Source organism: Salvia splendens, chromosome 19, assembly GCF_004379255.2.
Source record: "Salvia splendens isolate huo1 chromosome 19, SspV2, whole genome shotgun sequence".
NCBI classification, from domain to species: domain Eukaryota; kingdom Viridiplantae; phylum Streptophyta; class Magnoliopsida; order Lamiales; family Lamiaceae; genus Salvia; species Salvia splendens.
The window spans coordinates 20,135,486-20,276,601 of NC_056050.1; the positions used below are offsets into that span (position 1 = coordinate 20,135,486).

Genomic DNA, 141,116 nt, shown 5'->3' on the forward strand with positions numbered 1-141,116 from the left:
TGTCTCTCTCGGTTGTAGACCATGATATCCTCCGGGTCCTTCATTGGGTTTGGCTTCTTTCTGTCAATCGACATCCAAAGGCTTTGGAGTCGATTCCACAGCTGTTCAAGGGTCATTTCGCCCTGTTTGATGTTGCTTGCTTTCCGGTGTAAGTCGTAGACTTGGAGTGAGTCTCCTCCACTGCCGTATGTCACGGCTAGTCCCTCCCAGAGCTCTCGAGCCGTTGGGTATTGCGATACCTCATTCACGAGTTCGGGTTCCATGTTGTTGATGATCCACCCGAACACGCAGTGATCCAATTTTTGCCATGTCTCGTGGCTGGGATCTGTTTCTGCCGGAGGTTCCGAATCCTTCGAGATATGAGAGGTTAAGCCTTTTCCCCCGATTGCACGTTTGATGAGGTTCGCCCACAGTGGGTAGTTGTCTCCCGATAACTTGGTTGAGACGACTACTTCACCGAGGTTGTCTGCGTTTACTGTCGTCTGCCGTGGGGGGATTGGCACGGTCTGGAGGTGTCGGAGGAATTCTGCAAACTTCATTGTGATGTCGTCCGAGAAGTTCACCATCGAACTCTTATTCTCGTTTTCTGATTCTGACATCGCTCTTTTTCTGATGATTGCAGGTTTCTGCCTCTTAGCTGGGGTTCGAGATTGGTATTTGGACGATGATGATGTTATATTCTGAGTCCCTATTGCTCAACCTGCTCTGGTACCATGTTAAGATGGATAACCGAGAGGGAAGAAGCGATAGACATGGTTGTGATTAGTTTTCTGTGTTGTATTGATCGAATTGAGCAACTCTCTTAATATAGAGAGTTGCCCTAAATTACATATGGAAGAAGATCCCCTAATTATGATTGTATCAATCATATCAATTACATATTAATCTCATGATTCATTCCCTAATTACAATTATTTTCTTTCCATATTCTAACATTGTCGATTGAGAATCTGATACATTTATTTATTTTTTTAAATTTTATGTATTTAATACCAAAGTATGTGTTGCATATTTTGGACCAATACTGATCTTCTGGTTTGATCGTGTTACGCTTTCGGCTTAAAAAATATTATTCCCTCAAAAAGCTTATAATCGAACTCACTTCACCAATCGTCCTTTTTCCTAACTCATTTAAATAACATATTTTATATAGGATAAATTGACGGAAGTTTAGTCATTTATTGGTTGATTCTGCAACTTTCAAATATAGTCAAATCTTAATTATGATTTTTTCTCAATTTTCCAGTTGAGTTGGATTTAAAAGATATTGTGTAAGACGTGGAAGCCAAAATCTATGTTTTTTAAGTCTGAAAATATAGAGTAGTAGTATAAATTGGACTAATAATGTATTTTGGCTTCAAAAATATATACAATTTCAATCAAATTCAAATCAATGTGTAATTCAGAAAGATATCAAAGTTATGATATAATTAACTATAGTTGAAAATTGTGTGATTGACCAAATTGACAAAACTTTCAAAATTTTCCGGTTGTGCCAAACCGTCTAAAAGCCAGAATAAGTAAGACAATAATCATATTTAGACTCAAACTCATATATAGAAGCCAAGTTATAATTTTACTAGCTTTAATGGGTATTTGAGTTCAAACTTATTAACAATTTGACATAAAATTATTGACAGAAGATAATTGAGTTTAAGATACCTGATCATCTCCTGCCGTGTACAACCCCTACCATTATTTGAAAGTATTTTATCAATGGTTAGTTTGCAAAAATCAACATTTTAAGAATTTAACACTGTTCCGTTTATTATTAATTTTATTAATTTTAACACTGAATAAAAATTAATTTATAATTTCATTACCCAACCAAAATAACATAACTACAAACATACATATTTTTGCGCATCCTCAACATGGCCAAAGCGTGCCCAAATTTCTTCAACTAGATCTTGTTGAAACTGCCACTGAAAGATTCCACGCCCCATAGAGGATTTTCGAAAAAAATAATCCGCCATCAGTAGTTTGTCTCATGCTTCTCTTTCCTGATGTATGTCTTATGATGACATTTATTTGCTTCCTGAGTCGCCTGATCGGCCTCAATTTTCACGCTTCGCCACCTCCCCGTATTGTGAGTCAATCGGAGAAAAGCGGTTGTAGTAAATGTCCGACAAACTGTCACCGAATGGAGCATCGTCCTTGCCAAATGGATCGATTCATGTAAATCGCAAAAAAAAAAGCAAGAGTGAAACGAAGCTTGGGATTGGAGTATGAAATTAGAGTATGAATTGTGTAGGATAACCGTTATTTTCAAAACAGAGTCACTTAGCAAGCAATGATTGGCTCACCGATCAGCGTACTCTTGCACGCATGATAGCGCTGCATGCCTAATGGTAAAGTACGTGGCAGCGTGCGTTGGGAAGGCGCTAAGCACGTGAGATTGGGGTAGAATACTAAATCTATGTGGAGTACTATTGGCACGTGCAGAAGGCATTTTAACTCCGGTGTTGTGTCAGACGTGAAACATCTTTACTATGCTCGAGCTTGTTGCAGATACCACATATCTAATTGCTATTTTCTAAAATTTTGCCACACGCTTAAGCTTAGTATTTAATTTATGTTTTAGGCGTGACAATATATGATTCATATTTCTAGTGAAATCATTTAAGATGACATTTGTTTCAAATTAGTACTAATTTGGATGTATTTTCAAAAGTAAACAAATTACCAAAAATATATGATTCGGGTAATTTTGGCTATATATTGTGACTTCGTGGGTGCTCTAATAACAACTAACCCATTTCATTATAAACATTTACGATATGAATGCATCACCTTATTGAATGTAAGTGCATCATATATCTGGATTCGAATTCAGTAAGAGGCATATATTTCAATTTAATTTTAGACCTATTAATTTAATGCCTAATGCAATTATTTTTAGAAATTTAGTCTGATTAGTAGGCTGCAATGAATGGGTTACAATCACCGCGAAAGCATTGTGTGAGATAAAACCTTGATGGGATAATCATACAACTTGATTTTGTAAGAAGCAATTGTGGAGTAGGCGCGAAAATGAAACATTATTTACCTTATCATATATGTCGATATTTTGATTATTGGAAATGAATGTTTCATTATGTAATCCCTGAAAATTTAGCTGTCTAGTTTCTTTATAAAAAAACAAATCACGCAACAAGTAAGTGTAAATGTTCAACATGCAATATTGATTACGAATCTACATATATTTTCTATCCGTAATTTCTGTTACGTATCTTTAGACGAGGACAAGAATTACTCATTACCACCTAAGAGCTACATAGCATCACATGTTAGTTACATGTAAAAATATCATGAATTTGAATAAATGTCTAAACATAGTTTGCTCCCATAATCAAAATTTAAAAAGATTTGTGTTGTGTAGGGCAGAGGGAAATACGAGATTGAGAGATTGTATACAAATTTTACTTAGTATAAAACGTCATTTATGTTAAATGTTAATTGTTAGTTTATGTCAAGTAGTTGCATAATTATATTACATGGCTTTGTAAAATTAGTATACATAGTGTTGGAATCTTGAATTTAAGATATCCGGTCAACAACGTTTGACCAATAATAAATGTGACGAGACATTTAATTTTTAGAAATTAAATGATATAGCGTCGATCTACGTTCCGCGTAGATGACCGTAGTATATTCACTTTCTCAAATCCGATTCCCGGTGAGTGAGAAATAGTGGATAAAAGTTGGTCATATTGTAGCTTTTGATAAAGCTATGAGTTGAAAGTGTAGGGAGTAATTAATTAGTGTTAATTATCCCACATAGGAGATGATACACATCTTTAATGTGTATTTATTAAGTGACTTATTACACTTAGTAATTATCGTGGACTAAAATGGGTGAAAGAGCCCACACGCGCGCCGAGCCGAGCCGCGCCCGTGCCCTTGTTCTTGGATCTTGGCAATTGGCAATTGGGCTTGTCCCTGGATCCAGACTTAATGTTTTGGACCACCTCAGTTTTGGGCAGCAGCCTGATCAACTCGACATGCTGCGCCTTGAGCGATGGCTTGATCAGTGTATTGATCAAGTCGCTTCACGAAGTCCACATGTGACGGTTGAACTAGGGCGTGTACAGCGTCTAGATTCAACGTCGACCACTCCAGCTTTCAAACTCGTAACGGTCGGCGGTTACAGGCCCGCCATGATGACAGCCATGATGACAACCATCAAGTCTGAGTTGACCCCCGCAGTGGACCAAGCCTATAAATAGGCTAGTCATTCCTTGACTTAGCACATAGAACATCATACGAACATACTCACAAGCATCATACTCTCTCTGCATTGTCTTTCTTCCCGAAGCTCTGCCCTCTCCTCTTCCAGTTAGTCGGAGCTCTGTTGATTGCGGTGCTGCTTCACCAGAGACGTAGCCGTTTTATCTTTGGGGACGACACGCCAAACCGAGAGCACTACCGGGGGCGTATTTCGTCTTTCGGAAAGAGGCCTCCTCGACTCGGCTAAGTTTTATTTACAGTTTACATATTCGATTTCATAGTAATTTTCAGTTTTAGTTCTTCATTCTTGGGTTGTATTACGCCCGGTGTTGTTTATCTCTTGTAATCCCAGTTTGAAGTAGAATTCTAATAGTCGCAAGACGAGATATACTTGCTGTTGAAGGTTTCGAACCTAAACTGAACTTAATCACTATCGAAACTTAATACCTTTGCTGGAGATGTCGACGGAATCCAACACCGTCGCTGCCACCATCGCCTCCGCATCTCCATCCACCTTGTCGACTACTGCACCGGTCAACACTTCGTTGATTCCGACGATGATGCCCAATCTCGGGCGCTATCCATCTTCATCAACAACGCCTTGGGAGTTTGTTAACTACTGCACCGGTCAACACTTCGTTGGTTCCACTTTTAGTGGTTCTTTCGGATCCTTTAATGGATCAAGTGCTGAGGCCTTCGGGTTCACACGAGTGCTGGGGCCTTCGGGTCTCACACGAATGCTGGGGCATTCGGGTCTCACGCGGGTGCTAGTTCCTTCGAGGCTGGTACGACCATGGCGGGCTCTATGCCCAACATGAATGGTGGGAGCTCTATGCCCAACCACGTTGTTGGCTCCTTCGGGGGCAACGGAATTGGTTCCTTCCATGGACAAAGTACGACACCTTTGGCACCAAGAATGATTCCACGTGCCGAGAAGCCACCAAAGTTTGGACGATCTGACTTCAAAAGGTGGTACCAAAAGATGTTGTTCTACTTGACAACATTGGGCGTCGCCAACTTCCTCACAGAAAACGAGCCGCCCGCGCCAAGCAATCAAGAGACTAGGCTCGAAGTCACGGCGGACTATGAAGCTTGGAGAAAAGAAGATTATCTTTGTGAAAATTTCATTCTAAGTGCTTTAGATGATAGTTTGTACAATGTATACTCCGTTGTAACCACATCAAAAGAGATGTGGGAAAGCCTAGAAATGAAGTATAGCATAGATAATGCTGCAGGTACTTAACAAGTTGTAGCATCCAAATTTATGGACTACAAGATGGTCGACTCTCGACCCATCATGGAGCAAGTTCAAGAGCTCCAAATGATCATCCACGCACTAGTGGCTGAAGGGATGACCTTGCCCGACAAATTCTTAAGGTGCACGATCATTGACAAGCTTCCTCCCAGTTGGAAGGACTTCAAGAGCTATCTCAAGCACAAGCGAAAGCAGATGACCCTTGAAGACTTGATCGTGAAATTGCACATTGAGGCTGATGTGCGCAAAAGCGGCCAAAAGGCTAAGGGCTTTAGCCCACTTGAAGCCAAAGCCAATCTGCTGGAGTGGGGCGGTCCCTCCAACAAACGCCCTCGTCCAAGTCAAAAGGATAAAAGGAAAGGAAAGCAGCCTACAAAGAAATTTGAAGGCGAATGCTTCAAGTGTGGCAAAACTGACCACTTTGCCAAAGACTGCCGCAGCAAGATGAAGAAGCCGACAGCCCACGTCGTTGAGAAGGAGTTCAAAGACTGGGACGAAAATGACCTCATCGATGTGGTCACTGAAGAGGCCAACTTGATTGAAAACAAGGGAGGCTGGTACATCGACACTGGAGCAACTGCTCATGTTTGTGCCGATAGGAGTAAGTTTTCAACTTACAATCCTGTTGATGGGAGGAAGATCAATATGGGGAATCAAGTATCATGCGAAGTCAAAGGAACTGGAGATCTGATTCTCAAAATGACGCCTGGTGTCTCTGTCACGCTGAAGGATGTGCTGCATGTGCCCGACATCCGAAAGAACCTAGTCTCTGGATCTATACTAGTTAATAAGGGTTTTAAACTTGTATTTGAATCCGATAGGTTTGTTTTGTATAAGTTTGAAAAATCCCTCGGAAAAGGTTATGTAACCAATGGGCTCTTCAAGCTTAGTGTGGCTACGCGCCTTGGTCCCAAGCCTTTGGCTATCAATAATAATGCGTCTACTTCCTCTTACTTGATTGAGTATTCAAACTTGTGGCATTGTAGATTGTGACATGTAAATATAAACGCCATTAAAAGATTAGTAAATCAAGATTTACTAAAGGCAAATGAAGTTTATTGTAAAGATAAATGTGAGATTTGTCTTGAAGCCAAAATGGCTAAGTTACCGTTTCATTCAGTTGAAAGAAACACTAAACCCCTTGAATTAATTCACACGGACGTATGTGATTTAAAGATGGTGCAAACTAGAGGTGGTAAAAAGTACTTTATCACTTTCATAGATGATTGCACAAGGTATCGCTACATTTATCTTTTAAGAAGTAAAGATGAAGCAATAGAAGCGTTCAAAAATTATAAGAACGAAGTTGAGAATCAACTTGGTTGTAAAATCAAAACGATTCGAAGCGATAGAGGGGGCGAATATGTAGCTCCATTTGAGGAGTTATGCAACGCAAGTGGTATAATTCATCAAACAACTGCTCCCTATTCACCCCAATCTAATGGGGTTGCAGAACGCAAAAATCGAACTCTAAAAGAGATGATGAATGCACTGCTTCTGACTTCAGGATTACCACATAACATGTGGGGGGAAGCTGTTTTGATAGCCAACTATATCTTGAATAAAATTCCTCTCAAAGGAAAAGATGGTACTCCTTATGAGTTGTGGAAGAGAATGAAGCCATCCTACAAATACCTCAAAGTGTGGGGGTGTTTGGCAAAGGTGATGGTTCCTCCGCCCAAAGAAGTTACAATCGGACCTAAAACGGTTGATTGCGTCTTCATTGGATATGCACTTAACAGTAGCGCATATCGATTTGTTGTCCACAAGTCTGAAATACCGACTGTGACCGTTGGAACAACAATTGAGTCAAGAAACGCGGTATTTCTTGAAAATACATTTCCTTGTAAAAGGAAGGAAAGTGTAGCATCCAATTCTGAGACAAGAATTGAGGATGAAACCACTAGTTCTAAATCAGCGGATGAGGAACCTGAATCGTGCAAGCGTGCAAGGCCCGATCCAAAGGATACAGTACTAAGACGTGGTAGTAGGGTCAAAACACCAAAAACATTTGGTCCTGACTACATTGCTTTTATGTTAGATGAAGAACCGACATCTATAAAAGTAGCCTTCGATGGCCCAGACGGGCTACATTGGAGAGAAGCTGTTCAAAGCGAAATTGATTCAATTTTGCTAAACCACACTTGGGTGTTGGTAGATCTACCTGAAGGTGCGAAACCCTAGGTTATAAATGGGTACTTAAAAGGAAATTTAAGGTCAATGGAACAGTGGATAAGTATAAAGCCCGACTGGTAGTAAATGGTTTTAAACAAAAGGAAGGACATGACTTCTTCGATACCTATTCACCTGTAACAAGGATTACATCTATCCGAGTGCTTCTCGCTATTGCTGCATTGCACAATCTTGAGATTCATCAAATGGATGTAAAGATCGCGTTTCTAAATGGTGAACTAGAAGATGAAATTTATATGGAACAACCAGAAGGGTTTGTAGTACCTGGACAAGAGAAAAAGATATGCAAGCTCGTAAAGTCTCTATATGGATTGAAACAAGCGCCATTGCAATGACATTTGAAGTTTGCTAATGTGATGTTATCAAATGGATTTTAAATCAACGAGTGCGACAAATGTGTCTACATCAAGAGCACTAATAACGGTCATGTTATAGTGTGTCTAACGTTGATGATATGTTAATCTTGGGTAGCAACACTCAAGTAATTAACGATACAAAGGCCATGTTAAGGAGAAACTTTGACATGAAAGACATGAGTATAGCCGATGTAATTCTTGAAATGAAGATTCTAAGAACGTCTGATGGAATCATCTTAACACAATCACATTATGTTGAGAAGATATTGAATAAATTCAAAGTTTATGATGGCGCGCCGGTTAAGACTCCAATTGAACTCGACGTTGCCCGTTGCACAAGAAGAGTATGCACGGGTCATCGGGTGCATTATGTATTTGACTAATTGCACTCGACCTGACATTGCTTGCGCTGTGAACAAGTTGAGTCGTTACACGAGCAATCCAAGCAAAGAGCATTGGAGAGCTCTTGTGAGGGTTTTGAGATATTTAAAACATACTCAAAATCATGGGCTACACTTCTCGAGATACCCCCCGGTACTTGAAGGGTACTGTGATGCAAATTGGATATCCGACAATAGAGACTCACTTTCAACAAGTGGATACGTCTTTACTATTGGGGGTGGTGCTGTATCGTGGAAATCCACAAAACAGACATGTATAGCCCGATCAACAATGGAATCGGAATTCATTGCCTTAGATAAGGCTAGTGAGGATGCCGAGTGGCTTAAGAACTTCCTTGAAGATATTCCATGTTGGTCTAAGTCAGTGCCACCAGTGCTGATCCATTGCGATAGCCAAGCGGCTATTAGAAGGGCAAACAATGGCTTCTATAACGGTAAGTCTCGACATATACGCCGATGACATAACACCGTGAGACATTTGATCACAACATGGGTGATTACAATTGACTATGTGAAGTCAATAGATAATCTAGCGGATCCGCTAACCAAAGGGTTAAACCATGATCAAATGAATAAGTTGCTAGAGAGAATGAGTTTGAAATCCACAAACTAAAGAATTGTCATAGTGGTAACCCAACCATGATGATTGGAGATCCCAAGAACTTTGTTCAAAGGGACAACTAAGCTATGAGAGTTCATGAGAAACACTCAACTATATCTATTCCGTAGAGAACAATAGAGGGTTGGAAAACTTGACTAGTGGTGAGGCTAAGTCCATGACTTTTAATGACTCATAAGGATCTTGAGGAGATTGAGTTCTCAAGGAGACCGAGTAGGGCAAGATACTTGATTAGGAATCACCTATATAAGTGTGAAGTGAGGTCGCTTCGAATAACACGCTTATGAATCCAAAGTGGTGTCCAAGGCTGCAAAGGACACAAAACGTGAGAACGGATGAGGTTGAGGTGTTTAAGCGTTAACACCATTGTCTCGGTGCACGCCGTGGGGGATTAGTTCAAAGCATCGCGCTACTAAGCCGCCTGTGTATCCGATGGTGTCGACTATGGAGGGTTCAAAGCCAAAACCTACCTATCCTTATACTTATATACCTCGTGAGTGTTGAGCTTGTGTCTGCATGCATATGCATTTGGCTATTTCCACTCATGCGGGGGATTGTTGGAATCTTGAATTTAAGATGTCTGATCAACGAAGTTTGACCAATAATAAATGTGACGAGACATTTAATTTTTGGAAATTAAATAATATAGGGTCGATCTACGTTCCTCGTAGATGATCGTAGTATATTCACTTTCTCAAATTCGATTCCCGATGAGTGAGAAATAGTGGATAAAAGTTGGTCACATTGTAGCTTTTGATAAAGCTATGAGTTGAAAGTGTAGTGAGTAATTAACTAGTGTTAATTATCCCACATAGGAGATGAGACACATCTTTAATGTGTATTTATTAAGTGACTTATTACACTTAGTAATTATCGTGGACTAAGATGGGTGAAATAGCCCTCACGCGCGCACACCTGTTGTGCCTTAAGCGATGTCTTGATCAGTGTCTTGATCAAGTCGCTTCACGAAGTCCACATGTGACGGTTGAACTAGGGCGTGTACAGCGTCTAGATTCAACGTCGACCACTCCAGCTTTCAAACTCGTAACGGCCGGCGGTTACAGGCCCGCCATGATGACAGCCATCAAGGCTGAGTTGACCCCGCAGTGGACCAAGCCTATAAATAGGCTAGTCATTCCTTGCATTAGCATATAGAACATCATACGAACATACTCACAAGCATCATACTCTCTCTGCATTGTCTTTCTTCCCGAAGCTCTGCCCTTTCCTCTTCTAGTTCGCCGGAGCTCTGTTGATTGCGGTGCTGCTTCACCAGAGATGTAGCCGTTTTATCTTTGGGGACGACACGCCAAACCGAGAGCACTACCGGGGCATATCTCGTCTTGCGGAAAGAGGCCTCCTCGACTCGGCTAAGTTTTATTTCCAGTTTATAGTTTCGATTTCATTGTAATTTTTAGTTTTAGTTTTTCCTTCTTAGGTTGTATTACGTCCGATATTGTTTATCTCTTGTAATTCCAGTAAGAATGATCCCAACCCATAGAAACAAGAAATTGACATAAAGAGACATCACAAACACCAAAATTTAGAATAATCTCCAACGTTGAGAACTAAAAGGCCTAATTCATATTGTTATTACCTATGTTTATTTCACAAATAAGTAGACAACCAACTCCTACCTACATTGTGATATTACTCTCTCATTCTATCCTCAACAATGTTGCCTTCGCAAAAGGTCGTGTTGTAAAGCAAGTGAAGCAAGAGACGGCGGAGGAGTGGGACGAGACGATGACCTGCCCAGAGATATCATCGAGGGCGTGGGCGAGGACAGGGCGGATGAGTCATTTGTCTTTGCCAAGGCGCGTGCTGACCTTAACTCTCACCTAGGGAGGATCCACAATGTGGCCGAGGGGGTGTGGCTGAAGGTGAGGAGAGGGGAGGGGACGATCAAGCTTAGAGTGTGCGTTGTGCCAGTTGCGAACGGGAAGGTGCAGAAGAAGTTCACCGTTAGGGCCGCCTCCGACGAGAGGCACGTGGCCGTGCTCGCCGAGATGACGTTCCAAGAGTGCTTTGATTTGCAAGGTACGTTTTCTATATGCTACTTTTAAGTGGAAAAATGTTCTAATTTATGCCAGTTTCCTTTTTGTCCATCCACGAGAAATTGTCTTATTCACTTTTTACTACTTTTAGTAATGAATCTCACATTTCAACTTATTTCCCCATATTTTATTATAAAACTAATATATAACGGTATGATTCATATTTCATAACATCTAAGTCAAGTCAACTTAAGATAATTAATAGGGAACATGGGAGTATATAGTTAGGATAAAATGTGAAGCGATTATCACTCGTATGTAGAGATGAGTAGGCAAGTGGTGAATTTAGACTTCAAGGGTTTCCACCGGAAAGGGATCAAATACGATTGGAAGCAAAAGGTGGGCTCGTGTTTGCCCGACCGGCGGTCCACGGTGGTGAGCTCGATTCTCTTCATGCCTTTGTCGAGAGAGCGGGGTATGGAGGCACCTACCGTTAGAGCGATGGATTGGTTTTCGGTTGTAATTTCCTCCGGGATTCCTCTGGTCTTCACCAACATTCAAACTGAACAAATCATCACATCAGTATGTTCCTCTCTCTCTCTAGCTCTAGCCGTATCACTATAAAAAAATGTTCTAAGCACATTTTTTAGTCAATTAAGGGCGTTAATTAGTGTCTCTAAACCCACAACCTCTGCTTTAAAAAGCACCTTCAATCTTGGTGTCTCAACTAAATTAAGAAACGCAAATGAAAAACGTTACAGAAAAGCAAAAGATTAAGGTTTAGTGGACAACTGTGTTATCAACCTAAGGACACTTTTCTTTGCTTCAAACAATTTTGGTTTTTTTTTAAAAATTTTCCAACACAAGTAATTGCGTTTGTAATATTGTGTCCTTGGAAGATACGTTTGTTGTGGTGTATGTTTGTTTGTTAAAATATGATTATTTCTAACACATATCCGAAGGAGACGAGCCAGACAACAAGCAGGCAACAAAGCACAAACATGACGACTTTAAACGTCGTGCAAGGCATAAGGGCTCGCTGAAGTCCCAATCGAACTATTCCCACAACCGGGAGAGTTTCGATTCGGGATGGACATCAAGCGTACCGAAGAGGTAAAAATAACATTTTATGTACTGTATAAGATGGGATAGCGTTAAACTGAAGATTTAAAAAATTGCAGGGCTTCATCTGCGTGAACTCAGTGGCCCGAGGGACAGCTGCAGAGCGGGCTGGCCTGGGGCAACTGTTCCATCAGGCAAACAGAACGCGCCACCTTCTCGTGATCTCGAGGCTCAAGGGGAAGAGCTTGATGCCGTCGACAGTCGACTCGGACGGCTTGATTCAGTGCTGTGATAATAAGCGTGAATTATTTTTTGCTATGGAGAAAGCTGATGGCATTCAGCTGCATCTCATGTCTTGGCCGAATGAGGCTGCTGTTTCGTCGACGGCTTCTGCAATTGCAGCTCTTAGGCCGCCGGAAAGCTAATGCTTTAAGTTTAATGTAAAATGTTTAGAATGAAATGGGAATAAGCAGAGATAAATAGATCAAATTTCTGTGCTACAAAACTGCAATCATTTTAGTGGTATGATATCGTTTTATTACGTGTGACTCACTTTTTTATTTTTAACAAATACTATAATCTCGCAACTGTGTGTGGCTATTATAGCATAGGAAAGTTAAGAGTATCATATGCATAGAGGCTATAATTTTATTGTTTTTTTTTGGGAGAAGAAACTTGCAAAATATATGGGAGGCTGTCGAAAATTTGGTAATATCAGGAAAGAAAAAAATTTAAAAATATATATTTAGTAAATAATAAACTATAGTGAATAATATATATAAAAAAATTGAACTGTATAATATAACTATAGTAATAAAATTAGTAACTAGTGAAGTATTGTTAAAATTTAATGGATGATAATTATATAATATGATAATTAACAATTACATAAAAAATATAAAACAAATGAATCAATTTAATGAAAATATTTAATGTTCATATTGTCCATGTGGGTCTTGTGGTGGATTGGATAATTATTGGAGGACGGAGGAGTAGAAAAATTTGACTAGAACAAAGCAAACTTTTAAATTTCCACAATTAAATATTTACTGTGGAGTTATTTAATTACTTAAAAGAACTAACTTTTAATATGATAAAATTGTTACAATGTTGGAAATGTACTTTTGATGGGGGGATTCTACTCGTCGGGAACATAGTTTTGCTAGCACCGTGTGAATTTCAAGTAATCAATGAGTACTAAATAAAAAATAAGCACCGTGCTATCATAGTTTTGCAAGCACCGTGCGAATTTCAAGTAATCAATGAATACTATATAAATATGATAATCAATGAGTACTATATTCCACTAATTATTTCAACTCATTTTTTTATATTACTTCAAACCTGCGTCGGAATCAAAGTGGACAATTATTAGGGGACGGAAAAAGTAGGAAAATATCAGAACAAGGCAAACTTTTAAATTTCCACAGTTAAATAATTACTGTCGAGTTATTTGCTTACTTAAAAGAACTAACTTTTAATATGATAAAATTGTTACAATGTTGGGAATGTAGTTTTGATGGGGGATTCTACTCGTCGAGAACATAGTTTTGCAAGCACCGTGCGAATTTCAAGTAATCAATGAGTAATGTAACATCCCAAAATAGGCTTAGACGGAATTTGCTATTCCAATTATAAAGTTGATAAATTGTGTTTCCAATGGATGATTATATATTGCAAATAATAATAATAATTGATAAAATATAACTTATTTATTGGAAATGGTAAGGAATATTATTTGGTGTTATACTAGTCAATTTTTGGAGTTAAATTAGTGGTCAAAATAAGAGTATATAAATTGAATGAACATAGTAATATAAGATAGATTAGAGAATTTTTTTAATGAATTTGTGTGTCGTAATATAAATTTTTCCTGTTGAGACTATGCATACCCAAAATTAAATTGCTGCATTAACAATGAGTAGGATTTCAAGTTTATTTATTTATTTATTTTATTTTATTTTTTTGTGTCTTGAACAATAAAGAAGAATCTAGAATTTTTATTAAGGATATGGTATAATTAGATTTATAGTTATGGTATTAATAAATGAAAAATATCATATCCATACACTTGGAAGTGCCGACTTGTTTTCTCAATTGGAAGCTAAAAAGCTGTCTCGATTTGTTTAGAATATGAGTATAAGAAAAATATAGAACAAAGATATTATGTGTAATAACTTTTTTTAGAATACTTGTTTGAATATCAACCACAAATTAAATAATCAGATATAAGAGCAATATATATGTATGAAGACACTTATATATATGGGGGGAAGAGAAACCATTTCCAACCTGTCCCAACACCTCCCAAACACTATATTCATATTTCTAAATTTTTAATTTGATATTTTAGCATGTAATCGGACTTTTTTTAGCAAAATCATTGCCAAGTTAAGGTATGTCTTCCATCATAATCAAGTTTTAGTTTATTTGTGGATGAAATTTTGAATGTGGCATAGTACATAGGGTATTGACTACTTGTATATGTGATTTTAATTTTTAATATAATTGATAGAAAGGTGATATGTAGTCAATATAAAAAAATGTGATGACAATTGAGTTGAAAGTAACTGAAATTTTAAACGGATATGAAATTACTAAGTAGGATAAACGGGTTGAATTGTTATGGTTTATTGTTGGTGTTAGATATAGATATTTGTTACAATATGTGATTGAGAATAAAATGAAATATAATCTGATAAGTATTTAGAATATATATTATGTTGTTGAGATGATCGAAAATTATGAGACGTAAGACTATATGCTTTGAATTTTATTAGATCAAATTAATTATGAATATAATTCAAATATTGATTCGATGCATAACATGATGTGAATCATTGGAAATTTTCTTAAGTACTCCATAAATAGAAATGTAGAATTTAAACTAGAAAATAAAACTAGATAATGAAATAGAACTATAAATAGAGTTTATAGAATAAAATGGAGACCATGGGATTAATAGGAGTTGTATATGATAAAGAAATAAGTCAAGAGGCTTCTCTGCATTGGTTGGAAAGGGAGATAGTATATGAATAGTAAATGAAACATATGATATTAAATGGGCTATACATGGATTATATGAAGATAATTGTTTGAATTGAATCATAGTCGATAATTAAATGGTAATGGTATTTTGTAAATTGGAGTGCATTTAAATATGGTTGTGTCCCATGCTTGGTTCATTTAATGTGTATAATTGGTATGTCATACTACTGCGGTGGTGCTACATAAAATAAAAAATGTGATGTTCCTCATATAGGGACTATACGATATGATGTGACTTTCGCCTTATACGGGCTATATGCGCCCGCTGTTGGGCTATATGTGGCTTTCGCCCTATACGGGCTATATGCGCCCGCTATTGGGCTATATGGTATGGCCGGCTCTCGCCCTATACGGGCTATATGCGCCCGCTATTGGGCTATATGGTATGACGCGGCTTTCGCCCTATACGGGCTATATGCGCCCGCTATTGGGCTATATGGTATGACCGGCTCTCGTCCTATACGGGCTATATGCTCCCGCTATTGGGTTGTATGGTATGACATGACTTTCGCCTTATAAGGGCTGTAAGTGCTTGCTATTGGACTAAACGGTTGTTGTTGCGTACCCATATTTATACTGAACATGTTAATCGATTTTATGTAACTTCATGCTTGGATATAGGTGCAATATGTGAGACAAGCAATGACCGTGGGATATTGTTGAGAATTATATATGTCGTGTGAGTCAATGTTATACTATTCGATCCAACTAGTGCTGATACATGCATATTTATAAGTAAATTTATTATGATATTTTTATGATTGTAAATTGATTTTTAAATTACCACGATTTATAGTACCAGAACTACAACGTTATCTATTTAATTGGTTGCCAATTGAGTAGAGGGCGTTACAAGTAATACTACATAAAAACTAAGCACCGTGCGAATTTCAAGTAATCAATGAGTAGTACTATATAAAAACTAAGCACCGTAATGACTAAAGTAGTAAATGAAATTTGATAGTTTTGGGTAATAATTTAGCTTATAATATGAAATATATATACAATTATACCTAGCTAAATTGAAAACTTGTTGATTATGGGGCAAATGAGTGACGATATCTAATGAGATTCTAATTTTTGCAATTTGATTTAATTAGAAATAATTATCTATAAATAATTACGCCCATGCCTCATGCAACAGAGAATTACAAAAAGAATTAGTCGATTTTTTAGTAAGAGAATTTGGTAAGCTCGTGCCTTTTAAGAAAACCACTGAGTATTACTGTAATGATGACCCGACAATATTTTCAATGTATAATGTATCTTTTGGCAATGTGTTCACTGAGTACGCCCGTACTCAACCCTGCATGTATTTCCAATGTGTAGGTTGAGCTGCGATGGAGTGGATAGTGCTTTTACAATTGGGTTTACCCTTGTGTTTATGCAAAATTCTCGCAGGTTCATGTCTTCATATATGGAATCACGTTTAGTTGTTTCCACTATGTTTTTGAAGCATGTTAAATTATGTATTGTATTTCCTTAAAGACTCTGAAGTTTGATAAGTTGTGTTAAATGAAACGTTGACTCGAGTCTGTATGATCGAGCCATTCTTGTCAAGTATTCTCTTTTGGATACCTTTAAACATATGATTGATCCATGTATGATGTACCCTTCCTCGTGTCTATTCTCTCTTACATGGTTATGTTATCCTTAGTAAAGTGTGATCGTAACATAAACACTCAACCTCTTAAAATGTCTTATAAGGGAATGGTTATCCACTCACTTATAGATGAGTCAGAATAATCACTTTTGTCGATGTCGAACAATAAGAGATTGCAATAAGCCCTCGCAATTTATGAGCTGGAAACTCATCATTGACTTGGGTGCGCTATAAAATTATGTTAGGAATGAGTCAATGGATCACTCTCCCGAACTCGACTAGATGAACACACTACCTCACCCTCAACGAGCCCTATCAAACAGTAAGAGCAGAAAATCGCATCCCGCAACATAGCGAAATTACTCATACACCCTTGTATCTTGCCCCTCTAGCTTATATACTCTCTTCATCCATCATTAATTATCCCAATTTGTTGTTTTTGTCATTATGTGAATAATTGTCTCATTTACTTTTTACTATTTGTGATAATAGACTCCTTTTTTTTCACTAAAATTATCTCATTCATATTTTATTAATAAAATTAATATTGTGGAGTATGTATACAAACAGATCCACTAACCTTATTTTTACCAAATTTCTTATATTTCTTAAAACTGAGTCAAACTAAGTCTTTTATTAGAGGATGGAGGAAGTATTAACTGGTTTTGCAAACTAGGCTCCAACTTTGATGTATGTAAATATCAGGAAAATGCTTATATATTATGATTAAAAAACTGCATGTAGCAACTATATAATATACTACTATAAAATTAAATTTGGAGCAAATTGCAAAGGCTGAAGTCTGAACCTTCCAATTCCAAAGAAACATTTGAGTTTTGACTACAGTGGGACTTTGACATGCTCTTCCAAAAATTGGATGCTACTGTTGAAAATTGAAACTGCAGCGTTTGAGATTTTTTTGCAAATAATGAAAGATCATCTTATTGGTTCAGTCACAAGCTACTAATTCTTTCACAGACCAAACTGCAACAAAGTCTTCATCTTTCTTGAACTCAACAATGGCGGATCAGAATCAGAAATACCCTCAGTTTAGAGGGCAGCCGCGTCTCCCCAAATTCGCAACCCCCAAGCGCTACGATCTCAAACTCAATCCCGATCTCTCCGCCTGCAAATTCACCGGCTCCGTCCAAATCTCCGTTGACGTTGTTTCTGACACTAAGTTCCTCGTCCTCAATGCCGCCGAGCTCTCCATTAGCTCTAATTCTGTCAAATTCGCGTCTGCGAATAAGGTAGATTGGAGAGAAATCGTTCTATTATTTGTTTTTGTTTTTGGTGTTTGCTATTTCAAGTTTTATTGTGAATAATTTTTCGCTAAACAAACTCAATTGCATTGATGAAAAGGATGAGATTGACTGCAGAGCATTTTTCAGCTCGTGCATTATGGATTAATTGATAAATTTGTGTTGGAAAGGTTAATGTTAGTTCTGTTGCTTGGGATATCCAGGTTCTGGAGGCTGTGGAAGTAGAGTTATTTGCAGAAGATGAGATCGCGGTTATGGAGTTCAAGGAGAGTTTGCCGATTGGTGTCGGGGTTCTGACTATGGAGTTTGAGGGTGCTCTAAATGATAACATGAAAGGATTTTACAGAAGGTGACATACCTTTTACATATATGTATTATATGCATTTGTCCTGATTTTGCCATTTTCTTTTAATTATGATGTTGAATCGTTGTTCTATTATGACATTCATAATTTCTAGATTCGGCTTGAAAGTCTTATAGTGTGCTTATGAATTACTACATATTTGGGCTGATTTTGTGTGTCTATCTAGACGTATATGCTTTTGGTATGAAGTAGTAAATTTTGTACTTGGACCAAATTTTTGCAGCATCTAGATGATTTTTGGTTTGATCCATCTGGTGATAGATCACTCGTGCTCTGTTTCATTGAGGACACATGATATTTTGAATTCATATATAGGGTGCGTTTGTGTGTGTCTAGATGTCATTCAGTACTTGATATCTTTATTTCAAAGAGGGAGAAATCATAGTTTCTTCTTGTGTATACTGCTCTGCATTATGCTTTTGGATGCGTGATGTCTTGTGAATTATTGTAGATAACAATATGATTAATTTCTGCAGCACCTATGAGCTCAATGGTGAGAAGAAGAACATGGCTGTAACGCAGTTCGAGCCAGTTGATGCTAGATGGTGCTTTCCCTGTTGGGATGAGCCTGCTTGCAGGGTACTTTAGTCGTGTCTCATTTGTTTCCTGCTTGTTCATGGTCCAAAATTTCTAAATTGTCTCTTATGTGCTGCCAATTTGGTTTGTGCATATGGCTTGTGGAAGTTGGAACTAATACATTTAATCTCTGCAAAATGTTTGGATATTCGTCTGTATCAGCGGCGTCCATTTAGTTGTCAATCCTAAGGGTCTTTAATTTTGTTTCAAGATAATATGTATATTCGATCACACCCAAATGCTTCATTAACATCAAATTCTTATTGCCCGGTTTAGTTCAAGTGGTATGTTGTCCCACCCAAATGCTTCATTAACATCAAATTCTTATGGGCATACATATGTACCTTTAGTAGAATGTGATGTGGATGTTAAACTAGTTTCATTTTCTCTTTATGACCCGCGCACATGCTATTCAGGCTACTTTCAAGATTACGTTAGATGTTCCATCAGACTTGGTAGCTCTTTCCAACATGCCAATCACTGAAGAAAAACAAAATGGGAATCTTAAGACCATCTACTTTCAAGAATCGCCAATCATGTCAACTTACTTGGTGGCGGTTGTAGTTGGCATGTTTGACTATGTTGAAGATAATACACCCGAAGGTATGTTTGCACCATCCTTCTACCTCGTTGGATTTTAAAATTAGCTTTTTCCTCTTCATGATGTATTACTATGTTTACAGGAATCAACGTGAGAGTGTATTGTCAGGTTGGCAAGTCAAGTCAAGGGAAATTTGCTCTCGGTGTTGCTGTCAAAACCCTTGGCCTTTACAAAGAGTATGTAGTGTGCATTACATGTGCTGTTACTACTAGGTTTCTTGCAAATATTTGTATGGGTTTTACAGTGATATGAATTTGTTGACTTAGTTTTTTTTAATCTATAACGCAGGTACTTTGATGTACCATATTCGCTTCCTAAATTGGACATGATTGCAATCCCTGATTTCGCTCCCGGGGCGATGGAGAATTATGGTCTCGTTACGTACCGTGAAACTGATTTGCTTTATGATGAAAATCACTCTGCAGCTGCAAACAAACAGATGGTAAAATTAATTGCCTGTTGATAAGTGATATTTCCTACTTTTGTTATATCATCATGCCTCCATAACCATATATTTGATGATACCATAACCATACTAAATCCAACATTTGATGATACCATAACCATACTAAATCATAAGCTTGTATAAAAAACTACTACTCCCTCCGTCCCAAGGAAGATGACCCCTTCCTTGGGCGGCACGGGATTTTATGCAACTTTATTTTGTGTGTTAAGTGGAGAGAGTAAAGTAAGAGAGAGGGAATAAGTAGAGATAAAGATGTTTCCATTTTTGGTAATGAGTCATCTTGGTTGGGGCAAACCAAAAAGGAAAGTGGGTCATCTTCAATGGGACGGAGGGAGTAGTAAACATGCATATTATGTGAATTTGTGAACTTGATTTAAATCATCCTAAATAAATGTCCTTAGTGTAATAATGCCTGCTTGTCTCTTATTTAGGTTGTAACTGCTATAACGCATGAATTAGCGCACCAGTGGTTTGGCAATTTGGTGACCATGGAATGGTGGACTCATTTATGGCTGAATGAGGGATTTGCGACATGGGTATTATTTTCCTTTCATGTTTAAATCCCTAAGTTTATGGAGAAAGGTACTGCAAAGCTCTTGAAGTTTTAATTCTTGGAATTCAGATAAGCTATCTAGCTGCTGATAGTTTGTTCCCAGATTGGAAAGTTTGGACTCAGTTTCTCGTTGAATGTTCCGAGGGGCTTCAGCTAGATGGGCTTGCTGAATCTCACCCAATTGAGGTTATTGACAAATATTGACTCTTTTCTTTTCTATATTTAAATGCTTGTTATTAAATACTCATAAAGATCCAGGGGACAATGGTTCTTATTATGAAAAATAAGATTTAGTTAGAATTATTTGTTTTAACATTGATGCATATATTGAACCTCCAGTTTGTTTGAAATCTCATTTCAGGTGGACATCAATCATGCAAGTGAAGTTGGTGAAATTTTTGATGCAATCAGCTATCAGAAGGGTGCATCTGTCATTCAAATGTTGCAGAGCTATCTTGGTCCCGAAAGTTTTCAGGTTGATGATTTGGTCATTTGTTGCTGGGAATGTCACTATTTGCTCTTTAAAAGTCAATCTTATCAATAATATATATCTTATCTCGTTTCGTCATTCTTTTTTTTGACATCTTCTAGAGGGGACTTGCTTCCTACATTAAAAAGTACGCTTACTCAAATGCAAAGACAGAAGATCTATGGTCAGTTCTTCAGGAAGAATCTGGTGAACCTGTAAACAAGCTGATGAACTCATGGACAAAACAGATAGGTTATCCAGTCGTCTCAGTGAAGCTCAATGGCCAGAGCTTGGAGTTCGAACAGGTTATTTAAAACCCATTCTTTTCCATGATTGATTCTTTTTAGCTTTTGGAAATTCTGATAGCCGTTTGTCTCGATTATTTGAACAGTCACGGTTTTTGTTTACTGGTTCTCATGGCGATGGCCAATGGGTCGTCCCAATAACTTTGTGCTCGGGCTCTTATGATGCTCGTAAAAGTTTCTTGCTGGAAACCAAAAGTAAGACTCTTGACGTTAAGGATTTATTGGGTGTCTCAGTTCCATCGGGCCACCACTGGATCAAAGTTAACGTGGAGCAGACTGGTTTTTACCGAGTGAAATATGATGAGGGCTTATCGGCTGGACTGAGGAATGCAATAGAGAGAAAGTACTTGTCAACATGTGACAGAAGTGGTAATCTCGATTACTCCTCTTTAAACTTCATTTCTTTTCTCTTCTTATTTAGTGGGTTGGGAAAATATTAGAAATTCGCTTTATATCTTGACCAGGAATACTGGATGACTATTATTCACTGTCCATGTCATGCGAGCAATCACTGACCTCTTTACTTGCTTTGATGAGTGCTTACCGAGAAGAACCTGAGTACACAGTTCTATCTAACTTGATCACTGTAATGTTCTCATTTTTCCAAAATTTAGTATTTTGGCAGATTTTTCTCAACCCATGGATTACTTTTCAGTATTTCCGTTACATAAATTTTCTTTTAACTGCAGGTAGCTTCCACAGTAGCCAAAATTGTAGCTGATGCCTCACCTGAATTGGTTGGTGATGTCAAATTGTTCTTTATCAATCTTTTCCAGAACTCTGCAGAGTATGTTATTCGTGACTTCTCTGTCCTGCTTTCTACACAATGTTTGATGGGTTGGTAGTAGGGTACATGGGTTCATGAAAACTCATATATCATATCTCTCGAATTACTCCTTTGGGATTCAAACGTCCTTGAGTTGAGATGCAACGGTTGATGTTGTTTCTTTCTTCCAATGTCATGACTCTGTAGATGTTTGTTAGACCACCATTTTTCTTGCTTTACCTGCCCTTGATGGTGTCTCTTTTTCATCGAACTATAAACAATGTAGCTCGTAGAAATTTTACAAATACGTTTCTTTGACAGGAGACTTGGTTGGGATCCTAAACCAGGGGAGAGCCACCTTGACAGCATGTTGAGAGGAGAGCTTCTTAAAGCTTTGGCTTCATTTGGACACGAGGCAACTTTGGACGAAGCAAACAAGCGCTTCCGCATATTTCTGGAAGATAGAAACACAACTGTTCTTCCTCCTGATTTGAGAAGTGTACTAGTGAAAAACTTCAAAACTCTATCCACTGTCCTCTTTTTCATGCTGAAAGCACCTTCTCGTTTCCTGTTTCCAGGCAGTATATGTTGCTGTGATACTAGGCGTGAACAAATCAAACAAATCTGGCTATGATTCTCTTCTCAGAATTTACAGAGAAACCGACCTCAGCCAGGAGAAAACACGAATTCTAGGTATAATTTCATCATTTTACACCGTGTTAATCTGCGGGCTCTAATGGTGTCCTATATTTCCTGAAGGCTCGCTAGGTTCTTGCCGGGATCCTGAAATCGTTCAAGAATTCCTCGACTTCTTATTATCTTCAGAGGTAGTATTAGAGTCAGTAAAATGAAGATTCTTAGCTGCAACTCAGCTCTCTTGCAATAGCAGTCATTCTTTTCTTTCTCTAATGCAGGTGAGAAGCCAAGACGTCTTGGTTGGGGTCTCTGTCAGCAGAGAATCTCGTGAGACAGCATGGAATTGGTTGAAAGTAAGCGATTTACTCACATTGCCTTGTTTCTGGGTGACTGGCCTCCATTGATGGTTGGCTCGTCTCGTTTACAGGCCAACTGGGATGATCTCACCAAGACGTACGGCTCCGGATTCCTGATAGCTCACATCATTAGTGCCATTGTATCACCAGTATGTGCTCATCTCCTAAGCTCTCATCTAATCTTAGGCATTCGGGTTCTTACGTGTCATGTTCTTCCAGTTCTCGTCTTATGAGAAGGCGGCAGAAGTGGAGGAGTTCTTCAGCAGCCGGATGATGCCGAACATAGCGAGGACGGTGAAGCAGGGCATCGAACGCATCCACATCAATGCAGCCTGGGTTAAAAGCATTCAGAATGACAAGGATCTCCCACGCGCTGTGAAGGAGCTCGCATACAGTAAATACTGATTCACGCTGTGTGCGCGCGAACGTGTGTATGCAGTGCGTTGTGTGTATGCAGTATGTGAAGGTATCTAACTTATAAATATTTGGAATTCGATTATCTACTTTAGATATATAATTCAAATTATAGAATTCCAATGGAGCCATATGGAAATATATCATATATGAAAGAAATTATGCATTATGATCAAATTCTCTATTTCAATTTTATGACTTGACACTAACACTGTACCCTACCTCATAACTAGTCTAGAACATATGGGCAAATCACAACCCTTTTCGTCCCTTGATTTGATTTATAAAAGAAATAATCTTTATTTAGGTCTTGTTCTTAATCCTTCTTTGAGCCTTTAGGTCCACTACAACAACGGAGATGTTGTCCTTGCTGCCCTTTTGCAGCGCCCGGTTTGAGAGGTACTCCGCAGCCGCCTGAGCTGCGGGGTCGATCCCCTCGCCACGCTCTAACGGGAGACTAGAGCCGTTGTGCTTGTGCCATAGTAGTATCCTTTTACGAGCTAGATCACATGCCTCTTCATTTGTCATGACATCCCAAAGGCCGTCACTCGCCAAAACGAGGCAATCATCGTCCCTCGTTCGTGGAACGAACATCACCTCTGGATCGGGGATGATCCATGGCTTCAGATACCGGTCTCCTGCATATGCATCATATGCATGCAGTAAACAAAGGTGTGAGAAAATTAGACTGGAAATTATGGAATGATGGTAGGAATAAATGGAAACAAGAAGTGAACAAGGGCGTACCAATAGACCTCGACATTGCAAGGACACCAAAGACACGATGGCCATTCCATTGTATGACCTTCCCTCCCGATGCCTCGATCCGTGCATACTCATCTTCCCGATTAGGCTGCACGATATGAGAAAAGGAGTTTAGAGAGCGTTAAGTCGGACATATTCCCCTAAAATGTCAAGTCAGGCGGTTACCTTATGATCGATGGAGAGGGCTATAGGTTCTTTTCCACGGTAGAGAACGCCTCTCGAATCACCACAGTTGGCCACTATTATATGTGAAGAACATACTAGGGCAACGACGGCCGTGGACCCCATGGTCTCTGGGGCAAGCGGTTCGAGGCTGGCCTTCCCTCCGATCTCGTCATCGACCTTGAGAAAACTCCTAGTGAAAGCCGCCCTCCACTTCTCTTCACAGCTAGCATTATCATCAAGGTTGTTTATCATCAAATCCAACTCTTCATTCAAAGCAAGATGCAGATGATCACCACAGTAGTTAGCTACCTGAGACACAAGATTTGGACATAATTAATCATATCTCGACTGCGATACGATCATATAACAATGGTGAAAACGATACAAACCTGCGAGCCTCCATGACCGTCGTACACTCCAAAGAAGTGGCCTGTCAGATGACTCAAGCACGTCGTCCCTCCATCAACTCCTTGATCACCGGTTAGCATCCGGATCGGGATTTTCAGCAATCGTGGCAAAGTTGTGACTGCATCTTCCATCTCCGGGCGCCTACCACACACGGAGCTGAGACCCCAAAGAGGCACGCAATCCACTTCAAAGAAACTCCGGCTTCCCCTCCCAGCCACCCCTTTATCCGACGGGACATCAATCGTGGATGCTTTAGAGACGGGAACATCATCGCCTGGATTTCTCGAAACAAGTGTTCTTGAAGCAAGTTCCTTCTCAACCTCTGAAAAGTTGGCCTCAAAGCTCAAGAAATCATCACCACACAGGCTACTAGTATCACTAACTACCGATAACGAGCAGCAGCTTTCGGCCAACGCATCCCCCTCCAACGACGAGGAACCATCTTCCTCGCTGTCACGCACCACAACATCACGAGCCAGCAAGATGGTCTCATCCTCAGATATCATAGCTAAAAATGAACATCAATCACCATCATTCAAAAAGAAGTCACCTTCATATATAGAAAGGTGAAACTAAACTTATCTCAACTCCCAACTTCCTCTAACTCCGCCAATTGCAATACATGAAAAGCAAGAGAAGGCAAATCCATAATCACCAAGATCCCCTCTTGGTCAGACAATTAATTGAAACAAAACAAGATAAACAACATGAAAACAAATAAAGATTGGGAATTTAAGATAAGCCCTTGTTAATTCATGAGTTGAATTAAAGCAAGGAAACAACAAGATGGTCGATGAAAGAGAAAAACAAGAAGAAAAGGCAGAGAAAAGTTTGAGGAATCACAGGAAAACCATGGATCTGCGGAAATCTATGTCAACCCTTTATTCAAATCTTGAGTTTTACTTTATTTAGTCAAACTCTCCTTTTCAACCAATAATTGTGGTAACAGAAATAACTAAAATAATAACAGCAAAAAAATGAAAGGTAACTACACCTACCTCTATTGTTTCCATCCTTTCACCATCTTGAACATCTGTTGACAAATCAAGAATCCAGCCTAAAATTATTGTTTCTCCAAATTTTGAAATAATATCATTGCAAAAATTCCATCTTTTTTATAGTTTTAATAAAACACATTACAAAGTTAGATGTTGAATATTAGAAGAACTCGAAAATAGAAACATGAATTGTGGATAAAATACAATTTCTTTAAAATATAGTCACGTGTAAAATGTAAGTGTATTTTTCTTCTTACTAACTTTCATAGCTTTAAACGGTTACAAATCCACTGTTTAAATAGAAAAATAAAATGTAATTAGTTAGCTTTTAATTAGTTAGTTTAGCATTTTATTAGACTTTTTATTAGTTAGTTCCAGCCTATATATGCATTTTATTGTGAGTTGTAGTTAATACTTCAAAAAATGTACTCCCTCCGTCCCATAATAATTGTCACTCTTATTGTGGGCACGAGTTTTAAGAAATATAGAGAAAAATTGGTTGGAAAAGTTAGTGGAATGTGAGATCCAATTTTTTATATTGGTTTTATAATAAAATGTGAGTGAAATGAGTTAGTACCATTTATTGTAAAAATGAAGTGTGACAATTATTGTGGGATGGACCAAAATGAAAAAGAGTGACAATTATTGTGGGACGGAGGGAGTAGTCAATTAGTTAAAATTTTCCTTTTCCGCTCTTCTCTCCGCACTACAGTTTTTCCCCAATTTTATCAGGTTCTTCTTCCTTCATTGATGGAGGTTTCAATCCAAATCAATTCTACATTTTCAACATCCACGACTACTACTTCGGCTCGTGTCTATTTCGACATTTCGTTGTCGTAGTATCTATATAACTATAATATAATAGAAATTGTGGAATGTAAATACAACAATGAAAGAAAACATTGATAGTTTAAGAAATTGTATATAGAATAGAGTTTGAATGTAATCTTCTACACTAGGAAGATAAACATACTAGTATTTAGGAAAATTGAATGCGCCACATCTTGTGATTTGTATCGAGTAAGAGTTGGATTTCATGTCTTTTGAATTTTCGTTCGATTTAGTTTAATGCGAACTGTGTTACGTGTGTACTCGCATGATGTGAGTTGTCGGGGCATTTAATGTAATTTGAAATAAGCATGACATGAGAGAGAGCAAACAAGTGAAGAATTTGAATTAACTACTCTACAAGAAAACGATCAAAGTTTAACATTACTTTTGTATAGATTTTTGAAATCCAAAGTGAAAATATGAAAAGAGAAAAAAAGGGGAAAATAAGTAAGTTGAATCGAAATTCCAAAGCCCAGTTTCTAAGCCAAGTTAAATGGGCCTAACCTAAACGAAACTTTCCTCACCCGTATTCTCGCTCTTCATCAGTTTCTGTCATCGCTAATCACTTTCAATTCCCTTTATTTCTACTTGCTAAACCCTAACCCTACACCCGATCTCTCTCTCTATACCTTTTCTCTACTTCATTTCCTCCCCGTAGATCGACAGCTAATGGCAAGCACAGTGGAGCCGACAGCTCTGAAGAGAGAGGAAGAGGGGGAGGAGGATGATTCAAAGCCGTTGGCGGAAGATGAGGATACCGGAGCTCAAATAGCTCCGATCATTAAACTGCAGGAAGTTGCCGTTACAACAGGCGAAGAGAATGAAGATATTCTCCTCGATTTGTGAGTAATTTAACTCTGGATTTGAGTTCAAATGCAAGTATTTTAGTATAATTGTGTTTCGAGTTGGTGCAGTATTTTGTTTGTGTTATTAACCGGTTGGATGTAGGATGTAAGTAATTTTATTCAGAATTTAATAATGCCGTTTGTACGATTAGCTGAACAATTGTTTGTGTTTGATATGGAGGTGTAATATTGTGCATTTGACTGAAATTGATGTGCGATCATAGTAGTGTGAATGTAGATTCAGGATCAAGTGAATTGCTTCTATCAACTACGCCTTTAATGGAAAAGTAATAAGTGTATTGAATCATTTCTTGAAGGTGTTTTGCTTTGCAATTTGATGCTTTTCGATCGAGGATATTTGGATGAATCTGTGCAATTGATGCAATACAGCTGCAATTGTAGCTAAATTATTGTAACTGGAGATATGTTTCTTCTGCATAAAAGAATTGATATGATAGAATATGTTCATGGAAATACTGCTTGTATTATGTAGTTAGCAGTATTTGATGTTAAATTGTTTGTTTGTTGGTAGGAAAGCAAAGTTGTATAGATTTGACAAGGAAGGTAACCAATGGAAAGAGAGGGGAGTTGGGACGGTGAAGCTTCTCAAGCACAAGGAGACTAGCAAAATTAGGCTTGTTATGAGGCAGAACAAGACACTCAAGATCTGCGCCAACCATCTTGGTAAACAAATCATCACGAATATGTGTTTTAAGTTTTCTATGCTATTATGTTTCTATCTTAAGTTTTATTAATAAGAAAAGGATGTAGGTAGTGTTACTGGTGCGCAATTTCTACATGATATCTTTTAAGACTTCTGAAGGAGTGTCAGCCTGACTTTTTCCATTTCAATTTTAGTGCTTCCCACAATGTCAGTACAAGAGCATCATGGCAACGACAAGTCCTGTGTGTGGCATGCTACTGATTTTTCAGATGGAGAGCTAAAGGAGGAGACATTTTGTGTTCGTTTTGCCTCAGAGGAGAGTGAGTTTTTCTACCTTTTATTGCCAACATGGTGGTTTTCCCTATTCTCATACCATTATTCAAATTACAAGATTGATCTTTGTATGGTGTTACTACTAACCAACTTACACCAATAGGTGAATGTATTGTTTGATTTAGGATTATTAATACTAATGTTTCAGGGACAACTTCCTATGGTCGCATATCTTATCTATTGGTTAAAATTGCTTTTCACAAGTCATATAAAGCTATATCTACTTCATCCTCATTAATATGGTTATAAATCGAACTATGGTTAAATGTCAGTTTCAAGTTTTTGTGAGACGTCAACCAGTTTTATTTGTGTTTTATGCCTAGAATGAAATGAGCTGTATATAATTTTCTTCTCCCTCGGTGTGATGTCATTTGGAGCTTCTTCTGGTATGCTTATGGGTTTTTCTGCTTTTCAGATTGCAAAACTTTCAAAGGCAAGATTGAAGAAATCACTGAATCTCTGACAAAGGAGAGTGGAGATAGTGCAGAAGCTGATGCCACAGCCAATCTCATTGAAAAGTTGAGTGTTGAAGAAAAAGGAAAAGAAGAGAAAGTAGAGGCCAAAGAAGAACCTACTTCCAAGGAAGACAAAAAGGATGAGACCGAGAAGCAGGAAAAATCTGGCGATGACAATTAGTGGAAAACACAGGTTTTTTTTCTTTCTTGTCTGGGTTTTTGTTGGATAAAGGGAAAATTTCAAGTGGGAAAATCCCAAGACCAGAATACTACTAAAGTCATGAAAACAAGTTGTGCATTTGGTTGTGTTGGTTTGCTTGCTATTGTCCAAGCTGGTGTAGTGTCATTTTATGTGTGTTCATAGTTATTAAGTGTGTTGTTTGCCTCATGTTGTCGTTTGTTCGTACGTCGGTTGTGTTGTGAAACTTTTCCAGGGTCCATTACGATCGCTGCCTATATTTTAATGGCTGTTGATTAAGGTTTTTGATTGCTTTGTCCTTTGTAATTTTATATGCCTCTTCACGAGGCTCGATTTGTAAAATGTACTATCATGAGAGAGGATTTCACATTGCACATTGCGTGTCTGACGGATACGAAACGTAACTAACAAGAGCTTAGACTTGGCAATTTTAAATACAACTCAAAAATTTACACAAATATGCATGAAATGCACAAAATTAATGAAATTAATCGGTTTGGTCAAGTTTATTGTGTATGTGTTCTTATCATATTGAACCGTTAGAATTTCAACAATTTTAGACTAGATTTGGGTTGGGATGGGATGGGTAATCTTTTATTATTGTGTTAATTATTTTTTATTCTTTTTTAAAAAAATATTACACTTTAGTTTTATTATCTTGGTTCGCGTAGATCAAGTTTTATCGTGTAATTTAGCTTTTAAAATAAAGTTTAATCGTGTAATATCAAGTTTTAAGCGTGCAATTCAGTTCCAGTCGTTATCATGTCATTAATGTGCTTGTGATGCGTGCAGATTGTGTTCATGTTTGCAAGTGGCAAATCGGATTCGTTTCGGACTGAGAATTTTCTTAAAAATCCGATTGTAATTAGTTTGAGTCGTTATCAGTTTAAATGGATAATAGCCAAAAAAAATCCCGGATGATTTGCACTGCTAAGCCTAATAAAAAGAATGGCATTTATTATGAAAGTAAGTCATTATCTATGGCCTAATAATTATGCCCTAATTAAATGAAAGGCATTTGGGTCATTTTGGCATATATTATGAATGTATTATGAAAGTCGGTAATTACCAAAGAATTTATCAGTACAAGTTTGAAGAGAAGTAGGTGAAAATGACGTCTTTCAAATACATCATCTAAGTAGAAAGAACTTGAAAAAATGTGCGCATAAATTTATCTAGTGTTAGAAGGCTAAAATATCAATGATATTTCTGTCTAGCTGCCCATCAGAAAACAAAATACTTGGATAATAATGTCACAAAATATAGAAATAGTTGGTCCTAGAAAAAAGAGTGTAGTGAAGCAGTAGTAGTGGTGGGGGCAGCAACCATCCATGCATAAAAAGTAAAGACGCTGCAACAAGTTCCATTGCCAACCTGGGCAAACTACTTCATCCAATTTCATAAAGTTCTGGGTGTCCAGCTCTCCATTAACATCCAGGATGGTTTGAAGGCTGCTTCCATTACATACAGTTTATCCCATTCTACATCCACAAACCAAGGGTGAGCCTGTGAACATACACATGCGTACATATTGAGAAAGTCACGCTGATATAACATGTATATTACTCGCGAGTTTCAATTTTTTTATAAACTCGTACCTTTATCTGGGTAAGCCCCTCCAGTTCCAAGCCTGTGTTCCACATCACACAGCACCTCCATATGAGGATCTTTGGCCTCGAAACTCAATTTGGCAGGTTAGTTCTCCAATGAACAATCTGGTGATCATTTTAATCATTAGCAAAATGCACGAGGGCAGTCTGCGTTTGATCTCCAATTCATACTAATGTCAACACACTGAAAAGTGGGATCATGCATAATTGATCTTACAAAATGTTTGTTGGGGATATATGGTAAATTGTACCTAGCAAATTAGGAAGTGATAAAATTAGCTAAGCCGTATAAATTCACCTTTCCTTAAAGATAGTTATGAATCCCCATTTCCAGTTTTAACTCATTGCAAGATGTATACATAATATGATTAGAAGCAGATAAAAAGTTCAATGAAGGATACAGGTTGTTTTTTTTTTTTTTTTTTTTTTTTTTTTTTTTTTTTTTTTTTTTTTTTTAATCAAACACCTCTACGGTGGAGGGTTCGTGGGTCCCTCATCCCTATATTTCCACAAGAGATAATTACAAGGCGTGGCCACACCCAAAAGTGGTGTGCCGTAACAAAATCAAGAGTAGTATGCGGTCCGATCCCACAAGGTTCGGACCTCATCATACTCCTTTCCAAAAAACAATTAACCACAAAGCTAGTCACTATTGTCTCCCGTCGTCTCATGATCCACTTTGATGCCCGTCCCCGTCTAGGTTTCGGATGTGCGACACTCCCATCTCGTCCAATCTAACCAAGTCCAATAGTTCTCTCGGTGCTGAGTTGTAGTGCATTCGTAGGCCACTGTCTTGGACTAGCCCCATTTTCGCAAGGAAGTCCGCCGCTTTGTTCCCCTCCCTGTGTATGAAGGTGGCTCGGAATTTGAGTTGGCGTTTGAGAATGGTTAGTTGCGCCACCGCTTGCCGAGCGAGTGCCGGCCCCCATCCCGTCCCATTGACCAATTTGATTGCTTGCTCTGCATCTGACTCAATCCAGATTGGTAGGCCGTATTCCTTGGCTATATTTAGCCCGTGGATCATGGCCAACAGCTCCGCTTCTAACGCCGAGTGGGCTTCAAGGGGTGTGCTGACGGCGACGAGCATCTTACCCGAGTGGTCTCGAATAATCCCGCCAGCCCCTGTACTGCCGTTCGCTTCATTATAGGAGCCATCCGTGTTGAGCTTTATCCACGGCTGATCCGGGGGGTTCCATTTGATTGCCATGGCTAGGGGTAGCGCCCTGATTGCCGCCGCTTGTTGAGGAATATTGATTCCAAGTTTAACTCCCTTCCAATGTTTCGGCTTCAAGCTTCCATTAGACATAGCATTTCGAATGAACATGTGGACCTGCCATACCACGTTTTGTGGTTTAAACTGTGTGCCTTGGTGGCGGCTCCTGTTTCTCTCCGACCAAATAAACCAAAGGATGAGGTATGGAGTGGCTCGGCTAAGATGTTTCTTGTTCGGCTGTTGGCACCTTCGCGCCCACACTTCGATTCTCGTAGGGATTGTGTCATTGATATGGATGCGTGGGAACGGCCCTGTGAACCAGCCGTCGAACTCACTCCATACTCTGCGAGCTCCATATCCCTGGATGAAGAGGTGTTGGAGTGACTCAGTGTTCGGTCTGTGGGGGCAGCATTGGCACTTAGAAGCTAGCTCAATCTCCCGCCACTGAAGTTTCGTGTCAACCGGCACCCGATTGGAGAGAAGCCTCCAGATAAAGATGGCTATTGAGTTGGTGAGGCCTACCTTCCAAACGTCCCCCAAACCATGGATGATCGGGTTTCGTCCTCGAAGTGTGTCCCATGTCGAAGCCACCGTGAATTCCCCATGCTTAGAGAGGTTCCACCTCGGGATATCCTGTTCGTCATGGAGGATCGGTGTATTAATGATGCCATCGATAACATGCTGAGGGAGGCCGGCCTGATTGTGAAGGAGTTGAAGCTTGGGCACATCCCAACCACCATTTGTAATGAACTCCGAGACCCGGGTGGTTGGTCTTCCCCTATCATCAAGGCTAAGTTCCCTCAGAGGGCTATTGCCAAGCCAAATGTCATCCCAGAAGTAGATGTCCCCTTGTCCCACTAGCCATCTCATGTGCGGTTGCGCGAGGGGCCATGCTCTTGAGAGCCTTCTCCACGTAGGGCTACTCCTGCTCGGCAATCTCAAGGTGAGCGGTGTGGAGTTGGAGCAATATTTTGCCATCATGTATCTTGCCCAAAGGGAGTTTTGCTCCCGAAATCGCCACCACAGTTTGATATTGAAAGCGTGGAGGGCCTCCATAGTTTTTCGGATCCCAAGGCCTCCTTCATCCGTGGGCCGGCACATTTGTTCCCATCCAATCCAATGGGTCCGCTTCTTTTCATTCGTAGACCCCCAAAAGAATCGGGCCATTTGTTGATCGAGTTGCTTGAGGGTACCGGCCGTGGGCTCGACGGCTTGAAAGATGTGCAAGGGGATCGCTTCAAGAGTGCTCTTAATCAACGTAAGCCTTCCTCCAAAGGATAGGTGACGGTGTGCCCATCCTGAGATCCTTCTTGCAATCTTTTCCCGTAGAAAGAGGAACATGTCCGTGCGCTTGACACCACGGTAGATAGGGACACCGAGATAGAGAAAAGGAAAGGCCCCTCTAGAGAAGCCTCCTTCCGCCTGGATCGAGTTTGCCCAGTGTTCATGGGCCTCGGCAATATAGAAATTACTCTTGGCGAGGCTGACTTGTTGGCCGGAGACTCTTTCATATTTTTCGAGACAGGCTCTTAGCCGGCGCATAGGATTTGCCGCCGCTTGAGTGAAGATGATAATGTCGTCCGCATAGGCTAGATGGCTGATCTCCATGCATCTCCGGGAGGCTTTGAACGTCATGTCCTTTTGGCCGAGGATGAGCTTATCTAATGCTCGGGACAGGTAGTCCGCCGCGATTACGAACAGAGCAGGGGAGATCGGGTCTCCTTGCCGAAGTCCTCGAGTTGATCTAAAGAAGCCCGAGGGTGCCCCGTTAACAAGGACCGAGAACCAGCAACACCCAATACACCTCTCCATAAGTGAAATCCATGAATCCGGGAAACCCATACAGCGTAAAACTTTGAAGAGGAATGGCCATTGGACCCTATCATAGGCTTTAGCCATGTCAATCTTTACTGCCACATTGGGCGCTGGGGAGCATCTAGCAAGCTCATGGAACATCTCTTGAGCCAGAAGTGCGTTGTCGTTAAGGAGCCGACCTTTGACAAATCCACTTTGGTTTGGGGAGATGACCTGTGGGAGGAAAGGAGAGAGTCGAGAGGTGAGTACCTTGGTAATGATCTTGTTTAAAACATTGCAGAGACTGATGGGTCGGTAGTCGGTCCATGATTCCGGCGAAGCCTTCTTTGGGATAAGGACAATGCTTGTGGCCGTGATGCTCCTCGGCAGGAAGGCCCCTCTGAAGAACTGTCTGATTGCGTCCACTACCTCCGGTCCCACAATAGGCCAGCAGGCTTGATAGAAGGTGGCCGAGAAGCCGTCGGGTCCGGGTGCACTATCTCCGGAAATGCAAAAGGTGGCACTCCTGACCTCGTCCGCACTTGGAGCATCTGCGATGTCAGCGAACTGCTCGGCTGAGTGGACCTGCTGGATTAGGTCGAGGTCTGGATCTTCAAGTGTCGGATTGTTGGGGGCAAGGAGTTGTTGGAAGAACTCCACTGCGGACTTTTTAATCTCGGCTTCCTCGGTGAGCTCCTGCCCATTGACACGTATTGAATGGATGCGGAGACGAACCCTCTTTTGTTTCACCCAGCTTTGGTAGAACCGGGTATTTTTGTCTCCCTCGGCAAGCCACCTCAGAGCTGCCTTCTGTCGCCAAAAATCTTCTTCCATTTTCAGCAAAAGGATGTACTCGGCAATGTGTTTGTTGATCGCTGTCCTGTGATCCGGGGTCGGCCTTGCTTCGAAACAAGATTGGGCCAAAGCAATTTCTTCCTCCTTTTCTTTTAGATTAGCATGAATGTTTCCAAAAACCTCTTTGTTCCACTCCTTAAGGGCCTTTTTAACTCTGGCCTGCTTGATTTGAATGTTTAGGATTCCACCCGCCCCCGTGGGCTCCTCCCATGCTTTTTGCACTACGGCCATGAATCCTTCATGTCGGATCCACATGTTCTGGAACCTGAAAGCCTTGGCTCCAGCGGATGTGTTCATCTTCGTGCACCTGACAAGAATTGGTCCATGGTCCGAGGCAATCCGGGGGAGGTTCGTAACCCGAGTAGCCTCGAAGGTCTTAGTCCAATCCTCGCTGACAAACACTCTATCCAACCTTTCAAAAAGGCCATTCTTGGCCCAAGTGAATGCCGCTCCATCAAAACCAGGGTCAAGCAGCCTACAATCTTCCGTTGCCTCCGCAAAATCTACCATCTCGGCTTGCCGGTTGGTATCACTTCCAACTCTGTCATGATGAGATAGCATGGTGTTGAAGTCGCCACCGATGATCCAAGGTGTTCCCTCAAGAGGCCCGGCAATCTCTCTCATCTTGTCCCATAGGTGATGTCTTTCAGCCCTTGTGCATTTGGCGTACACGGCTGAGATGGCCACCGGCCTAGCAAGGCGGTGGGATTTGAGGTACCCGTGGAGAATTTGTTCCGAGTCAACCTCAATATCAAAAGTGGACCCCTCTTCCGCAAACATCCAAATCTTCTCGTTCATGTTCGAACCAATGAAGGACAGCCCCAAGGCCTTAGAGAAGCGGTCCGGGTCCGGTTGTGTGAGCGGTTCCATTATTGCAAGAAATAAAACATTATGACAACCAATTAGTCTTTTCAGAACGTTTTGAGTGGGCGCATTCGCGATCCCCCTCACGTTCCAAAACATGAGATTGTACGACATTATTAACAAGAAGGGTGCGTACCCAAAGAGGTTGAAGGCCCTCCTTGATAATCAGTACGGTGTTGCTCTTTGTTCGGAGCGACCTCCTCGGCGTCCTCGGCCGAACTGTTGCCTCCTAATTTCTCGGCCCCCACATGCAATTCCATAAGGTCTTCGTCCGCATCCCCACAATTCTCAACATCAAATTCTCCGTTCTCCATGAGAGTATAATATTGGTTAGTGCTCATGTGGTTCTTTGCCGAGAAGAACCCACGCCCCCTTGTCAAAGCATGGCGCGCGCCTCCTCTCGGATTCCCTCGCCGAACTGGTGAGACCAAGCTCCTCGCAATGGGGGAGCCCCACTCCACGTCCATGTTCCCACGTGGTGTTGGTGGTTCGGTGGTGGGATGCAATGGATTCCCCCGGTTCGGTGGGGACTTCCCAATCTCGATCCCGGCAATAAGCCCGGCATTCTGAGTTCCGGAGCTCGGCCCGCTCCCCAAAGTAGAGTCACCCTTGGAGTTCGGTCCCTCCCAGGAAGTATCACCGGAGTCCTCCCCATTTGTTTTGTTATTGTTTGGTCGATCACCGGCCTTGCCTTGCTTCTTCCCCTGATGTTTCCATTCGTTGGAGCTGGAGGCATTCTTCCCCATATCTTGCTTCCCCTTCTCGGTCTGTCTCTCGGGTTGTGGCTGTTTTGGCGGACCGTTGTGATAGTTTCTCTTTGGCGGCCGTTCCTTCTTGCCCGTCGCATAGCACACCTCACTTGCATGGCCGACATGTTTGCATTCTCGGCAATATGATGGTATCTTGTCCCATCGGACTCGCTGCACCGTTTCTCGCCCACCAAGATCGAGGATTATCTCTTCGGTAGGTGGTTTTGTGATGTCTATCTCGACGCAGATTCGGGCAAATGAAAGCCGAGTCTTGTTTGCCGTGGCTCGATCAATTTGTATTGGATTGCCGAGAAGCTTGCCGATGGCGAATAAGGCGGATTGGTCGAAAAGGTGAATGGGGAGGCCAATTAGGTTGCACCAGATTGCCGCAATGGGGGACTCGCAGTAAGCATCAAAGTCCGGGGACCATTTGAAGACCCTCATCGGGTGTCGGTCAATGAGCCAAACGGGCGTACCCCTTGGGCCTCCAAGGATTCGGGCATAGTCCGCCAAGTCCTCGCATTGAATGAGAATATGTTTAGCATTAATGTACTTCCAACTAAATCCACACCGAAGTTTAATATTGTCGAGGGTCTTTTGGATTTGCAGTCCCGTAGGGATAGAGTGAGAAAACTTACCCACAATGGCGTGTCCCATGCTCTCAGCAAGCTTTTGAGTTTCCGCTCCGGAGAAGTAAATGGCCGGGATGCCGTCGGACACTGAAGCAAATCCAATGTTCTGGAGCTTATCCGGTTCAAAGGCTTGGGGGCCGGTAGGGTCAGTCGAGCCTTTGAGCATGTCCGCCATCGTTTTCGGCCGACCGGGGTGGTTTGCGGCGCCTTCACCCCGGCCTTGTAGAGTGTTACTCGCCGAGCCCGACGGGGTACCCCTAAGCAAGTCCGCCATCGATTTCGGCCACGGCGAGGGCCCCAGTGTAGCTTCTACCCCCCCAAGTTGATTAACTACATTCAGCCCTTGTGTTGCGGCATCCGTCGCGGACTTAGGTGTGTTTCCATTTCTCTTCGGATTGTTGAGTTCGGCTTCTCCATTCTCGGTGTGGATCTTCTCGGCACCTACGTTGCCGTTGTGTGCCCTTCTCGGCTTTTCCATTCTCGGCTTTTCGGCTTTTTCTTTCTCGGTGTGGATCTTCTCGACTTTTTCCTTCTCGGTGAGGGTCTGTTCGGCATCATCCATAGGCGTATCGTTGGGTGTTGGTGTGTCTCTTGTCACTGCAACCATCTCGGCACTAGGCGTGGCCTTGTTCATCGTCTCGATAAAAGGCTTTTCTCGGTAGACGTTAGGGTTCGACTTCGGTCGCGGCTGGCCGAGCTCCGCACTATGATGTTCCGAACTAGCCTCAAACGTAGCTCGGAGCTTGCTAGTTCGTCCTCGTTCGAGAGGGGGAAAGTCCTCAAGAGAGGGTCCATTTCCATCCCGAGGTGTGTGTGTGACACTTTGCATGCATCCCGAAGGGTTTAGGGGGAACTCCAGTGGATTGTGGCCGGCCGTAATGAGAGGTTGCGCAACCAATGTGTCTAGCATCTCCGCCGAGTCCAAGGCGGCTAAGTGGATGATTTCGGCCTTTGTTGGTTGCGTTGGGGCCTCCACGACAATCGTCTCACGTGAGCTCTTGGGACGGAAAGGAGTTAGCCCACTTTCGGAAGGAGGTTTTGGTCTCCAAGCCAATTCGGGAAAGTTGGGTTGCTGCAAAAAGGAGCTAGATTTTTGTTGTTTTGGGGGCTCAACGGATGCATTGGGGCCAGCATCACGTGGTGTTCCGAAGTGGCAAGGCGCCAAGGAACTTTCGGAAAGTGATTTTGTTGTTGTGCCCATTTCGGGCAAGTTGACTAGCGCGTCCACCCAGGCCTTTTGACCCATGCTAGAGCCATCTCTCTCCGAGCAGCCATCATGTGGGGGGTTGTGCTCTCCTCCGTCACCAGTCCCCGCGTTTGCGCCGGCCGCAAGGTCATCGGCCGGAGCGTTGTCAACAGTTCTGGCGCCGGCAAGTTCTTCATTAATCTTAGCTTCATCTTCACCGTTGAGATTAGGGGAGGGCTCCATCGACGTCGGGAAGATGGGGCCTTTGCATTTTGGGCTTCCGACCGGCGAGCTCCCTTCGGCCCCGAAATCAATCTTCTTCCTAAGTTGCTTGTCCTCCGGCATCGGTGAGGGTACGAACCTTTTCCGACCAGTGCCTTTGATGGGAGGGGCTGGTGTACTTTTCCGTGCCTTCACCTTCATTTTCAAAGTTTTCCTCGCCGCTTTCCTGCAGGGAAAAATTATGGAGGGAGACTCCTCCGACGTGAAATTCATTGGCTGGTCCGAGAGAGGGTCCTCGGCCGGCCGGAGGACCATTAGCTGGTCCGAGATGGTGCGCGGTTCTTCTGACTCCGGGGGGGGATCCGGCAGGCGCTCCGGCATGAACGAGAGAATGAGTCGAGTCACCAGCCGCTCCGGAGCTTTGTTCGTGCCTTAGCCAAGGGAGTGGTTGGTTGGTGAGAATCCGAGGTCGGGAGGATGGTGGGTGGCTGGTGGAGCGGGGGCGTGAGGAGGACCGTCGACAGTGGTGAGCCGAGCAAGAATGGGGTGGGCGGCGATGTGGGAACTCAAAACGTGGTGGGGGATTCTAGAGAGAAGGGAGAGCGTCTCTCTCTAACTTACAATTTTCTCGACAGACGTGGGGTTAAGGATACAGGTTGTTATACATAATATGAGAAGGATATACCTTTCTGCAAGTGGTCATAGGATCATCAGCATAAAACTGGCTATCAAGCCCACACCTCAAAATTGATAAATATTAGTGTAATCATGATGTTAGTGCACCTTCATAGTATTGTGAGCTAATGCTGCAATCTACAAAAGTCGGGGTAAAGAGAGACATCATTTATCGAGTACTGATTAACTTCAAAAAGCACTGATTTTAGAGAGTGATGCAGATGCTCACCTACAAAAGCATCCATTCCCTCACTTCAAAGTGAAGGACGAAATACACAATCTGTTCAAATCACCAAACATCAACTTCTAAAAACAGCTCTCTACAGTATCTACTGTAAGGCCGTGCTCTCGCAAACACAAAGTTAGTGTATCCAAACCATCGTCAAAGTTTTCTTCGCAATCTCCATTGAGGAACACGCGCACACCATCAGTCAGTTCGATCCAGCTACAACCGGGTGATTTCTTCACATCTTTCTGCCTCATCTCATGCCTCAACTCCGCCACCTCTGCATATCTCCCGGCAGCTCCAAAAACATTAGACATCAATACATAATTCCCACTGTGATTCGGTTCGAGTTCAAGAACCCTCTCAGACGCAACCTTTGCCATGTCAGCATTGCCATGGACCTGACACGCAGCCAAGAATGACCTCCACACAACATGGTTTGGCTCAATTGGCATGTGAGACATCAGTTCAAACGCTTCCTCCAGCTTCCCACCTCGACCAAGCATGTCAATCACGCAAGCATAGTGTGTAATATCTGGTGTGACACCATATATCGGCTGCATTTCTGCAAGAATTTCTTGCCCCCGACTTAAAAAGCCTGCATGGCTGCAGGCTGTCAATACCCCAACGAAGGAGACTGCATCGGGCTTCAATCCGCCCTCACACATGAGAGAAAACATACTCAGCGCCTCTTCTCCAAATCCGTGCATACCATAACACATCACAATTATATTCCATGAAGCAACATCCTTAACTTCTGTCTCGTCAAAAACCATTCTTGCATCCCTCAAACTGCCACATTTTGCGTACATATCCATGATAGCATTAGCAATATTTACACTACCTAACTTATGCATCCCTTTGCAAATCATATAGCCGTGTATCTCCTTACCACGCATCAACGCTGACAAATATGAGCAAGCAGGGAGTGCAGCAGTTACAGTCACCACATCAGGCTGAAACCCCAAGCTCACCATCATCTTCAAGAGTCTCAAAGCTTCGTTTTGATCTCCCCATCGCACATGAAGACTAACAATCGTGTTCCACGAATACATATCCCTCTCAATCATATTATCAAAAACCAGTAATGCAGCATTAAGGTGCTTGCATTTCCCATACATATCAATGAGTACATTCGAAACCTCTATTCCCACGTTGTGTCCCATCTTAATCACAAACGCGTGAACCGCCTTGCCATTGTAGACATCGGCAGCCAGGGTCAAAGCTGATAACACTCCAGTGACTGAGAATTCATTTGGCACAAGCCCCATCTCAACCAACCTCCTAAAAATGGCCAAGGCCTTACCAAATTCCCCAATTTGCACAAACCCATTGATCATAGCATTCCAAAGCACAGTATCATCTCTTTCCGGCATTCTTTCAAACAGTTGCTCTGCATCATACATCGCCTCAAATTTCAAGTAACAATGCAGCAAAGCGCTCCCTATATACGGATCACAATTCAACTTAAACTTGTATAGCAGCCCATGAATATTCCTCAAATCCGAAACATCCAAACACGCCTTAATCGCACAAGGAAACGTGAATTTATCCGGCTCTACACCACAAGACCGCATTTGGCGATAAAATTCGAAAGCTTCAAATGGAAAATCGTTAGCAGTCAATCCAGCTATAATAGAATTATAAACAAACACGTTGTGAACGTCTTTCGACGAATTGAAAACGGATACAGCATCGGCGACCGAGCTGCATTTGGAGTACATATTGATGAGGCTAGTGGCGGAGACCGGAGAAGAGAGATGGCCGCCGACGATCATACGCGCGTGGACCTTTCTACCCTCCAAGAGCTCGCGATTCTGCGCGCATGATTGAAGCGAAGCGACGCACGCTTGGAGATTTGGAGGCGGAGTTCGTCTGGAAGAGAATTTGCGGTAAAATTGGAAATGAGTTTTGTTGAGATGCATTGCCAAGAACATATTTTTATTCATTGAGTTAAGGTTCTTGATGTTTCAGATTAGCTGAGATTGGCCGCAGAGATGCGGAGGCGCCGCCTTGTTTACGCACGTCAGTGTGTGCTTAGTCACTGGCGGAAACACGATTTTTTAAAAATCAGATTATTTATGTATTGGATTTTTTTAAAAATTTGGTTTTTAATTATGTAGTTTTCATTTAAATTATTGTATTTTTACTTATTTTTTAAATTTAAATTATCTGTTTTACATTTTGTTCTTTTAAAATTATTTTTTAATTAAATTCTTAATTTAATTTTTAGTCGTTTAATGAAATTATTGCTGTTTATTTTTTTCATCAATCTTGATTTTAATATAATAAGAAAAAAATTATAATAAATGTTTATAGTGCTAAGTTATACAGATTTAAGTACTGTAATGTCATCGCCCAAATATGAATAATCAAAATGTGTAGCTTTGGAGCATATAATAAGATTGATAACAATTAATTTTCTCCGATGAATAGAATAATGATAAATATCATTGCCAATCACACTACAACATCTCGAGAAATTTCGGAATAAGGGTTTAAATTCGCTGACCTTTCGTAATTAGGGATTCAATTAACTGACCTTTCGTAATTTGGGATCGAGGCATGCGTATTCTTCGTAATAAGGGATTTCTGATATTTTAGCTTATTTATGTGTTTTTTTAATATTATTTATCTCTAACTATTTATCAATCGTCTAAATTACCCCTTCAAATTTTTACCAAAATTCTATAAAAATTACGCAAACCACATTATTTTACATTTATTCAAAGAGTCGGAGAGGCAAAACACAGAAAAACTCCCGATTGATCACAACACCAAGAATAAGATAAATTGAGTAACTACATAAACAGAAAACTTCTCTCACTTCAGTTCCCTATGACGCCATCCCCATAGTGCATAGAACAAAGGCTAACTTAAAACCCAATAGAAAAAGGTTAATGACAGCTCGTTCGAAACACACCACAAACTAGAAACTACCAAGTATATCAATAAACTTTCCAAACAGATACCAAAACACTATTATTAAAAAATTCTTTTAACAGACAGTCCAACATCCTACATCACTAGGAGTATTATTATTGAAACTCCAAAAGTTGAAGATAAACAAGCAATAGATGTCTCCATGTAGTTTGAGTTAAATTTGTAGGTTTTTACCTTCAGAAATGGCGTTGCACTGGTTGAGCGCATCAAGGGCGGAGTCATAGGGGGTAAAGGCGGTGAGCTTCACGACCTTGCCGAAGCGGTTAAGGTCGACGACGGAGGTCCGGACAGCCTCCGTGTTCTGGCCAATCTCAGATTATTTTTATAGAATTTTGATAAAAATTTTGAAAAGGGTAATTTAGACGATTGATAAATGGTTAGAGGGAAATAATATTAAAAAAACACATAAATAAGCTAAAATATCATAAATCCCTTATTACGAAGAATACGCATGCCTCGATCCTAAATTACGAAAGGTCAGTAAATTGAATCCCTAATTACGAAAGGTCAGCGAATTTAAACCCTTATTTCGAAATTTCTCACAAAATCTCATATTCAAATTCAATAAAAAAAAACCCATGGATATCTGAAATCTCGCACTAAAAAGAGCACATACAAAGAAAAAGAAGTGTACATAGTAGTAGTATTACATAGACACAATCGGCAGGAAACATGACACTTCTCAAGAAACATATCTTTCAAAATATGAAAAGTAAATATACTTCTTTTTGTGTCTTTTTTTTATTTCAATTTATTCCAACTATTTATGCTATTTCTATTTTAAATAAGAATTAGGGTATTTAATTAATATATTTATGTTAGTTAAAGGTTCCTTTAGATTTATGGATATTGACACCTAATATCATGGAACTTTTAAAAAGTTAGATTTTTTCCACGAACTTTGAAATTGACAAATAATATCACGAACTTTACCCGAGTTTGTTATTTCCCACCAATGAAAAAATTTCGGCAAATAATATCATGATATGGATTTTTTTCGTAATTTCTCGACAACAACTTCGAGAGTTTCAAGATTTTCAATGTTTGAGAATAGTTTTGCTTGAAGCACACCCTTCAAATTTGTTCTTCAATCTATTAATATAGTCGGAAATTTTTTACTGGTGGAAAATAACAAACTCAGGGTAAAGTTTGTGATATTATTTGCCAATTTCAAAGTTTATGGGAAAAACTCAACTTTTTGAAAGTTCCATGATATTAAGTGCCAATATCCTTTACATTTAAAATACTAATTTAGTTATATTAAAAAAATTAATCCCAAATTAACGGTCTAAAGTGAAAAATGCGACTAATAAGGGACGGAGGGAGTATAAATTAAGATGGGTACCTAAAACATGAATTTTGATCACTAGTTGCATTTATCATGCATTTGTCCAAATTAATAAAATGAAGGTATGCCGTGTGAAAGGGATCTTCCACGTTGCGTTGGCAATTTAGCAACAAGGTTCACTCACACACGCAACGCGCAGTAACCGACTTACAAATTGAGCATCGTTATCAATCTAGTACAAAATGGATTATAAGTAATATGTGGGGCTAATGCTAATCTCACTCAAAACCACTCAAATCATCCTAATCAAACACTACTAAAAACAATGGCTTCAATCACCATCACATCACCCTGTTTGTTACTCAGGAGGTGTTGTCGCTTTGATCCACAATTTTTTAAAATAATTTCTTTCAATAATACTCTCTCATGTATTTAATAATTTCTTTCAATAATACTCTTTCAATAATATTCACATCACATGTATTATTTAAGTATTCTACGAACTTTACTTAGTATTATTCATGAATCTCATTTATTTTTCTGGGTTTCAATAGTTTTTCTTATTCATATATTCCAATTAAATTATGTATAGATAAATAAAAATTACCAATTTGATCAAAATAACTAAAATATAAAACCAAATAATAAAAATAAAAATTGACTTATTTGAAATAAAATATCTTAAAAATCCTATGTTCAGATAAAATACACGAGAATATGTGATTGGACAATAACGAATGATGCAGCATATTTCAGCATGTCACGTTCTACCACCACCTGTGTACTCATGGGCGGATCACAAGGTGACTTGGTGGGCCAAATGCCTCTCCTCAAAAATTTATATGCATCATAGTATTTCTCTTTAATTTATTTTAAATTATCCTTTAAAACTTCCAAACTTATTTATATGGAGTAATACTAATATACTCCCTCCGTCCCGTACTACTCGCACCTTTCCTTTTGGGCACGGAGATTAAGGAATGAGTGATAGACAAAGTCAACAATTAATGCTGTAGGTATAAATTGTTACTAAAAATGGAAAGAGTGAAAATAACTTGGGACGCCCAGAAAGGAAATAAGTGCAAGTAGTGCGAGACGGAGGGAGTATATATATATTTTCCCCATCGTATCAATTTGTAGCTCCGCTCCTACTGGCATGTGGTGGTCGTCGTTTGTGAAATCAGAATGTTCCTTCAGGGGTGAACCTTTCACTTTCCTCTTTCTGCATAAAAAGGAAAAATAAACAACCAAAATCTTACTGTACTATGCAAACAAGAACTTGATATAATAATGGAATGAAACAATCAGATCCATAAACAACTAACTGTAAAAACAAGTTACATTCTTTCCTATGTGTATCCCTACAAATGAAACAATGTTTGTGACTCAATATCCCACATCACTTGTTAGAAACAACTGATACTGATACTGATGTGAGATTTATAAACCAAATAAGAATGAGTTATTTATCCTGTTTGGTTTAGTTTCTAGGATAGAAAAGACGTGCCGGCGTGGTTATGATGCAATAAATTATGCGCGATAGCGTCCCTTGCCTTCATCGCCGTGGCCGACCTAATTCCAATCTCCGGCACCATCTCATCATCCACGAGCTCGAACTCAAGCTCGGGATCCAAACTCTCGCCCCTCATCTCGCATATATTATGCAGCACGCAGCACGCCCCCAGCACAACCGGCAGATCCTGCAGCTTCACCTCCGTCCTCTTCTGCAGGCACCCCCACCGCCCCTTCAGCCGCGCGAACGCCCCCCTCGCCACCCCACTCACCTCACCTATCTTCTCGTTGAACGCGTGCTGCGTCCACGTCAGATTCTGCTGCGTGTACGGCGCCAGCACCCAGTCTGTCAGCGGGTACCCCGTCCCTCCCACGATCCACGACCCCTGATAAAACCCCGCGTTCGCTCGCTGAAACAGAGTCGATTTTTCTAAAACTTGATCATCCGCCATTGAACCGGGATAACCGATGCAGATGTCGCTGAAGACGCCTCTGTGATCCACCACTCCTTGAACGGTGATGGAATATGATGTCTTCTGGTTCCTCTCCGTGTGGCGCCTGTTGAAATAGGCCGCCACGCTGATTTTGGGGGCGATGATCGGGATGTGCGTCGTGTACATCGCCCCCACGACGTTGGGGATGGCGGAGATGGATTCGAATTCATGTTTCATTTTCACTAAATCCGCCTCCTCCGGCCACCGGAGGTACTTCGGCATTAGGACATTGCGAATCGCGGCGCAGACCTCCAGCACCAGCTTGTGGCAGGTGGAGATCCCTAGGCCGAATTTCTTCGACACTAGGCGGAGGGGCTCGCCTGTGGCGAGCCTCCATATGCAGACCGCGACGCGCTGCCTCACAGGCACCGCGTCGCGGAGCATAGTGTTCTCCTTAGCAACGACGGAGCTCAGCTCACTGCAAATTAAATCGAAAGTCTTCTTCCCCATCCGGAATGCCTTCTTGAATTCGGAATCGGGGAAATCGGGGCTGCTGCATTGATCCCACCAATCCTTGGATCGGTTTTTCACCCACAGTCTTCGCTGTGGGCCCGGCGCGGTTGCTTTTTCTGTTGAAGCATCGTGCTGCTGCTCTGCAGCAGCACAAGCTAAGGCGGCGGCGGATACTGTTGCCGCCTTAGCCTTCCTGTGCCTAGCTGCTTCGATCTGGCTAGAGTCCTCGTGGGAGGACTTCAGATCGGAGTAGTAATCGGCCATGGCGCGGCGCTTTTTGGTGTGATTCTGCTCGAATTGGAGCTTTTCTTCTTGTAATTCGTCTAATTCGTGCTTTTCCTGATCGTCAAATAGGATGAGGGAGGTGATGATGTCGCTGAGGCCTTTAGTCTTCATTTGGTCGGCGGCGGCGGAGATGGTGGTGGGGTTTTTGCGGCGCTTGCGGTGGTGGAGGAGCTTGTTGTCGATCATGTTGGGAGGAAAAAGTGGTGTGAGGGATGGATGGATGGGGTGTGGTGTTGGTATATAGTCAAGGTGTTTGACGAAATGCGTGAGAAGATGTGAACGCTATGGCGAATGTCAAACAACCGTAATTGGGTTTGAAAACGGAAGAGTCAGAGGTGTATCCGAATATACAATATGCGATACAGCGTGTGGGAAGTGGTGTGAACGCAGCAGCGTCTGCAATTTAGAGTTGAGAAGTTTCGTAGAGAAGTAATAGAGTGGGGGTGGGGGTGGTGACTGGGTAGTTGGAAAAGGGTTGGGAAATGGGATAACGCGGTTTTATACAGATGTAGCCATTTTAAAAATTTGGAGCGATTTTACAGGATTAAATAATACTGCTACTATTCAATAAATAAATGGAAGTTTTTAAAATTGGATTGGTGTGTATTGATTGAGCAAATAGTGAACATATTTTAAATTATTAATTAAGTTTAATCATTTGATGTTGACGTGGATTGTTACTGTATTTGTTAATATTATTATATATGTTTGCAAATGGATGAATAATAACAAAATTTGTGAATATATAATTATGCCAATCGTATTGTAGTTAATAAAATCCAACATTATCTTTACCCAAAAAAAAGGGGGTTAGATTATTTTTTGTTCTTGTATTTTTGTTCAACATACTAGTTATTTTAAGTAGGATACATGTACATTTTTAAATTATAAATTGTTCGTACCTAAACCTCAACTAGAATAAGTAAAAGCTTCGATCATTTAAATCCTCGTACATTTTACGAGAAATATACTACCGCCATTTAATTTTGGCGCACTCTATATAGATTACGAATAATATATCTATATAGGTGGGATTCCTCTACTTCATCGATTATTTAATATAGAGAGATAGTTTAAAATATTTTTTTGTTACTGTGAGAACTGAGTAGGATAAGTAAAAGCTTCGATCATTTAAATCCTCTACTTTCAATAAATACATTTAGAGGCCTCGTGGTTGATAGGAAAAATATTGTTAGGAAAAATTATTAATATAGGATTTATGATTACTGAAAATACGATTCTCAGGAATTTGATTCTGGAAATTAGGATTCTTATGTTTGAATATAAACGAGATTTGGAAATTATTTAATTGAAAAATAAACATGACACATAACAAAATATGTTTGAACAATCAAAACTAAAAAGATGAACAATTACCCTGGAATAACTCTTCTACAAAACCGCAAAAAGGAAGAAACTCTGAAGTTAAGAATAATATATATATATATGAAAATGATCAATACAAAACTTGATTTCAATACAAAATCCAGACCAAATCCTGACCATGAGATTTGACAATCCAATGGTCAATAATTAAACAAAAATACGGAGGGTCATTGTAAAGCAGTTTTAGGTCATATTATAAACTTTGGGTTTGAGGTCATGTTAAGATCATTTCATGTCATCCTTACTATAATGACGTAAAAATAAGCTTAAAATCACCTAAAAATGACTTTTGTATGCTTGGTTCTGCATTTTTGTATTAATAATGGTTTTGCATGGATCAAAACCTGAAGGTGTTTGTATGCATTACAGGGTTATTATTGACATTTGACGGAAAAGTAACTGCCACATTTTGGTATCTGCGAATAATGCACCACATGGTCACGAGTAATGCATATAATTGACTATATAATGCACAATATGTGAACTGCAATGCATACGAATAAGATGTACCATGTTATGATGTTTGGACACACGTTTCTTGTTTCCCCTAAGGGTTTAATAAGCTTAGGGGCTAGGGTATAGTACGTACACACGTATGTAATCTTCACATGGTAACGAGTAATTGATATAATTGACTATATAATGCACAATTTGTGAACTGTAATGCATACGAACAAGATGTGCTGTGTTATGATGTTTGACACACGTTTCTTGTTTCCCCTAAGGGTTTAATAAGCTTAGGGGCTAGGGTATAGTACGTACGCATTAATAACAAATTATAAAACGATACGAATAATTCACCAAATTGTCACGAGTAATGGATGTTATTAACTATATAATGCACAATATGTGAACTGCAATGCATACGAATAAGATGTACCATGTTATGATGTTTGACAAACGTAGCTCAGAATTACGATTTGGAAGAAGAAAGGATCGCAGATTTGGAAGATTTCGCGTAATTTGATCGCATGTTTTAATTCAGAAAGTAATTTCCAAAATTACCCTCAGCATATTTTCTATAATTAAAATAAATAATATTTGTTCCATTAAGATGTGTGGCTGAGATTTGTTCTCTAGTTATACACTTAAGATTAGTTATACATTGATCACTACCCTATATATATATATATATATATATATATATATATATATATATATATATATATAATACTACCAATTAAACTACTAGTAGTATATGGCTTTTGATAATAAATAGGTTGCGTTATATAGCTTTAGACTATTGTAATCATATCATATAAAATAAAAAATAGAAAAAATAGTGTGAAATATTATTAGTTAAATGTAAGACTCACTTTACTTCTAGTATTGTTTAATTATATGTTTAATGGTGGGGCATATACCATAGCGATATAAGTTGTAAATAAAATATACGAGCAATGTGTGGCCAAAAAAATTTCAGTGTGTTAATTTTAGTGGACATATCATAATGAAAAAATGAGACATATTTTTATAGACAAAGAGAATAATTAAAAGATATACTAATATATAATTTGTAACTGAATTACCTAGAGGTGTGCTAATTTTAGTAGACATATCATAATAAAAAGAGACATTTTTCCATGAATAAAAAGAATATTTAAAAGATATACATATATAGTTTATAGTACTTGAATTACCTAGTCATTTTGAAAATCGCTGCAATATTTTATTTAATTTGTTTTACTGGATTGACGATGGTGTGAAATTATTGAAATAAGAGAGTATGAGATAATTTTATAAATAACATATAATTATTTGAAATTTGTATTGAGTCAAAACTTTACAATTGTAAACATTGTATAGTTATGGTGTTTACGGCTGAAGTACAATAAATAAAAAGGATGCTTTATTACAAACTCAATTTGTAGGGTGAGATTTATATGTGCATTTAATTAGGCGAATAAAGTGTACTTTTATATTTAATCATCTATATTTCATTTTGATTTTAGTTGTGCGTTCGTACTTTTTATTTAATTAATTTTATTTCATTTCTCAGCTGAGCATTTTGTAGTTCCTTTACAAATCTAACCTTTGTTGCTATCTCCTGTAGCATTTGTGCCTAATGTTGGTTTATGATCTAATTAGGGTTGAAATTTTGTGGTTTTTGATAATGACTGTTGTGAAATTTCAATTTTTGAGTAGAATTTAACAAATTCTCTTCGGCTGCACACAAGATTCAAATGTGACTTGACCATAAAGCAAGACCCATTATTTTAAAGAGACTTTATAACATGTCTACTTGTCAAAAATATGCATGCCCTTACATCATATTCAATTCTTTTGTTTATATGTATTCTTTTATCTTATTAAGAATGTATTTTAAGAAAAATCAGCTCAAAAGGTATCCTCTAGAAATATCTATCAAAGATATTTTACATTTTCAAAGCAATTTTATTTCCTTGCATTAATTCTTAATACAATTTTTCCATCATATTCAATTCTTTTGTTTATATGTATTCTTTTATCTTATTAAGAATGTATTTTAAGAAAAATCAGCTCAAAAGGTATCCTCTAGAAATATCTATCAAAGATATTTTACATTTTCAAAGCAATTTTATTTCCTTGCATTAATTCTTAATACAATTTTTCCATTCTATTCCTCACAAACTTACTCACACCCCACACAACTTGAAAGAAATATTTTCTTTCTTTACTTGTATTAATCAAAATGCCTATAATTTCACTAGATTGGTTGCAGAAGCAAACAATTTTTTCCTTTCTAATTAAGTATCCAAATAAATCACTAAACAATTCTAAAAAACAGGAAATTGAATCCCCCACCATATATAGAAACATATTTCATTCGGATTGCCCAACAAGGTTGCATTTGACCATATATTAAAATAAAATTCAAAGAAGCTTAATTATTAGTAAACCACTCTTCCTTCAATCCTGTGTGTATGAACAATCGCACGGTGCTCGTCCCATAGTAATGGGATTTTCCGGCGACTAGACGCAATTATGTGCGAGAGAGCTTAGAAACGAGGGGTAAGCATCTTTTTGTGAAGGGAAAAGTCACGAGTTGTGTTAGTGTTTTACGTTTTTCAACTCTCGCTTCATTAGTTCAATACATTGACTTGTATAATGAAGCGACAAAACACAACTCGTGACTTTTCCCTTCCTAACTCAGATAAATTTTCTTGCCCAAATTGTGAATTGTTTCCTCATTTGGTCTAAATTATTTTTTTACATTCTTTGTTATTTTTAGTTTTTTTTTCATTTTCTTTTTTTTATTTTGATCTAATTTTTTACGTGAATTTTTGGTCTCTCAAAATTTAATTTTCTTGTAGATTTAATTGAGGTTTAAAATTCAATAAATTTAATTCACATCTAAATTTGAAAAATACTATGAGAAGAATCTCATTAATAGTAGATGAGATGTATAGAGTATAAAGGAGCAAGTCGTGAATAATATGGGATTGGATAGTGAATGTAGAAAATATAGTGTGGGGCCAATTAGTAAACGCCTAAGAAACGTCACCTTAAATTATTGCATTAAATTAAAAAAAATATGCTAGTTTCATTTCCCTTTAAAATTTAAGTAAAAAATCAACTGTTCATATATATTATCACATGGGGCGTGTCTAATCAATACAATTGCAGGAATAGAGAAAAAAAATGAGAAATTTTTAAATTGTAATTGACTGAATACATCACGTACCAATATATTCGGACCATTGAATTTTTATTCATAGAATTATAAATCAAGGCACTTATCATGGAACAAATATGATATCGAAATAGGACACTTAGCTAGTCGGAGGAGACAGTTCCAACTAATTCAGAACAAATAATATACACGGCAACAGCTAGCTGCAGCAGAGCAATAACATTTGAAAGAAATCAAATTTAGTCAAAGAAAAAACACAAGTTCAAGATCCAGATTAGCTGCCATCCTCTTTAAATATAGCAGTACAATACAATACAATAACCACCATCATGTGACACTGCAACTTCTGCAATTAAAATAAATACGCATAATTCAATTTTTCATTAGTCGTCAACAATACATGCATCACAGCATCAGTGACAATAATACATGAAAGTCAGCATACGAGTAGATTTTAGGACTACAATTTTGGCTGTTATTGTTAACAAAAGAAAAACCGTTTTGTCAACACAAGTCTGGTAAGAGCAGTTGTGCTAGATGCTAAGAGCTCACTCACCTTCACGCCTCCGTAAGAGCGATGCTACAACGTGCTGGTGACGTTCACATGGAACCTAGTTAAAGAAGACGCGATTTATACAAAGATCATTTGCATGAACCAGTCCAAAAATCAACAGGCCCGACAATCCCAAATTATATTCCGGTTCGGTCATAAGTTGTTGATCATATTCGAGTCAATGTACACATTGGATATAAGGGTAATTGTGCCAAAATACATGATTTAATTTGTCACACAAATTCTAGTTTTGAACACAAACTATAAATTCTACATTTGAATATAAGTACTCCCAGACAAAAAATTTCGGCAAGATTGAAGCTAAGGTGGAGGCCGGAATGCCTACATGGCTTAAAAATTTTGTTGATCATAAACGACGTAGTTTAACTACGAGTAAAATATTGTCGGAGATGTAGACATTTCATGGTAGTATTATTTTTAGGCATAATCTATAGCTCATGTGTTGAAAAGAACACAAAACCTAGTAAAATAAGTCAAATAGAAGCTGGTGGAGGAGATCATGAGATAAGAATAGCAAATCTTTTTATAGTTAAACAGAATCACATAATCTAAAGGGCAGCATTTTCTCTCCTTCATTTCCCCTCAAAAATTTTCCCGGCAAAAGAAGTGGTGGGTGGCAATGACGGTGGCAGACGCCGTGAACTAGTCCACGAAAAAACCTCATTGCGCCACCACTTCCCAATCCTACCCGTGAAACAAGAAACCAATCCATCTCGACTCTGTTTCTTTATCACCTCAACGCACATTTGATTTCGAGAAAATAGGGGAGATAATGATGTCGGACGCTTCGATGCAAGATCTACAAGAGAACAACGTCGTCACAGTCGTCGCCGTCAACAAGGGGAAAAACAGTCCGTTAGCTGTGAGATGGGCGATCGATAACCTTATCACCAATTCCAAACATACTTTCATTCTGGCTCATGTTAAGACTAGACGTAGGTATCTTACCTTCTTGTATTTTATTTTTTTGGTGATAATGAAACTCAGATTTATTTGGTGATAATCAAACACGAGATTTAATCTCGTACCAAATAATTTTTTTGTATAATGTGTTAACTCCGATTACACGAAGAAAAGGCGGATTTAGGGGGTGCTGGGGTTAGCTGAAGCACCCGTAACCCATGAAATTAACCCGAGCTAATTTTCTTCGTCCGTCCTTGCATGCAGATCATCACCACCACTATGGCCAGCACGTTGTCGCGGAGGCAAATAGTGGGTTGGTGGAGGACATATTCACGGCTTGTCGTACCGTCTGTGCGCGTAAAGGGGTAATCAAATTTTATAGTACAAAAAATATCCTTATTTTTTCATTTTGGATCGTTCCGCAAAATTAGTTCCATTTCCATCCCTGAAAACTTTATCATCATTTTTTTTCTTTTCTATATTGCCCATTTTTCTCTTTGTCTCATACTTTATCAATTGCGTATTGAAAACAGCGTTGTTGATAAATGCAGTAAATGTGACCATTTTGCAGGTGAGAAAAGAGGAGGTGGTGCTAGAAGGTGTTGACGTGCATTCTGCACTAATAGACTACATCAATCATAATAGTGTGACCAACATTGTTCTTGGTGCATCAACAAAGAATGTCATAACAAGATATAGGTAGATTTACTAACCAAAATTATCTCCCTACTTACATTTTTAACACCAATTCTTTCATCAGTATATGTCAACGCGTATATTTATTTATGAATAAAGTCATGTTGTTAGGTTCTGGATCCCGGATGTGGCCACCATGATAAACAAGTCCGCCCCGGATTTCTGCTCCGTGTACGTGATTTCAAGGGGCAAAGCACAATCAATCCGGCCAGCAGCACGACACACGGACAGCTCGACCAGGGCCCCATCTCCAGTGTCTTCTACTAGGTATGTATCTATCCTTCTTGCAGAAATAAGCTAGATCATAAAACAAAAGAGCATTGTAATAACAACCACTAGCAAATCCAACAACAACAGGGGATCCTCTGTGAGGGGGGGAAGGAGGACTAGCGACGAGCATCCCGAAAATGGTAGTAGGCGATTCAGGAACGATGGTGGTGAGTCGAGAAGGAGGCCGAGAAACACAGGCAAGTTTGTTAATACACATGAAGATTCGGTCAGAGATCATGGCATGGATATCACAAGAGTGCAAATGTCAAGCACAAGCAGTGTGGGATCAGATCAATTTGATCATCTTTCATCAAATTCTTCATCTCCAGTTAAGTACTACAAAATTTGATTAAATTTCATAATATAGTTCTTACTGTAGTTTGTTTGGTGCAGACTGCAATTAATAGGCTCAAGCAACAGGTGAATCAAACAATGAGTATGTATAATGAAGCTTGCAAAGAAGCAATCTCAGCTCAAAAGAAGGTAAGAAAAAATTGATAGAATTTTGATACCTAAACTTTTGTACCAGTAGAATGTGACATAGTTGCAACTTATGTTTCTTTAACTTGTCTACTAAATTTTTAGGTGAATGAGCTTCAGCAGCAGAAGCACGGGGAGATAGACCGATTAGACCAAGCCCGGCAAGCTGAAGAGGCGCACTTAGCGCTCGTGGAGATGGAAAAGGCGAAATGCAGAGCTGCGATTGAAGCCGCAGAGAAGGCACAAAAGATAGCCGAGAAGGAGACGCAGAGGAGAAGGTATGCGGAGCAGAGGGCAAAGAGGGAGGCGGAGGAAAAGAAACGTGCATTGAACGCGTTGTCAAACAATGACGACCGCTATAGAAGATACGTGATTGAAGAGATCAAAGAGGCCACTAACAACTTCACAGGATCTAGGAAGATCGGAGAAGGAGGGTACGGCCCCGTTTACAAAGGGAAGCTGGACCACACACCGGTTGCCATCAAAGTCCTACGGCCCGATGCTACTCAGGGCAAAAAACAGTTCCAACAAGAGGTAATATTTTGTAAAACTGTCATCAGACTGTCACTAAGTTGTGCTTCATGGTCTATTCTGGTTACACTGATGCAGGTCGAAGTACTGACCTGCATGAGGCATCCAAACATGGTCCTGCTCATGGGCGCCTGCCCTGAGTATGGATGCCTCGTGTATGAGTACATGGACAACGGAAGCCTTGAGGACCGTCTACTCAGAAAGGGCAACACTCCCTCTATCCCATGGGGGGTAAGGTTCAAGATCGCCTCTGAGATAGCCACCGGTCTACTTTTCCTTCACCAGGCCAAGCCCGAGCCATTGGTCCACCGTGACCTAAAGCCAGGAAACATCTTGCTAGACCATCATTACACGTGCAAGATTAGCGACGTAGGGCTGGCCCGACTGGTCCCACCCACGGTCGCGGATAGCGTGACTCAGTATCACATGACATCTGCTGCGGGTACATTTTGCTACATCGACCCGGAATACCAGCAGACAGGCAAGCTAGGGACAAAATCGGATATTTACTCACTCGGGGTGATACTACTACAAATCATCACCGCCAAGCCACCTATGGGCCTCACTCACCACGTCGAGCGGGCCATTGAACAGGGCACGTTTGGCAGTCTGCTAGATCCAAGCGTGCCTGATTGGCCGGTCGAGGAGGCTCAGTGCCTTGCAAAGCTAGCCCTGAGATGCACTGAGCTGAGGAAAAAAGATAGACCTGATCTGGGGAAAGAGATATTGCCTGAGCTCAATAGGTTGAAACAACTTGGACAACAACATGACTAATTCAGAATTAAGGAGATATCACATTCGTTCATTTTTTTGCCACTTTGATATAGGAATCTTGAACTTCCAAAAGAAATAAAATGTACAAAAACTTGTATTCTCAAATTTTCCTTATGTACTACCGTTTTCTTTGTTGTTTCTTTTTCGACTATTCAGGATGCACTCATACGTAATTTTGAATTTTGGGTTATCCTTAAAAATTGGCAGAATTTGCATTGGGATATCAATATTTACTTTTTTTATATTTGAGAGCAAAAATAGGCTGATTCCAAAGTCAAGCAAAAAAGAGCATATAGAAAGAAAGGTTGTATAAAGTAAAGAAAAAACTATGGTGAAATTGGTGCCCACAAATCTAGATTACGCCAAAACAAATGGAATGCAATAGAAAGGATTGGATATCATATTCTGGATATTGCAGACTAGTAAATAATAATGACATTCTCAACTAATCTAAATACATTTATAGTAAAAAAAAAAAGGTTTTCTGGTCACACTTTGTGCCTAGTACACATCGAATAGCGGATGAACGTTTTCCTCGTCATTAATTAATAAAAATACGGTAAACGATAGAATTTATCTCATCATTTAGGATGTTGAGCCGAAATTGTCACATAATTCTCATTTAGCATAAATCATTTTATTTTTGGGAATAAAATATTCTGCAAAAAATTTTAGTCATCGAAATATCGTTGTGACATAATGACATACGGAATTAAATCGACGTGTACTTTTGGACAATCAACGTGTAATTTGAATAATTGGCGTGTAATTTTGCATATCACGTCAATATTTCGATCTCTATGAATTTTTATTCACAAAAATAAAATGATAGATACTAAATGATAATTATGCAAAACGGTGTAACATATTCAACTAAATACTTTAAACAAGAAAAAATCAACAATTTAGCCAAAGAAAAATAAAATAACGACGTATTTACAAGAGTGTGTGAGTTTTATATTTATAAATACACATTCCTAACTTCAGAAACAAACATCACAAGAATTTAAACTACACATTCTCATATCAATTCAACTTTTGCTCCAACAACATAACAAGAGTGGGGAAAAAGAAAAGAAAATGAAACCTTCAAGAATTTCTGCTCCCATCCCATGCATGGCAAGAAAAGGTTCGATTTTTGTTATTTGGATCTTGCTCTTAGCTTCCAAAATCCGAAGGTCATTATAAAATTGCACCATCAGATTTGTTGAGAATGATGTGCATAGAGCCATGCATACGTGAGCTTGGACCAAGAAGATTCTAGAATGAGCTGAGTTGTATTCTGACGTGGACGTCTGCTCCATGAGGTGGCGAGTTAGTTAGAAGTTAGTTGATTAGATATTTTGGAGTAGTCTAGTATAAATACTCTGCTCGAGTATTTTGTGTTCTCAGATTTTTGTATTCTCTACTTTGATATCAATAATATCTTACTTTCTTCCTCCATTGATGGAGTGCATATTATTAGTTTCTACATGGTATCAGTGAATACTTTCACCTTCCGCTTCAATCACGCTTCTTCTAGCCTTGTTTCTTCATTCATTTCTCTTCTTCGAACAAAATGAATGGCCGGCGAGGTAATGCGAACGCCAATGGCATCAACGGCAACAACAACAATGGAGCTCATCATCACTTTGAAGATACTAGCAGCTCTTATTATCTGCATCCGAGCGATAATCCAGCTCTTACTCTTGTATCTCAGCCTTTGATCGGATCTAATTACACTAATTGGAGCCGATCACTGACTACGGCTTTGATCGCGAAGAATAAGCTTGAGTTCGTTAATGGAACTCTTCCTCGTCCAGATACTGATGATCTTTTCTTTCAATCGTGGATCCGTTGCAATAGTATGGTTGTTTCCTGGATTAGGAACTCAATTTCACCACAGATCTGCTCCAGCATCATGTACTTGGACGATGCTCGAGATATATGGTTAGATCTACGCGATCGTTTTTCAGTTTGTGATTCAGCTCATGTTTATCAATTGCGCCAGAAGCTCATGACATTATCTCAAGGATCGGATGATATCAACACTTATTTCACTAACCTCCGCATAGTTTGGGATGAGTATAAGAATACTCAGCCGGTTTCGTGGTGCATTTGCGCCACCTGCAGATGCCGCAGTGCAACAAAATGGCACACTCATCAGGAAGAAGAGTGTGTGATGCAGTTTCTAGTTGGCTTAAATTCAACCTACTCTCAAATCAGATCTCACATTTTGTCCATGATTCCTCTTCCAACTTTATCAAAAGTCTTCTCTCTGGTGTTGCAAGAGGAAAGACAGCGATCCATTGAAGGAAGTGTAACTTCATACACTCCACCAGTGCTGAGTGAGCAGCCTTACTCTGCAAATGCTGCATCTTCATCCTTTAATCGAAGGTTATGTTCTCACTGTGGGAAAACAAATCACACCGTGGATAGATGCTTTGTACTCCATGGATTTCCTCCAGGATTTGGAAAAGGAAAATTTAAACCAGGTCCTAAGGATTTTGGAACAAATAAATCAGTGAATTTCGTTGATGATTCCTCTACTGAACAGATGGATAAGGCTGTGCAATCTCAGTCTGCTGCAACATCTACTATGCCAACATATGATCAATGCCAGCAGCTGATTTCTCTCTTGCAAAGCCAACTTGCCATCAGTCCATCCACAACTCCTTCAGCCGCACTAAATACCTCCCAAAACACTCAATCTTCTCCTTTCACAGGTACTACTCTATATCTTCCTTTTACAGCAAGTGTTAGCCTTCCTCCTGCTGTATGGCTCCTTGACACAGGAGCAACTCATCATGTATGTTGCAATTTATCTTTGTTTGCATCATCTTATCCTGTGAACAAAGCTTCTGTAAATTTACCAAATGGTTCCACAGCTTCCATATCCCACATAGGAACAGTCTGCTTAACTCCTACAATAACCTTGCAATCTGTTCTCTATGTTCCTTCCTTCAGCTTTAATCTCATCTCTGTTAGCTCTTTGACTAGTTCCCTATCTTGCTCCATAACCTTTACTCCAAACTCTCTTGTGATTCAGGAAGCTTCTCAGGAAACAGTGATTGGGAGGGGTAATCGAATGGGGAACTTATACACTCTTCAAGTGGATTCCATACCAGAAAATTCCATGTCTGCTCAATTTTCCCCTGTTTGTGTCAATTCTATTGTCTCTATTGATATTTGGCACAAAAGGCTTGGGCATTTATCTTTCACCAAATTGAAATCTATGTCTGAAACTCTTTCATTCAGCAATAAAAATCACTCTCTATGTGAGATTTGTCCCATTGCTAAGCAGCAACATTTGCCTTTCTCAATGTCAAATTCTGTTGCTTCTAATACTTTTGATCTCATTCATTGTGATGTTTGGGGACCATTTAATCCACCAACTAGTCAAGGATATAGATATTTCCTCACCATTGTTGATGATTGTTCAAGATTTGTTTGGACCTTTTTGATGCAAAACAAATCTGATGTAGCTACCATACTTAAACAATTTTTCACCACCATTCTTACCCAATTTTCCAAGAAAATCAAAGCCATTCGTTCAGATAATGCTCCTGAGTTCAACTTGACCTCTTTATACAATTCTTTTGGGACTGTGGTACAGCACTCATGTGTTGAGACTCCACAACAAAATGCCCGTGTTGAAAGAAAACACAAGCACATTCTGAATGTGGCTAGAAGCTTGATGTTTCAGTCTTTTTTGCCAATACAGTTTTGGGGAGATTGCATCTTGAATGCCTCATATATAATAAACCGAACCCCTTCATCTGTTCTACCCAACAACATCATTCCTTTTCAAGCTCTTTTCCTGAAACCACCCTCATATATACACATGAGAATTATAGGCTGCCTTTGTTATGCTTCCACTTTGGAAAGAGGCAGAAACAAGTTTTCTCCAAGAGCCACTAAATGTGTCTTCTTAGGATACCCCGCTGACTATAAAGGATATAAACTTCTTGAGCTTGACACTATGCAAGAAATCATCTCAAGGAATGTTGTTTTTCATGAAGATGTCTTCCCTCTTTCTCATCTGTCACCATCTGAATTCCCCACTGGAATTCAGCATCCTTCTGCCTCCCAGCCTTCTCCTTCATCATCTGAATTCCCCACTGGAGTTCAGAATCTATCTGAGACTTCTTCTCTATTACCTTCCTTAAGTTCTCAAAATAATAACTCCACCATTACAAGGACAGGCAGAATATCTAAACAGCCCACACACTTGACAGATTATGTATGCAATTCTGTGCCCTCTTGCTTTTATCCTATTTCTGCACACTTCTCCCTTTCTAAACTCAGCCCAGATTATTTGAAATACATCATCCTCATGTCCTCCATATATGAGCCAGCTACCTATTCACAAGCCTCCACTATCAAAGAATGGCAGTTGACAATGCAAGAGGAACTTTCAGCCTTCATAAGAACAGATACTTGGTATATCACAGTTCTTCCTCCAGGAAAAATCCCCATTGATTGTAAATGGGTGTACAAAGTGAAATTTAATGCAGATGCCTCGGTTGAGAGATATAAAGCTAGATTAGTAGCAAAAGGCTTTACACAACTTGAAGGTGTAGACTTTCTTGACACTTTCTCTCCAGTTGCAAAACTCACAACTGTGAAGATGATGTTGGCCTTGGCTGCAATCAAAGGATGGTCTCTGACTCACCTAGACATCAACAATGCATTTTTATATGGAGACTTGGAAGAGGAAATATACATGACACTTCCACCGGGCCTAGAAGTGGATAGGCTGACTGTTGAGGGGGCAACTCCAGAATCCACTCTAGTATGCAGATTGAAAAAGTCTCTCTATGGCTTGAAACAAGCCTCAAGGCAGTGGTATTTGAAATTATCAGAAGTACTCAAGGACTTTGGTCTGCATCAGTCAGCCTCGGATCATTCATTTTTCTTCAAATCTGATGGAGCTGAGAAATTCTTTGGTATAGTTGTGTATGTTGATGACATCCTAGTTGCTACAACTGATCCACAAATGACTAATGATTTCAAGGAATTCCTCACAAAATATTTCAAGTTCAAAGACCTTGGAGTTCCTAAATACTTCCTCGAACTTGAGATTGCTAGAAACAAAAAGGGTATTCAAATATCACAAAGAAAATATGTTATGGATTTGTTGAAGGAAACTGGATTTCTTGGCTGCAAACCAGCAGCAACTCCCATGGATCCTACAAAGAAGCTACAAATGGAGGGAGGAACAGCCTTAGATGAATCTCCAAAGTATAGAAGATTGATTGGAAGACTTCTATACTTGTGCATCACAAGACCCGACATTACTTTTGCTGTACATAAGTTGAGTCAATATGTGTCGAATCCATGCATAGAACACTGGCAAGCAGCTGAGAGAATCTTGAGATACCTTAAGAGAACTCCAGCACATGGACTGTTCTATTCCAGCAGCTCAAAACCGACCCTTAGCATATTTTCTGATGCGGATTGGGCTTCATGTCCGGATACTAGAAAGTCTATGACCGGATATTGCCTTTTCCTTGGCAACTCTATAGTTTCTTGGAAGGCAAAGAAGCAAAGTACCATTTCCAGATCCTCTACCGAAGCAGAATATAGGGCCATGGCTCAGGCTACGTGTGAGGTTGTATGAGCCGTAGCTATACTGAGAGACTTTGGAATAAAGGTTGAGAAATCAGTGCCTTTGTATTGTGACAATCAATCAGCTATATACATTTGTTCTAACCCGGTTTTCCATGAGAGAACCAAGCACATTGAGATTGATTGTCACACGGTTAGAGAGAAGTATCTAAAGGGAGTTATCAAACCCTTGCATATAAGGAATAACCTTCAGCTAGCTGACATCTTTACAAAACCTTTGGGTGATAGCGCCTTCAATTCCATTCTAGACAAGATGAACTTTCATACTATATACGGTCCATCTTGAGGGGGCGTGTTGAGAATGATGTGCATAGAGCCATGCATACGTGAGCTTGGACCAAGAAGATTCTAGAATGAGCTGAGCTGTATTCTGACGTGGACGTCTGCTCCATGAGGTGGCGAGTTAGTTAGAAGTTAGTTGATTAGATATTTTGGAGTAGTCTAGTATAAATACTCTGCTCGAGTATTTTGTGTTCTCAGATTTTTGTATTCTCTACTTTGATATCAATAATATCTTACTTTCTTCCTCTATTGATGGAGTGCATATTATTAGTTTCTACATCATATGGTATCAGAGCGGGCCCAAGTCGATGATGGTTTTCTCTTTATCTCTTATCTACCTCACGAGTGGGACCGATGTCCTTTCCGGCCCACATCGATGATGGTTTCTCTTGCATTGCCTACCCACGTGATGGAAGACCGATGTTCTTTCCGGCCCATCGATGATGGTTTCTCTTGCATTGCCTACCCACGTGATGGAAGACCGATGTCCTTTCCGGCCCACACGTGAGGGGGCGTGTTAAATCCTGTCACGCATTAGCCACTACGACACCTGCCGGCTGCCCTGCCCCGTCGTATCGCCAAAACACCACCACCACCACCACTCGATCGCCACCTGCTCATCCGTCGCCTGACAAGGGCGATGAGATTGCTCTGCCACCTCGGTCCTCTGCCGAGCCAAATATGATGCAGTAGAATTTCTCCAACCCTTACTAGTTAATGAATTTCTATTTCTATATTTCTACACTAATGCTTTTAATCCTCGTCAAGGCTTTAATATTTTTGTGTTGTCCATATTTTTTCTTAATGTTACAAAAAATCTATAATTTGTACTTATTATGATAATTAAGCTGTAAAAGAGATAATGTAAGATCTTGACAAATTATTAAATTTGTACTACAAGAACCCAATTCTTGAATTTTGTTTATAACATGACCAGACATTTTTTTTCTCCATGCACATGAAAAATAAATAACAAGGGTAAATATTTGATTTTGTGCCATCATTTTAGTCTTTTCACGAAAATGTCTCAATGAAGGTTATTGTATTGAAATTTCACAACATTTTATTCTTGTTAAGATATTTTCAATAAAATGCTATAACGACTAGACAAATTGCAAACATTAGAGCATCAGCAGTGGTGCGGAATTCCCGTCGGAATTCTCAAAAACACCTCCTGCCACGTCATACGGACTTCCCACTGCACTGTCACGTCATACGGAATTCCCACTGCACCATGGCGGAATTCCCCGCGGAATTCCCGAAGGAATTCCCACAATAAAAAAATTCACAAATTCACAAATTAAACAATTTCCGGAAGTAAGAAATTTACGGAATTAAATAGTCGACACAAATACGGAAAAATATTCCATTACTAAAAAAGAAAAGAAAAGTACATTTCACCAAATTAAAAAATACATTTCAATAATGCCCACCCCCACATCAACGACGACCCCTCCGCTGCCATACTTCTTCAATAATATCGTTCTGGAGTCGAACATGGGCTTGTTTTTGGCGCATGTCGGCGAATGCATGGACTCGATCGACATCGTCGTGGGGTATCCCCATGCGGACATTGCCAGTGGCCACGCCGTGGCTTGGACCCGCAGCATCCGCGTTATCGTTGGTCCAATCAGTCAGTGCTGGACCTTCATCTTCGACAATCATGTTGTGCATGATAATACATGCGTACATGATGTCAGCGATGCTGTCAGCATACCACAGCCGTGCGGGACCCTTCACTGCCGCCCATCGAGCCTGTAGCACCCCGAATGCCCGCTCCACATCCTTGCGCGCTGCCTCCTAGCGACCGGCAAAATATATCTTCTTTTAATCTACTGGGCACTTAATCGTCTTCACAAAGACGGGCCACATAGGGTATATCTCATCCGCCAAATAATAGCCTATGTTGTGCTGGTTGCCGTTGGCGACGAAGTTGACGGCCGGACCAACGCCCATGCACTGGTCGTTGAAAAGGGGCGACGACTGGAGGACGTTGATGTCGTTGTTCGACCCGGCTACTGTTAGAAATAGTGGGAAGAAATTCCCAAGCCGTGTACAGGCGGTACTCTAACTAATACAATCGAAAGAAAACTTGCAACAAAAAGATGAATGAAAATTACAACGGAAATAAAGCAAACCAAATTTATAAGTCGAGTCGAGGCAAGCCCTCTTTCCGCAAGACAAATTACACCCCGGCTAGTGCTCACGGAATGACGTATTGCCCCCAAAGATAAAACGACTTCCTCCTAGCGTGTAGAAGCACCTCAAACCCGCTAGGCACCGGCGAACTTGATGGAGTTCCGAGAATCGAGCTAGACAATGCTCCTAAGATGCACACTATGATGTAGAGACCTTGAGAGAAAAGAGAGAATGTTTGTTGTTGGTGTTCGTATGTTTTCCATCTACCACTCCATGCCTTATATAGGCTAGAGATGGAGACATGAAGATCAAAGCATAAAGACACTACATAAATTATTTGGGGGTGAAAGGCCAAAGGACATAGCCACATGAAAGGCCAAAAGTCTTGCCTTTATCACACGTGTATCACACGTTTTTTCCAACAATCCCCCACATTGGTTAGAGCGCTGCAAGCTCAAACCAACACCAGACATGTATGCAGACTCTTTGCTCAATTCTCGAGAAATAATATTGCATTTGGAATAGTAGCTTGGGGCTTTGAACTTTCCATAGTCAACACTATCGGGCATACCGGCGGCCTGGTGGACGTAATGCCTTGAACCATTCCTCCTTGGTGTATACCAAGACAATAATATTGACACAATATTATTTACAAACTCATCAGTTCTCACGTTTGTGTCCTTTACTGGCCATGGAACACCACTTTGGACTCATAAGTGATTCACATGTTGAAGCGGCCCACACTTCTTCACTTACATAAGTGATTCTTTTCCAGGTATCCTGCAATACCCACCCCCTCGAGGTTTCCAAGAATCATTAAAAGTCAAAACTTAGCCTCCTACCACATGCAGGTTACAACACTCAATGCTTTCTAAAGAATGGGCGAAGATTAAAAATCTTCCGAGTGTTACAACTAGATTCATATAGCTTCGTTTTCCCATTGAACCAAGCCCATGGGATCTCCAATCGTATGGTTGGGTTACCACTATAATCATCTTTTTAAGATGTGGTTTTCAGTCCCATTCCTTTTAGCAATTTATGCATTTGATCACGGTTTAAACCTTTTGTTAGCGGATCCGCTAAGTTATCAACTGACCTTACATAGTCAACTGTGATAACACCACTTGTGATCAATTGTCTGACGGTATTATGTCGCCGACGAATATGTCGAGACTTACCGTTGTATAAGCCACTATGTGCTCTCCCTATAGCTGCTTGGCTATCACAGTATATCACTACTGTCGGCATTGGCTTCTTCCAACATGGAATACATTCTAGGAAATTTCTGAGCCACTCGGCTTCTTCTCCTGCTTTATCCAATGCGATAAACTCAGATTCCATGGTGGATCGAGCTATACACGTTTGTTTCGTCGACTTCCATGAAACAGCACCACCCCCACAGTGAACACATAACCACTCGTCGAGAACGAGTCTTTTGAATCAGAGATCCAATTTGCATCACAGTACCCTTCAAGTACTTGGGGATATCTTGTGTACTGCAGCTCAAAGCTAAGAGTATACTTCAATTATCTCAAAACCCTACGCAGAGCTTTCTAATGTTCCTTGCTTGGGTTGCTCGTAAATCGGCTCAGCTTATTCACCGTACACGCAAGATCTGGTCGGGTGCAGTTTGTGATAAACATCAAACTCCCTATGATCTTTGCATATTCTTCTTGAGCTATAGGCTCACCCGTGTGCTTACTCAAATGCACGTTGGGTTCCAATGGAGTCTTAGCTGGCTCACAATCGAACGAGTGAAATTTCTTTAGCACTTTCTCAATATAATGAGATTGTGTCAGAGCAATTCCCTCATGATTCCTTTTAATTTTGATTCCGAGAATCACATCAGCTAATTTCTCTTCAACATATTTTTGGTTTCGTTGATAATGGCACTATTGCTGCCCGTAATCAACATATCATCTACATAAAGATACACAATAACAAAATCGTTATCTGTGTTCTTAATGTAAACACACTTATCGCACTCATTGATAGTGAATCCATTTGCCAACATCACGTTGTCAAATTTTAAATGCCATTGTAATGGTGCTTGCTTCAACCCATATAATGACTTTACCAGTTTGCATACTTTACGCTCTTGCCCAGGCACAACAAACCCTTCAGGTTGTTCCATATATATTTCTTCTTCCAGATCACCATTCAGAAACGCAGTTTTCACATCCATTTGGTGAATATCGAGATTGTGCAAAACAGCAATCGCAAGAAGTACCCGAATGGAAGTGATTCTCGTAACAGGTGAATAGGTATCAAAAAAGTCATGCCCTTCTTTCTGCTTAAAGCCTTGGACAACTAGACGAGCTTTGTACTTATCTATAGTACCATCGGGCTTATATTTCCTTTTCAGAATCCACTTGCACCCTAAAGCCTTACAGCCTTCAGGCAAGTCTACTAACACCCAAGTGTTATTTCTCATGATGGATTCAATTTCACTATTGATAGCTTCTTGCCACCACGCTGCGTCTGGGCCAGACAGAGCTTCCGCCAATGACTTTGGTTCGTCATCCAACATAAAAGTTATGAAGTCGGGACCAAATGTTTTAGCAACTTTAACTCTTTTACCACGTCTTGGTTCAACATCCTCAAGACTTGACCTCGTCCTTTTTGGAGGATTAGAACTAGTGGATTCATCCATCATTCTTTCACTAGAACGATCCTCTTGCCTCTTGCAAGGGTAAACATTCTCAAAGAATATAGCATTCCTTGACTCAATCGTTGTTCCTTCAGCCACGCCAGGCACAACTGATCTATGGACTAGGAAACGATAGGCACTACTATTAAGTGCATGGCCAATAAAGATGCAATCGACTGTTTTAGGGCCTATTGCAACTTGTTTTGGAGGTGGTACTTCTACCTTCGCTAAACACCCCCACACTTTGAGGTATGAATACAAAGGTTTCTTCCCTTTCCACAACTCATAAGGAGTCACATCCCTATTTTTTAGTGGAATTTTGTTCAGGATATGATTCGCTGTTAACACAGCCTCCCCCCACATGTTCTGGGGTAATCCTGAATTAATCAACAAGGCATTCATCATCTCTTTTAGTGTTCGATTTTTGCGTTCAGTAACACTATTTGATTGAGGAGAATATGGAGCTGTGGTTTGGTGAATTATACCACTTGCATGACATAATTCTGCAAATGGAGCTACATACTCACCACCTCTATCACTTCGAACACACTTAATTCGACAATTAAGTTGATTTTCGGTTTCATTTTTGAAGTCTTTAAACGCTTCAATTGCCTCATCTTTACTTCTAAATAAGTAAAGGTAACAGTACCTTGTGCAATCATCTATAAATGTGATGAAGTACTTTTTACCACCCCCTTGTTTGCACAAATTTCAAATCACATACGTCTGTATGAATCAATTCAAGAGGTTTTGTGCTTCGCTCTACCGAATGGAACGACAGTTTAGCCATTTTGGCTTCAACACACACTTCACATCTTTCTTGTGAGTTAAACTTATCTACTTTTAGTAAATTAAGATTTACTAATCTTTTTATAGCATTTAGATTTACATGTCCCAATCTATTATGCCATAAGTCAGAGCCTTCAAGCAAATAAGAGGATGTGTCATCTTCCTTATTGCTTATTCCTTTTCCACGGTGAATGACCGTAACATTCAGCTCAAAAAGCCCATTCACTAGGTGACCTTCACCTATGAATTTTCCATTCTTGGTCAATATAACCTTTTCGAATTCAAATTCTAGTGAAAATCCATGATTTACTAGAAGTGAGCCTGACACCAAATTATTTCGGATGTCTGGGACATGCAGCACATCCTTGAGGGTAAGAACCTTTCCAGATCCTAATTTTAGGAACACATTACCCACACCAACCACCTTAGAAGATGCTTGGTTTCCCATACTTACTTTTCTACCTCCAACAGATTTGTAGGTAGAAAAAATGCTTCTCTCGGAGCACACATGACATGTGGCACCCGTATCAACAAACCATTCATTTGGATTATTACCAAGGTCCACGTCGGAGACCATTGCGACCACCTCGTGATCTTTGTTGTTTATAACAACACGTTCAAATAATTTGCACAATATTGTCTCCAACAATAAGTACACAATTATATTGAAACATATGTGCATTGGTATATTAAAAAACCCATGCATCCCAATTACTACTATCAAGTCTAAATTGGTCTTGCTTGTCAAATGACAAACGATAAACACAATTCTCGAGAGAATGGATCTCAAGGAATTAACCACTTCGTAGCCCATGAACATTGCAACGACTCGTTTCTTCATTCCAGCTTTGAAGCTCATGTTTTCTCCAACTTCGATTGATATAACCCTGTCTTAGAAGAGTACACTAATTTGTCTTGCGATTGTTAGAAATAGTGGGAAGAAATTCCCAAGCCGTGTACAGGCGGTACTCTAACTAATACAATCGAAAGAAAACTTGCAACAAAAAGATGAATGAAAATTACAACGGAAATAAAGCAAACCAAATTTATAAGTCGAGTCGAGGCAAGCCCTCTTTCCGCAAGACAAATTACGCCCCGGCTAGTGCTCACGGAATGACGTATTGCCCCCAAAGATAAAACGACTTCCTCCTAGCGTGTAGAAGCACCTCAAACCCGCTAGGCACCGGCGAACTTGATGGAGTTCCGAGAATCGAGCTAGACAATGCTCCTAAGATGCACACTGTGATGTAGAGACCTTGAGAGAAAAGAGAGAATGTTTGTTGTTGGTGTTCGTATGTTTTCCATCTACCACTCCATGCCTTATATATGCTAGAGATGGAGACATGAAAGATCAAAGCATAAAGACACTACATAAATTATTTGGGGGTGAAAGGCCAAAGGACTTAGCCACATGAAAGGCCAAAAGTCTTGCCTTTATCACACGTGTATCACACGTTTTTTCCAACAGCTACTCCAAAATAGGCATGCCAAATCCACAGCCGGTAGTCAGCTACCGCTTCAAGGATCATCGTGGGATTATTGGCTTTGAAACCAGTAGTGTACATCCCTTTCCAGGTAGCGGGGCAGTTCTTCCATTACCACTACCACCACCACTACCACCACCACTACCACTACCACTACCACTACCAGCCATTACGGATATATAAAAGAAATTTAGAGAGAGAAACTTGTTAATACAAGTGGTGCGAATGAAATGAAGTTCAACGGGATGTATATATAGGAACCAAAAAAAAAACATTTAATGCATTAAACGGGAATTCCGCGGGCGTCAACGCAATGGTGGACGTCCGCACGGAATTCCGCGGAACGCCACGGAACTGCGAATTCCTTCGCGGAATTCCGTATCCGTGGAAGGGACGCACAATGGCGGACATCCGCCACGGAATTCCCGCACGCCGGTGGGAATTCTGCGTGGACGTCCGCCATTGCTGATGCTCTTACCAGTGTAAACTAGATCTTCTTCAAAATTGCAAAAACACCCTTTTAATCTTGAAAATATGACAAAGGCCCCGGACGGGAAATCTCACTAAAAATGAAGACTGATAAAATCTGACTTTCCAGATCGCTAACACACTCCGATCGAATTCAGGGCTTTGAGAATGACGGCAATGGCGTCGGCCGAATCTCCAGCGCACGACGACGTATCGGAGGAGATGTCGGATCTCCTCCCGCTGGCCTCCGCCGCGCAGCAGCCATACGTCTCCGAGCTCCTCTCCTTCACTCTCGATCGCCTCCATAAGGTATTTGCGCGGCTATGCTAATGCTTAATTGGCGTTCTCAGATTTGGAACTGTTCGGTAGTGATTGTGATAGTTTTGTCTAAGGAACCGGAATTGCTGAGAGTAGATGCGGAGAGGATAAGGCGGCAGATGCAAGAGGTGGCGGTGGGAAACTATCGTGCATTCATCGCGGCGGCAGATGCGTTGCTCGAGATCCGAGAGGAGGTTTCTTCGATTGACAAGCATCTCGAGTCTCTGGTAATTTTGTTTTTTTTTCTATAATCTGATCCGATCTGATGCGTTACTGAGCTGGCATTGCAGCTATTGACATTGTGAACTAAAACTTTAAGCTGATCGGGCACAGTGCGAAAGAAAAATAGGATAGGAACTGCTATAAGTTGTGATTTCGAGGTTGAATTAGCTCTGGTTGTACTAGTTAAAGGAAAAAATTGGAGTACCTAGAAACTTTGGGAGACAAATGTTTAGGTGATACGAGGCTAAGACGTGTAGAATTCATGGATTTCTCGTATATTTTCTGGATCACGCTGTTAAATTGTTAATATGTTGGAGCAGTGACAGTGAGCTGTGGGAGGTTATGTCTGGATGAAGATTGGGATGCATATACTTGATAGTTAGAGCCTAAATATCACATTAATAAGATACATACAAGCTACATGTTGATGATGATCATGTCATCATGCTATTTTCACATTGAGCTAAACTTAGGAGATCTTTCTTTAGTAAGCTGAATATCATGGTTCACTATTGGACAGAGTACAAACAATGTAGAAAGAGTTTGGAATTTGGATGTGATCTGTACTTGTATGTCAAGAAGTCTTTGTAACTCATGCGGAACTGCCTCTATTTTAACCTTTAAGAAATTAATAAGGTTATACAGGCTAGTCTTGGTATAGTGGAACACAATTGAAAACTGGAGCGGCCATAGATCATCTTTTCATTGCGCCAGTTTCCTTGTTATGAGTCGTCATGTTTCACTGAGAGTTGTAGTTGTTTGGACTTTCTGCAGATTGCTGAAATTCCAAAACTAACATCCGGCTGCACTGAGTTTGTAGATTCGGCTGAAAATATATTGGAAAAGAGGAAGATGAACCAAACATTATTAGCAAACCAGAGCACTTTGCTTGATTTACTTGAAATTCCCCAACTCATGGACACGTATGCACCTGCACTTATTTGTAAACATTTTGAATTATCCAATACTTTATGCTGTCCATTAGATATGGCTTAATAGTTTCTCAAAGAATGATTAGCTACCGTTGTGATACAGATGTGTGCGGAATGGAAATTTTGACGAAGCTCTTGACTTAGAAACTTTTGTCGCAAAGCTTACTACAATGCACCCAAAGTAAGTCTTTTGTACCATTCTAATAGCAGAAAATCCTTTTCACCTGTGAGTGTTTGATGCATTTATTGAGGCACCATTTTTATTTTCTCTTCAAAAAGAATTCCTGTGATTCAGGCTCTAGCCGCAGAAGTTCGGCAGACCACTCAGTCCCTTCTTTCTCAGCTTCTTCAGAAACTTAGGTCTAATATTCAGGTGCTATATCTTGTTATGGATTAAGTTGTTTTAACTCCAGATATTAAAGCAAAATCTTCAGCTCTGAGGTGATTAACTTTGCTCATCATGTTGCTCGTAGTTACCAGAATGCTTGCGCATAATTGGATATCTACGTCGAATAGGAGTTTTCAGTGAGTATGAAATGCGCCTACAGGTACCCTTTTACTGAAATTACTGTCCATGTGGAATGCATTTGGCGGTATTTTGGTTGGTTATAGTCATTGGTGAATACAATATTTAAGGCGTGAGGTCTGAATCCTGATCCATGATATCTGCTGTTCAGTTCTTAAGATGCCGTGAAGCCTGGCTGACTGGAATACTTGATGATTTAGACCAGAGAAATCCTTATGAATATTTGAAGGGGATGGTAAATTGTCACAGAATGCACCTTTTTGATGTTGTTAATCAATACCGAGCCATCTTTGCTGATCACACATCAGAGAGTGAAGAAAATTATGATGGCGGGCTTCTCTTTGATTGGGCCATGCATCAGATTACCTCACATCTGAAAACGCTTAAAGTTATGCTTCCAAAGATTAGTGAAGGTGGATCCCTGTCAAATATTCTGGATCAGTGCATGGTGAGAACAATTGGTAGTCATTGGTGTTGTATTGATGCTCCTAAAACCAATGATTTTTCATTTATTTCCATGTGGTTGTCTGCAGTATTGTGCCATGGGCCTAGGATGGGTTGGTTTGGATTTTCGAGGGCTGCTTCCCCCGCTATTTGAAGAGTAATATTTCTTTTGCTGTTTACAAATTTTTATGAATTTTTGGCTTTTGGCTAGCTCTTAACTTGATTTGTTCATCCTTGCAGAGCAGTTCTTAATTTATTTTCGAAGAATATGAGTAGTGCTGTTGAGAATTTTCAGGTATGATCTGCAAACAGACATTTATGCAATACTTTCAATGTTACAATGCCATCATGCTTTATGTTTTTCTCATTAGGCATATGGTTTGGATCCCTACGATCTTATGTGTGTGTGTCATTCTTGGCTAAAGGGTTGTGACATATGTTTTGCTTTATCCAGTTAGTGTTGGATTCTCATCGTTGGGTCCCGTTGCCAGCAGTTGGTTTTCCTGCCAATAGTTTTGGTGACGAAAACCATGATGATGTTACTCCTCCTTCAAGTCTTATGGAACATCCACCTCTTGCTGTTTTCATCAATGGTGAGCTCAAAAGTTGTAACCTTGTTTGGTGTGTTGTGGCTTCAGAGACATTTTGGTGTTTATCATATTTCCTCGTGTGGTGGGTGCAGGTGTATCTGCAGCAATGAACGAACTACGCCCTTGTGCTCCAATAAGTTTGAAACACGTGCTCGCTCAACAACTAGTCAAGGATTTGCAGGCTGTTTCCGAAACCCTACTGAGATACCACACAACCAAAATGCTCCGAGACAACGAGTCTCAACTTTTCCTCAAACTTTGCCAAGCATTCATCGAGGCGAGCTCTGCTTCTAACCGTCAATTTAGCTGCAGTATCATCTCCAACCTTTAATGATGCTGGCCTTGTGCAGGTTGCTTTCCCACATTGCGCGGCATGCTTTGGCCGCTGCTACCCCGGTGGAGCTGCTCTGATCACAGATGCCAAGAACTTGTTCGACGGAATCAACCGCCTATTAGCAACATCACCATCCAGAGAACTACCAAAACCAGTCCAGAACCAGAACACAGAGGTCAAGAACGCATCAGAAAACGGCAACGCCACTGTGATCGAAAATGGGGTCAGCCATGGTATTGAGCGGACGGGAAGCTCCAGCCATGACGAGACGGAACCGAATAGTGTAAGCTCAGAGAAGGAAGTCAAGGCAGCGACAGCGGCAGCTACTACAAGTGAAGTAAAGTAACTCAACAACCACCAGTATCATCTTGAAAAATATAGTTTCCCAGAAATTGGCATTCATTGTAATTATAAACATTTCAGTAACTATTCTTTTATTATAGCGAGTGATTGGACTTTAAAAAAAAAAAGAAACCTTCATGTTGAGAATGCTTGTGTTAGGTTGAGGTTAATTCTTTCTGTAGTATGTTGTTAGACAATTAAACGAGAGGTGTTGTAATAATTTTGACTTATAGAGGAACCTTGCAAATACTATCTAATTTTATCATTTTCTTGCAGTTGGTGTGGAAATCCTCCTCCTCATGGTGAATTTCACAATAGCTGTCGCTGGATCTAGCAATCCATAGATATAAAAAGTTAAAAAACAAACATTACAATAAAAGTCATAAAAACTCTAACAAAACCATATAAAATTTGAAAGATTGAATATTGGCCTCTGCCAGACTTCTTAGAGCATCCACAATGGTCTAGGACCTCCCATAGCCCTCACATAGCCTTCCCACTGCCACATCATCCAGCACTAAAATCCTCCTGCCACATCATCTGGACATGCAACTGGACATCAAATAGCCCTCACATAGCCTATCCACATCACTAATAACAATTATATAAATTTAATTTACAATTATAGCAACATACGGAATTTAATTTACGAGATAAATACAGGAAAATTGAATAATACTATTAAAATTTCAAAAAGTACAATAATTTAAAAAAATACATTAAAAAAATTACATAAATTTAAATAAAAACTAATGCCTTCCAATCCTCCGCGCCCACAACTCTTCAATTAAATCCTTTTGGAGTCGAATATGAGCCTCCGTCTGACGCATGTCGGCATGTGCTTGGAGGAGGGCTTCTTCATCGTGAGGTACCCCACCTCGTACGTTGGCGGCGGCGACGCCGTGGCTTGGACCGGCTTCATCATCGTCATTGGCCCAATCAGTCAATTGTACACCTTCATCTTCGACAATCATGTTGTGCATGATAATATAGGCGTACATTATATCAGCAATGCAGTCGACATGCCACAAACGCGTTGGTCCCTTAACTACAGCCCATCGCGCCTGAAGCACACCAAATGCGCGCTCCACGTCCTTTCGCGCCGACTCCTGCCGCGTCGCAAAGTAGGCCTTCTTCGCATCTGATGTGCACCGGATCGTCTTCACAAAGACGGGCCATCTAGGGTATATCCCATCCGCCAAGTAGTAGCCCATATCATGCTGGTTGCCGTCGGCGACAAAACTGATGGCCGGACCGACGCCCTGGCACTGCTCGTTGAAAAGGGGCGACGAGTTGAGGACGTTTAGGTCGTTGTTCGAACTGGCTATCCCAAAATACGCATGCCAAATCCACAGCCGGTAATCAGCTACGGCCTCGAGGATCATCGTGGGATTCTTTCCCTTGTAGTGGGTCGTGTAGAACCCCTTCCAGGCAGCGGGACAGTTCTTCCACTCCCAATGCATACAATCTATGACTATGCTGCCTAACATTCCCGGGAATCCATGCTGCTCCCCGTGCATCCGCAGCAGATCCTGGCAATCTTCGGGGGTAGGCTTTCGGACTGATCACCGAATACTTCAATCACGCCCTGACAGAAATACTTTATACATTCGAGGGCAGACGTCTCACCGATGTGGAGGTATTCGTCCCACATGTCTGCCGAAGTGCCGTAGGCCAACTGCCTGATTGCCGCAATGCACTTTTGAATAGGGGTGTGGCTGGGTTTGCCAGTCGCATCGTGCCTGAAGCGGAAATACAGATATCGCTGCTCCAAACCGTTAACAATAAGCATAAACAAGTCCCGCCTCATCCTAAAACGACGCCTGAAATGGTTGGCGTTAAAACGCGGCTCCTCTGCAAAGTAATCTGTGAACAGGCGCTGATGTCCAGCTACATGATCACGATCAACCACTTGTCGACGGCGGACAACTGGTCGTGGACGAGGTACCGACGGCTGTATATAACTCTGCATCCATCGATCAACATCACGACTCGTATAGGCATCTAGCTCTTCGTTCAGCATACGCTCGTACTCATCAGCATCCCCATCACTACCACCACCACTACCACCGGCATTACTCATTTCTTAAATTGATCTTGTACAGAAAGAAAGATAGAGAGAGTACTCGTTAAAACAAGTGGTGCGAATGAAAATGACGTCCAAAGCGCGTGTATATAGTGTTTTCGAAAAAAAAATTTAAATTCTGACACCGATCCGGGGCGTACAATGTCGCCGTGGGGATCGGCGTTAGAACCGGCGTCACCACATGAATCGGCATGGGTACGCCGAAATTGACGCCGATTTCGCCGACGCCGGTCGCAATGGTTCGGCGTCGGCAAAAAATCGGCGTCACGGTTTTGACGCCTCCATTGCTGATGCTCTTAAGGGAATGTTCAATGAAGAATACTCCAACAACAAAGATCTTGCCTAGATGTTGTAGAGATCGTTGACTTTTAGATTATTATAAATGAAATACTACATATCTAGATGCACACTTAGCAAACAAAAAAGGATAAAGAATATTTTATCCATGCTTTCTAAGTGATTATGATTCTTATCTTTGTAGACTTAACTATTCCTTCAATTCGAACTCAGATCGATCTAATCTATACCCAATGCAGTACTATAACTCTTGTATGGACAAGATCTGTCAAAGTATATCTAGAAGAAAAATGAGTGAGAAAGAGAGAGTCCAAAATGGTATAAAAAACGCTTAAAACTTGTGATTTGATAAGCCATAATGTCTTTTAAAATCTGATTTAAGGCTCATGAAATCCAAATTCAAAGCCACGTAGGTTACAAATTGATGGTTATGGTGGGGGTGGTTTGTAGTGTCAATATTATCTCTTTCGTGACTAGGGCTATTCGTACAATATTTTTCTTTTTAGCGTGCAGTGTATTTCACACGACATTTTTCTCATAAAATATTTTTCTCTTGATTCCTTTAGCTGCAAAATAATCGGGCTAAGGACCAAAAGGCTTGAACTTAGGCTTACCGTCAAGCTAAGTTAAATACTTATCAAAATCGAGCCTCAATTTAATCTTAGCTCATACAAACAATATTAACTTGTGTCACTATCGAATTTGATATTAACTCGAGCGATGTCTCTTTATAAAGCGGAGAGGAGATTGAGTCGGGATTGAATCGAGTTAGAGTCGAAATAGGATCAATATAGATATTTCACACGAGTCACGTATTATGTACGACAGAATAGACGATTGGTTGAGATGTTTTGGACAACTTCAGGAGGAATCACAGGAGCCGTGTATTCAGTATGACAAAACACACTATTGTGCTTCAAATTTTCTGACCAATCTCGTGACAAATGTTATGGAATACAAGGTTGCTTGAATAATTTTGTTCTTCTTCTCGACATGTTCACGGGTCGTGTGTTATGTAAACAGAGTACACGGTCCGTATACTTTGCAAACGCTTCCTTTTGACTCCGATCTTCACACTCGGTCTTTTATCTCACTTAGGCTTTTGTTCTATCAAAATTCAATAAAGTCGTTATATAACCAATTGATAAGAATTTAAATGAAAAACATACTTAAATAGTAATAACCATAAAGTATATATATTAATCCTAAGAGTCCCCTAATTAAATGTTTAAGATAATTGAACTTTTAATCTACTTACATTTCAAAATAAGTACTAATTAATTAAGTTGCGCAATAACTTCGTTTACACTTCATGAAACAAATACCAAGCCAGATCATAGCACTATTTCAATCTTGATTTCTAGCATTAATCTTCTATTGGAAGATATGATAGTAACTAACATAGGTGCTCAAGATATATACAATTAACGCCCTCTATTTTCTATAGTATCAAAGTAGCAGCTGCAAAAATAGGGTAATTAACCTAGTGGTGATATCATGAATTGAATTTCAAATTTGTACAATAAAGTCATGCATGGAGTAAACAAAACCAACTTTGATACAATACAATGAACTTTTGACTCAAATCCATGAAAAAATGAGAAAATGAATTAAAGAATTCCAAAGTGAAACTAAAGCAGTGGTCCAAACTCTGAAAATGTATATAGCTAGTGCTGATGAACTCCCATTATCACATCATATGCCAATCTTATTTGATCCCCAAATTGCTATTAATTAATACTCATAAACACTCTTGATTGTTGGTAATCCAACATTAGTAACAAGGGTTTCTTATATACAATCCCTAATATCTACAGATACAATTCTTTTTAGAGTTTATATATAGTTAAATTTAGTCTAACATGTTTCTTCGATGTTTTCTTTATGTAATCTACCATTTTTCCATTGGAATCAAACTGCATCATGGTTAAATTTTATCACTCGTTTATGTTGAAATACGGTTGTCCCTTCGGATTCTTCAATATCCATTAAAATATGCTAAAAATAAATTCCTGCATTAATATTTGATGATAAAATCAACAATTCAAGAGAATCAGTAGAATGTTTGTCTTAATCAAGGACTTGAACATGCTGTGCAAATTTCCCTCGTCACAAAGAACACACATAATTGAAAGAGACAACATTCATATCAACTTCATCCACCATCAACGGAGTAGAGAATTTATATGATTAAAGGGATAGAAAATCAAAATCAATTTAAGGTTTTAATTAGTGCAAAGGAGGAGCCCCCACTCTTAAAACAAAAATCAAGTGAAAATGACTTGATTTTTGTAAAACATAAACATGGAGTAATAAACTTGTGGGAGAGCATATACACTAAATTGCAAACTTCATGATAGAGAAAAAATTGGAAAATTCAAATAATTAAACTTAAACCAGTATGGAAATGGAGACTGAACTAGAAGAAGATGGCAACTTTTTCTCCCAGCTCCCATCACAGAATTAGTCAAAATTTTCTGCTAGGTGCAAGAAATGGGAAGAAGTAATTGTTTCGTTGTGAATCTATTAACAGATTTAATATTGGCAGAGAAAATATAGCATAAAAATAGATCAATACAAACATCATGAGCTAAAAACAGAAGAGTCTCCTACCTTCCTTCATGAAACTCAATTAGGGCTTTTCTACAGATCTCTTCTTTTTAGGGTGCAGACTCAAATCTGCAAAACCCTAAATCATGAAATGGGTCTTCACAATTGTACAGATCAGCATGTCACTAATCATAGTGCTACAAAATTACCCCCAAAAATGACAAAAAAAATAATAAGGGAAAACAGAACATAACATAACTACCCTATTGACTAATCAATAATATTAGCAGTTTACAGCATCATTACCAACCAAACTCAACAAGAAATCACATAGGGGGGATATAGACATATGCATATATATATATAGTGTGTGTGTGTGTGAGAGAGAGAGAGAGGGTGGGGTGACAGGAAGAGGGTGAGCACACATAGCTTCAAGCATGAACAATTCATGCAAGAAAACACCATTTGTGCTCACTCTCTTCTGTCACCTCCCTTACCCTTATTAAACTAGCTAGATTCACTTCCCCAAAATCAAACCTGATGGATCCGCGAATTTCTGATGTTTGTAAATGCTGGTAGAGAATAAAGACTACGACACAATGAATTTACGTGGTTCGATTTACTGAAGTAAATCTACGTCCACGGGAAGAAGGGAGGGCAAGATTGTATTGCTTGATCTGGGATTACAGCTTACAACACAGACTTGCTATATGGTATTTTATCTCTAGAGAGCTTAACCCTTTTCTATCTGATCTAAGTTCTATTTATACATTGAACTAGGATCGTGGTTTGCAGCCCCACTAACAAGATCGTGGGTGAGCAATAACTGCTCAATATCTGCTTCGTACCACTAGATAGATCGTGGGTATAGTAGAGGTCGTGGAGGCCTTTCATGAGTCCACTAACTCCTAGTTCGGTCGAATGCTGAGACCGAACTGCTGGACTTTACCGATCAGCTCTTGCCGATCTGAGAGGAGAGCTTGACTGGTCGGCTTTTACCGAGCTGTAGGCTGAGTCCGAACTCTTTGGTCGTGCCGAACTCTTTGGTGCCGAACAGATACTCTTTCTTGGGCTCTGGGCTGATGGGCCGTCACTGTTATTGGGCTTGTCATTAGGGTTTAGTTCGTACCCCATCACTACCCCCCCCGAAAAGCGAAGTGAATCACTTCGGCGAGGTGAGTCACTTCGGCATTCTGGATAACGGTAAGGGGGAGGCTGACGTCAGGGGACGTGCCTTGCATTAAATGCGACAGTAAAATCCGGCCGTTGAATCCTGAAAAGGTGGGATTCGAAACGGTGCGACGATTTTGAAATCTTCGCCGAATCTGATAAATACCTCCTTTCTTCATCATTGAAGCACTTTTGCTGTTGCGTCTTCTATACTCTCTCTTTCTCGAGAAATTTTCTTCCGCTTTCAAGAGCTTCCTCAGACTTTCTTCACCTTCAAAAAGTAAGAAAAATGGCTTCTATTTCTTCTTCGGAGTCGGGTAGCAGTAGGAGAGGTGGTAAGGGGTCTTCTGGCCGGAAAGAGTCCGGGGAGAAGACCGTAGAGTATTTCCATAGTATTTTGAGTAAGGATACTGTGGTATCCTTACCCGAAAAATACTTTTTTCCTGGGGGGAGGGCGGTGGTACCTGACGGTGATCATAGGGCTGACTCCCCGCCGGAGGGTTACGCCACCGTGTACGAGGCCTGCTTAGAATGCGGGCTTCGTTTCCCCCTCCCTTCTGCCTTTATAGATTTACTAGATTTTTTTCAGCTTCCTTTAGGCCAGGTGACTCCGAACTCTTGGAGGCACTTGTCGGCCTTCGCTGCCGAACTCCGTAGGTTAGGAAGGGATTTGTCTTTGAAGGCGATCCTTAAATTCTTTCAATTTAAGAGGAAGGGGTCTTGGTTTTACTTGATCCCTGTACAGCCCTTTAGGGCCTTTTGTAAAACGAAGTGGCCGAAGTGGCAAAACCGCTTCTTCTATTATGATAGGACCGCGGCTCCTAGTTTTCCTTGGAGAGGGCCGAAGTCTGTTATCCGTCATCCTCGGCCTGAACCGTTGGACGAGCTCGATGGCGAGCTCAACAAGATTCCCATAGTTAGGAAACAATACACGGAGTCTGAGCTCGTCAAGGGCGACGTCGTGTTCGACATCTCGTCTTCGGACGAAGAGGCCGAGGGTGAGGATTTCTCTTTATCTTTATGCTCTACTGCTTTAACGAAGAAAATCTGACTTTGCTTTCTTGCTGTTTGGCAGTGTACATGCTGAATAAGGCTATCCGAAAGTCCTCCGAGCTTGTGGAGCCGGAGAGGCAGAGAGCCCCTCGCTCGGCATCTGAAGCCGAGGAGAATCCGAAGAGGCAAAAAACCTCTTCTTCGGATCCGAAAGTGCCGGAGTCGTGTTCGGCTAAAGGGAAGGGGAAATTTCATGAGTCCCCAAGAGTGCCGGGGAAAGACCTGGTCATCTCCGAGGTGGTTGCAGACATCCCGGAACACGTCCCTGAGCCTTTTCAATGGCCGACAAATTTTGTGGAGGTAAGCTTTCTGACTTGGCTTCTTTTCCACATTTTTTGATGGCCATTCTGTTGAGTTTTTTCCTTGTTCATCTTCAGAGAGCCAAGCTCGTCTCCGTGGAGCTCTCCAAAGCATCCCACGACTACGAGGAGATGCAGAAGAAGTTGCATCTTGCTCGTAGTCTGGCCGAACAGGCTGAGGCCAAATTTGAGAGGGCCCGAGCTGCTAGGATCTCGGCTCAGGATGAAGCCCGGTCAGCCAAAAATCAGCTCATCATCCTGCAAGAGCAGACGAAGCACCGGGAGGCTCAGAAGGAGGCTGCCGCCGTGGCTGCCCAGGGGGAGGCTCTCCGTGTTTACACGGAGAAACTCTTTTTGAGCAGCCAGTTCTCGGCCTTTGTCGGTAGTCTGGTAAGGCTAATTACCGATAAGGGCGAGCAGGGGGCCGACGTCGTGCTGCCTCTGTACAGCCGTGAGATAGCAGCTCGGCTTCAGAATCTGCCGCTCCTTGAGGAGCTCGCTTCATCCTCGGTCCTGCTTTCTGCAGACCGAGTCCGGAGTTGTCGAGCTGATCGGGACGAGAACCTGGAGGCTATCTTTGCCTCCGTGGGACCCGTTTCACCCGCTTCGACTTACAACGGAGAGGGTGAGGCCGAGTCGCTGGAGCTGGAGGCCGAAGTCGAGCGGGCCGGGCATCCGGAGAAGGAAGCCGATCAGGAGGCGGAGGCGAGGCCGGCAGGATGCGAGGCCGAGGCTGAGGTAGCTCAGGAGAAAGAAGCTGAACCAGACCAAGGAGCCGGAGACGAAGCTGGCGGAGTATGATTTCGTCTCCCTTCTCTTAGTCTAGTTTCTTCCTTGTAAAATGGCCTTGAAGCCCTCCTAGTGTAAAAATTTTCCTTGTGAATGAAAAATTCTCTACACTTGTCTTCGTATAGCTTTTCGTACTCGCCTTTATTCCTGTTGTATTTTACTATCTGCTCGGTACAGCTGCCGAACTAATATAGCTGCTTTGTACTCAAGGAGATGGAGATACTTCACTGGAAACGGCTGTACTCTTCGGCTTTAGACGAAGCTGAGAAAAGAGCTATAGCCGATCAGACGAAGAATGACGAGCTTCTGGCTCGTTTAGTGAAGCTGGAGGCCGATAATAAGGACTTAGAGTCCGATAAGAAGGATCTGGAGGCCGAGCTGAATACGACCATTGCTGAGAGGACTGCGTACGAGGATTACATCCGTGTGCGCGGGGGAGTGACCATATCAGATGTTCAGAGTCGAGTTGACGAACTGTGGGAGGAATATCATGTACTCCGGAGGAACAATGCGCTGGAGAGCTCGGCTTGCCAACAAGTTGTGAAATCATTGCGGCGCTGGGCTTCTCGGTACAACATTGTTCTTTCTCGGCGCCCCTCCATAGAAAGATTCCTTCGGCATATCGTGCCAACAGATGCTCGCACTCCAGATCAAACCTCTGGTTCCCTTGTTCAAAATCCTACTCCCAGTCAACAACGAACTCCGGAACAGCCGGAAACGTCAAGACGAGAACGGGCTCAGGAGCAACCGGAATCGTCAAGACAGGGACGTACTGAAATTCGCCGAGGAGTTGTGACTATGAGCGAGCCAGATCAGCAGATGCTTATTGCAGAGACTCTTCATCGCCGAGGTGTTAGGACTTCTCGGGCTCGGGGAAGAGGCGTTGGGTCGAGGATAGCATCTCGTCGACCTGCTTATTCTTCATCTGCTCGGAACAACCGAACTCGGCTTCCAGAGGATTTTGCAGATAGGTGGCTTAACTTCAGCAACCCTGGACAGTAGAATAGTCCTTTGTAATAGCGTAACGCCATTTTGTAGGGTAGCGGAGTTGTATGCCGAACAAGATTTGAAAAATGAAATTTTGTTTTCGCTTCTAACACTGTATTTACAGCTTAGCGAAAAAATTTCATCGTACTTGTCCTCGGTCTTATGAAGTAAACTTCTTTGACCGGACTTGGTCCTTGGTCTTATGAAGTAAACTTCTTTGACCGGACTCGTCTTTGGTCTGATGAAATAAACATCTTTGACCGGACTCGTCTTTGGTCTGATGAAATAAACATCTTTGACCGGACTTGGTTTGTGTTCTAATTTGGCGATTTTTGTCGCCGGGATCGAACTTTCCCTTGTCCTAATTCGGCGAGTTTTATCGCGTGGATCGGACTTTCCCAGTTAACCGAAGTGGTCTTATGCAGTAAACCTCTTTGACTAGACATGGTCGTCCCCGGTCTTATGAGGTAAACTTCTTTGACCGAACTTGGTCGTCCTAATTCGGCGAGGTTTATCGCGTGGATCGGACTTTCCCTTATTGCAGTTCGTTTCAGACGAAGTGCTTATTTCTTAAGCCGAATTGTGGTCTTGTATCTTCCTGAGAAGCTTGGACTCACAATCGTTGGCTTATTGCAGTTCGTTTCAGACGGACTGCTTGTTAAGCTGAATTGTGGTCTTATATCCTCCTTAGAAGCTTGGACTCACAATAGTCTTTAATAATCGATCTAAAAAGGGGATCAGTCTTTAAAGAACGATATACCTTGGTACCATTTGTAAGAGACGACAAGCACATAGAGACAAAACACATAGAGAAAAAATGAAAAAGATGAAAGAAAAAAACTTTAAACTTTTTATAAAACGACAAGTAAAAGGTACAAGTAAAAAACAAACAAATAAAAACATATACCCCTATGACCGAACTAGACACGAGACGGACTGACCGGACCTTTGTCTCTTACAAGTGGAACTTCTTGAGGTTGGAGACGTGCCATGTTCGGGGTACTTGTTCTCCTGACATGTGAGTCAATTTATAAGACCCTTTGCCGAGGACTTCTGACACCCGATATGGACCCTCCCATGTGGGTTCGAGTTTGCCCAGCTTTTCTGCTCGGCTTACTTCGTTGTTTCTCAAGACGAGATCTCCCACTTGAAATTGAAGCTTTTTCACCCTTTGGTTATAATACCGGGCTACTTGCTCCTTATACTTGGCTGCTTTTATGCACGCCAATTCTCTTCTTTCTTCGGCGAGATCTAGTTCTGCTCTCAGTCCGTCGTCATTCATTTCTGAGGAGAAATTTAGAGTTCGGGGACTGGGTACGCCGATCTCCACCGGAATTACGGCTTCAGTGCCATACACCAGACTATACGGAGTTTCACCGTTGGAGGTTTTGGGTGTAGTTCGGTAGGACCATAGGACTTGAGGGAGATTTTCTACCCATTGTCCTTTGGCTTGTTCTAACCGAGCTTTTAACCCTTTCACCAGTATCCGGTTCGTTACTTCCGTTTGTCCGTTTGCTTGGGGATGGGAGACCGAAGTGAACCGCTGTTGAATGTTCAGCTCTTGGCACCAATTCTTGAACGTCTTGTCGGTGAACTGAGTCCCATTATCCGAGATGAGGATGTGGGGTATGCCAAATCGGCACACTATGTTCTTCCAGACGAAGTCCAATGCCTTTGAGCTCGTTATCGTAGCTAATGGTTCAGCCTCCACCCACTTCGTGAAGTAGTCCACGGCAACGATAAGGAATTTCATTTGCCGAGGAGCTTGAGGAAGTGGTCCCACTATGTCTATGCCCCATTGCATGAAAGGCCAAGGGCTTTGCATAGTGTATAGATCGGTCTGCGGCATCCTTGGGACATTTGCATGAATTTGGCACTTCGTACACTTCTTGACGAGCTGCACTGCCTCTTGTACCATGGTTGGCCAATAATATCCCCATCTCAGAACTTTTTTAGCTAAAGCTCTGGCTCCGATGTGGCTACCGCACGATCCTTCATGAACTTCTCTGAGGATGTAGTCCGTCTCTTCTGGTCCTACGCACCGCAATAACGGCTGGAGGTAAGACTTTCTAAAGAGGACTCCTTCATGAAGTTCGTACCGAAGTGCTCGGCACGTGATCTTCCGAGCTTCTCTCTTATCCTCGGGCAATTGTCCTTGATCCAGATACTGCAAGATCGGCGTCATCCAGTTCGGCGAGCTGGATACTGAGTGTACCTCGGCTTCATCAATGCTTCGATGCATTAATTCTTCCGCCTTTGAGCTCGGATCTGAGGCCAACTTACTTAAGGCATCTGCTCGGCTATTTTCCGCTCTGGGAATGCGGATTATCCGAAAATAGGAGAAACTTCGGCTGATGCTTTGCGCTTTGTCCAAATACTTCTTCATTCTCTCGTCACGGGCTTCACTTGTACCCAACATGTGATTTACTATGACTTGTGAATCACAATGGACTTTGAGAGATTTGACGAGCAGACTTTGCGCTAACTGGAGTCCGGCCAGGAGGGCTTCGTACTCGGCTTCATTATTAGTAGTGGGGAATAAGAACCGAAGTGAGTAGGCTACCTCGTGTCCGTCGGGAGCGACAAGTAAAATACCAGCTCCACTTCCCATCTTGTTCGAAGCTCCATCTACGAACCCGCTCCAGCAGTTCGGCGGCTCTACTTCGGATTCCAAGGGCTGTGCTAGTTCGGCACTGGCAGAATTCTTCTGTTCGGCAATAACATGAATTGCTTGATCGAACTTCGCTTCTGCAAGAAAATCTGCCAAGGCTTGTCCCTTGATGGCTTTCCGAGGTAGATATTCAATTGTGTGCTCTCCCAACTCTATAGCCCACTTGGCGATTCTGCCTGATGCTTCTGGTTTGGTCAACACTTGCCGAAGTGGCAGATCAGTTAAGACGCATACCTTGTGAGCATAGAAGTATGGCCGCAGTCTCCTGGCTGCATTTACTAATGCCAGAGCAATCTTTTCCAGAGGTTGATACCTGGTTTCTGGACCTCTTAATGCTCGGCTTGTAAAGTAGATGGGAAGCTGCTTTAGGCCTTCTTCTCGTACAAGCACCGCGCTGATGGTTTGATCCGATGCCGCTAAGTATAGGAATATTACTTCGGCTTCGGTTGGAGCAGAGAGAATAGGAAGCTCGGCTAGATAACTTTTGAGCTCGTCAAAGGCCTTTTTCTGCTCGGCTCCCCACTCGAACTTTGGTGCCTTTTTCAACACCGTGAAGAACGGCAGTTGCTTTTCGGCTGCTTGAGAAAGGAATCGATTCAGTACGGCTAGACATCCGGTTAGCCTTTGCACGTCATGTATGGACTTCGGCATCGCCATGTTTTGAACAACTTGAACTTTTGAGGGGTTTGCCTTGAGTCCGTCCTTTGAAACCCAACAACCCAGAAACTTTCCCGAATCTACCAAAAAGGTACACTTTTGGGGATTAAGTTTGAGGTTGGCTTTCTTGAGCACGTTGAGAGTGGACTTGAGGTTGTGCTCGTACTCCGAAGTGCTTTTGCTTTTGACGACTATATCGTCCACATACACTTCGACCTCCTTTCCAATCAGGTGCCGAAAAAGCTTGTCTACCATCCTTTGATAAGTGGCTCCGGCATTCTTTAAACCGAATGGCATCTTTTTATAAGCGAAAATGCCGAAATCAGTAATGAAGGCCGTTTTTGAAGCGTCAATCTCATCCATTAAAACTTGATGGTATCCTTTGTACAGATCAAGAAAACAAAAAATTTCAAAGCCTATCAAAGCTTCTACTTTTTTATCTATGTTCGGAAGGGGATAGCAATCTTTGGGACAGTGCTTATTTAGATCGGTGAAATCTATGCACATCCGCCATCCTCCTTCCTTTTTCTTGATCATGACAGGATTGGCCACCCACGAAGGATACTTCACTTCGAATAACACATCCGCCTTCAATAATTGACGTACTTCGTCATGGATGACTTGACTTCGTTCTGCCGCAAAGAGTCTTTGCTTCTGTTTTATCGGCCGGACTGAAGGATCAATATTTAACCGATGAGTGATTACCTCGGGGGGCACTCCGGTCATGTCCAACGGAGACCATGCAAAGACGTCTTTATACTCCTTGAGGAGTTGGATGGTTTTTTCCCGAAGTAGGGGCGTTCCCGCGAAGCCGATCTTAACCGTTCTGGATGGATCGTCTTCGTACAGCTGAACTGTCATCGAGTTCGGCTCCGGTATGACTTCGGTCATCGCCTCTGACTCCGGCTGCTGTGATTGCTATGCTTGGTGGTGCCGATCTGACTGCTCGGCACTTCTAAGCGCAATTTGCAGACATTCCTTTGCTCTCTTTTGGTCACCTCGGATGACCGCTATCCCTCCTTTAGTAGGGATCTTGATGGTGAGGTGATAGGTGGAGCAAACGGCCCGAACTGTGTTGAGCCAGTCTCTTCCCAGGATGACGTTGTACGGGGACCGAGCTTTCACCACGAAAAACTCAATCATCGTACTGGAGCTAGTAGGCGCTTTCCCCACCGTGATCGGAAGGCTGATAATACCTTCAGGGCGGGTGTCCTCCTGGGTGAAGCTCTTCAGGGGAAGCGGAGCCGGACTGAGCCGAGCTGGGTCCACTTCTAGTTTGTCGAAGCACTCTTTAAAAAGAATGCTAACCGACGCTCCTGTATCCACAAACACCCTGTGGATCAGTTTGTTTGCCACTCCGGCTTGGATGACAATGGCGTCTTGGTGAGGAGAGATGGCCGGGACGGGATCAGCAGCCGAGAACGTAATCACTTCGTCCTGCTTCAGCCTTTTATGCGTTGGCTCCTCTCGATTGGAGCCTCTGCGTTCTGACTTTAGGGACGACTTGGTCTTCCCGGCAGGGAGCGCGTCAATAGTCTGGATTACTCCATCATATTGCGGCTCGTCATCGTCTTCGGGATCCGGCTGCCTTTTCGGATCCTGAGGAGCGCAGTTCGCACCACTCTGCTTTTTATTCTTCTTTGGCTGCTTGCTTCGGTATTTTTTCAATGTCCCTGCCTTCACAAGAACATCGATACCTGCAGCCAAGTTTCTGCACTCCTCAGTATCGTGACCGTGGTCTTGATGGTAGGAGCAGTAGCTATCCTGTGGTCGGCGCGCGGCTGATTTCGTCATCCGCTTTGGCTTTTCGAATAGGTCAGAGTGCAGTTCGAAAATTTCCGCTCTCGGCTTGTTCAGCGGTACGAACTGAGCGGGCGACTTCTCGGGATTGAGACGAGGTCCCAATCTGTCTTGCACCGGAGCCCTTTGAATTCTTTCAAATGGAGTCCGGCGAGGATGCCCCTGATCGCTATGATCGGGCTTCCTTCTGTCTCCTCGGGTCGATGAGCTGTCTAACGACCGTTTGCGACGGTCTGCCTCATCGGCCCGGGAGTATTGGTCCGCAATGTCCCACATTTCCTGAGCTGTCTGCGGACCGCACTCAACGAGCTTCCTGTAGAGAGCTCCGGGCAGGATTCCATTTTGGAATGCCGAGATGACAAGCAGATCGTTGAGATCGTCTACTTGCAGGCATTCCTTGTGGAATCTTGTCATAAAGTCGCTGATTTTTTCGTCGCGACCTTGACGAATGGAAAGCAGCTGAGCCGAAGTGATTCGGGCTTCCGCTTTCTGAAAGAACCTCCTGTGGAAGGCATCCATTAGATCTCGGTAAGATCTGATGCTGCCCTGGGGGAGGCTATCGAACCACCTTCTCGCGTTCCCGATGAGCAGCTCGGGAAACAGCTTGCACATGTGGACCTCGTTGAGACCCTGGTTCGCCATGTTATATTGATAGCGCCCCAAGAAATCGTGAGGGTCCACGAGCCCGTCGTAAGTCATCGACGGAGTTCGGTAGTTCTGTGGTAGGGGAGTTCGGGTGATGTCGTCCGAGAACGGAGTCTTCAGTGCTCCGTACACGGCGAATCCGATATCTCGTCGGTATGGAGGAGATTGAGTTCTCCTGTGATTCCGGTACCGAGGAGGAACTGGAACATGTGGGGGACGGGGATTCTTTCTCCTGGGAGATGCGACACTACTGCGGTAGTGACTTTCTTGTGCGGAGGGGGAAGGAGAATCCGTCGTTTTCGTCTCCGGCTGCTTTTGGCTTCTTCGCAGGAAGGTTAAGAATTCCTCATGCTTCGCCGCCAAAAACTGCTTGACAGCCTCATTCAAATCGGGCTGCTGGGAAGATTCAGTGGGACGATTTTTGGAGCGGCTTGTTCCTTCACCATGAGAACTGGTGGTGGATTTATCCCTAGGCTGTTTTCCAGACCTATGGGATGGATTGGCTTCCTCCTGGTTCTCACGGGCAGGAATACGGGTACTCTGCGATCTGGTATGCATTTTTTGGGCGGAAAAAATGGATCAAAAATTCGCTTTATCACAAATTTTGTTCTCTGCTTCCCACAGACGGCGCCAGTGATGGATCCGCGAATTTCTGATGTTTGTAAATGCTGGTAGAGAATAAAGACTACGACACAATGAATTTACGTGGTTCGATTTACTGAAGTAAATCTACGTCCACGGGAAGAAGGGAGGGCAAGATTGTATTGCTTGATCTGGGATTACAGCTTACAACACAAACTTGCTATATGGTATTTTATCTCTAGAGAGCTTAACCCTTTTCTATCTGATCTAAGTTCTATTTATACATTGAACTAGGATCGTGGTTTGCAGCCCCACTAACAAGATCGTGGGTGAGCAATAACTGCTCAATAACTGCTTCGTACCACTAGATAGATCGTGGGTATAGTAGAGGTCGTGGAGGCCTTTCATGAGTCCACTAACTCCTAGTTCGGTCGAATGCTGAGACCGAACTGCTGGACTTTACCGATCAGCTCTTGCCGATCTGAGAGGAGAGCTTGACTGGTCGGCTTTTACCGAGCTGTAGGCTGAGTCCGAACTCTTTGGTCGTGCCGAACTCTTTGGTGCCGAACAGATACTCTTTCTTGGGCTCTGGGCTGATGGGCCGTCACTGTTATTGGGCTTGTCATTAGGGTTTAGTTCGTACCCCATCAAAACCCTATATTTTCAACTCCAATTTCTGAAAAAACACCTGCAATACTTAGCTAGCAGTGTTTATTTACTATACTATACTAAACTATAGATAAGAAAGAAGAGTGATTGAGATTTTTGGGTGTGAGGAAAAATGGTGCAGTATGGTTGGGATTATATAGGACAGCAAAGTTTAACGGTTCACATCAGCAATGACCTTTCGAATAAATGTGGGTTTATCTTTTTATGGGCATTTTCCATTATTTTATTGCTGCGCCAACCCCAAATGTCACATTTTCACACACACACTATAATAATGTGTGTGTTATCATCTCCCCAAACAAGAAGTATAAATACATCCACTAAAAAAGGATAATGACATTTTCTAATGCAATTAAAGACGTTAATTTGTGTTTTTAAATATACTATCAATATTTCAAAAAGCATCCACTGCCAAGCCAGCAAGGAAACTAGCCACCATCTCCCCAAACAAGAAGTATAAATACATCCACTAAAAAAGGATAATGACATTTTCTAATGCAATTAAAGACGTTAATTTGTGTTTTTAAATATACTATCAATATTTCAAAAAGCATCCACTGCCAAGCCAGCAAGGAAACTAGCCACCCCCAGATGGGTACAGGCCCATAACCTTGTTAGGCCCACATAGGAAATTAATCCCAGAATGCGCCTCCCAGGGGTCGAACTCGTGACCTCCAGGATGGACGCGGTATCCAACGCCCTTTGCCACTAGGCCAAGGGGCTTGGATTATATATATATATAGATATCACTTCTGAGTTCTAACGTGGCTAATGCTACATTAGGTTGAATATGTCCAACACCTCTATTAAATATACAACTAAAAAGTGACTCGCAAATTTATCCCAAATTTTGTATTTGATGTACGTACTATTTAAGTGTAAAAGAATAATTTTTTTTGTTTTCTTGGTAATTGATTTTTAGCGATAAGAGATATTTATTAGAAAATGGAAGGAGAAATCTAGTAACGAAGCAATGGAATCGTAATCAACACATGATTTAAATCTGTTAATTATTAGAGCATCCACTATAGGAGTGGCGCGCCGACCGCCCCCGAACCGCCGTCGCCGCGCTTACCTATAGCGTGGGAAGCGTCCGCCCCGAGGCGGACACATTTTTTGGGGCAGAAGGCCCATCAGCGAGAAGGCGCGGAGGACGCGCCGGGCGTGCTTCGTAGCGCCGATAGGCGCGCCGGTCATCGGCGCGCCGGCAGAGGCCGTACACTTTTTTTAATTATTTTTGAAAATTTTATTATAAATACCACTCATCCACACACATCTTCACACACACTTCACACTCAATCCATTCATCTACTCTCAAAATTTTCACTCTCTAAAAATGCACGGTAGAAACAACGAATCACCCGGCTCTAACGAATCGGGATATGACGACTATCCTACTTCCCAGCCGTGGGGATCGAGTCAACCTCCCTATTCAGAGGAATTTAGGTAGCTCGCCATTTGGAGATTACAGACCCAGCATGGACGCTCTTAACCAACCGCGTCCGAAGACCCATTTCCAATCCAGCCAATCTCCTTTCACCGATGCAGATAAATTCACACTACAGCAGATGATGAGTTGTTTGAGTCCGGGATTACCGGATACTCCGCCAGCCCGTGTGGATACGCCCGTTCCGACGAGAGTCGGCAGGTTCGGTGGGGTGGGTGGAAGCAGCAGCGGCGGCGGCAGGGGAGGAGGCGGTAGCGGCAGAGGCGGTGGCGAGGGCAGCGAGGCAGCGGCGGTGGCGAGGGCAGCGAGGCAACGGGGCCGGCGGTAAACGGTCCACGCACTACACCATATCGGAGTCCATTGCTGTGGCGAGGGCATGGGATGCCGTCACATCGGACCCCATAGTGGGCACCGATCAGACCGAGCCGAGCTTTTAGAAGCGCGTCCTGTTGGCATACAACGAGTTCAAGCCGAGAGGCGCCAAACCGCGTGACCCGGAACAGCTCCGCAAAAAGTGGTCTAGGATTCTGAGAGCCACCAAGAGGTTTACGGGCATATACGAGAACAACCTGCTCACTGCTGAGAGTGGCCGAAGCGAAGCCGACGTGAAGGCGATGTCTATGTCCCAATTCAACACGGAAGGCTGGCCGAAGTTCAACTCTTGGGAGGAGTATCTCGTTCTCGAGAATTACACGAAATTCAAGGCCATCTGTACGGAGGAGAGGGGGACAGGTCCTGGGGCGAAGCGAACTAGACACAACATAGCCGGGGACTACAACAGCGGCAGCGGCTCGCAATCAATCGACCTCAACGACGCCCAAACGAAAGATCCCTCCGCTACACACTCTAGGCGCCCACGCCATCCGGGCCAACATACCTCTATCCGAGGCGCTAGAGTGGCTGCAAGTTCCTTCTGCCTCTCGTCGGCCGCGTCTGGATCGCGCATCTCGCAGCCCGCCCCTATACCGTACTCCGTGGGCACTGGTCCCTACGAGGTATTGCAGAGGAACCTTGATGTGCAGTTGATGAAACAACTGTAAGAAAATTGCCGTTTCTACGAGACCGTGACCGACCCAATCACCAAGGATATATACTACGCGCTCATGTGTCGGATCAAGGATTAGCTGGGGTTGTCTAGGGCAGCGCCGAGGGGAGGGGCGAGCGGCACAAGGGGGGGAGAAGAGGAGGCGGAATCCGACTCCGCCACCGAGTAGACGGTGGCGGAGTTTTTATTTGTATATTTTTAAAATGTTCGTTGTATAATTTTACCATTTCTGTAATACAACGAATATTTGGTCCCAATACTTTTTTTTTATTATGTACATTCCGATAATTTTAATTATAATTAAATTAAAATATACAAAAAATAAAATAAAATGAAAAGTGGCTAAAAAAAGTGTCCACTATTGCTGCAGACACTTTTTTTTGTGGGCGCAGACAAATAAGTAGTGGCTGTGGACAAAAAAAGTGGCGGGGCTATTGGAAGTGTCCACCTTATAGTGGATGCTCTTATGTGCGTATTTATTATTTCGGCCACGACGACAAAAAAATGTTAATGTATACAATTTCGATATAGCACATTAATGCTACTCCCTTCGTCCCATAGAAATAAGCTATGTTTCCATTTTCGTTCGTCCCATAGAAATAGTCCATATCTATTTATTGTAACATTTTTCTCCTCTTTTACTTTATCATTTATTGGTCCCACCATCCACTGCACAATTTCAACTACTTTTTCTCCTTCTCTTTTACTTTACCAATTACACATTAAAACTCGTGTCAACCCTAAATGACCTATTTCTATGGGACGGAGGGAGTAATTAAATAAAAACTTTAAATATCTTGAAAACTTAAAACTATTATCTGAATCGTTAGATTTCAAGATTTGATGTCAACAGATGACAAATAACGTCAACAGAAAATATCAACATTGTCAACGATTGACGTTGTGTTGAAATTTCCTGTTGACATAAATCTTGAAATCTAACGATCCAAATCTTAGTTTAAAATTTGTAGTGCAATTTGCAGATTATCACTACCCCATGCTCATATCATAATGAAAAATTATCTTGCTACTTCCACTATACTACTACAGAGAATTATTTGGTAGTATAAATTTTACGTGAGCATCATCCTTGAGCATAGTTTTCGGTTAATTCATGTTAGCATTAGTTGTTTTGTAGGAGTACTATAATACATTTATGATGGTTCTAAGGATTTCCACAACGATTAAACACAAATCATATTGTATCTTAATTATTCACGTAAATACGTCAGCTTTTCATATCTTACCACAAACATCAACAATTAATAATCAATCTACATATCATACTATACTTTAACGATCCCATATATAAATAATCTCCTAGCCAAAAAAAAAAAACTAAAAACAATTAAGGATGGCTTCTGGTGGAGAGGTGGTATGTCATGGATGATCCGATAATAATATGCATATTAAATCATTCAAAACTGTAGTCGTACTATATCTATACTGAAATGTAAAAAATATATGTCTCCTCCCACTCAAGTTGAAGAATATTTAAAAATTACATATTCTAATTACTAGCTATGTATGGGTAGGACAAAAGAAGGTAATATGAGTTGAGAGTTTGAGAAAAGGAATGCAAATATCTGAAACTCAAGAATTGATAGATTGATTCTCTCTCCTCTTTCCCCCTCCTTTGAATGTGGATGGAATCATGGAACATTTCCACAAAATGGGATCCCCTTTTTCAGCTGCCCTAATATTCCATTTTTAGTGAGTATTGAGGTCAATATTGCATTTTCTTTACCTTTTCTTTTTGGTTGAGAAAAAAAGATCGATATTTTTTAGGGTTTTTTATTCAATTAAATTTCTTGTGAAACTTTATTAATCGATCCTCTTGCATCATGACGTCGTTGTATAATTTCTTAGTGGCATTTAACGTGCTTGGATTTGTTTTGATTGATCAATAGTGTTAATTAATTAATACTCACTTCGTCTTATAAAAATACGTGCACTTTCTTTTGTGCGTCCTACAAAATTATGATCATTTTCATTTATGGAAAGTTACCCACAACTCATTACTCATATACATCAATTTATTTACTACAACTTATACTACTATGATCCACCATTACAACTTGATCCACCATTGCAACTCATTAAATACTAATAATAATGTGAGTTTCACTACCTACTAACACCACTTTGACTATCATTCTCCTCATCTCTCTTACTTTATCAATTGTGCATTAATTTCTGTGTGATTTCAAAAACCCATATTTTTCTGGGACGAAATTAATCTCATGGCTTATTCAAGGAACTGAATAAAAAACACGATGTATTAAGAAATGGTATTTTATAATTCATCAAAAAAGTGATAAATGAAATAATTAAGAAAATCGTATCGAAATTACTTGATTAGTTAGTTAATTAATTAATTATAATGAAGTTCTACATTGAATAGAGGGTTGTTTTATATATCAAACTAATTTTAAACGCTAAACATCAAATACATCATTATAAAACAACGCGGAGTTCATTACAATTTTATTTGTAGTTCATTATAGGGAATTCAAAGATTTAAAAATAATGACATCATCTAGCATAATATAAAGATCTGAAGTTCATTATAAGTTTGTTATTAGTTCATTATAATGAACTCTAGGTTGTCTTATAATAATGTTATTCGGTGTTTAAGGTTTAAGACTGGTTTGGTATTGATCAGAGTCCCTGAATAGGGATATACAACGTGAGGAGATGCATGTAGAAGAGTGGAGTTGAATATATACATAATTGCCGATAATGTGTGGCGTAAACAAAGTACGTTGATGAAGCCGCGAATTTCTGATGTTTGTAAATGCTGGTAGAGAATAAAGATCACGACACAATGAATTTACGTGGTTCGATTTACTGAAGTAAATCTACGTCCACGGGAAGAAAAGAGGGCAGAGTTGTATTGCTTGATCTGGGATTACAGCTTACAATACACACTTGCTATATAATCTATTCTGTCTCTAGAGAACGAAAGAGTGAGAGCGTCCTCCTCTGTCAGATCTAAGTTCTATTTATATATTGAACTGAGATTGTGGCTTGCATCACCACCCTAAGTCGTGGAGGTCATGGAGGTCATGAGATCCTGCATGGCCACTAACTAGGCAGTGGCTTACATCATCAGTAATTATGTCGTGGATGTCGTGGAGGTCATGAGATCCTGCGTGGCCACTAACTAGGCAGTGGCTTACATCATCAGTAATTATGTCGTGGATGTCGTGGAGGTCATGCATGAGTCCGCTATCTCCCAGTTCGGTCGAATACTGAGACCGAACTGCTGAATTATTGCCGAGCAGCTTTTGCCGATCTGAGAGTAGAGTTTGATTGGTTGGCTTTTACCGAGCTGTAGGCTGGGGCCGAACTCTTTGGTTGTGCCGAACTGAACTCTTTAGTCATGCCGGACTGATACTCTTTCTTGGGCTTTAGGCTGATGGGCTTGTTTAGTACGTACTCCATCACTACCCCCCCCGAAAAGCGAAGTGAATCACTTCGGCATTCTGGATAAAGGTATGGGGTAAGTTGATGTTTGTCCTCGGTCTTATGAAGTGAACTCTTCTTTGACCGGACTTGGTTTGTGTCCTAATTTGGCGAGTTTTATCGCTCGGATCGGACTTTCCGTTGTCCTAATTTGGGGATCGGACTTTCCCTTGTCCTAATTCGGCGAGTTTTATCGCGTGGATCGGACTTTCCTTTGTCCTAATTCAGGCAAGTTTTATCGCGTGAATCGGACTTTTGTTGCAGTTCGTTTTAGACGAAGTGCTTGTTTCTTAAGCTGAATTGTGGTCTTGTATCCTCTGTAGAAGCTTTGACTCACAATCGTTGGCTTGCAGCTCGTTTCAGACGAACTGCTTGTTTAAGCTGAATTGTGGTCTTGTATCCTCTGTAGAAGCTTCGACTTCACAATCGTTAGCTTATATATGTTCTAAAAAGGGGATCAGCCTTTGAAGAACAAGATACCTCAGTAACATTTGTAAGAGACGACACGCACAGAGACAGACAAAACACACAGACAAAACGCACAGGGACAAATAAAGACCAAGTAAACCAAATAAAGCACATTGACTGAACAGGACTCAAGACTGACTGACCGGACTGTCTCTTACAAATGGAACTTTTTGAGGTTGGAAATGTGCCATGTTCGGGGTACCTGTTCTCCTGACATGTGAGCCAATTTGTAAGACCCTTTGCCGAGGACTTCTGACACCCGATACGGACCTTCCCATGTGGGTTCGAGCTTGCCCAGCTTTTCTGCTCGGCTTACTTCGTTGTTTCTCAAGACGAGATCTCCCACTTGAAATTGCAGCTTCTTCACCCTTTGGTTGTAATACCGGGCTACTTGCTCCTTGTACTTGGCTGCTTTTATGCATGCCAATTCTCTTCTTTCTTCGGCAAGATCTAGCTCGGCTCTCAGTCCGTCGTCATTCATTTCTGCCGAGAAATTTAGAGTTCGGGGACTGGGTATGCCGATCTCCACCGGAATCACGGCTTCAGTGCCGTACACAAGACTGTACGGAGTTTCACCGTTGGAGGTTGTGGGTGTAGTTCGGTAGGACCATAGGACTTGAGGGAGATTTTCTACCCATTGTCCTTTGGCTTGTTCTAACCGAGCTTTTAACCCTTTCACCAGGATACGATTTGTTACCTCCGTTTGTCCGTTTGCTTGTGGATGAGAGACCGAAGTGAACCGCTGTTGAATATTCAGCTCTTGGCACCAATTCTTGAACGTCTTGTCGGTGAACTGAGTCCCGTTATCCGAGATGAGGATGTGGGGTATGCCAAATCGGCACACTATGTTCTTCCAGACGAAATCCAATGCCTTCGAGCTCGTTATCGTAGCTAATGGTTCAGCTTCCACCCACTTCGTAAAGTAGTCCACGGCAACGATAAGGAATTTCATTTGCCGAGGAGCTTGTGGTAGTGGTCCTACTATGTCTATACCCCATTGCATAAAAGGCCAAGGGCTTTGCATAGTGGATAGATCGGTCTGCGGTATCCTTGGGATATTTGCATGGATTTGGCACTTCGGGCATGTCTTGACGAGCTGCACTGCTTCTTGTACCAAGGTTGGCCAATAATATCCCCATCTTAGAACTTTTTTAGCTAAAGCTCTAGCTCCGATGTGGCTACCGCACGATCCTTCATGAACTTCTCTGAGGATGTAGTCCGTCTCTTCTGGTCCTACGCACCGCAATAACGGCTGGAGGTAAGACTTTCTAAAGAGGACTCCTTCATGAAGTTCGTACCGAAGTGCTCGGCACGTGATCTTCCGAGCTTCTCTCTTATCCTCGGGCAATTGTCCTTGATCTAGATACTGTAAGATCGGCGTCATCCAGTTCGGCGAGCTGGTTACTGAATGTACCTCAGCTTCGTCAATGCTTCGATGCATCAATTCCTCCACCTTTGAGCTTGGACATGCGGCTAACTTACTCAAAGTATCTGCTCGGCTGTTTCCTGCTCTGGGAATGCGGACTATCCGAAAATAAGAGAAACTTCGGCTAATGCTTTGCGCTTTGTCTAAATATTTCCTCATCCTCTCATCACGGGCTTCACTTGTACCCAACATGTGATTCACTATGATTTGTGAATCACAATGGATTTTGAGAGACTTGATACATAGACTTTGCGCTAGCTGGAGTCCGGTAAGGAGGGCTTCGTATTCGGCTTCGTTATTAGTGGTTGGGAATGAGAACCGAAGTGAATAGGTTACCTCGTGTCCATCGGGAGCGATAAGCAGAATACCAGCTCCACTTCCCGTTTTATTCGAAGCTCCATCTACGAATCCGCTCCAGCAGTCCGGCGGCTCTTCTTCGGATTCCAAGGGCTGTGCTAGTTCGGCATTGGCAGAATTTTTCTGTTCGGCGATGACAGGGATTGCTTGATCGAACTTGGCCTCTGCAAGAAAATCTGCCAAGGCTTGTCCCTTGATGGCTTTCCGAGGTAGGTACTCGATTGAGTGTTCTCCCAGCTCTATGGCCCATTTGGCGATTCTGCCTGATGCTTCTGGCTTGGTCAAAACTTGCCGAAGAGGCAGATCGGTTAAGACGCATACCTTGTGAGCATAGAAGTATGGCCGCAGTCTCCTTGCTGCATTCACTAATGCCAGAGCAATTTTTTCCAGAGGTTGATACCTTGTTTCTGGACCTCTTAATGCTCGGCTTGTAAAGTAGATGGGAAACTGCTTTAGGCCTTCTTCTCGTACAAGCACCGCACTAATGGTTTGATCGGATGCCGCTAAGTATAAGAAAATCACTTCGGCATCTGTTGGAGCAGAGAGAATTGGAAGCTCGGCTAAATAACTTTTGAGCTCGTCAAAAGCCTTTTTCTGCTCGGCTCCCCACTCAAACTTTGGTGCCTTTTTTAACACTTTGAAGAACGGCAGTTGCTTTTCGGCTGCTTGGGAAAGGAATCTATTCAATGCGGCTAGACATCCAGTTAGTCTTTGCACATCGTGTATGGACTTCGGCATCGCCATGTTCTGAATAACTTGAACTTTTGAAGGGTTTGCCTTGAGTCCGTCCTTTGAAACCAAACAACCCAAAAACTTTCCCGAATCTACCAAAAAGGTACATTTTTGGGGGTTGAGTTTGAGGTTGGCTTTTCGGAGCACGTTGAGAGTGGATTTGAGGTTGTCTTCGTACTCCGAAGTGCTTTTGCTTTTGACAACTATGTCGTCGACATACACTTCAACCTGTTTTCCGATTAGGTGCCGAAAAAGCTTGTCTACCATCCTTTGATAAGTGGCTCCGGCATTCTTTAAACCGAATGGCATCTTTTTATAAGCGAAAATGCCGAAATCGGTAATGAAAGCTGTTTTCGGAGCGTCACTCTCATCCATCAACACTTGGTGATATCCTTTGTATAAATCAAGAAAACAGAAAATTTCGAAGCCGATCAAAGCTTCTACTTTTTTATCTATATTCGGAAGGGGATAGCAATCTTTAGGACAGTGCTTGTTTAGATCGGTAAAATCTATGCACATCCGCCATCCTCCTTCTTTTTTCTTGATCATCACAGGATTGGCCACCCAAGAAGGATATTTCACCTCGAATAGTACATCCGCTTTTAGTAATTGGCGGACTTCGTCATGGATGACTTGGCTTCTTTCTGCCGCAAAGAGTCTTTGCTTCTGTTTTACTGGCCGGATTGAAGGATCAATATTTAACCGATGAGTGATTACCTCGGGGGGCACTCCGGTCATGTCCAACGAAGACCATGCAAAGACATCTTTGTACTCCTTGAGGAGCTGAATGGTCTTTTCTCGGAGTAGAGGCGTTCCTGCGAAGCCGATCTTGACCGTTCTGGATGGATCGTCTTCGTATAACCGAACGGTCATTGAGTTCGGCTCTGAAGTGACTTCGGTCATCTCGCTTGCCTGTGACTCCGGTTGCTGTGATTGCTATGCTTGATGGTGCCGAACTGATTGCTCGGCACTTTTAAGCGCAATCTGCAGACATTCTTTTGCTCTCTTTTGATCACCTCGGATGACCGCTATCCCACCTTTAGTGGGGATCTTGATGGTGAGGTGATAAGTAGAGCAAACGGCCCGAACTGTGTTGAGCCAGTCTCTCCCCAGGATGATGTTGTACGGGGACCGAGCTTTTACCACAAAGAACTCGATCATCGTATTGGAGCTTGTAGGCGCTTTTCCCACCGTGATCGGAAGGCTGATAATACCTTCAGGGCGGGTGTCCTCCTGGGCGAAACTTTTCAGAGGAAGTGGAGCCGGACTGAGCCGAGCTGGATCCACTTCCATTTTATCAAAACATTCTTTAAAAAGAACGCTGACTGACGCTCCTGTATCCACAAATACTCGGTGGATCAGTTTGTTTGCCACTCCGGCTTGAATGACAATAGCGTCTTGGTGAGGAGAGATGGCTGGGACGGGATCGGCATCTGAAAATGTAATCACTTCGTCTTTCTTCAGCCTTTTATGTGTCGGCTCCTCTTGATTGGAACCTCTGCGTTCTGCTTTTAGGGACGACTTAGTCTTCCCGGCAGGGAGAGCATCAATAGTCTGGATTACTCCATCATATTGCGGCTCGTCGTCGTCTTCGGGATCTTCATGCCTTTTCGGATCCTGAGGATTGCAGTTCGCACCTCTCTGCTTTTTGTTCTTTTTCGGCTGCTTGCTTTGGTATTTTTTCAACGTTCCTGTTTTCACAAGAACATCAATACCTGCAGCCAAATTTCGGCACTCCTCGGTATCATGACCGTGGGCTTGATGGAAGGAGCAATATTGATCCTGAGGTCGCCGCGCGGCTGATTTCGTCATCCGCTTTGGTTTTTCGAACATATCGGAATGTAGTTCGAAAATTTCCGTTCTTGACTTGTTTAATGGTACGAACTGAGCGGGCGGCTTCTCAGGATTGAGCCGTGGCCCCAATCTGCCTTGTACCGGTGCCCTTTGAATTCTTTCAAAAGGAGTTCGGCGAGGAAGCACCTGGCCGCTTTGATCGGGCTTCTTTTTCTCTTCTTGGGATGAGCTGTCTAAAGACCGTTTTCGACGGTCTGCCTCATCCGCACGGGAAAACTGGTCCGCAATGTCCCACATTTCTTGAGCTGTTTGCGGGCCGCACTCCACGAGCTTTCTGTAGAGAGCTCCGGGCAGGATTCCATTTTGGAATGCCGAAATGACAAGTAGATCATTGAGATTATCTACTTGTAGGCATTCCTTATGGAATCTCGTCAGGAAGTCGCTGATCTTTTCGTCGCGACCTTGACGTATAGAAAGCAGCTGAGCCGAGGTAATTCGGGCTTCCGCTTTCTGAAAGAACCTCCTATGGAAAGCATCCATTAGATCTCGGTAGGATCGAATGCTGTCTTGAGGAAGGCTGTCGAACCACCTTCTGGCGTTCCCGATGAGCAGCTCGGGGAACAGCTTGCACATATGGACCTCATTGAGACCCTGGTTCGCCATATTATATTGATAGCATCCCAAGAAGTCATGAGGATCCACTAGCCCGTCATAAGTCATTGACGGTGTCCGGTAGTTCCGCGGCAAAGGAGTTCGGATGATATCGTCCGAGAACGGAGTCTTTAATGCTCCGTACATGGCGAACCCGACATCTCTTCGGTACGGAGGAGAAGGAGTTCTCCTGTGATTCCGGTGCCGAGGAGAAACAGGAACATGTCGGGGTTGAGGATTCTTCTTCCTGGAGGACACGGCACTACTGCGGTAGTGACTTTCATGTCTGGATGAGGAAGGAGAATCTACCGTTTTCGTCTTCGGCTGTTGGCTCTTTTGCAGGAAGGCTAAGAACTCCTCCTGCTTCTCAGCCAAGAACAGCTTGACAGCCTCATTCAAATCAGGCTGCTGGGAAGACTCGGTGTGTGGACCTTTTGAGCGGCTTGTTCCTTCACCGTGAGAACTGGAGACATACTTCTCACGAGGCTGCTTTCCAGGCCTATGGGCTGCTGGATTAGCTTCCTCATGGTCATCACGGACGGAGGCACGGGAGTTATGTGATCTGGCATGCATTTTTTTTTTTTTTTTGTGGTGGAAAAAGGGTCAAAAATTCGCTTTATCACAGATTTGGTTCTCTGTTTCCCACAGACGGCGCCAGTGATGAAGCCGCGAATTTCTGATGTTTGTAAATGCTGGTAGAGAATAAAGATCACGACACAATGAATTTACGTGGTTCGATTTACTGAAGTAAATCTACGTCCACGGGAAGAAAAGAGGGCAGAGTTGTATTGCTTGATCTGGGATTACAGCTTACAATACACACTTGCTATATAATCTATTCTGTCTCTAGAGAACGAAAGAGTGAGAGCGTCCTCCTCTGTCAGATCTAAGTTCTATTTATATATTGAACTGAGATTGTGGCTTGCATCACCACCCTAAGTCGTGGAGGTCATGGAGGTCATGAGATCCTGCATGGCCACTAACTAGGCAGTGGCTTACATCATCAGTAATTATGTCGTGGATGTCGTGGAGGTCATGAGATCCTGCGTGGCCACTAACTAGGCAGTGGCTTACATCATCAGTAATTATGTCGTCGATGTCGTGGAGGTCATGCATGAGTCCGCTATCTCCCAGTTCGGTCGAATACTGAGACCGAACTGCTGAATTATTGCCGAGCAGCTTTTGCCGATCTGAGAGTAGAGTTTGATTGGTTGGCTTTTACCGAGCTGTAGGCTGGGGCCGAACTCTTTGGTTGTGCCGAACTGAACTCTTTAGTCATGCCGGACTGATACTCTTTCTTGGGCTTTAGGCTGATGGGCTTGTTTAGTACGTACTCCATCATACGTATACGATTTATTTGTGGTGATAGACTTTATCTTTATGAAAAAGAGATGAAAATAATATTAATTAATATTGATAGTAATAAAAATAAAGTGAGTGTTAATGGAGGCGCGATGAACAAATCGCATATCGACGAGCATTGAGTGGTATAGCACCACGCGTAGATCTTGGCAGCTTCAAGTATATATGCTTTTCATTTATTTATTATTAAGAATCAGTATTTTAAATAATATTTATTCGTCAAAGAATATGTTCCAAATCATCTATACAAAAGTGTGGTATCCCCCCACCCATAAAATACCCCATGGGGGAACCCATAACATGATGTAATTAAAATATGACCAATAAAATTATTAAAATATGCCCATTTGCTTGATTATGGAAAGTCGTTGTTTGGATGTAAACTATAGCTAAATTCAAGAATATGTGATTTGATTTATCTAAATTCTTATTTTTTGTTTGTGCTCGATATGGAGTGATATTTTGCATTTTAATTATGTCTAAAGGCATGTAAAATCACGAAATTTGTATAGTTAATTAGACCTCAAATGCTATAAAATTAACCTTTTATTTTTAAATACTTATCAGAATAGAAGGCTTCTTGTAGTATCGTCTATATTAATTAACCAAATATCGTGCCCGATAATGTATAACAATTTTGTGTGTGTTAGTGATACGAGCATTATTAGTTAGATAAATTAATATCTTTTCCATAACTTTATTTTCTTGTTCGTTAAGTTAGTTATTAGAATTATAAATAAGAGTTATTGTAATCATTTGAGAAATCAATCAAGAATATCAATATTATCGTTTACTCTCTTCTCCAAAGTGAGAACCGTCGTGCTCGACGGGCGAGTCGGAAACTCACCCGCGACAGACATTTATCAATCGCCGATCTACGGACGCCGATCAGCCCGATAGGAGGTTTATCCTATCAAATTGGTGCTTTCATCACGATCTCACCCTTCAAAACACCGATCGAATCACAGCTACGTCGCTGCCCGACAGGAATCCACCGCGCACAACAACAAGTTATGCATTCCCACCATCTCGAACCAAAGTTGCGCCGCTGCCCGATGGAAGACGTTCCGCGCACAACACCAGATTTGGTTGCCGAGTTCCCACCTTGAGGACAAGGTGGATTTCAACCGTGAGGGAGTTGATACGAGCATTATTAGTTAGATAAATTAGGATTTGCATATCTTTTCCATATCTTTATTTTCTTGTTCATTAGGTTAGTTATTAGCATTATAAATAGGAGTTATTGTAATCACTTGAGAAATCAATCAAGAATATCAATATTATCGTTCATTCTCTTCTCCAAAGTGAGAAAACCGTCGTGCTCGAAGGGCGAGTCGGGCACTCGCCCGCGACAGACATTTATCAATCGCCGATCTACGGACGCCGATCAGTCCGATAGGAGGTTTATCCTATCAGTTAGCCTAGGTAGAACGGTTGATGCCCAGACTAAAGGTCATGAGTTCGAGTCCCACTATGACGCGACCTTTAAAATTTATGTTTATTTTCCTATAATTAAAATTATTGTATTACAATCAATTATTGAATTAAGATCGCTAGCTACATTAGATAAGAGAGATGGGGTAGGTGGGTAGGGTTTGATTAGCCAATAATCCATGTAAATAAAGAAGTTGATTAGTACACACGTATTATTAACTTAATGAATTGTTGTACTTTAAAATAGTTTGGTGATGCAATGATAGCAATACAGCATGTGGATGGTTAGTGCATTAATCCTATCGCTTTCCGTTTTTGGAATGGATTTGTTTGAGATGCATACAACTTGCCTTCCTAGTTCTTCTTGTTAATTCTTGCTTGATTTTAAATTATATCGCATCATGATATTCTTGATCAATTGTCACATTATCTTGGGATTTCTATCATGATTTAGTTGATAAGCTCCACACTTTATTGACATGAACTTACATAAAACGATACTGTGTAAAAATTGATTCCTCGCATGTGTTTGTACTGTCTTTGTGGATCATCTATCACATTCGTAATTGGGTGATTTTTCAAGAGTTTGTATCCAATCAAGAATGGTAGAAGAAACGATTAATTTAACGTCTTCGTACGTGGATTAGAAGCCAATCCCCATCCTTTCCTCTATTCACAACACAATTGAGAAACTACTTGAGTGGCATCATACAATGAAACTATTGCATCATGTGACCTTAGGTGTGTTTACTTGATCTATTACGGACTCAATATCTCACATCAACAGCAAAAGCAATCAGTTATATGGGGTTTATAGACTAAATGAACTCTCTCTTTTCAACAGACTAGTCTTTTGGGTTAAGTTATCCTGTTAGATCTGTAAAATTGATGCTTTTATTGAGAGCCCCAACAACTCAGAGTGGTAGCCAGGTAAAGAACTAGCCGTGACCACCGAGTACGTTTGAGGTCAAATCGGAGTGGTGGCCAGGCAAAGAACTCACCGTGACCGACAAGAACTCGGAGTGGTGGCCTGCAAAGAAACAGTCGTGATCAACGAGGACGTTGGCCCTTAAGGGGGGGGGGGGGATTGTTACAGACTCAATGTCCCACATCGGCTGTAAGAGCTACTGATGTGGAGTTTATAGACTAAATGAACTATATCTCTTAATATATTAGTCTTTTGAGTGAGCTCTCATATTTAGTTTGTAACACGATCCCTCGTCAATTGCCTCATTGAAAGGAGTCTTTGGCTTGGTTGGGTTGTTTGTTTCGTGTCTATTTATGACGACAAGGTTATGAGATTGTTTATCTTTTACTGGTGATGTTTGTCTTCATTTTCATGTCATCGTAGTTGAATAAGTGTTTGTGTTGTTTATTGTTGTTTCAAAGTGTAATTTGTTTTTGTGAGATTTTTGGCTTGCATTCTCCATTTTATGAGTTTTTATTTGAATTGAGAAAACTAACTCTTTTGATCTTGATCTACAATGGTATTATAAGTTCTTAGGAGTACATTTTATATATTCTTGTAACATTGAAATTATGTAGGTACAACATTAAGAAAACACAGCTTCAAGGTAAACAATTGTTGAATTTTACACGATTAGAACTCCAAATGAATCCTGCGGGATGAACTATATATGATGTTGGAATATCAAACAAATAAATAAAATAAAATAAAATAAAGAAAATAAAAAAGATGATTGGTGGGATCCAAATAATGGTATTATTGATAGGAATCTTTGTATAGATAATGGAAATAATACTCCATTTTGATTGGTCACATGCAAATTACAGCTTCATTCTTCAGCTTTCAACTTTCGGCGATGGCATCACCTCCACGTGGCAGCATCACACGCTCTTTTTCTTGGTGGCCGCACCCCATCCATTAGATCACTCTTTATTTTAATCTAGCATTTCAAATATTATTTATCTCTAAATACAATCTTTTAATAATTTCTTAATTTTTTTTAATATAATACACAAATTTTGAAAATTTTAATAAGAATAATCAAAACTGATTCGACAAATTATAACAATCAAAACTACATTATTTTAATTTTATTAACTAAAACAAATTAAAGAATAAAATTGTATATCACCTCTCTCCCCCTCTCTCTTGTTGCGTTGCCTATCGAATTTGATCTTATTTACAACTCCAAACTTATTCTTCTTCTTCTTTCATATTTTTGCTGATATTTTTGTGGGATGCTTATGGAAAGAGCCGAAGGCAATTAAGGATATGATCGGCTTACACTTAGATGGGGGATTTACAATTGGAAAATCTAATTAAATCAACTAATGAAATGTTGAGGCATGTATACAATCCCTATTTTAATCATTTTTTTGCTTGGGCACTGAATACTTAAGTTCTAAACTTTAATTAAGTAAATGCTTTTATATTTACAAAGTCATGATTTCATATTCATGGCATACCAATCAAAAGATGTGACTCAAAAGGTTTTTTCAATATAAAAGAATTTGAATTCTCCGAATATGATATGGGCCTAAATATCGGGCTTCATGAGAATTAGGCCACTCGTCATAATAAGTTGGTAGAAGCTTTACTAAACCCGATTTCTCATAGTCGAATAATTATACTACAGCTATTAAAAATAATATATATACTAATTTAACTTCAAAACTATATTTATATATTACTCTCTCCGTCCTTGAAAAGTATAAACTATTTCTTTTTAGTCCGTCCCTGAAAAATATAAAATTTCTAATTTTGCAAATCTAACTACATTATAACAAGGTGGATATCACTCTACACTAACACTACTTCCACTAATACTATACTTACTCTCTCTCTCTTACTTTATCAATTATGCATTAAAATCCGTGTTTGACAAAATGTTAATGCTTTTCAAGGATGGAGGAATATTGTTTTTTTTTTCCTTTCACTTTGTTCCTCATTTTGATATTTTCTTCTTTTCTCAAACTATTTTTTTGCAGCAAATTTGCTTCGATTATCTCTCAAATTTCATCTCTTACTAGTCCTTTAATTTTTGACAATTGGTCTTCATCTACATCAATTTAGTAAGGGTTTAAAAATGATTTCGGACAATTTCAACAAAAATAACAATATAAATAATAAATAAAAATATACTCCCTTTGTCCGTGAATAGAAGTCTCATTCTTATCCGGCACGAGTTTTAAGAAATATTACGAAAAGTGGGGTGTAAGAAAGTTAGTTGAATATGGGTCCCACTTGTATATACTCCCTCCGTCTCATAAAAATATGTGCACTTTCCATTTTCGTCTGTCCCACAAAAATATGTGCATTCTATTTTTGAAAAGTTATATCAATTTAATAATGTAAGTCCCATTATCTACTAATACTACTTTAACTACCATCCTCATCCTCTCTCTTACTTTACCATACCTTTCCACTCCTCTCTCTTACTTACCATTTTTATCTTAATTTTCGTCCATATCCATTGCCCATATTTTTATGGGGCGGAGGGAGTATTAGTTTTAAATGATGTGTGAGTGGAGTGAGTTAGTAGAATGTGTGATTTCTTTACCATTTAAAGTAATTATGAACCAGGACTCTTATTTGTGGACGGATCAAAATAGAAAAATGAGACTCCTATTCACGAATAGAGGGAGTATATGACATGGGTTTAAGCCTCTACATAACCCAATGGATGTATCGATCATTGATAGAGAAAAATTGCTTACCAATTAAGTCGTATTTCATCGTCTCAATATTTGATCCACAAAGATTTGAACATTTTTTTGATAAAATAAAGCATAAATTACTTTTGTGAAGAAAAAATGTAAAAAAAATAAAATTCAACATTTCCTTACTTAAAGTTGGAATAACAAAAAAGAGATAAGTAAAAGTCTCACGAAATGATTGATGGATCTCGAGTGGGCCTTTCCGAACCCGTATTACACGAATGGGCGCATCATCGGCCCAACTTATTACGATAACGAAATTCACAATAAATTCTAAGAAAACGACGTCGTTAACCAATCAATCCGCCAGGGGCAGATACGTAAATGCGTTGAACACGACAACGTGGATCGCAGTAGGCTCAATCCAAAACCCCTAGAAAAGGAAAACCGCACTTTCTCGTTTCGTATTCTCTCTCTCTTCAACTTCTCACTCTTCCTGAACTCCACGGCGTAGATCCGAGGAGTTTTGGGATAACGTTGGCGCTTCAAACAAAGGCCCTAAAGCTCTCACTTTCTTTTCTCTCAGATCCTCGTTTGTGATATCAGGTAGCTTACTCGAGCAGATGTTAGCATCTATACAATTTTTTACGTGATTTCTTACTTCTGTGTTTTTACTTAGTCATGTCTTAGTGGTGGGTGGATGATCTTGTTGAATTGAGCGCTTCATTTGTTGTAGGTTTAGTTGTGAGAGCGCTTTGTTTATTCTGTGTGGTTTTAGTTTGCTAAACCTCTGTAGTTTTTGAAATTGAAGTTTTTGATGCTGTAGTTGCTGATTATGAGGGGTATTTGTTTTCCTTTTTCATGTCTATATAATATAATTATGTTGGGGATTGAAAACGTTATGCTATGTTTTTCTTTTTATTTCCTTTTTCTTGTTTTATCTGTTTAGCCGGTAGCTTCACCGTGTATTTATTGTACTCCCTCCGTCCCCTAATAGGAGTCGTTGTTTGACCGGGCACGAGTTTTAAAAAATGTAAAGAAAAGTTGGTTGAAAAAGTTAGTGGAACGGGGGATCCACTTTTTTATATTGATTTTATAATAAAATGTGAGTGGAGTGAGTTAGTGAAATGTGGGACCAACTACCATTTATGGTAAAAATGAAGACTGACTCTTAATGGGGGACGGCCCAAAAAGGAAATTAGCGACTCTTATTCGGGGACGGAGGGAGTATTTGCTAGGAATTAGGTATTAAAATGTCACTGCTTATTACCTTTGTGTATGGAATTTGGTAACTTTGCGAAGGGAACGTCTGCTCTTCATTAGTCTATTAGAGTAACTGTTTTGCTAAAGGAGCATGATTGATGGATACCAATTTTTATGTTGCAATTTTATTCCGGTGCTACTTGATATAAATTATAATTGAACTGATAGCTTCATTTAATACTTCCGTTATGTGTTATTCTACTGTCTAACTGCTCCTCATATGATATAATGTGGTGTTTTCATTTTTACGTTACTGCAAGACTTTTCAATTTTGTGGTAAAACATAACTTATCATTTGTTGATATTTCTTCCAGTTTTTGCAATCATGGCTGGAATGGCTCCTGAAGGCTCTCAATTTGATGCTCGTCACTTTGATGCTAAGATGACTGAGCTGTGAGATCTTAGCTTCTTTTGTTGTTTTATTTTGAATCGGATAGTGAAAGTGAGCTGTATAATACTGCATTTTTTGTGACCGTCTTAGTCTATGATGCAGACTCGGAACTGATGGTGGTGAAGAATTTTTCACTAGTTATGATGAGGTTTACGATAGCTTTGATGCTATGGGCTTGCAGGAGAATCTACTTAGGGGCATCTATGCCTACGGTATTGAAAACAATTTTGAATTATCGATATATTGTACTTTATTCTCATTAATTTACATTGAAGTTTCATTTAGGGGGCTTTAGTTGTATTTATGTGCATTAATGGGCTTTTGACTGGGCTGGTAGGAAGTTATAAATCTGTGTAGTAAGATGGGTGTGTGCTATTAATTACTACCTCCGTCTTACTGAAGATGCCCACAATCTTGAGTGGCAAGGAGTTTTAGGAAAAGTTATTTTGTGTAATATAGGAAAGTGAGGAAAGGTAGTTGATTGTTTTAATGAGGAGAGATGAGATATGAATTTGTTTCCAGATATGGAAAGTGGACATCTTAAATGGGACAAACTAACAAGGAAATGTGGACATCTTGAGTGGGGATGGAGGTAGTACTTTTTTTCTATCCTTGAGAATTTTCTTTGAAAGTGTAAGGAGTTTCCCTTTTTGTTAGGTTTTGAGAAGCCCTCTGCGATCCAGCAAAGAGGGATTGTTCCTTTCTGCAAGGGGCTGGATGTGATTCAGCAAGCTCAATCTGGGACTGGAAAAACTGCAACCTTCTGCTCTGGGATTCTGCAGCAGCTGGACTACAATGTGGTTGAATGCCAGGCTTTAGTTCTGGCACCCACTCGTGAGCTTGCTCAGCAAATCGAGAAGGTCATGAGAGCACTCGGTGATTACCTTGGTGTTAAGGTTCATGCTTGTGTCGGAGGTACCAGTGTTCGTGAAGATCAGCGTATTCTCTCTAGTGGAGTTCATGTTGTTGTCGGCACTCCTGGTCGTGTTTTTGACATGCTGAGAAGGCAGTCACTGCGCCCTGATTACATTAAGATGTTTGTTTTGGATGAAGCTGATGAAATGCTTTCCCGGGGTTTCAAGGACCAGGTTTACTTTGTATTTGTATCTGTATTTGTGTGCGTGAAAGGTGAACCTAACTTGGTCGGGTGGATTAGGATACCAAGTAGAGATATTTGCAGTAGAACAAAATTGCGTAAAATATAGCTTTTCTTTGTATTTGACTGTCAATAAATGATGCTGTCAATTTGCACAGGCTGCTTTCTTTGTGAATTTTGCTTATTCGCTCCATACACCTTATCTATCATATTTTATTTTTTCCTGCATTTGACTTCACGATGAGTGTATCTGAGCTCTATTTAGTTCATTGTTTTGTTTCTAAAAAGTGGACTGTGTTCATCCAGATATATGATATCTTCCAGTTGCTGCCACCTAAGATTCAAGTTGGTGTGTTCTCTGCAACCATGCCCCCAGAGGCCCTGGAAATCACAAGGAAGTTTATGAACAAGCCTGTCCGCATTCTTGTGAAACGTGACGAGCTAACACTCGAGGGTATCAAGCAGTTTTATGTCAATGTTGACAAGGAAGAGTGGAAACTTGAAACCCTGTGTGATCTGTATGAGACATTGGCTATCACCCAGAGCGTCATCTTCGTTAATACTAGGCGTAAGGTTGACTGGCTCACTGACAAAATGCGCAGCCGTGACCATACAGTCTCTGCCACCCACGGTGACATGGACCAGAACACTAGAGATATCATCATGAGAGAATTCAGATCTGGTTCTTCCCGAGTCCTCATCACCACTGATCTGCTGGCCCGTGGTATTGATGTCCAGCAAGTCTCCCTTGTCATCAACTATGATTTACCGACTCAACCTGAGAACTACCTGCATCGTATTGGACGAAGTGGGCGATTTGGAAGGAAGGGTGTGGCCATAAACTTTGTTACCAAAGATGACGAACGCATGCTTTTTGACATCCAGAAGTTCTACAATGTTGTAGTTGAGGAGCTGCCGGCGAATGTTGCCGACCTCCTGTAAGCAGTTTTTGAGGGCCAGAGGTTAATTCTCCTTGTTTTAAGTAAGTTACAATCTTATTTCGTAGGCTAGTTTATACTATATGTTCAAACTACTGTTTCACAAATTTTTTGGCTTTTGCTCTGTATTTTAATGTCTAAATAACTCCAGTTTGTATGATGATGTGGTTTGGTGAGTCTTTGGAGTTATTGGTATTGTGAGGTTGTGTTGTTGATTTTGGGTCCATCCTATTTCTGTATAAACAGATCTTGTTCATTCTTATTTGCTACTTTCATCTGCATTAAGCTTTGTTTTTTGCTTGTGATTGTGTTTCTTTCTGTATAAACAAAATAGCTTATTTAATTACTAGTGTATCATGATAAACTCCCTGTGATTGAATAAAATACTTTTATTATAGCTCGCCATTTTGTTAATTATCACTTCATATTGAATGAAATATCTATGTTTTTGTTTTTGATTAGTAATTACGTCCTGCAGTTGACTATACTCCATAAATTTCTGACCAATCAAATCATTATAAAAGATTTTCATCCATAAAAAAGATGATGGAAATTCATAAAAGAAAATTGATCACCCATCTTTTTCTACCAGCATGGTGAACTACAGATCAAAGTAATTCTGCTGATGCAAATTTAACCTCAGTTGTGCTAGCTACAAAGTTTACTCTTTGTTTGTTAGAATGAGTGTGAGATGGCTTAAAAATTGATACACCCAAATAGTTTATGGATGGTGGTAATTTTTAATTTAGAATCGCCTAAATGGCTAGTGCGCAAACATGCATTTTCAAAGAAGAATTTTGAATCTCTTGTTAAGTGCGCAAACATGCATTTTCAAAGTCAGATGGATTCCGCCGGACACGGGTTGGTTAAAGCTCAATATCAAGGAAGTGTGGACCCGGTCAGGCGCAGGGGCGGGAGGAATTTTCCGAGACGCTAGCAGCAACATTGTCCGAGGCTTTTTTCGGAAAGTGACAGCAGCGTCGGCTCTTGATGCGGAGCTGCAAGCACTTTCCCTCGGCCTTGAGATGGTTACAGGTAGTGGTAGAAAAGTGTGGATTGAATCGGACTCTAAAGAAGTGATCTCCTTAATTCAACACAACAAACCCGGGCCGGCACATCTACGACATCAAACGACATTCATCCGAAACAAATTGAAGGAGGTTGTTGCCAAGTATTCCCACTGCTATAAGCCTATAACGTCAAAGCAGCGGAATATGCAGCGAAGCTAGGGAGTCCCGAGAATGGCCAGCAGGAATTTGACCGTGACACAGCCCCGACGATGATCAAAGCGTTGGCAAGAATGGATCAACTCAACATGCCGAATTTCCAATTCCTAAGGCACTAGTAGGATGGTGAAGTTTGGTGAACATAGGCTGATCTTACTGTAATTTTTGAGGTGAGTAATTTGGTGTCACTCGCATGTGTGCGGAGAGGACAACAAATTACTCCCTACGTGGCCTCTATGTCACTTTTGGGCATAAAGCGTGTAAATGGTCTTTTATGATATGAAGGGATGAGAGACCCACGAACCCTCTACCACAATGACGTTAAAAAAAAAGATGCTTCTATTCCGACAAATAAATTGAAAGTTCGAGTTAGCCGAGCACTATTAAAACCTAAACAACTTTTTCAACATTTTTATCAAATTAATAATTTTATATGGTCGTATTGCTACTGGCTAGCATAGAAGTAATATTAATCCCCCTCTTGGGAAAAAAGCGTCGTGCAACCAACACGCTTTTGGTTCACTGAAACCGAATGAAAGAAAACGAAATATTGCATGTCAATGGAATATCAAAATTGTCAAAGCCGAAGTTATGAGTATTTATTGCTTGAATAAATCAACGGAGACTGTGATAATCGACAGAGATCTTTGCCGCGTGTCGAAATCCACACATACTTCCCCTTCATTTATGCGCAATTGCATCGATCTCTGCACGCAGAAATATAGTAGAACACACTAGCAAAAAAAATTAAAATATAATAGTAATAATCAGGGAGAGATGTGGGAATCAATTTGCTTAACGATTGCGGCTACAGCCGGAAACAGCATTGGCAAAGTGCTCCAGAAAAAGGGCACCCTAATTCTCCCACCTCTCTCCTTCAAGCTCAAGGTATTCTAATAAAGCTGTTTTCTGGTTTTCTGTTTAATTGATTTGGATGCATAAATTGGGGTGAAGATAGTCGTTTCTCTGTTAATTGGATTTTTGGTATGTAAAAAATGTGATCTTTTTTATCTATTTTTATCGATTACCTTTGCATTGTATTGAATGAGCTTATTTATAGGCGTTTCTCTTTCTTAAATGTGTGTGTTGTGTCTGTTTGTGTAATTCCATATGTTTGAAATGAACTTATTTTGTGTGAAATTTTGATATTTGATTTATTCTCGTTTTCTGGGGAATTTTCCTTTATAATTTGTCTATGCATCTTTGTATGTATGTTGTTGTTTGTTTACATTTGTAATTGCCAAAATCCATTGTTTAGAAAATGTATGGAATTCTTACAGTAGAAATCTAACTCTTTCAGCTGTGTTATGCTGAATGCAAACTGATTATATCGATTATTGGAGACTCTCGATGAATTATCGGGGACCATTGGTGATCTCTATTGTAATATTTCAGTTAAGTGTCCAAGTTTTAGTAATGTCACATGTATTAGCTTTAGGCTGTCTTTGATGAAATTGTTCCCAAGTATGTTCCAACTACGAATATAAGCCACTAGTTTTGGTAACGAGGGTGTGTTTCGGAACTTCCCTGTGGTCCATATAGTAGCAGTAGCCGTTGATCTTGAAGTAAGGAACTGGTTCAAACTCGTGTTATAGCCCTTGCTGTCCTCATTGACAAGAAACATGGAAAGAAATTGCCACTGTATGCTCGTATGTTGATGAATATATTTACGATGCATCTAATTCAGATTAAAGTAGAATAGTTATGATAAGGGGATCTGTATTTTCAGGTGATAAGAGCATATGCTTCTAACAGTCCTTGGATAATTGGATTCTTGATGGATATTTTTGGGGCCATCTTGATGTTGCTCGCACTATCTCAGGCTCCTGTAAGATCTCTGAACCTACACACGTTGAGTTATTTACAGAGCCTGTAGATCATGATGGTGGCTCTTATATTGAAATTTTTTGAATGTAGGTATCGGTGATTCAACCTGTTTCTGGCTGCGGACTTGCCATTCTCTCAGTGTTTTCTCATTTTTATCTAAAAGAGTTCATGAATGCCATCGACTGGATCGGAATTGCTTTGGCTGGTATTGGCACTATAGGTAATGTAAGTCGATATATTATTCATATCACTATTTTTTACGACCCTGTCTCTGATTTGTTGCGTTCTTTGCATCCAGGTGTTGGTGCTGGAGGAGAAGAACAAAATTCACCATCCATCTCAATTATGTATTTACCATGGCTGGCATTTGTTGTAGTGCTCGTGTTTGTAGGTATCTTACCTTATTCTTCTAATTGGTATTTGCTGGTTGATGTCGGATAATGTTGAAAATATTATAAACATGCCTATCTGGTATTCAAAAGTTGAATAGTACTGAATTTGCTTGATTTTTCTTAGGCACCTATATCGTACTATGATTCTGGTTCGACTATCATTGTATAGTTGTTCCCGTTTTGTTTGTTCCAATTAATGATATGCTTAAACATTGCTTCTTTTGACTTCCCTTGTAACACAGCCATCCTACGTAGATTACTCGATTCTTTACCACCTAACATCTAATATTGTTTGCTTCTTTTAGGTTCTTCTTAATGGATGGCTTCGTGTGTATAGACGGCAAAGAAGAGAACAAGAGTTGGTATAGTTAAACATTATGATTAATGATATCGTCTTAATGAAGTGCTTTATTAGTCTCATGGGTCTGAATAGTCTGCTTTTCAAACTTGCAGATGCAATACGAAGTGGTCGAGGAAATCATTTATGGCTTGGAGTCCGGAATCCTATTCGGGTAACTCTCTTGAACTCAACCATTACTTGTTTCTTCAGATTCTTCTAATACTTGTCATCTTACGAGAAAAAAGAAACCCACGAAACGCAATTGCAGGATTGCATCTGTAATATCAAAGATGGGATTCTTGTTCTTGGAGCAAGGATCTTCCAAGTTATTGCTTCCCGTTTGTGTCTCGATCAGCATAACGTGCAGTGCCTCTGGATTTATTTACCAGGTAAGCCGAACACCACTCGATTTTGATCTTGCACGTTCGATCAGAGTCTCTTGAACATGTTCTAGATTATCTTGTTGTTTCATAATTATAACGTGTTCTTCGTTTCTGCTCTTGTAAAAAGACCCGTGGTTTGAAGCACGGAAGAGCAATCGTCGTGTCCACGTGTGCAGCTGTTGCCTCGATCATGACTGGTGTGCTTTCCGGCATGTTTGCACTTGGCGAACAGCTGCCTTCGGCCCCCACATCTCGCCTATTGCTTCTCCTCGGATGGTATCCAAATCCACATTCTTTCATCTCTCGTGTCTCTCTCTCTTGTTCGGACTCTTTAAATTGTTAACTCCGTCTCGTGCAGGCTCTTCATCATCCTCGGAGTGATCCTGCTGGTATCTTCGTCAAGGTTGATGCAACACCTCCGGAGGCCGTGGAGACGCTTCACACGAGGCGGGATCGAGAGGAGTTTCGTCCAAAGGCAGGGGAGCTCGGCCCGTGCAAGGAACACAATCCCGAGCACCGTGATCCAAGCGAGCACGCTGCATCATTTGATACCGCCCCCTGCGAAAGCGAAAGCTTGAGCTATTTTGATTCGGTTCGAGTGTACAGTTTTATGTTGCGTTTTGGGGATTTCATAAAATGTTGAATAGACATAATTTTGAAATAGCTAAAGCCTAAAAATCATTGGAGAATACAATTTTATTTTTTCAGACCACAAATACAAAGATTTCTTGAATTTCCAATTGATTATTGGACCCATTGTATATTTTTACAATGTTTACACAACGTTAATGACTAAACAAAACAAAATCAGCCCATGTACTATTTTTTACTTTATCAATTCATATATAGTAATAATATAAAAATACAATGCCTAACTCCCTAGCTTTAGCTTATTAAGTTAAACAGAATTTGTCATAGATTGGGGGAGTATTGATAACTTATTTTTGCATGCTTAGTTAATTTTCAACTTTGAAACAAGCATCTTATATTTGTTTTTTTACTAAAACTGATAATCTATTTATTACGAAAATAATTTTCAACGAAAATGACTAATTTTAGCCGTCAAAATTTAATGTTGTAGCTGAAATAAAGGCCCTAGCTCTCACCTGAATTCAAGCAATCCTCATCGAGGAAGTAAAAACCAAAACAACAATTTTCAAACCTCTAAAAAATAATTGAAATCATTTGTATATCTCCCACACAATTAATCAATCCAAACTTTTGTCGACGCTGAAAAAAAAACACCAGTGTCACCGGTTGCAAATTCATGAAACTTTTTTTCCCTCTAAACAAATGGGGAGAAGAAAAAAATCCGTAGGTTGTTCAAATTTAATCTCTTTCTCATCTTACTTCTTTATTATGAAAGAAAAAATAAATATGATATTTTCTCGTACCGATATTTTTTCAAACAGTTTCATACTTTTGCGGCGTTCTTTTCCGCAAGAGACCGCCCGCAGTGGAGGATGACGACAGCAGCGAGGAATACCCAGATCCCTCCACCGCGAGCTCCGACGGCGTCCGCGGTGACGGCACCATGACGCCGGAGGATGTGGCCGCGAAGCCATGCAGCCCCGAGCAGACGCCGTCGCTGCCTATGCCGCCAGGAAACAGCCACATGCGGACGGTCTCCTGCAGCCATAACCTCCACCACCGCCGCACCAGTTCTGGAGTCTCGAGGCTCGTGTCGAGCATGAGCGTCCGAGTCATGGGCGGCAGTGGTGGGGCCGCGGAGAAGCCTTCTCCCCGGATAAGGGAGAGGGCGCGGATTTTCAAACACGAGGATTCGGTGTGGAAGAAGACGATAATATTAGGAGAGAGATGTAGGGTTCCCGAGGACGAGGACGAAGACGATGTTAAATTATTCGACGAGAAGGGGAATAAGATTATTACGTACCATCCCAAGTCGCATAGCGGATTGTTACAATATTCTAGGCAGAGTACATCTTTAGATGCAGACCATGATTTTCGGACAAACTTGAAGTTGTAGATGCATTATATTGTGTTGTATATACTTTTTCATGTCATGATTATAATTTTGTTGCATTTGGAATTTTGGTTGGTAGTTTGGATCATAATTTAGATTTCATTTGGATCATGTGAGGGATCTGTACACATTGATTTTTGTAAGTTGAATTTGAGATTAGAAACGGAAAGGCGATTGATCTAACGAAATTCATTTGTTAGTATCTGAGTTTTGATTTGTTTTACTAGTACTATTTTTTATTTTAGACAAAATCTGAGTTGCATAAAATTGTTGTGTTTTTGTTATAATGTAGAGCTTATTTTGGTTACGTAAAAAAATTTGTCCAATAAATCACACTTAGTGTTTATTATGTATAATCACTACAAAAACAACGATTTCACCGATGAATCCTTTTTTAACAGCTCCATAATAGTTGTCGCTATCATTGCATATTGAGCTATAAAACGACGGTAATAGCTTGTAAGGCCGAGAAATCCCCTCAATTGTTTCATCGTCTTGGGCGTAGGCCAAGCTACGATGACCTTTATTTCCGCTGGGTCGGCCTTGAGCTGTCGCATAGTAATCACATTGATACGATTCTTCACTTAATTAGTTTAGATTTATTAAGATTTTGCATATCTTTACGTATATTTATTTCTTGTTCGATAAGTTAGGATTTAGTATTATAAATAGGGAAGAATGTGATCATTTGAAGCAATCAAGGAAATACAATATTAATCTTTTGCCCAACGACGAGTTGAGAATTTTCTTTACTAAGATCTCGCGCTGCCCGACGGAGAGGAATTCCCGCGCACAGCCGGTTCTTGCTACCGCCGATCCTTCGTTAGGACGCCGGTAAAACGGGATACGACGTAGGGTCGTATCATCTGGTGCTTTCATCCGTGAACTCATGAGCCGTTTCCACAATAACGGTGAATCAGTGTGGGGCGTTAATCGCCCGGATACTTTCCCTAATGGTGCTTCTCGTCGGCCGAATTTCAACATCCGACGGAACGAGATCTTCCAGCGCCAGGAGATCGATGACGGCGAATTGGAGGGTCGTCCACAAGGAGATTTGCATCGCGATGATCCCATGAATGAGAAACTTGATCGCATATTGGACAAGATGGAAAGGTTTGATCAATGGAAGGACGCGGCGGCTCGCCGCTTTGATCGTTTGGAGCCGGTGGCGTCGCGAGAGCGAGAAGCTTCTCTAGGGGTCGACGCGGCAGACGAGGAGGAATACGAGGAGTTCAGAATGAGGAAATCGGGGGAGAAGGGTTACCGCGCGAGAAACCCTAGTGTCGGCTTTCAAGAATTGGAGTCTGACGTGAGGGGTCGTCGCGCCGACAGGTTCAGCGGGAGCGCTGACTGGGAACCTCCAGGAAATCGATATGGCCGCCCGGCGTTTGGTGGGTGGCAGCAGCAGTCAGACGCGCCGCCGTCGTGTTGGGACCCCCCCAACGATATAACCCAGCCGCGGCGGGGTTTGACAAGAACCAGGTTTCGATGAAGCCTCCCAGATTCGATGGGAGCGAGGCAACAAATTGGATTGCCAGGGTTCAATACTACTTTAATCACGTCATGATGCCCGATGCCCAACGTCTTCACTATGCAGTTATGTTATTTGATCCGCCGGCATCTGAATGGGTCTTCAATTATTGCGCGAACAACGAGTTCGTAACTTGGCAGAAATTCCTGGAGGATGTACGTCACCATTTTGATCGTCAAAGCTTCAGAAATTTCCACGGCTTGATAGCAAAGTTGACACAAACAGGGACGGTACTGGAGTACCATGACACGTTCGAAAAATATATGAATCGGGTGAAAGGGGTGCCGGAATCAGATCTGTTTACATTGTTCGTCGCGGGCCTTAAACCCGCCATGCAGGAGCGGCTGCAGCTGCACAGACCATCGTCCTTGGCAGCTGCTATGGCTCTAGCACTGGAGCTCGCAGATACGCAGGCTGACCGCTGGCACCAGCCACCGCAGCCGACAGCGACTCGTCGCCCCTGGCAGAACAGGGACGGTAGGGGTCCGACGGGAGTCCCCCCCGGGCAGCAGCCGCCCCAGGCATCAGGTGCTGTGGTTCAAACCCAGGGAGGTTCAGGCCGACCGACTGTTCAGATGAGACCCCTGATGGTTCAGGTTTCGCAGGCGAAGAAAGCGGAACGGGCTCGGATGGGCATGTGCTATTACTGTCCCGACAAATGGGTGATAGGTCATGTATGCAAACAACGTTTATTGTGTTACGCTGGAGAGAATGGAAGTGGGGATGATGGAGAGAATAATAAGTTGAAGAGTTATTCGCAAGAGCAGGAGGAGCTGAGGAAACAGATTGTGAAATCTCTGGAGGAAGAAGATGATGGTAGCAGTAGTGAATCAGAGGGCAATGATGAAGAATCAATAAAAATTCCTAAAGTGGATGGTGATAATTCTACTAATGAGTCCGATTCCTTTGACAAGGATGGGAGTAAAAGTGAAAATTTTGAAGAAAAAGCAAAGATAACAAAAAATGCACTTCGGAACATTATTTCTTCATATTCTGGAAATGTGGATGGTGGTGATGATTCCGGATTGTCTAGAGGAAACAGCGATAAATCCATGCCAGGTGAAACATTTGGTGAGGAGTATTATGGTGCCGGGGATGTTGATCCGCAGTTTGGGACTGGTGAAGATGAAGATGAGAAGCTGCACATTGACAATGTTCTTTGGAATGCTTTGAATATGCTGTCGGATGATGATAAGGAGCTGCCATATGGAGGAGTTATGAAGTGCTTGCTAGCCACAAAGACAGTTAACATCGGGCAAAACATGCCGGCAAAACCAGTTGTCTTCACAAATGTTCAGGACTTTGATGAGGATTACTATGTCGGGAGACGTTTGCCTATTTGGCGTGTGTTCGATCCAGGAGGAGACGCCTCACCAAAGCTTCTGCTACCGACTACCGTTGTTGCTTCGTAATTTCCATCTCGAGGACAAGGTGGATTTTAACCGGGGGAGAGTTGATACGATTCTTCACTTAATTAGTTTAGATTTATTAAGATTTTGCATATCTTTACGTATATTTATTTCTTGTTCGATAAGTTAGGATTTAGTATTATAAATAGGGAAGAATGTGATCATTTGAAGCAATCAAGAAAATACAATATTAATCTTTTGCCCAACGACGAGTTGAGAATTATCTTTTACTAAGATCTCGCGCTGCCCGACGGAGAGGAATTCCCACGCACAGCCGGTTCTTACTACCGCCGATCCTTCGTTAGGACGCCGGTAAAACGGGATACGACGTAGGGTCGTATCACACATGCCCTAGATAGTCCACCGTGTGTCGCTGCAAAAGAGCATTTGGATAGCTTCACAAAAGAATTATGGACAACCAAGAAAGAAAGGACCAGAGTGATGTGTTGTGCATGTAATTGTAACGTCACACTCTATATATGAGGATATTGTCAAAAAGAACAATGACGGACTTGTGAGGTAGCGGTTGGAATATGCTATTAATGGTTGCCTAGAATGTAGAAGGTGCGTTTGTGAGACCCTAGTGGCACTACCTAAAACTGATAGTATCCTTCATAGTGGCGGAGCTACGGTGGGGCTAGGAGGCCATTGGGCCCCTCAACAATTTGAACTTTACCTATATACTTCCTTCGTTCCATAGTAGTAGGGGCGTTTCTTTTTGGCACGTGATTTAAGAAAAATTGTGGTAAGTGAGTTAAGTAAATGAAGAATAAAGTAAGAAATAAAAAATGTAGAAAGATGAAGAGAGAATAAAGGAAGAGAGAGTAAAGTAAAAGAGAAAAATGTGTTGACTTTTTTTATAAAAGGAAATGACTCCACTATTATGGAACGTACCAAAATGGTAAAATGACTCCACTAGTATGGAACAGAAGGAGCATAACATATGCATACAAACCACTCTACAATTATTTGGTTCTAGCCTTTCATCGTTATTTTTCTCGCGAGATTTCCCTTCGTTTTCATTACGGTGGCCGGTTGGTCGTCTCCCGAACAACTGAACAAAGACTTTCCATCATGCATTGTAACTCCAATTATCATATATGGATACAATGAACAATATCTTTTTTATTACTTTTGATATTTTACGAAGCTAGATATTGACGAGGAAATGCAACTAATATCTGAAGGCTATATAGCTGTTTAAAAATATGAAATTCGTCGGAATTGCATTCCGAGACAAAGATTTCAGTTTTCAAGATTACCTCTATTATATTATTCTACATGCATTGTACAAACAAACACTAACGAGCTAACATTTCTGAACTGCAACCCTTCAGCTTCCACCTTCGCCAGATGCCGGTCTTTGGAGTTAAGAGATGAAGAAGAACTAAGCTTTTTAATTAAACAAAATCAGAGGAACATGTAATTTCAGTTTGATCAAAACTAACTCCTATTTGAGTTGATTGAGAAGGAATTTGCAAACGTTCAACATCACCTTCCAACATCTCTAACACCTTGTTCATTGATGGACGGTCATTTGGGCTCAACAATATACACCACAATGCAACTATTGTCATCTTTCTAACAATACTCTCTCTACTCTCATTCTCATCGTCATACCCAGCTTCTTCGATTTCAATATCCTTCCCTTGCTCAAAACAATCATATATCCAATATGGAAAATACTGGCTGGAATGACCGTTCTTTCCTCTCAAGTCTCTCTTTAACCCCACCATATCGATTAACATCATCCCGAAACTATACACATCAGCCTTATAAGAGACTGCTCCCATACTTCTGTTGATTAGTTCAGGAGCAACATACCCTATAGTTCCTCTAGCAGTAGTCAAGCTCACTGTATCTTTACCCGTAGAGCAAAACTTTGCTAGCCCGAAATCAGATATTTTGGGGACGAATTTATCATCCAGAAGTATGTTATGCGGCTTGATGTCAAAATGCAGAATCTGGATGTTACAACCTCGATGTAAATACTCAATCCCACGAGCAACTCCAACTGCAATATCAAACTTCGTGTCCCAATTTAGTGGCTTCATGTTTTCTCGGTTGAAGAGGTGCTTTTCAAGAGATCCATTAGTCATGAAATCAAAGACAAGGGCAAGTTTGGAGCCATGTGCACAGTACCCAACTAGTTTTACAACATTGACATGGTGTATCCTTCCAATATTTGCGATTTCATTCATGAAGTCCTGCCCTTTTCCTCCCGATTTCCCCAGTAGTTTGACTGCAACATCATGGCCGCTGCGGAGCTTGCCTTTGTAAACAGAACCGTAACCTCCTTGACCTAATTTATCTCGAAAACCTTTGGTCATTTTTTTAATGTCTAAATAGGAGTACCTAATTGGGGCGAGATTGTTGTCACTTTGTAGAAATGATTCAATATCTTCATGTAAGGAGAGACGCCTTGTTCGGAATTTGTAAATCAAAAGCCGCACCACCAAAGGGAAGGTGAAGACCCTTGATGCGCAAATGATGATGCTTACTATGAGGGCTGAGAAGACGTGGAAGAAACTCAAATCTTTGCTATGTATACACATGTTATCTTTTAGTAAGTTGATGAATTAGTAAACAAAATGAAATGAAAGCGTACCAGGCAGTAGATAAGTCGGTGATCTGGTCACTGCAAGCACATCAAATACACTATAAGCAAAAATCAAGAGTGAAAAATCGATAGCATGACTAAGAAAGGAAATGATAGTTACCCTAATACTTTAGTAAGTTGATGAATTAGTAACAAAAATAAAATGAGACTGTACCAGGAAGTAGATAATTACTCTTTGACCCGATTACGACTGCTGCGAGCACAACGAATCATACATCATAAGCCAAAAGAAGAATAAAAATATACTTCATCCGTTACTTTTTATTACTTTTGGTAATATGCCCCACATTCTACTTGCTCATCTCTCTCATATTTTATTAAAGTACGACCCTCACTCCACCAACTTTTTCTATCTAATTTTCTTAACATTTCTTAAAACCGAGCCAAGTCAACTTATGCCACTTAGTTCGGTAATGTATATAAGGATTCTTACGTTGAATCACGGTGAAAAAGAGAGCTGATTTATAATATAAGAGCATTGATACAGCTGCGAATCCAATGATGGTGAACACAGGAGGGCTTACCACTGCACATAACAGACCTGCAATTCATAATTTTTTTTCTTCATCAAAAGTTGACTCTTTTAAATCTTTTTCATGATCAAAACAAACACCACGAATATTTAACGATGCATAAATAATTTCACACCTACAATTATCAGAAGAATCGGGATCATACCTGCAGATATATAATAATAACCTTCAGTTAATCATATCTTAAAGAGATGTAACTATATAATATGAGATAGAGTTAAAATGGAGTGTACCAAAGAAGATTGATTCATAAAATTTAGCTGCATATTTCCAAAAAAAAAGAGCATTAGCATATGTATAAACAGAAGAAATCTATTGACAATTGAGTCTTAGGCAGGGTGAATTTGCAGTGGGGGCAGAAGACGAGTTCGAATCCGTACAAGAGAGAATGGTGGATTTCAGAGAGTGAAACGTTGTCGAAATTGTTAAATCCGGGCCATGAAGTCATCACTATGAGATCGACTCTGCACAAGCGTGGCACCTCAGAGGCATTCAAGTGTCCCACCTTGATATAAGCATATGTGTTGTGTGAATAATTAGAGGAACAATGACTAGTAATATCTGTGAAGAGGGAAGAGTTGTTCAATGGATGTGGGCAGCTTACAAAATTAAATGGGTTTAGTGTTGTTGGAATTCGGTAAGGAAAAGGATGAGGATTATCAAAGATGAAGGTAAAGATATATGAAGACACAGTGGGAAAAGAGCAGATGTTATTGTTGTTAATGGATGAATCAACCAGCCTGATGGTGGAGTTTTGGTAGTCGATTGCTTTGACGTGGTAGTTTTGGGAGTTGAGAGAGATGGAGGTGACATTGTTGTGGCAGTGAAGCTCAAATCTGCGGTCACCGCAGTTTTTGGGGTCGTCGTTGAGGCGGAAAGGGTAGCTGATATTGGAAAGGATGCCGCAGGCAGAAGGGGTGCACTTTGCATCATAACATGGGAATAAATGGAGTATTACTAATGCAATCAACAGAGATGAACATTTCATCATATTGTTGTGTGATTTGATTCTGATTAACAATTCTTGAATACTAATCTCTTGAGTTAGTAGTAACTAACCAGGGGTCAGCATGTCATGTTAGAGAGAAGGTTCATCAATTCTTGAATATTAATCTTTTGAGTTGACTTTGGTTTTATGGATATTAATTTATGTATATTTATTCAGGTTGCGTGGGAGTTAAAATATTACTTCAAACATCTATACTATACTATATTGTTGTGAATTGGAATTACTTAGATACACATCTTTGCAGAAAAGTCAAGAAATTATTAGTACTATTAATTTTATTTTCGTTTACGATGATGCGGTTTGCTCTTTAATTCATATTTAACCAAGATGAGTTCGACTTGATATTTTTAGAACTAGTAATTACTCCATAACTCATGCACAAAACATTCTGCTAATGATTTTGCAAATAAGTTACGCCAAGTTTAACAATTTTCGGATTATTTCCTACCAAAACTATTTCGTGGACGATCGAATATATGATATCCAGGTTTACAAATGATAAGTGCCTAAACAATAATAGTAGTAATATTTAAAAGGTCAATTTGTAGTTCAATATTTTTTGATCCTTTTCTTTTATTTGACTTTTATTTATTTATTTATTTGAAAGGAAAGTGCCACAAATATCATTAAATCAAACATCTGGGTCACCATATCTTGCGCCGCATGTTTAGCCGAAGTCAATCAATAATTGAACATTAACCCCTTCCATTTCACCAAAATATATTGATAGCCCTATCAAGTACTATAACACGATCATATTGGAATACTAGATGAGTTGAAAAATAAACGTTTCGGCACATTAAATATTATACATAGAAAATGAATATTTTGTTGTTCACATAAATAGGTGCACTACAAAACTTAAATGCATAAAGTAGAAGAGGCTATTAAGACATTCAGTCTATGTTTTCACTTTATTTGCACACTTAACAATCATACGAAGCATTGTTTTTAAACAAAGGGCACTTGAGCTCTATTGACTATTGCACACACTCTATCACTCTTGCACATTAATCTCATCATGATACAGCAAGACACGGTATCTGTAAAACATGTAGTTTCGATTTTATCCACATTGATTAATGTTTGAGGTGACTGAGACGGAGAATTTGGAATTTGAAGACGCTTAACATCACCTTCCAGCATCTACACTACTTTATTTATTGATGAACGATCATCCGGATACATCTGTATCCACCACAATGCAACTATTGTCATCTTCCGCACAAGCTTCCTTGTGCCTTAGCTATCCTCATTTCCGTTCGTCTTTTCAACTTCAACATCCTTACCATGCTCAAAGCACGTATATATCCAGTAAGGAAAATATTGGCTAGGATCGCCATTGTTTACTTTCAAGTCTCTGTTTAAGCCCACAATTTCCATCAATAGCATCTCTAAACCATACATATCAGCCTTGTAAGACACTGCACTAATACTTCTGTTGATTAGTTCTGGAGCAACATATCCTATGGTCCCTCTAGCTAGCAGCAGTCATTGTCACCGCATTCTTATTTGTGGAGTATTTCCCCCATCCCATAATAGATGTCATACCTTCCTTTTTAGTTTGCTCATAAAAGATGTAACATTTCCATTTTTAGAAAAAGTTCACTCTCACATTAATATAAAAAATATATTTTCTGTCTCCATTTAATACACAAAATAAAACCTTATAAAATCTCGTGTCGTCCCTTAAGTGTGACATCTTTTGTGGAACAGAAAGAGTAATAATTAATTATAAGATGGACACACCAAGTCATCTTGCTACTTTGTTATTCCTAGACTAGGGAATATTTTCTCCTTCAATTGGGTGATAGTGGGAATGGAATATAATACGAGGAAAGTGGAGGCAATATTGATTTTCAACAATTAATGCCTTATTTCAGTCGATCCCGCCATCGGTTAATGAATACCGTCGGGAAATTCCCAAAATTGGCATACCTCCGCTTCCACCCAATCCTTGCTATGTGATCATAATATATCTCAAGGAACTCCAGTTTAATTTCATGCTTTAGATAGTTACAAAAGGGAAAAAAAAATCCTCAACCCAAACAGCGAACGATGCCGTTAGTCGGTGACAACCTTCTTCAGCTCAACGAGTTTTGATACCACGAGATTCATTGTTGGATCCGTCATTATTTACTCAAGCTTTCGTCTTCGAAATATATATATTTAAACATTAAATATATATATTTCGAAGCCACATAACCATAATTTGATTTCTAGTTCGGTCTTTAAAATTAGTTCGTCACAACTCTTACTTCCCTACCTTATAGTTCAATAACTAGGCTAATGATTTTTGACCCATACACAAATAAAATTTGAAGCCAATAATATTTGTCACGCCCGCATTTCCTAAGGATAGGAAGTACGGTGGACCGCGACTAGGGGAGGAATAAAGAAGCGGGGAAGAAAGGGGAGAACAGGAATATTTGACCCAAAAGCATTTATTAAAAAGAAGTTCACTTCAAACATTGTACTAAGAAGACATTTCTAAAGTTAATGTAAACAGAGTTAAATAAAAACAATGTATCGGATTACAAAGCAGCGGAAAAGACCAAAAGACAGATGATGCCGGGTATGACGACACGACACCATCCAAAAGACCAAGTAAAAACACTCATTTGGCTTTCACTGCTCAACATCCGTCATCCCCATCGCCGCTCAACCTGCACATTAAGAAAACAACATGCAGGGCTGAGTACTTATTGCACTCAGTGGACACACGCCAAAATCATAGTTTGTCATGCCACATCAGTGTAACCTTGGGGTTTTAAGTGTAAGAAAGTAACCCAAGTACACAAAATATATTTCATAAATTCGACTGCGCAGTCATTTTCAGATATTGCCACCCTTATTCCCACTATCATACACTATCTGATCCAACCATGACAAGGGGCGTGGCCACACCCCAGGTCAACTAGACCGGCCAACTTGCTCTCAGATGGCTCCCGGTCTCGTGTACACTAGCCTGAGGGTTCGCAGCCCAACAGACCCGAATTCGATTAAACATATGTGGTAAACCACTTCAGATAGGTTTCAAAACAAAACAATTGGCAAGACAAACAGTTCACCTCCATAAACATTTCCGGAACAAAGTCCGTATTTAAAGATAACCCACATAAAAGTAGGGTAGAAAAGCCCACCTCGATTGCTTAGCTTTTAAAACAGTTCCCTTCAACCACACTTTCCTCGAAAAAGATCACCCTTTTGAAAGATAAATAAATCATGATTAGAGTCAGGGTAGACGATGTTTAAACGACAATGCATGATTCCTACGTGGACGACTTCAACATCTAGCACGTTACACGAACACACACTTAACAACATCTCATAAGCCAAACACACAAAGACACGCCCGAAAACACACCCCGCACGCACCCGACACGCATACGACGTACTCAAAACGCGCACACGACACACACACAACACTCAAACTCCTGGCATACCCTTACTGTGCAACGGCTCACTTGGCTCGGAAAAGGTTCGGAAAAAGCTCGGAAAAAGGATCGGCGTCTCGGCCTGGCTCGGTGTCTCGGCCGCCTGGCTCGGCACCTCGGCCGACCGTCTCGGCCGCCTGGCTCGGCACCTCGGCCGACCGTCTCGGCCGCCTGGCTCGGCACCTCGGCCGCCTGGCTCGGCACCTCGGCCGACCGTCTCGGCCGCCTGGCTCGGCACCTCGGCCGACCGTCTCGGCCGCCTGGCTCGGCACCTCGGCCGCCTGGCTCGGCACCTCGGCCGACCGTCTCGGCCGCCTGGCTCGGCACCTCGGCCGCCTGTCTCGGCACAGCTCGGCACCTGTCTCGGCACAGCTCGGCACCTGTCTCGGCACAGCTCGGCACTTGTCTCGGCACAGCTCGGCACCTGTCTCGGCACAGCTCGGCACCTGTCTCGGCACAGCTCGGCACCTGTCTCGGCACAGCTCGGCACCTGTCTCGGCACAGCTCGGCACCTGTCTCGGCACAGCTCGGCACATGTCTCGGCACAGCTCGGCACCTGTCTCGGCACAGCTCGGCACCTGTCTCGGCACAGCTCGGCACCTCGGCCGACCATCTCGGCCGTCCGGCTCGGCACCTCGACCGACCGTCTCGGCCGCCTGCTCGGCACCTCGGCCGACCACCTCGGCCGTCTGCTCGGCACCTAGTTTACACCCCTTTTCCTCTGACCCCCGATTCTCAAACCCTATACGACAAACACACCACGCATTCTACATCCCAAAACACACCCAAACACCTGGGATCATCCCTTCCAGACTCTCCACAAATCTGCCCTAGGCTGAACCCAACAACTCTCGGCCAACACACACGAAAACTCTCGAACCAAACACTGATTCCTCCGAGCCATCTCTTGGCCAAACACCCCCACATACATCACAAAAGCACAACACTCAGAAACCCAACCATTGCACATGAAAACATCACCCAGAACACACCACACGCAGAACTGCGCAGTTTACTTGCAAAAATCATAGTAAAATCATACGACATCCAATGAAGCTGAAATTTACACACCACACCGAAGACACATCCAAGTTTATACGGTTAAAATTTCGTACCAAAAGGAGATCGTTTGCTCAGTCAAAACGGGGTCGGAACCCACTGTCAGTTACTAACAAAACATGCTCGACAACAACACATAATCACAAAACCTATTCAGCATCTAAACCTTCCCAAAACGTCCTACATGCATGTTTTTCGAATTAAACGAGAGTTGAGGCCTTGTATTACCTTTCCCGGATAGTTCAACGTAGTGTAAAAGCTTTACTTCCTCTTACGACTCCGATTCACGACGAATGAGGGTATCACCTTGAGGAATCCAAGAAGATGATGAGAGGGAGTGAATGGAAGAAGGTAAAAACCGAGAGGGAGAAGGGAGGAAGCTTACCGGTGTTGAGATTGTGAGGGAGAAGAGAGAACCGATGATTGATTGTGATTGGGAAGGGAAAGATATCGGTTTTGTGGGAGTGGGGGGGGGGGGTTGAGAAGATCGTGGGGTGAGGGAGAGAACCGAGAGAGAGAGGGAGAGAGAGAGATAGAGATATTTAATTTATTAATTAGGATATTAATTTGCTTTTCAAAAACCATAAACTAAAAAATTCACACCCATAAATAATGTAAAACAAATAAAACATACCACACCATATCTTAAACAAGATATTCACAAAAAGCAAACACCCTTTAATTAAAAAAAAAAACGGACATTACATTCCTCCCACCTTAAAAAAAATTTCGTCCCGAAATTTCCCTAGATTACTCAAACAGCTCCGGAAACTTCTCTCTCATCTTATCTTCTAATTCCCATGTTGCTTCTTCGACTCCATGATTCCTCCACCGTACTTTCACCGAAGCAATTGACTTATTCCTCAATTCTTGCACTCTTCGGTCCAAAATGGCCTCGGGCTTCTCCTCATAGCTTAGATCGGGATTTAGGACCATCATCTCTTCTTGGTGAACGATGTGTGTGGGGTCAAACACGTACTTCCTCAATTGTGACACATGGAAGACGTTGTGCACATTTCCAAAGCTTGGTGGTAGAGCCAACCTGTATGCTACCACGCCGACTCTATCCAAAATCTCGTATGGACCAATAAATCGGGGTCTCAGCTTTCCCTTCACTCCAAAACGAGTTATTCCCTTAGAAGGGGAAACTTTCAGAAAGACCTTTTCCCCGACCTCGAACTGTAACTCGGTCCTTCGAACATCCGCATAAGATTTCTGTCGATCTTGTGCCTCCTTGATCCTCCCACGGATTTGTCGGACAATCTCTATCATCTCTTCTACAGAGTCTGGTCCGAGAATTCTTCTCTCACCCACTTCATCCCAATAAAGTGGCGATCTACACTTCTTTCCATACAAGGCCTCATATGGGGCCATCTTGATAGTCGCCTGGTAACTATTATTGTAAGCGAACTCTACCAAGGGCAACACTTCTTCCCAACCTACGCCTCGATCTAGCACCACGGCTCGTAGCATGTCCTCCAATGCTTGTATCGTTCTCTCCGACTGCCCGTCGGTTTGCGGGTGGAACGCTGTACTGAAATTCAACTTAGTCCCCAACTCGCGCTGCAGGCTTGTCCAAAATCTAGAAGTGAATTTAGCATCACGATCAGATGTGATTGTCGCTGGAACTCCATGCAAGCGTATAATTTCCCGTACATATACCTTAGCCAACTGATCGGATCCATAAGTGGCACGAACCGGCACAAAATTGGCAGATTTGGTGAGGCGATCTATAATCACCCAAATCACCGTGTTCCCTCGCTGGGATTTTGGCAGTCCTACCACAAAGTCCATTGCAATATGTTCCCACTTCCATTCCGGAATCTCGAGGGGTTGCAATTTCCCATAGGGCCGTTGGTGTAGCGCCTTTACTTGTTGACATGCTAGGCATCTCTCCACAAATGCCGCAACATGCTTTTTCATACCGTTCCACCAAAACTGTCTTTTCAAGTCTTGATACATTTTGGTGCTCCCTGGATGAGCAGCGTATGGGGTTTCATGTGCTTCTCTCATGATTTCCATCCTCAGGCCTTCATCCTTAGGCACACACAACCTTCCCTTGTATGTGAGACCATTATCCGCTGCTTCACGAAAATTTCCGAGTTCACCCGTCCTCACTTCTGAGCGAATCTTTTCTAGTAACGTATCTCGCCGTTGAGCTTCTACAATTCTGGCTCTTAAGTCGGGTTCCATCACCAACGTGGCTACTATCCCTTCCACAGTCTCGGGCATTCTCACCACTTCCAAGCGCATCTTACTGAACTCTTGGATTATACTCTCCTCGATAGTAAGAAAGGTGGCCAGCTGAGATTGAGACTTCCTACTAAGAGCATCGGCCACTACGTTTGCTTTTCCCGGATGGTAATTTATACCACAATCGTAGTCCTTTACCAACTCGAGCCACCTACGTTGGCGCATGTTCAACTCCTTTTGCTCAAAGAAGTACTTTAGACTCTTATGGTCCGTGTATATCTCACAACGGACTCCATAAAGATGATGTCTCCAGATCTTCAAAGCATGTACCACAGCTGCCAGTTCCAAGTCATGCGTCGGATAATTCAGTTCATGGGGCTTCAATTGTCTCGATGCATATGCAATCACTTTCCCCTTCTGCATAAGCACACATCCCAGTCCCACCTTCGACGCATCCGTATATACCGCATAGTCAGTCTCTGGCTCCGGCACAGCTAGGATTGGTGCGGTGGTCAATTTCTCCTTCAACAACTGAAAGCTCGCCTCACATTCTGGCGTCCAAATCATCTTGACTCCCTTTTTCAGTTGTTGCGTCATTGGCCTTGCTATCTTCGAGAATCCCTCGATGAATCTTCGATAATAGCCCGCCAGTCCTAAAAAGCTTCGGATTTCGTTTTGTGTAGAAGGTGACTTCCACTCCTGCACCGCTTCTACCTTGGCCGGATCTACACGAATTCCATCTGAAGTTACTACATGTCCAAGAAAATTTACTTCCTTGAGCCAAAACTCGCATTTACTGAACTTGGCATATAGTTTCTCGTCCCTTAGAGTTGCTAGGACGGTTCTCAAGTGCTCTTTGTGCTCCTCCTCGTTCTTTGAGTAAACAAGCACGTCATCGATGAAAACCAGGACAAACCGATCCAGAAAAGGATGGAACACGCGGTTCATAAGGTCCATGAACACTGCCGGGGCGTTCGTCAGTCCAAAAGGCATTACAACGAACTCATAATGACCATATCTTGTTCGAAAAGCTGTCTTGGGTACATCTTCTCGCCGAACCCTCAGCTGATGGTACCCAGACCTCAAATCCATCTTAGAGAAGACTCCTGCCCCTCGAAGTTGGTCAAACAAGTCGTCTATCCTTGGTAGTGGATACTTGTTCTTCAGCGTTAGTTTGTTTAGCTCCCGATAGTCGATGCACATCCTCATCGTTCCATCCTTCTTCTTTACGAACAACACTGGTGCTCCCCATGGTGACACGCTAGGTCTAATGAATCCCAATTCCAGTAGCTCTTGCAGTTGCACCTTAAGCTCCTCCAACTCTTTTGGCGCCATTCTATAAGGTGCTTTGGATATTGGTGCCGATCCGGGCTCCAGATCGATCGTGAATTCTACTTGCCTGTCGGGTGGGGGTCCCGGCAATGCATCGGGGAAGACATCGGGATATTCACTCACTATCGCCACATCTTCTATCTTCCTGTCTTTCTTCTCCTCCCCATTCAAATAAACAAGGTACGCTGGACATCCCTTCCTCATCATTGTAGTGGCTTGCAGCGCAGAGATAATGGACTTGCGTCGGCTCATTGGGACTCCGTGAAACTTCATCGGCTCTTTTCCGGGGGTTTCAAACGAAATTTCCCTTTCTCTACAATGAAGGGTAACGTGGTTCTCCGCTAACCAATCCATACCCAAGATTATGTCTACGCTACCCATCGTCATTACTTGCAAATTATAAGCCACTAAACTGAGTTCACCTATTCCAAAGTTCACACATGCACAAGATCGGGATATATCTATAGCCCCGCCTACCGGTGAGGTCACACTCATAGTGGGTTCGGTCTTAACAGTAGGTAATTCCAAAGTATCCACACAAGACGTTGATATAAAGGAATGCGACGCACCCGTATCAAACAAGACAACTATAGGCATATTGAGAAGTGTGCCCATACCTGCCAAGTTTCCTTGCTCAAAGGTTTCTTTCCCGTTTGCCGGCTGTTTCCCCTTCAAGGCGTAGGCCCTTGCTTGCGATGGTAATCCTTGGCGGCGTTGTTGCGGTGGAGGTGCAGGTAGTGCCTGGGATTGTGGACGGAAACCTAGCTGGTTCTGTCTCGTTCCCGTTCCCATGTGCTTGTTTGGGCAATTTCGGATGTAGTGGCCACTCCCACCACAGTTGAAGCACCTAGGGTCTCGACACTCCCCGGCGTGGTACTTGAAGCACCTTCCACATTGAGGGTTCCTCGGCGGAAAGTTTCCCTCGGTTGGAAAGTATTCTGTCTCCCGCCATTGTAGGGTGGGTTCCTCATGTGTTGTGGCCTCTTACCACCATACTGAGCCTGGTCACCATCCCACCTCCTCTTCTCTTGGTGGCCCGGCTGAGCTTGTAGAGGTGTCGCGTTTGTTGTTGCCACAACTCTTGGCTTAGGGAGTGCATCTTCCACGTCCAGTGCACAAGTCAAGATCTCCGAGTAGGAGAGTTCTCCTCGACAGGCCAATGCGGCCTTTATCTCATCTCTGAGCCCGGCCCGGAACTTCACCGCCCATTTCTCATCGGTGTCCATCAACTCGGGCGCATATCGTGCCATCTGCGCGAGGGCTCGGTCATACTCGGTTACAGTCATTCGGCCTTGGCTTAGTGTGTGGAACTCTACCACCTTGGCCCGTCTGTACGTCTTTGGAACATACTTGTTATCGATCTCTACTTTAAACTCTTCCCATGTTAGCGCCTCCAGGCGGGCAGGATTCATAGTTCTTTGCCGAGTCTCCCACCAGTAATCGGCAGCACCTGACAGTTGAAAGGTAGCACCAGCAATGCGCTCCCTATCTGTGCACTCCATGACCCTGAAGATACGCTCGAGGCCGCGTATCCACTCTTCCGCTTTGGATGGGTCTCCTTGTCCGTCAAATTTTGGGGGATTCTGCCTTGAGAACGTAACTATGAATCTTTCTTGTTGAGGCGGGGGTGGAGGTGGTGGTGGCGGTGGTGGTGGAGGTGGTGCCTCCACGTTGGGTCCTTGTCGTGGTTGGCGTGCACGTCTTGGCGGCATTCTGATTCAATATCCAAAAAGTGTTACTACAATTCTCATCCAAAATTACCACTTTCTCAAAATTTTCTTATAAAATCTTCATGTAGTATAAGATGCAACACATAGGATATATATATCAAAATCCAAATTCTCATTAAAAGAAAGAAGGCCAACATTGTTCCCAAGAGTAGATCGTACTGAAAGCAAAAACTGAAAAGACAACGAACTATTCTAATTCTAGACTACGACTCTATCATCCTCATCCATAGGCCCTTCCTCCGGGTCTTCGTCGTCGTCCTCCTCGGAGTTCCCTGGCAGAGCCTCCTCATAAACATCTTCATACCCTTGTTCACCCTCGTACATGCTCACATACTTGTCCTGATACACGACCCTCTCTTCCACCTCCTGTGGGGGCTGCTCCTCTCGAGAGTCCACCAGTGCACAATACACGGCTTTCCGAAAGCCAGCCATGTCACCCACCATGTCGTCGGTAGCGGGCTCATGCCACGTGTACCTCCTCGCCGTTCTTTCGGCCCACTCCTTCCAGCTATCGGGAAGCAAATCTATTAGCTTCTCAATGCCGTCATGCTCTGTCACTCCGAACTCCTGAGCTGCCCTCCAGAGGGTGTCGAAGTGTGCCACGAACTCGATCAACGGTACGTGATCCTTCTTCCGGTACACTCTATAATCCCTGAGCACCCTCTGTGCCCTAAGTCTATCGCGATCACTCCGTCGCGGGGTTCGGAACATACGCGCCATCTATAGAAAAACAGAAACAACCGCCTCGCGTATAAAAAACAGAGTACATAACCGAAGAAGAGAGAGAGAGAGTGTGTATGCACGTATCGCTGTTCTAACCCAAACCCGCTGGTGTTCAAAGGCCAAAAGCTCTTATCTATCATAGGTCCAAGAAGCACTAGTGAAATTCTATCACGTCTAAGTTCAAACATTCAAAAGGCCAACACATACTCACATAAAAGCTCACATCAACATTCACGTCATCATATCATCACACATCAGCCACATGCTTTCATATAAGTTCATCATACATCAACAGTTCATAACACCATAACAGTTCATAACTCAAATAATTTCCAACTTTTCCACATCACGTTGTACCCTTCCACATGTCTCAACATTTACTTAAACTTTACATAAAAATCATTTTCAACACCAAAATCACAATTTCCTCCACTTCCATATACTTTCCAAAATTTCAAAATTTTCATTACCTCATTTCAGGTTGAGTGCGATGAGTCGGATGTTGAGCCAATGACACTTTTGAAAACTTACTCCAGTCAGAAAAAGAATTTTTTTTTTGGGTCCAGAGCAGAAAGAGAAAACCTAGGCTCTGATACCACTCTGTCACGCCCGCATTTCCTAAGGATAGGAAGTACGGTGGACCGCGACTAGGGGAGGAATAAAGAAGCGGGGAAGAAAGGGGAGAACAGGAATATTTGACCCAAAAGCATTTATTAAAAAGAAGTTCACTTCAAACATTGTACTAAGAAGACATTTCTAAAGTTAATGTAAACAGAGTTAAATAAAAACAATGTATCGGATTACAAAGCAGCGGAAAAGACCAAAAGACAGATGATGCCGGGTATGACGACACGACACCATCCAAAAGACCAAGTAAAAACACTCATTTGGCTTTCACTGCTCAACATCCGTCATCCCCATCGCCGCTCAACCTGCACATTAAGAAAACAACATGCAGGGCTGAGTACTTATTGCACTCAGTGGACACACGCCAAAATCATAGTTTGTCATGCCACATCAGTGTAACCTTGGGGTTTTAAGTGTAAGAAAGTAACCCAAGTACACAAAATATATTTCATAAATTCGACTGCGCAGTCATTTTCAGATATTGCCACCCTTATTCCCACTATCATACACTATCTGATCCAACCATGACAAGGGGCGTGGCCACACCCCAGGTCAACTAGACCGGCCAACTTGCTCTCAGATGGCTCCCGGTCTCGTGTACACTAGCCTGAGGGTTCGCAGCCCAACAGACCCGAATTCGATTAAACATATGTGGTAAACCACTTCAGATAGGTTTCAAAACAAAACAATTGGCAAGACAAACAGTTCACCTCCATAAACATTTCCGGAACAAAGTCCGTATTTAAAGATAACCCACATAAAAGTAGGGTAGAAAAGCCCACCTCGATTGCTTAGCTTTTAAAACAGTTCCCTTCAACCACACTTTCCTCGAAAAAGATCACCCTTTTGAAAGATAAATAAATCATGATTAGAGTCAGGGTAGACGATGTTTAAACGACAATGCATGATTCCTACGTGGACGACTTCAACATCTAGCACGTTACACGAACACACACTTAACAACATCTCATAAGCCAAACACACAAAGACACGCCCGAAAACACACCCCGCACGCACCCGACACGCATACGACGTACTCAAAACGCGCACACGACACACACACAACACTCAAACTCCTGGCATACCCTTACTGTGCAACGGCTCACTTGGCTCGGAAAAGGTTCGGAAAAAGCTCGGAAAAAGGATTGGCGTCTCGGCCTGGCTCGGTGTCTCGGCCGCCTGGCTCGGCACCTCGGCCGACCGTCTCGGCCGCCTGGCTCGGCACCTCGGCCGACCGTCTCGGCCGCCTGGCTCGGCACCTCGGCCGACCGTCTCGGCCGCCTGGCTCGGCACCTCGGCCGCCTGTCTCGGCACAGCTCGGCACCTGTCTCGGCACAGCTCGGCACCTGTCTCGGCACAGCTCGGCACCTGTCTCGGCACAGCTCGGCACCTGTCTCGGCACAGCTCGGCACCTGTCTCGGCACAGCTCGGCACATGTCTCGGCACAGCTCGGCACCTGTCTCGGCACAGCTCGGCACCTGTCTCGGCACAGCTCGGCACCTCGGCTGACCATCTCGGCCGTCCGGCTCGGCACCTCGACCGACCGTCTCGGCCGCCTGCTCGGCACCTCGGCCGACCACCTCGGCCGTCTGCTCGGCACCTAGTTTACACCCCTTTTCCTCTGACCCCCGATTCTCAAACCCTATACGACAAACACACCACGCATTCTACATCCCAAAACACACCCAAACACCTGGGATCATCCCTTCCAGACTCTCCACAAATCTGCCCTAGGCTGAACCCAACAACTCTCGGCCAACACACACGAAAACTCTCGAACCAAACACTGATTCCTCCGAGCCATCTCTTGGCTAAACACCCCCACATACATCACAAAAGCACAACACTCAGAAACCCAACCATTGCACATGAAAACATCACCCAGAACACACCACACGCAGAACTGCGCAGTTTACTTGCAAAAATCATAGTAAAATCATACGACATCCAATGAAGCTGAAATTTACACACCACACCGAAGACACATCCAAGTTTATACGGTTAAAATTTCGTACCAAAAGGAGATCTTTTGCTCAGTCAAAACGGGGTCGGAACCCACTGTCAGTTACTAACAAAACATGCTCGACAACAACACATAATCACAAAACCTATTCAGCATCTAAACCTTCCCAAAACGTCCTACATGCATGTTTTTCGAATTAAACGAGAGTTGAGGCCTTGTATTACCTTTCCCGGATAGTTCAACGTAGTGTAAAAGCTTTACTTCCTCTTACGACTCCGATTCATGACGAAGGAGGGTATCACCTTGAGGAATCCAAGAAGATGATGAGAGGGAGTGAATGGAAGAAGGTAAAAACCGAGAGGGAGAAGGGAGGAAGCTTACCGGTGTTGAGATTGTGAGGGAGAAGAGAGAACCGATGATTGATTGTGATTGGGAAGGGAAAGATATCGGTTTTGTGGGAGTGGGGGGGGGGGGGTGAGAAGATCGTGGGGTGAGGGAGAGAACCGAGAGAGAGAGGGAGAGAGAGAGAGAGAGATATTTAATTTATTAATTAAGATATTAATTTGCTTTTCAAAAACCATAAACTAAAAAATTCACACCCATAAATAATGTAAAACAAATAAAACATACCACACCATATCTTAAACAAGATATTCACAAAAAGCAAACACCCTTTAATTAAAAAAAAAACGGACATTACAATATTATTCTACAACCCAAGGCTGATCAAATAATCCAAAAGTGTCTTCAGAGAGGGCGGAGGCCCATACGTTAACATCACATGTCACAGCCCAAAGAAATAAAATCTAAAACCACAAATCACTCGAAGTTGAAGATAATCTAAACCAGTAACACTGAATCATTTAAACTTATAAGAAAAATAAAAGATAAATATTTGGACTGTAAACTTTTAAAATGAGGCCCACATAAAGCTAAATAATTACATGATTTACATCTTACATTGATGTGCGAGTTAGGCCCTTTTCCACTATGGCAAACTCTACAAATCTTGCACACTAATCTCAACACTAGGGTGAAGAATCATTATGGCCCAACAATGATACTGAATCTGGCAAACATGTTAGATCTACGACGATCTGACTAGATTGAGAAGGATAATCAAGAACTTTTAGACGTTCACCTTCCAACATTTTTAACATATTGTTAATTGATGGACAATGGTCTGGACTCATATGTATACACCATAACACAACTATTGTCATCTTCCGACCAAATTTCCTCCAATTATCATCATCACCACCATTCACGACTTCAATATCCTTCCCCTGATTGTAGTCATATATCCAATAAGGAAAATACCGGCTAGAATTGTCATATACATCAATCCCTCTTTAAACTCACCATCTCCATCAACAACATCCCGAAACAATACATGTCAGCCCTATAAGAGAATGCTCCAATACTTTTGCTAATCAATTCAAGGGCCATGTATCTTATGGTTTCTATCGCAGCAGTCATAGTCACAATGGTTTTATCTGTTGGGAAAAACTTTGCTAGCCCAAAATCTGATAATTTTGGGATGAAGTTATCATCAAGAAGTATGTTGTGAGGTTTAATGTCAAAATGCAAGATCTGAGTGTCACAACCATGATGCAAATATTTAATCCTCGAGCCACTTTAACTACAATCATAAATTTCATATCCCAATCCAATGAAACGTCTTTTTCTCGGTTGAAGGTATACTTGTCAAGAGAACCATTTGGCATGAAATAAAAAACAAGGACACACTTGGATCTTTCAGCACAATATCCAACAAGTTGGACTACATTTACATGATAGATCCTCCCAATAGTTCCTATTTCATTAATGAAGTCTTGCGCATTAGCTCCGGTTTTTCCAAGCAATTTGACTGCAACAAGATGGCCACTTCAAAGCTTTCCCTTGTAAACGGAAACCGAAGCCCCCTTCGCCTAGTTTATCTTCAAAATTCTTAGTCATCTTCTTTATGTCCGAGTTGGAATACCTTATTGGCACGAGTTTGTTGTCACTTTGTAGGAACGACTACTCCCTCGAATACGGACAAACGCCTTCTCCGAAATTTGTAGATAAAAAACACCCTACCAAAGGACAAAAAACTATCCTTGGTGCCCAGAAGATGATGCTGGAGATGATTACTACAATATTAGAACCCGTTAAGGATATTTTTTAATGAAAATAAGGACGCTAATTTGTGTTACTAAATTTAACACCAGCTTGCATCAAGTAGAAATGAAAGGAAAACTGGTGTATACTATTTAAATGGCAATTCAACGTAGCAGGTAACACGAAGTGGAAAACTTCATTGCAGCATACACATGATAAAAGAAAAAATTGTATTAATAAAAAAGATAATAGACTTAGTCCTACTAAAAGATAAATGAATTTAAAGGGCGTACCCGTGGTTGGAATGAAATTAGGTGATCCCAGAGCCTCATAAAAGTAGTCTGCGATTTAAAAATTAATAAATAAGAGAGACAAAAAAGAGAAACGAAATTTGAGATTCTTACATCCTCCTTGTATCCATTCCCAACGAGGAGTATATGGGAGTAGTAATAGAGCAGTAATTCCGATAATGATTGCCACAGGAAGGCTTACCAAAACTGATATTTCGTTCACAAAATTAGATATCTCTTCTTGATTGATGTGATAAAATTGATAAAAATGTTAAGTGGGCACCTAGAATGGCCAGAGGAATTATGAGAAACTCTGTAGATATAGATCCTTCTAAGTGATTCAAGAGTCTCTCTGCATTTAATAATCAGTGACGAAATTACATACTGTACTATCTTAATTAACATACTGAACTAGATAAGCTTTCATACCCCACATTGTGTATTGTTCGCCGCAATCATAACAGAAGTTGAGTTGAAAGCCATACAAGATAGATTGGTGGATTTGTGAGAGTGAAGCATTCTTCGGAATCATGAATCCCCGCCTCGATATCATGACGTTAAGATCGACTCCACTACTATGGAACGTCTAAAATGGCAAAATGACTCCACTACTTTGGAACAGAGGGAGTACAATTTATGAGCATCAACCTTTACGATGATGCCAAATTGCCAATTACCGAATCTAGCTTGAACCTATTAGTGCGTAAAACACAGATAAATTCCAAGTTCAATCCTCACAAAAGTTGGAAGTTGGACGAACACACGTAGGATTTACTATATATTCAATTTCTACCTCATCTATATTTTTGTGTCCTTTAAAGATAAATTTTTTTAGTACTCGTTCAATTCACGATCAAATCAACCAATCAAACTTGGATGAACATGTTGAATCTTGAACCTATACATAAGTTGTTATCATAGAGTGAGATGGGAATTGGAATGAATGAGGGTTGTGAACGTTTCACACCAATCCTCATCCTGTGGCTTGGTAGTCATCTAGTTATGTATGGACAAATAAATAATTCTTCAATATAATTGACTAGACCAAGAAAATAAATAACTAACTAGTAGTAATTCATTCATACTAGTCTGATTATGAGCAAATCATAAGTACACAACAAAGTGGATCTTGTTTCTAATTAAAAATGAATGATAACAAAAATTCAAGCATTACTAATAATCTCAATAATGCTACTCTCATTGTTAACATGCAACAATGATGTGGAGGCATTTGAATCCGTAGCCCAGTTTTCTTCCTCATTTCCTGCCATATACGCAGGGTAGTTAGGGATTTGCAGATGTTCAACATCTCCTTCTAACATCTCCAATACCTTACTCATTGATGGGCGATTTTCTGGACTCATTTGTATGCACCATAATGCAACAATAGTCATCTTCCGACCAATGATTCTATCGTCATTTTCATCAACATTTCCAATGTCAATGTTCATACCTTGGTTCAAGTGGTCGTATATCCAGTTCGGGAAATACTTACTAGATTCATCATTGTTCCTATTCAAGTCTTTGTTCAAGTTTAATATTTCTATCAACAACATCCCGAAACTATACACATCAGCCTTGTAAGACACTACTCCAATACTTCTGTTGATAAGTTCAGGAGCAACATACCCAATGGTTCCTCTGGCTGCCGTCAGTGTTACTGTCTCCTTGTTTGAGGAGCATTATTTCGCCAACCCAAAATCAGATATTTTTGCGACAAACTTATCATCAAGCAGTATGTTGTGAGGTTTAATATCAAAATGCAAGATCCGGATGTCACAACCATCGTGCAAATACCTGATTCCTCGAGCCACTTCAACTGCAATCTTAAATTTCATATCCCAATCCAATGAAGAGGCTTTTTCTCGATTGAAGACGTAATTATCAAGCGAACCATTTGTCATGAAATCAAAAATGAGAGCACGTTTGGATCTTTCAGCACAATAGCCAACAAGCTTGACAATGTTTACATGATGGATCCTTCCAATAGTTGCTAACAAGCTTGACAATGTTTACATGATGGATCCTTCCAATAGTTGCTATTTCATTAATGAAGTCTTGCCCGTTTGCTCCAGATTTTCCGAGCAATTTGACTGCTACA

The 141,116-nt window shown here is 41.3% G+C and overlaps 13 protein-coding genes, 1 long non-coding RNA gene and 1 pseudogene across 21 annotated transcripts in view; 8 read left to right on the plus strand and 7 right to left on the minus strand.

Moving 5' to 3' along the window:
- Positions 1 to 11,986: 11,986 nt before the first annotated feature.
- On the plus strand, positions 11,987 to 12,643 carry LOC121779561. Its single transcript, XM_042176908.1, has 2 exons — positions 11,987 to 12,164; positions 12,233 to 12,643. The coding sequence occupies exons 1-2, from the start codon at positions 12,141 to 12,143 to the stop codon at positions 12,536 to 12,538; spliced, it is 330 nt and encodes a 109-aa protein (XP_042032842.1). The 5' UTR covers positions 11,987 to 12,140; the 3' UTR covers positions 12,539 to 12,643.
- Positions 12,644 to 14,384: 1,741 nt separating this feature from the next.
- LOC121779590 (aminopeptidase M1-like) lies at positions 14,385 to 23,709 on the plus strand. 3 transcript variants are annotated; one of them, XM_042176929.1, is made up of 22 exons: positions 14,413 to 14,509; positions 15,783 to 15,840; positions 16,491 to 16,562; positions 17,743 to 18,014; positions 18,230 to 18,375; positions 18,867 to 18,969; positions 19,383 to 19,569; positions 19,650 to 19,743; positions 19,856 to 20,009; positions 20,465 to 20,569; positions 20,656 to 20,772; positions 20,948 to 21,061; positions 21,178 to 21,360; positions 21,447 to 21,729; positions 21,825 to 21,946; positions 22,050 to 22,147; positions 22,448 to 22,625; positions 22,705 to 22,819; positions 22,886 to 22,953; positions 23,041 to 23,115; positions 23,190 to 23,267; positions 23,338 to 23,709. In XM_042176929.1, the coding sequence occupies exons 3-22, from the start codon at positions 16,502 to 16,504 to the stop codon at positions 23,521 to 23,523; spliced, it is 2,739 nt and encodes a 912-aa protein (XP_042032863.1). In that variant the 5' UTR covers positions 14,413 to 14,509; positions 15,783 to 15,840; positions 16,491 to 16,501; the 3' UTR covers positions 23,524 to 23,709. The 3 variants fall into 3 exon arrangements, with proteins under 3 accessions (XP_042032865.1, XP_042032864.1, XP_042032863.1); XM_042176930.1 differs by lacking the exon at positions 15,783 to 15,840 and having other exon boundaries at positions 14,393 to 14,509; XM_042176931.1 differs by lacking the exons at positions 15,783 to 15,840; positions 16,491 to 16,562 and having other exon boundaries at positions 14,385 to 14,509.
- On the minus strand, positions 23,681 to 25,928 carry LOC121779591 (probable protein phosphatase 2C 6). Its single transcript, XM_042176932.1, has 4 exons — positions 24,852 to 25,928; positions 24,463 to 24,771; positions 24,280 to 24,385; positions 23,681 to 24,170 (listed from the first exon to the last, which is right to left on the minus strand). The coding sequence occupies exons 1-4, from the start codon at positions 25,374 to 25,376 to the stop codon at positions 23,836 to 23,838; spliced, it is 1,275 nt and encodes a 424-aa protein (XP_042032866.1). The 5' UTR covers positions 25,377 to 25,928; the 3' UTR covers positions 23,681 to 23,835.
- A 1,288-nt stretch (positions 25,929 to 27,216) lies between these two features.
- On the plus strand, positions 27,217 to 29,474 carry LOC121780270 (ran-binding protein 1 homolog c-like). Its single transcript, XM_042177810.1, has 4 exons — positions 27,217 to 27,541; positions 28,077 to 28,228; positions 28,403 to 28,528; positions 28,957 to 29,474. Exons 1-4 carry the CDS (start codon positions 27,369 to 27,371, stop codon positions 29,175 to 29,177), a joined length of 672 nt encoding a protein of 223 aa, XP_042033744.1. The 5' UTR covers positions 27,217 to 27,368; the 3' UTR covers positions 29,178 to 29,474.
- A 9,644-nt stretch (positions 29,475 to 39,118) lies between these two features.
- LOC121778446 (pentatricopeptide repeat-containing protein At3g14730-like) lies at positions 39,119 to 41,273 on the minus strand. Its single transcript, XM_042175798.1, has one exon. The coding sequence runs from the start codon at positions 41,168 to 41,170 to the stop codon at positions 39,302 to 39,304; it is 1,869 nt and encodes a 622-aa protein (XP_042031732.1). The 5' UTR covers positions 41,171 to 41,273; the 3' UTR covers positions 39,119 to 39,301.
- A 3,434-nt stretch (positions 41,274 to 44,707) lies between these two features.
- Positions 44,708 to 46,663, minus strand: LOC121779962 (protein ALP1-like). The gene has a single exon (XM_042177451.1). It carries the CDS (start codon positions 46,380 to 46,382, stop codon positions 44,940 to 44,942), a length of 1,443 nt encoding a protein of 480 aa, XP_042033385.1. The 5' UTR covers positions 46,383 to 46,663; the 3' UTR covers positions 44,708 to 44,939.
- Positions 46,664 to 52,359: 5,696 nt separating this feature from the next.
- LOC121778535 (U-box domain-containing protein 35-like) lies at positions 52,360 to 55,528 on the plus strand. 2 transcript variants are annotated; one of them, XM_042175908.1, is made up of 8 exons: positions 52,360 to 52,704; positions 52,937 to 53,037; positions 53,244 to 53,371; positions 53,480 to 53,635; positions 53,726 to 53,966; positions 54,032 to 54,121; positions 54,224 to 54,652; positions 54,728 to 55,528. In XM_042175908.1, exons 1-8 carry the CDS (start codon positions 52,542 to 52,544, stop codon positions 55,421 to 55,423), a joined length of 2,004 nt encoding a protein of 667 aa, XP_042031842.1. In that variant the 5' UTR covers positions 52,360 to 52,541; the 3' UTR covers positions 55,424 to 55,528. The 2 variants fall into 2 exon arrangements, with proteins under 2 accessions (XP_042031842.1, XP_042031843.1); XM_042175909.1 differs by having other exon boundaries at positions 52,553 to 52,708.
- A 13,421-nt stretch (positions 55,529 to 68,949) lies between these two features.
- On the plus strand, positions 68,950 to 72,810 carry LOC121778497 (conserved oligomeric Golgi complex subunit 8-like). The gene is made up of 12 exons (XM_042175856.1): positions 68,950 to 69,154; positions 69,238 to 69,390; positions 70,160 to 70,308; positions 70,421 to 70,498; positions 70,597 to 70,690; positions 70,791 to 70,865; positions 70,995 to 71,291; positions 71,377 to 71,444; positions 71,528 to 71,582; positions 71,742 to 71,880; positions 71,970 to 72,154; positions 72,228 to 72,810. Exons 1-12 carry the CDS (start codon positions 69,014 to 69,016, stop codon positions 72,555 to 72,557), a joined length of 1,764 nt encoding a protein of 587 aa, XP_042031790.1. The 5' UTR covers positions 68,950 to 69,013; the 3' UTR covers positions 72,558 to 72,810.
- A 3,013-nt stretch (positions 72,811 to 75,823) lies between these two features.
- Positions 75,824 to 77,629, minus strand: LOC121779773. The gene is made up of 2 exons (XR_006045933.1): positions 77,550 to 77,629; positions 75,824 to 76,043 (listed from the first exon to the last, which is right to left on the minus strand). It is a non-coding gene; the product is annotated as an uncharacterized LOC121779773 (long non-coding RNA).
- A 29,415-nt stretch (positions 77,630 to 107,044) lies between these two features.
- LOC121779972 (eukaryotic initiation factor 4A-2-like) lies at positions 107,045 to 110,604 on the plus strand. The gene is made up of 5 exons (XM_042177468.1): positions 107,045 to 107,222; positions 108,194 to 108,272; positions 108,373 to 108,482; positions 108,928 to 109,358; positions 109,673 to 110,604. Exons 2-5 carry the CDS (start codon positions 108,205 to 108,207, stop codon positions 110,306 to 110,308), a joined length of 1,245 nt encoding a protein of 414 aa, XP_042033402.1. The 5' UTR covers positions 107,045 to 107,222; positions 108,194 to 108,204; the 3' UTR covers positions 110,309 to 110,604.
- Positions 110,605 to 112,185: 1,581 nt separating this feature from the next.
- Positions 112,186 to 115,212, plus strand: LOC121778357 (probable magnesium transporter NIPA9). Of its 2 annotated transcripts, none has more exons than XM_042175689.1 (9): positions 112,186 to 112,418; positions 113,260 to 113,358; positions 113,448 to 113,577; positions 113,656 to 113,744; positions 114,055 to 114,111; positions 114,203 to 114,261; positions 114,358 to 114,478; positions 114,600 to 114,748; positions 114,831 to 115,212. In XM_042175689.1, the coding sequence occupies exons 1-9, from the start codon at positions 112,308 to 112,310 to the stop codon at positions 115,048 to 115,050; spliced, it is 1,035 nt and encodes a 344-aa protein (XP_042031623.1). In that variant the 5' UTR covers positions 112,186 to 112,307; the 3' UTR covers positions 115,051 to 115,212. The 2 variants fall into 2 exon arrangements, with proteins under 2 accessions (XP_042031623.1, XP_042031624.1); XM_042175690.1 differs by lacking the exon at positions 112,186 to 112,418 and adding an exon at positions 112,447 to 113,179.
- A 403-nt stretch (positions 115,213 to 115,615) lies between these two features.
- Positions 115,616 to 116,563, plus strand: LOC121779437. The gene is made up of 2 exons (XM_042176764.1): positions 115,616 to 115,790; positions 115,885 to 116,563. The coding sequence occupies exons 1-2, from the start codon at positions 115,766 to 115,768 to the stop codon at positions 116,457 to 116,459; spliced, it is 600 nt and encodes a 199-aa protein (XP_042032698.1). The 5' UTR covers positions 115,616 to 115,765; the 3' UTR covers positions 116,460 to 116,563.
- A 4,037-nt stretch (positions 116,564 to 120,600) lies between these two features.
- On the minus strand, positions 120,601 to 123,543 carry LOC121778799 (rust resistance kinase Lr10-like). Of its 4 annotated transcripts, none has more exons than XM_042176200.1 (7): positions 122,930 to 123,543; positions 122,783 to 122,809; positions 122,669 to 122,694; positions 122,541 to 122,557; positions 122,171 to 122,209; positions 122,005 to 122,034; positions 120,601 to 121,905 (listed from the first exon to the last, which is right to left on the minus strand). In XM_042176200.1, the coding sequence occupies exons 4-7, from the start codon at positions 122,548 to 122,550 to the stop codon at positions 120,797 to 120,799; spliced, it is 1,188 nt and encodes a 395-aa protein (XP_042032134.1). In that variant the 5' UTR covers positions 122,551 to 122,557; positions 122,669 to 122,694; positions 122,783 to 122,809; positions 122,930 to 123,543; the 3' UTR covers positions 120,601 to 120,796. The 4 variants fall into 4 exon arrangements, with proteins under 4 accessions (XP_042032134.1, XP_042032133.1, XP_042032132.1 ...); XM_042176199.1 differs by having other exon boundaries at positions 122,665 to 122,694; XM_042176198.1 differs by having other exon boundaries at positions 122,450 to 122,557; positions 122,665 to 122,694.
- A 16,523-nt stretch (positions 123,544 to 140,066) lies between these two features.
- Positions 140,067 to 141,027, minus strand: LOC121779140 (annotated as a pseudogene).
- LOC121778388 overlaps positions 140,067 to 141,116 on the minus strand; it is a 3,420-nt gene continuing 2,370 nt past the window's right edge. Inside the window, exon 7 of the mRNA XM_042175735.1 lies at positions 140,067 to 141,111. Coding sequence (XP_042031669.1) covers positions 141,063 to 141,111 — 49 coding nt within the window. The 3' untranslated portion in view covers positions 140,067 to 141,062. The remainder of the gene's footprint in view (positions 141,112 to 141,116) is intronic.

What these genes read in the sequence shown, in the direction of transcription:
- LOC121779561 (XM_042176908.1), top strand. Translation starts at nt 12,141, where the DNA reads ATGGACATCAAGCGTACCGAAGAG. An exon ending in ACATCAAGCGTACCGAAGAG is followed by an intron (nt 12,165 to 12,232) that starts GTAAAAATAACA and finishes AAAAAATTGCAG; the next exon opens with GGCTTCATCTGCGTGAACTC.
- LOC121779590 (XM_042176930.1), top strand. Translation starts at nt 16,502, where the DNA reads ATGGAGTGGATAGTGCTTTTACAATTGGGTTTACCCTTGTGTTTATGC. An exon ending in TTGGTCCCGAAAGTTTTCAG is followed by an intron (nt 21,062 to 21,177) that starts GTTGATGATTTG and finishes GACATCTTCTAG; the next exon opens with AGGGGACTTGCTTCCTACAT. An exon ending in GTCAACATGTGACAGAAGTG is followed by an intron (nt 21,730 to 21,824) that starts GTAATCTCGATT and finishes TATCTTGACCAG; the next exon opens with GAATACTGGATGACTATTAT.
- LOC121779591 (XM_042176932.1), bottom strand. Translation starts at nt 25,376, where the DNA reads ATGATATCTGAGGATGAGACCATCTTGCTGGCTCGTGATGTTGTGGTG. An exon ending in ACGGTCATGGAGGCTCGCAG is followed by an intron (nt 24,772 to 24,851) that starts GTTTGTATCGTT and finishes CTTGTGTCTCAG; the next exon opens with GTAGCTAACTACTGTGGTGA. An exon ending in CCCTCTCCATCGATCATAAG is followed by an intron (nt 24,386 to 24,462) that starts GTAACCGCCTGA and finishes CATATCGTGCAG; the next exon opens with CCTAATCGGGAAGATGAGTA.
- LOC121780270 (XM_042177810.1), top strand. Translation starts at nt 27,369, where the DNA reads ATGGCAAGCACAGTGGAGCCGACAGCTCTGAAGAGAGAGGAAGAGGGG. An exon ending in GAAGATATTCTCCTCGATTT is followed by an intron (nt 27,542 to 28,076) that starts GTGAGTAATTTA and finishes GTTTGTTGGTAG; the next exon opens with GAAAGCAAAGTTGTATAGAT. An exon ending in TCGTTTTGCCTCAGAGGAGA is followed by an intron (nt 28,529 to 28,956) that starts GTGAGTTTTTCT and finishes TCTGCTTTTCAG; the next exon opens with ATTGCAAAACTTTCAAAGGC.
- LOC121778446 (XM_042175798.1), bottom strand. Translation starts at nt 41,170, where the DNA reads ATGAATAAAAATATGTTCTTGGCAATGCATCTCAACAAAACTCATTTC.
- LOC121779962 (XM_042177451.1), bottom strand. Translation starts at nt 46,382, where the DNA reads ATGATCGACAACAAGCTCCTCCACCACCGCAAGCGCCGCAAAAACCCC.
- LOC121778535 (XM_042175908.1), top strand. Translation starts at nt 52,542, where the DNA reads ATGATGTCGGACGCTTCGATGCAAGATCTACAAGAGAACAACGTCGTC. An exon ending in CCGTCTGTGCGCGTAAAGGG is followed by an intron (nt 53,038 to 53,243) that starts GTAATCAAATTT and finishes ACCATTTTGCAG; the next exon opens with GTGAGAAAAGAGGAGGTGGT. An exon ending in AATGTCATAACAAGATATAG is followed by an intron (nt 53,372 to 53,479) that starts GTAGATTTACTA and finishes TCATGTTGTTAG; the next exon opens with GTTCTGGATCCCGGATGTGG.
- LOC121778497 (XM_042175856.1), top strand. Translation starts at nt 69,014, where the DNA reads ATGACGGCAATGGCGTCGGCCGAATCTCCAGCGCACGACGACGTATCG. An exon ending in AACTTAGGTCTAATATTCAG is followed by an intron (nt 70,691 to 70,790) that starts GTGCTATATCTT and finishes TGTTGCTCGTAG; the next exon opens with TTACCAGAATGCTTGCGCAT. An exon ending in CTTCCCCCGCTATTTGAAGA is followed by an intron (nt 71,445 to 71,527) that starts GTAATATTTCTT and finishes TCATCCTTGCAG; the next exon opens with AGCAGTTCTTAATTTATTTT.
- LOC121779972 (XM_042177468.1), top strand. Translation starts at nt 108,205, where the DNA reads ATGGCTGGAATGGCTCCTGAAGGCTCTCAATTTGATGCTCGTCACTTT. An exon ending in GATGCTAAGATGACTGAGCT is followed by an intron (nt 108,273 to 108,372) that starts GTGAGATCTTAG and finishes TCTATGATGCAG; the next exon opens with ACTCGGAACTGATGGTGGTG. An exon ending in CCCGGGGTTTCAAGGACCAG is followed by an intron (nt 109,359 to 109,672) that starts GTTTACTTTGTA and finishes GTGTTCATCCAG; the next exon opens with ATATATGATATCTTCCAGTT.
- LOC121778357 (XM_042175689.1), top strand. Translation starts at nt 112,308, where the DNA reads ATGTGGGAATCAATTTGCTTAACGATTGCGGCTACAGCCGGAAACAGC. An exon ending in TCGCACTATCTCAGGCTCCT is followed by an intron (nt 113,359 to 113,447) that starts GTAAGATCTCTG and finishes TTTTGAATGTAG; the next exon opens with GTATCGGTGATTCAACCTGT. An exon ending in CTATTGCTTCTCCTCGGATG is followed by an intron (nt 114,749 to 114,830) that starts GTATCCAAATCC and finishes CGTCTCGTGCAG; the next exon opens with GCTCTTCATCATCCTCGGAG.
- LOC121779437 (XM_042176764.1), top strand. Translation starts at nt 115,766, where the DNA reads ATGGGGAGAAGAAAAAAATCCGTAG. An exon ending in GAGAAGAAAAAAATCCGTAG is followed by an intron (nt 115,791 to 115,884) that starts GTTGTTCAAATT and finishes TTTTTCAAACAG; the next exon opens with TTTCATACTTTTGCGGCGTT.
- LOC121778799 (XM_042176198.1), bottom strand. Translation starts at nt 122,692, where the DNA reads ATGATCCCGATTCTTCTGATAATTGTAG. An exon ending in GAGTAATTATCTACTTCCTG is followed by an intron (nt 122,035 to 122,170) that starts GTACAGTCTCAT and finishes ATGTGCTTGCAG; the next exon opens with TGACCAGATCACCGACTTAT. An exon ending in ACCGACTTATCTACTGCCTG is followed by an intron (nt 121,906 to 122,004) that starts GTACGCTTTCAT and finishes ACGTCTTCTCAG; the next exon opens with CCCTCATAGTAAGCATCATC.